This window comes from Oncorhynchus gorbuscha, linkage group LG13, assembly GCF_021184085.1.
Source record: "Oncorhynchus gorbuscha isolate QuinsamMale2020 ecotype Even-year linkage group LG13, OgorEven_v1.0, whole genome shotgun sequence".
Taxonomy (NCBI): domain Eukaryota; kingdom Metazoa; phylum Chordata; class Actinopteri; order Salmoniformes; family Salmonidae; genus Oncorhynchus; species Oncorhynchus gorbuscha.
In genome coordinates this window covers 100,373,695-100,517,873 of record NC_060185.1, presented here as the reverse complement: position 1 = coordinate 100,517,873, position 144,179 = coordinate 100,373,695, and the positions used below count along the sequence as shown (strand labels likewise).

At 43.6% G+C, this 144,179-nt stretch overlaps 1 protein-coding gene across 2 annotated transcripts; it reads left to right on the top strand.

Moving 5' to 3' along the window:
• Positions 1 to 71,318: 71,318 nt before the first annotated feature.
• Positions 71,319 to 127,887, top strand: LOC123994223 (fibroblast growth factor 16-like). Of its 2 annotated transcripts, none has more exons than XM_046296761.1 (3): positions 71,319 to 72,013; positions 82,780 to 82,883; positions 126,346 to 127,887. In XM_046296761.1, the coding sequence occupies exons 1-3, from the start codon at positions 71,740 to 71,742 to the stop codon at positions 126,586 to 126,588; spliced, it is 621 nt and encodes a 206-aa protein (XP_046152717.1). In that variant the 5' UTR covers positions 71,319 to 71,739; the 3' UTR covers positions 126,589 to 127,887. The 2 variants fall into 2 exon arrangements, with proteins under 2 accessions (XP_046152717.1, XP_046152716.1); XM_046296760.1 differs by having other exon boundaries at positions 126,343 to 127,887.
• The last annotated feature ends 16,292 nt before the right edge of the window (positions 127,888 to 144,179 follow it).

Genomic DNA, 144,179 nt, shown 5'->3' with positions numbered 1-144,179 from the left:
CTGCTCTGTTCTACTCTACTCTGTTCTGTTCTACTCTACTCTGTTCTGCTCTACTCTACTCTGTTTTGTTCTCCTCTGTTCTTCTTTGTTCTGTTCTGCTCTAAACTATTCTGCTCTGCCCTGCTCCGTTCTGCTCTGCTCTACTGTACTCTGCTCTGGTCTACTGTACTCTGCTCTGTTCTGCTCTACTCTGCTCTGTTCTACTCTACTCTGTTCTACACTGCTCTGTTCTACTCTGTTCTGCTCTGCTCTACTCTGATCTACTCTGCTCTGTTCTCCTCTGCTCTGTTATATTCTACTCTGCTCTACTCTACTCTTCTCTTCTCTGTTCTACTCTGTTCTACTCTGTTCTGCTCTACTCTGTTCTACTTTGCTCTGCTCTGCTCTAATCTTCTCTGCTCTGCTCTACTCTGCTCTGTTCTCCTCTGCTCTGTTATACTCTACTCTGCTCTGCTCTACTCTGCTCTACTTTGCTCTGATCTACTTTGCTCTGATCTGCTGTACTCTGCTCTGTTCTACTCTGCTCTGCTCTGTTCTACTCTGCTCTACTTTAGTCTACTCTGCTCTGTTCTACTCTGCTCTACTCTGCTCTGCTCTGTTCTACTCTGCTCTGTTCTACTCTAATCTGCTCTACTCTGCTCTGTTCTACTCTGTTCTGCTCTACTCTGCTCTGCTCTACTCTACTCTTTTAAACTCTGCTCTGCTCTACTCTACTCTGTTCTACACTGCTCTGTCCTACTCTGCTCTGTTCTGCTCTGTTCTACTTGGCTCTGTTCTACTCTAATCTACTCTGTTCTGCTCTGATCTGCTCTGTTCTACTATGTTCTATTCTACTCTGCTCTGATCAACTCATCTCTGATCTGTTCTACTCTACTCTACTCTACTCTGCTCTGCTCTGCTCTGCTCTGCTTTACTCTGATCTAATCTACTCTGTTCTACTCTGCTCTGTTCTACTCTACTCTGTTCTACTCTGTTCTGTTCTACTCTGCTCTACTCTAATATGTTCTGCTCTGCTCTGTTTTGTTCTCCTCTGTTCTTCTTTGTTCTGTTCTGCTCTAATCTCTTCTGCTCTGCCCTGCTCCGTTCTGCTCTACTCTGCTCTACTGTACTCTGCTCTGGTCTACTGTACTCTGCTCTGTTCTACTCTACTCTGTTCTACACTGCTCTGTTCTACTCTACTCTGCTCTGCTCTAATCTGCTCTGTTCTGCTCTACTCTACTCTACTCTACTCTGCTCTGTTCTACTCTACTCTGTTCTACACTGCTCTGTTCTACTCTACTCTGCTCTGCTCTAATCTGCTATGTTCTACTCTGCTCTACTCTGCTCTACTCTACTCTGCTCTGTGCTGCTCTGCTCTGTTCTACACTGCTCTGTTCTACTCTGCTCTGTTCTCCTCTGCTCTGTTATACTCTACTCTGCTCTAATCTGCTCTACTTTGCTCTGCTCTATTTTGCTCTGTTCTCCTCTAATCCGCTCTACTCCAATCTGTTCTACTCTGCTCTGCTCTGTTCTACTCTGCTCTGTTCTACTCTGCTCTGTTCTACTCTGCTCTGTTCTACTCTGCTCTGTTCTACTCTGCTCTGTTCTCCTCTAATCCGCTCTACTCTGCTCTGTTCTACTCTGCTCTGCTCTGTTCTACTCTGCTCTGTTCTACTCTGCTCTGTTCTACTCTGCTCTACTCTGCTCTGTTCTACTCTGCTCTACTCTACTCTACTCTACTCTACTCTGTTCTACTCTGCTCTGTTCTACTCGGCTCTGTTCTACTCTAATCTACTCTGTTCTGCTCTGATCTGCTCTGTTCTACTATGTTCTATTCTACTCTGCTCTGTTCTACTCTGATCTACTCTGCTCTGTTCTCCTCTGCTCTGTTATATTCTACTCTGCTCTGTTCTACTCCGCTCTGTTCTACTCTGGTCCGTTCTACTCTGATCTACTCTGCTCTGTTCTACTCTACTCTGTTCTACTCTACTCTGCTCTACTCTACTCTACTCTTTTAAACTCTGCTCTGCTCTACTCTACTCTGTTCTACACTGCTCTGTCCTACTCTGCTCTGTTCTACTCTGCTCTGTTCTACTCGGCTCTGTTCTACTCTAATCTACTCTGTTCTGCTCTGATCTGCTCTGTTCTACTCTGTTCTATTCTACTCTGCTCTGATCAACTCATCTCTGATCTACTCTGCTCTACTCTACTCTACTCTGCTCTGCTCTGCTCTGCTCTACTCTCTACTCTACTCTGCTCTACTCTGCTCTACTCTGCTCTACTCTGATATAATCTACTCTGTTCTACTCTGCTCTGTTCTACTCTGCTCTGTTCTAATCTGCTCTGTTCTTCTCTGCTCTGTTAAACTCTACCCTGCTCTGCTCTGTTCTACTCTACTCTGTTCTACTCTGTTCTGTTCTACTCTGCTCTACTCTAATCTGTTCTGCTCTGCTCTGTTTTGTTCTCCTCTGTTCTTCTTTGTTCTGTTCTGCTCTAATCTCTTCTGCTCTGCCCTGCTCCGTTCTGCTCTACTCTGCTCTACTGTACTCTGCTCTGGTCTACTGTACTCTGCTCTGTTCTACTCTACTCTGTTCTACACTGCTCTGTTCTACTCTGCTCTGTTCTACTCTACTCTGCTCTGCTCTAATCTGCTCTGTTCTGCTCTACTCTACTCTGCTCTGTTCTACTCTACTCTGTTCTACACTGCTCTGTTCTACTCTACTCTGCTCTGCTCTAATCTGCTATGTTCTACTCTGCTCTACTCTGCTCTACTCTACTCTGCTCTGTGCTGCTCTGCTCTGTTCTACACTGCTCTGTTCTACTCTGCTCTGTTATACTCTACTCTGCTCTAATCTGCTCTACTTTGCTCTGCTCTACTTTGCTCTGTTCTCCTCTAATCCGCTCTACTCCAATCTGTTCTACTCTGCTCTGCTCTGTTCTACTCTGCTCTGTTCTACTCTGCTCTGTTCTACTCTGCTCTACTCTGCTCTGTTCTACTCTGCTCTGTTCTCCTCTAATCCGCTCTACTCTGCTCTGCTCTGTTCTACTCTGCTCTGTTCTACTCTGCTCTACTCTGCTCTACTCTACTCTGTTCTACACTGCTCTGTTCTACTCTGCTCTGTTCTACTCTACTCTGCTCTGCTCTAATCTGCTCTGTTCTGCTCTACTCTACTCTACTCTGTTCTACTCTACTCTGTTCTACACTGCTCTGTTCTACTCTACTCTGCTCTGCTCTAATCTGCTATGTTCTACTCTGCTCTACTCTGCTCTACTCTACTCTACTCTGCTCTGCGCTGCTCTGCTCTGTTCTACTCTGCTCTGCTCTGTTCTACTCTACTCTACTCTGCTCTGCTCTGCTCTGCTCTACTCTGCTCTACTCTGTTCTCCTCTGTTCTGCTCTACTCTGATCTACTCTGCTCTGTTCTCCTCTGCTCTATTATATTCTACTCTGCTCTACTCTACTCTGTTCTACTCTGCTCTGTTCTACTCTGCTCTGTTCTACTCTACTCTGCTCTACTCTACTCTACTCTACTCTACTCTATTCTGCTCTACTCTACTCTACTCTGCTCTGTTCTACTCTGCTCTACTCTGCTCTGCTCTGTTCTACTCTGTTCTGCTCTGCTCTGCTCTGTTATATTCTACTCTGCTCTATTCTACTCTGTTCTACTCTACTCTGCTCTGCTCTACTCTACTCTTTTATACTCTGGTCTGCTCTACTCTGCTCTGTTCTACTCTACTCTGTTCTACACTGCTCTGTTCTACTCTGCTCTGCTCTAATCTGCTCTGTTCTACTCTGATCTACTCATCTCTGATCTGTTCTACTCTATTCTACTCTGCTCTACTCTGCTCTACTCTGCTCTGCGCAGCTCTACTCTGTTCTGCTCTACTCTGCGCTGTTCTACTCTACTCTGTTCTACACTGCTCTGTTCTACTCTGCTCTGTTCTACTCTGCTCTGTTATACTCTACTCTGCTCTAATCTGCTCTGTTCTACTCGGCTCTGTTCTACTCTGTTCTGCTCTGATCTGCTCTGTTCTACTCTGTTCTATTCTACTCTGCTCTGTTCTACTCTGATCTACTCTGCTCTGTTCTCCTCTGCTCTGTTATATTCTACTCTGCTCTGTTCTACTCTACACTGTTCTACTCTACTCTGTTCTACTCTACTCTGCTCTACTCTACTCTACTCTTTTAAACTCTGCTCTGCTCTACTCTACTCTGTTCTACACTGCTCTGTCCTACTCTGCTCTGTTCTACTCGGCTCTGTTCTACTCTAATCTACTCTGTTCTGCTCTGTTCTACTCTGTTCTATTCTACTCTGCTCTGATCAACTCATCTCTGATCTGTTCTACTCTACTCTACTCTACTCTACTCTGCTCTGCTCTGCTCTGCTCTGCTCTGCTCTACTCTACTCTGATATAATCTACTCTGTTCTACTCTGCTCTGTTCTAATCTGCTCTGTTCTTCTCTGCTCTGTTAAACTCTACCCTGCTCTGCTCTGTTCTACTCTACTCTGTTCTACTCTGTTCTGTTCTACTCTGCTCTACTCTAATCTGTTCTGCTCTGTTCTGCTCTGTTTTGTTCTCCTCTGTTCTTCTTTGTTCTGTTCTGCTCTAATCTCTTCTGCTCTGCCCTGCTCCGTTCTGCTCTACTCTGCTCTACTGTACTCTGCTCTGGTCTACTGTACTCTGCTCTGTTCTACTCTACTCTGTTCTACACTGCTCTGTTCTACTCTGCTCTGTTCTACTCTACTCTGCTCTGCTCTGTTCTGCTCTACTCTACTCTACTCTTCTCTGTTCTACTCTACTCTGCTCTGCTCTAATCTGCTATGTTCTACTCTGCTCTACTCTACTCTGCTCTGTGCTGCTCTGCTCTGTTCTACACTGCTCTGTTCTACTCTGCTCTGTTCTACTCTGCTCTGTTCTCCTCTGCTCTGTTCTGCTCTAATCTGCTCTACTTTGCTCTGCTCTACTTTGCTCTGTTCTCCTCTAATCCGCTCTACTCCAATCTGTTCTACTCTGCTCTGCTCTGTTCTACTCTGCTCTGTTCTACTCTGCTCTGTTCTACTCTGCTCTACTCTGCTCTGTTCTACTCTGCTCTGTTCTCCTCTAATCCGCTCTACTCTGCTCTGCTCTGTTCTACTCTGCTCTGTTGTACTCTGCTCTGTTCTACTCTGCTCTACTCTGCTCTGTTCTACTCTACTCTGTTCTACACTGCTCTGTTCTACTCTACTCTGTTCTACTCTACTCTGCTCTGCTCTAATCTGCTCTGTTCTGCTCTACTCTACTCTGTTCTACTCTACTCTGTTCTACACTGCTCTGTTCTACTCTACTCTGCTCTGCTCTAATCTGCTATGTTCTACTCTGCTCTACTCTGCTCTACTCTACTCTACTCTGCGCTGCGCTGCTCTGTTCTACTCTGCTCTGCTCTGTTCTACTCTACTCTACTCTGCTCTGCTCTGCTCTGCTCTGCTCTGCTCTACTCTGCTCTACTCTGTTCTCCTCTGTTCTGCTCTACTCTGATCTACTCTGATCTACTCTGCTCTGTTCTCCTCTGCTCTATTATATTCTACTCTGCTCTACTCTACTCTGTTCTACTCTGCTCTGTTCTACTCTGCTCTGTTCTACTCTACTCTGCTCTGCTCTACTCTACTCTATTCTACTCTGCTCTACTCTACTCTACTCTGCTCTGTTCTACTCTGCTCTACTCTGCTCTGCTCTGTTCTACTCTGTTCTGCTCTGCTCTGTTATATTCTACTCTGCTCTATTCTACTCTGCTCTATTCTGTTCTACTCTACTCTGCTCTGCTCTACTCTACTCTTTTATACTCTGGTCTGCTCTACTCTGCTCTGTTCTACTCTACTCTGTTCTACACTGCTCTGTTCTACTCTGCTCTGCTCTAATCTGCTCTGTTCTACTCTGCTCTGATCTACTCATCTCTGATCTGTTCTACTCTATTCTACTCTGCTCTACTCTGCTCTACTCTGCTCTGCGCAGCTCTACTCTGTTCTGCTCTACTCTGCGCTGTTCTACTCTACTCTGTTCTACACTGCTCTGTTCTACTCTGCTCTCTTCTACTCTGCTCTGTTATACTCTACTCTGCTCTAATCTGCTCTACTTTGCTCTGCTCTGTTCTCCTCTAATCCGCTCTACTCCGATCTGTTCTACTCTGCTCTGCTCCGTTCTACTCTGCTCTGTTTTACTCTGCTCTACTTTACTCTACTCTGCTCTGCTCTACTCTGCTCTGCGCAGCTCTACTCTGTTCTGCTCTACTCTGCGCTGTTCTACTCTACTCTGTTCTACACTGCTCTGTTCTACTCTGCTCTGTTCTACTCTGCTCTGTTCTACTCTGCTCTGTTATACTCTGCTCTGTTATACTCTGCTCTGTTATACTCTGCTCTGCGCTGCTCTGCTCTGTTCTACACTGCTCTGTTCTACTCTGCTCTGTTCTACTCTGCTCTGTTATACTCTACTTTGCTCTGCTCTGTTCTCCTCTAATCCGCTCTACTCCGATCTGTTCTACTATGCTCTGCTCCGTTCTACTCTGCTCTGTTCTACTCTGCTCTACTTTACTCTGCTCTGCTCTGTTCTACTCTGCTCTGTTCTACTCTGCTCTACTCTGCTCTGTTCTACTCTGTTCTGCTCTGTTCTACTCTACTCTGCTGTGCTCTGCTCTACTCTGCTCTACTCTGTTCTCCTCTGTTCTGCTCTACTCTGATCTACTCTGCTCTGTTCTCCTCTGCTCTATTATATTCTATTCTACTCTACTCTACTCTACTCTACTCTGCTCTACTCTGATCTACTCTGCGCTGTTCTACTCTGCTCTGTTCTACTCTGCTCTGTTCTACTCTGCTCTGTTCTACTCTGCTCTGTTCTACTCTGCTCTGTTCTACTCTGCTCTACTCTGCTCTGTTCTACTCTGCTCTACTTTACTCTACTCTGCTCTGTTCTACTCTGCTCTGTTCTGCTCTGCTCTACTCTGCTCTGTTCTACTCTGCTCTGCTCTGCTCTACTCTACTCTGCTCTGCTCTGCTCTGTTCTCCTCTGCTCTATTATATTCTATTCTGCTCTACTCTACTCTGTTCTACTCTGCTCTGTTCTACTCTGTTCTACTCTACTCTACTCTACTCTGGTCTGCTCTACTCTCTCTCTGCTCTACTCTACTCTGCTCTGATCTACTCTGCGCTGTTCTCCTCTGCTTTGTTCTACTCTGCTCTGTTCTACTCTGCTCTGTTCTACTCTGCTCTGCTCTGCCCTCCTCTGCTCTGCTCTACTCTGCTCTACTCTGCTCTACTCTGCTCTGCTCTACTCTACTCTGCTCTGTTCTCCTCTGCTCTGTTATACTCTACTCTGCTCTGCTCTACTCTGCTCTGCTCTACCTTGCTCTGCTCTACTTTGCTCTGCTCTGTTCTCCTCTCCTCTGCTCTGCTCTGTTCTACTCTGCTCTGTTCTAATCTGCTCTACTTTGCTCTGCTCTGTTCTACTCTGTTCTACTCTGCTCTGTTCTACTCTAATCTGCTCTACTCTACTCTTTTATACTCTGGTCTGCTCTACTCTGCTCTGTTCTACTCTACTCTGTTCTACACTGCTCTGTTCTACTCTGCTCTGATCTACTCATCTCTGATCTGTTCTACTCTATTCTACTCTGCTCTGCGCTGCTCTACTCTGTTCTGCTCTACTCTGCTCTGTTCTACTCTACTCTGTTCTACACTGCTCTGTTCTACTCTACTATACTCTACTCTGCGCTGCTCTGCTCTGTTCTACACTGCTCTGTTCTGCTCTGCTCTGTTCTACTCTGCTCTGTTATACTCTACTCTGCTCTAATCTGCTCTACTTTGCTCTGCTCTGTTCTCCTCTAATCCGCTCTACTCCGATCTGTTCTACTCTTCTCTGCTCTGTTCTACTCTGCTCTGTTCTACTCTGCTCTACTTTACTCTACTCTGCTCTGTTCTACTCTGCTCTGTTCTACTCTGCTCTACTCTGCTCTGTTCTACTCTGCTCTGCTCTGTTCTACTCTACTCTGCTTTGCTTTGCTCTGCTCTACTCTGCTCTACTCTGTTCTCCTCTGTTCTGCTCTACTCTGATCTACTCTGATCTACTCTCCTCTGCTCTATTATATTCTATTCTGCTCTACTCTGCTCTGTTCTACTCTGTTCTACTCTACTCTACTCTACTCTACTCTGGTCTGCTCTACTCTGCTCTACTCTACTCTACTCTGCTCTGATCTACTCTGCGCTGTTCTCCTCTGCTCTGTTCTCCTCTGCTCTACTCTGCTCTGCTCTACTCTGCTCTGCTCTACTTTGCTCTGCTCTACTTTGCTCTGCTCTGCTCTGTTCTCCTTTCCTCTGCTCTACTCTACTCTGCTCTGCTCTGTTCTACTCTGCTCTACTTTACTCTACTCTGCTCTGTTCTGCTCTGTTCTAATCTGCTCTACTTTGCTCTGCTCTGTGCTACTCTGTTCTACTCTGCTCTGTTCTACTCTAATCTGCTCTGCCCTGTTCTACTCTGTTCTGCCCTGCTCTACTCTGATCTACTCTGCTCTGTTCTCCTCTGCTCTGTTATATTCTACTCTGCTCTGCTCTGTTCTACTCTGCTCCGTTCTACTCTGCTCTGCTCTGTTCTACTCTACTCTGTTCTCCTCTGCTCTATTATATTCTATTCTGCTCTACTCTACTCTGTTCTACTCTGCTCTGCTCTACTCTACTCTACTCTACTCTGGTCTGCTCTGCTCTACTCTACTCTACTCTACTCTGCTCTGATCTACTCTGCGCTGTTCTCCTCTGCTTTGTTCTACTCTGCTCTGTAATACTCTGCTCTGCTCTGCTCTGCCCTCCTCTGCTCTGCTCTGCTCTACTCTCCTCTGTCCTACTCTGCTCTACTCTGCTCTGCTCTGCTCTACTCTGCTCTGCTCTGTTGTCCTCTGCTCTGTTATACTCTATTCTGCTCTACTCTGCTCTACTCTGCTCTACTCTGCTCTGCTCTGCGCTGCTCTACTCTGTTCTACTCTACTCTACTCCAATCTGCTCTGCTCTACTCTACTCTGATCTGCTCTACTCTGATCTGCTCTACTCTGTTCTACTCTGCTCTCTTCTACTCTGCTCTGTTCTACTCTGCTCTGTTAAACTCTACCCTGCTCTGCTCTGTTCTACTCTACTCTGTTCTGTTCTACACTGCTCTACTCTTTTCTGCTCTGCTCTGCTCTGTTTTGTTCTACTCTGTTCTTCTTTGTTCTGTTTTGCTCTAATCTCTTCTGTTCTGCCCTGCTCTGTTCTGCTCTACTCTGCTCTACCGTGCTCTGCTCTGGTCTACTGTATTCTGCTCTGCTCTACTCTACTCTACTCTACTCTACTCTGCTCTGTTCTACTCTACTCTGCTCTACTCTGCTCTACTCTACTCTGCTCTGCACTGCTCTACTCTGTTCTACACTGCTCTGTTCTACTCTGCTCTGTTCTACTCTGCTCTGCTCTGCTCTGTTATACTCTACTCTGTTCTAATCTGCTCTACTTTGCTCTGCTCTCCTTTGCTCTGCTCTGCTCTGTTCTCCTCTAATCTGCTCTACTCTGCTCTGTTCTACTCTGCTCTACTCTGTTCTACTCTACTCTGCTCTGCTCTGCTTTGCTCTACTCTGTTATGCTCTGTTCTGCTCTACTCTGCTCTACTCTGTTCTACTCTACTCTGTTCTACTATGCTCTGTTCTACTATGCTCTGTTCTACTATGCTCTGTTCTACTCTGTTATTCTCTACCCTGCTCTGCTCTGATCTACTCTGTTATACTCTACTCTGTTATACTCTACCCTGTTCTGCTCTGCTCGACTCGACTTGACTCTGTTCTGCTCTGCTCTGTTTTGTTCTACTCTGTTCTTCTTTGTTCTGTTCTGCTCTAATCTGTTCTGTTCTGCTCTGCTCCGTTCTGCTCTCCTCTGCTTTACTGTGCTCTGCTCTACTCTACTCTACTCTACTCTACTCTGCTCTGTTCTACTCTGCTCTGCTCTGTGCTACTCTGTTCTGCTCTACTCTGCTCTACTCTGCTCTGTTCTACTCTACTCTGCTCTGCTCTAATCTGCTCTGTTCTACTCTGTTCTGTTCTACTCTGCTCTGATCTACTTATCTCTGATCTGTTCTACTCTACTCTGTTCTACTCTGTTCTGTTCTGTTCTGTTCTGTTCTAATCTGTTATTCTTTGTTCTGTTCTGCTCCAATCTGTTCTGTTCTATTCTGTTCTGTTCTGTTCTTTCTGTTCTGCTCCAATCTGTTCTGTTCTGCTCTATTCTGTTCTGTTCTGTTCTTCTCTGTTCTGTTCTGCACTGTTCTGTTCTGCTCTGTTCTGCTTTACTGTGTTCTATTCGGTTCTGTTCTGTTCTGATCTACTCTGTTCTGTTCTGATATAGTCTGTTCTGCTCTGTTCTGCTCTGTTCTGTTCTGCTCTGTTCTGTTCTACTCTGTGATTCTTTGTTCTGTTCTGCTCTGTTCTTCTTTGATCTGCTCTGCTCTGTTCTTCTTTGATCTGCTCTGCTCTGTTCTTCTTTGATCTGCTCTGCTCTGTTCTTCTCTATTCTGCTCTGCTCTTCTCTATTCTGTTTTTCTCTATTCTGTTCTGTTCTGCTCTGTTCTCTTCTGCTCTGTTCTCTTCTGTTCTGTTCTCTTCTGTTCTGTTCTCTTCTGTTCTGTTCTCTTCTGTTCTGTTTTTTTCTTCTCTGTTCTGTTGAAGTTACAATAACAGTCTCCTGACAGCACTGTTTTCTCATCACACTGGATCATGCATACAAAGTTACATACTCTCCTCTCTACAGTTACATTCTCCCCCCCCCCCCTTTATACAACATCAGAAACAGAGGGGACCCACTCAACATTGAGAAACTGAACCACAACTGTAATCCACACCTCGATCCTGTGGACGGACGGACGGACGGACGGGCGGGCGGGCAGGTAGGTAGGTAGGTAGGTAGGTAGGTAGGTAGGTAGGTAGGTAGGTAGGTAGGTAGGTAGGTAGGTGAGGGACAGACAGGTGTTGTCATCAGCTAGAGGTGTGAGAGAGGACCATCCTGATGACTGATCAGTAAAGATCACCTGGCTGGCTGACTGACTGGCTGGCTGGCTGACTTGCTGATTGGCTGGCTGACTGACTGGCCGGCTGGATAATTGACTGGATAACTGGCTGACTGGCTAACTGACGGACTGACTGACTGACTGACTGAGTGGCTGGCTGACTGACTGAGTGGCCGGCTGGCTGACTGGCTGACTGTCTTACTGACTGGCTGACTGGCTGACTGGCTGAGTGGCTGGCTGACTGGCTAACTGACTAGCTGACTGACTGAGTGGCTGGCTAACTGACTGGCTGACTGACTAACTAACTGACGGACTGACTGAGTGGCTGGCTGACTGACCTAACTAGGCCTGTGCCAGCTGAATGGAAGGCTTTAACTAGGCCTGTGCCAGCTGAATGGAAGGCCTTAACTAGGCCTGTGCCAGCTGAATGGAAGGCCCTAACTAGGCCTGTGCCAGCTGAATGGAAGGCCCTAACTAGGCCTGTGCCAGCTAAACGAAAGGCCCTAACTAGGCCTGTGCCAGCTGAATGGAAGGCCCTAACTAGGCCTGTGCCAGCTGAATGGAAGGCCCTAACTAGGCCTGTGCAGCTGCATGGAAGGCCCTAACTAGGCCTGTGCCAGCTGAATGGAAGGCCCTAACTAGGCCTGTGCCCGCTGAATGGAAGGCCCTAACTAGGCCTGTGCCCGCTGAATGGAAGGCCCTAACTAGGCCTGTGCCAGCTGAATGGAAGGCCCTAACTAGGCCTGTGCCAGCTGAATGGAAGGCCCTACCCAAATGGCTCCGGAGAAGAAGGCAGACGTTTTACGTGTCCCCAACCGATTGTGTTTTTTGTTGGTTTATAACATATTTTGTACATAATGTTGCTGCTACCGTCTCTTATGACCGAAAATAACTTGTGGACTTAAGGACTGCAATTACTCACCACAGACTGGCAGAATCCTTTTTCCCTTTAACGAGTATGACGAGCCCGACGCGAATGATATAGTGCTCTCCCAGGAACAGGCCCAGATCCCCGTGATTTGCATGAGAATTCTGAGAATTCGTAGGCGATCGAATAAACCCCAACTTCCTTCCATTCTGCTAGCAAACGTGCAATCTTTGGACAATAAAATAGATGACCTATGCGGAAGATTAAACTACCAACAGGACATTCAAAACTGTAATATCTTGTGCTTCATCGTGGCTGAATGACACCATCAACATACAGCTGGCTGGTTATACGCTGTATCGGCAGGATAGAACAGCGGTGTATGGTAAGACAAGGGGCAGCAGACTAATGCTTATATGTCAACAACAGCTGGTGCACGATATCTGAGGAAGTGTCGAGGTTTTGCTCGCCTGAGGTAGAGTATCTCATGATAAGCTGTAGACCACACTATTTACCTAGAGAGTTTTTGTTAAAGGAATTCAATTGCTCTATGTTTTATCACCCAATTAAAATTAAACACTCTGTCAATTCATAAGGATTTGTAAGACCCTTATTCTATAGTAATGGACAGAGCCCAGTCTTAAAGTCAATCAGCAGAGTTTATTCACGAGAGTACTGAATACGATACAGTTTACCACAGGTTATAAACTGAAAATGACGTCATTAGTTTCAACTCCAACCCGTGCCATCTGCGTTCCAGTACAAAGGCTGTATCTCAAGCCTTCCCACATCCGTCTCCCTACCAATTTAATATCATTTACGAGCCAAGGTTTTCTCGTGTCGATAAGCATTCTAGCCAGTCTGAAGATATCGTTCATTCATTTGTACCAAGGAACAGACAGTCATTGTTCTAATCCTTGATTAATTCACACACATTATATTCAGTACTAAAATTCATACATATACAGTAACATAATAGTATTCTGATTAGTACATATACAGTAACATAGTATTATTCTGATTAGTACATATACAGTAACATAGTATTCTGATTAGTACATATACAGTAACATAATAGTATTCTGATTAGTACATATACAGTAACATAGTATTCTGATTAGTACATATACAGTAACATAGTATTCTGATTAGTACATATACAGTAACATAATATTCTGATTAGTACATATACAGTAACATAATATTATTCTGATTAGTACATATACAGTAACATAGTATTCTGATTAGTACATATACAGTAACATAGTATTCTGATTAGTACATATACAGTAACATAGTATTCTGATTAGTACATATACAGTAACATAATAGTATTCTGATTAGTACATATACAGTAACATAATAGTATTCTGATTAGTACATATACAGTAACATAATAGTATTCTGATTAGTACATATACAGTAACATAATAGTATTCTGATTAGTACATATACAGTAACATAATAGTATTCTGATTAGTACATATACACTAACATAATAGTATTCTGATTAGTACATATACAGTAACATAATAGTATTCTGATTAGTACATATACAGTAACATAGTATTCTGATTAGTACATATACAGTAATATAATAGTATTCTGATTAGTACATATACAGTAACATAATTAGTCATCATTGATCAAAATTCCCTTAACAGTTTTCATCTGTATTTTTCGGAGCTGTTTATATACCACCAAGACAGCATTGAATGAGCTGTACTCAGCCATAAGCAACAAGAAAACGCTCAACAAGAGGTAGTGCTCCTAGGAAACGGGAACTTTAATGCAGGGAAACTTAAACCAGTTTTACCAAATTTCTATCAGCATGTTAAATATGTAACCAGAGAGAAAAAAAACTCTGGACCACCTTAACTCCACACACAGAGACGCGTACAAAGCTCTCCCTCAACCTCCATTTGGCAAATCTGACCATAATTCCTCTTGATTCCTGTTTACAATCTAAAATTAAAGCAGGAATCACCAGTGATCAATAATAAAGTGGCCAGATGAAGCAGATGCTAAACTACAGGACTGATTTGCACAGACTGGAACATGTTCTGGGACTCCTCCAATGACATTGAGGAATACACCACATCAGTCACTGGCTTCATCAATAAGTGCATCGATGATGTCACCCCTACAGTAACCGTACGTACATACCCCAACCAGAAGCCATGGATTACAGGCAACATCCGCACTGAGCTAAAGGCTGCCGCTTTCAAGGAACGGGACTCTAACCCGGAAGCTTATGAGAAATCCCGCTATGCCCACCGACGAACCATCAAACAGGCAAAGCTTCAATACAGGACTAAGATCGAATCGCCAAAAGCTGCCCAGTGACACAAGCCTACCAGATGAGCTAAACTATTTCTATGTTCGCTTCGAGGCAAATAACACTGGACCATGCATGATAGCACCAACTGTTCCAGAAGATTGTGTGATCAATCTCTATTTTTTATATAAATATATATGTTTTACATTTATTTTACCTTTATTTAGCTTGGCAAGTCAGTTAAAAGAACAAATTCTTATTTTCAATGACGACCTAGGAACAGTGGGTTAACTGCCTTATTCAGGGGCAGAACGGCTGACTTGTACCTTGTCAGCTCAGGGATTCTATCTTGCAAACTTTCGGTTACTAGTCCAATGCTCTAACCACTAGGTTACCTGCCGCCCCACACTGCCCTTTCCCACCTGGACAAAAGGAACACCTATGTGAGTATGTTATTCATTGACTACAGCTCAGCGTTCAACACCATAGTGCCCTCAAAGCTCATCACTAAGCTAAGAACCCTGGGACTAAACACCTCGCTCTGCAACTGGATCCTGGACTTACTGATGGGCCACCCCCAGGTGGTAAGGGTAGGCAACAACACATCTGCCACGCTGATCCTCAACACTGGGCCCCCCCCGGGGTGCGTGCTCAGTCCCCTCCTGTACTCCCTGTTCACTCATGACTGCACGGCCAGGCACGACTCCAACACCATCATTAAGTTTGCCGATGACACATCAGTGTGAGAACTTCAAGTTCCTTGGTGTCCACATCACCAACAAACTAACATGGTTCAAGCACACCAAGACAGTTGTGAAGAGGGCACGGCAAAACCTATTCTCCCTCAGGAGACTGAAAAGATTTGGCACGGGTCCCCAGATCCTCTAAAGGTTCTACAGCTGCCCCATCGAGAGTACTGGTTGCATCACAGCCTGGTATGGCAACTGCTCGGCCTCTGACGGCAAGGCACTACAGAGGGTAGTGCGAACAGCCCAGTACATCACTGGGGCCAAGCTTCCTGCCATCCAGGACCTCTATACCAGGCGGTGTCAGAGGGAGGCCCTAAATATGTCCAAAGACTCCAGCCACCCTAGTCATAGACTGTTCTCTCTGCTACCGCACAGCAAGCAGTACCGGAGTGCCAAGTCTAGGTCCAAAAGGCTTCTCAACAGCTTCTATCCCCCCAAGCCATAAGACTGCTGAACAGCTAATCATATGGCCACCAGACTATCTACATTGATATAAGACTCCATAAGACTCCTGAACATCTAATCAAACAGCTACCCAAACTATTCGCGTTGCCTCCCCCTCCTCGTTTACACCGCTGCTACTCTCTGTTGTTATCATCTGCAGTCACTTTAATAACTCTACTTACATGAACATATTACCTCAACAGGTGCCCCCGCACATTGACTCTGTACCGGTACCCCTTGTATATAGCCTCCACATTGACTCTGTACTGGTACCCCCTGTATATTGCCTCCACATTGACTCTGTACTGGTACCCCCTGTATATAGCCTCCACATTGACTCTGTACTGGTACCCCCTGTATATAGCCTCCACATTGACTCTGTGACTCCACATTGACTCTGTACTGGTACCCCCTGTATATTGCCTCCACATTGACTCTGTACTGGTACCCCCTGTATATAGCCTCCACATTGACTCTGTACTGGTACCCCCTGTATATAGCCTCCACATTGACTCTGTACAGGTACCCCCTGTATATAGCCTCCACATTGACTCTGTACTGGTACCCCCTGTATATTTCCACATTGACTTTACTGGTATTTATAGCCTCATTGACTCTGTACTGGTACCCCCTGTATATAGCCTCCACATTGACTCTGTACAGGTACCCCCTGTATATAGCCTCCACATTGACTCTGTACTGGTACCCCCTGTATATTTACATTTTACATTTAAGTCATTTAGCAGACGCTCTTATCCAGAGCGACTTACAAATTGCCTCCACATTGACTCTGTACTGGTACCCCCTGTATATAGTCTCCACATTGACTCTGTACTGAAATACCCTGTATATAGCCTCCACATTGACTCTGTACAAGTACCTCCTGTATATAGCCTCCACATTGACTCTGTACAAGTACCCCCTGTATATAGTCTCCACATTGACTCTGTACTGGTACCCCCTGTATATAGTCTCCACATTGACTCTGTACCGTAATACCCTGTATATAGTCTCCACATTGACTCTGTACCGTAATACCCTGTATATAGCCTCCACATTGACTCTGTACCGGTACCCCCTGTATATAGTCTCCACACTGACTCTGTACAAGTACCTCCTGTATATAGCGCCACTATTGTTATTTTTCTGCTGCTCTTTAATTACTTGTTACTTTTATTTCTTCTTCTTATCCATATTTTTTTAAACTGCATGGTTGGATAGGGGCTCGTAAGTCAGCATTTCACTGTAAGGTCTACTACACCTGTTGTATTCAGCATTTCACTGTAAGGTCTACTACACCTGTTGTATTCAGCATTTCACTGTGAGGTCTACTACACCTGTTGTATTCAACATTTCACTGTGAGGTCTACTACACCTGTTGTATTCAGCATTTCACTGTGAGGTCTACTACACCTGTTGTATTCAGCATTTCACTGTGAGGTCTACTACACCTGTTGTATTCAGCATTTCACTGTGAGGTCTACTACACCTGTTGTATTCAGCATTTCACTGTGAGGTCTACTACACCTGTTGTATTCGGCCCATGTGACGAAGTAAATTATATTTTATTTGATCTAGGCCTGTCCCTAAAACCCTATTTCCTTTATAGTTCACTACTTTAGACCAGGGCCCAGAGGGTAGGTCACTGCTTTAGACCAGGGCCCAGAGGGTAGGTCACTACTTTAGACCAGGGCCCAGAGGGTAGGTCACTGCTTTAGACCAGGGCCCAGAGGGTAGGTCACTACTTTAGACCAGGGCCCAGAGGGTAGGTCACTGCTTTAGACCAGGGCCCAGAGGGTAGGTCACTACTTTAGACCAGGGCCCAGAGGGTAGGTCACTACTTTAGACCAGGGCCCAGAGGGTAGGTCACTGCTTTAGACCAGGGCCCAGAGGGTAGGTCACTACTTTAGACCAGGGCCCAGAGGGTAGGTCACTGCTTTAGACCAGGGCCCAGAGGGTAGGTCACTACTTTAGACCAGGGCCCAGAGGGGGCTACTTTAGACCAGGGCCCAGACTGCACTACTTTAGACCAGGGCCCAGAGGGGTAGTGCACTACTTTAGACCAGGGCCCAGAGGGTAGGTCACTACTTTAGACCAGGGCCCAGAGGGTAGTGCGCTACTTTAGACCAGGGCCCAGAGGGGTAGGGCACTACTTTAGACCAGGGCCCAGAGGGGTAGTGCACTACTTTAGACCAGGGCCCAGAGGGGTAGTGCACTACTTTAGACCAGGGCCCAGAGGGTAGGTCACTACTTTAGACCAGGGCCCAGAGGGTAGGTCACTACTTTAGACCAGGGCCCAGAGGGTAGTGCACTACTTTAGACCAGGGCCCAGAGGGTAGGTCACTATACTGTATAAGAATATGATGCCATTTGGGAGGTCCTTTCCTTGCAGAGTGTAGAACTCTGTGGATGATGCTCTTGACCTCCATCTCTCACCCATCTCTCTTTCTCTCTCTCAATTCAATTCAATTCAAGGGGCTTTATTGGCATGGGAAACATGTGTTAACATTGCCAAAGTAAGTGAGGTAGATAATATACAAAAGTGAAATAAACAATAAGAATTAACAGTAAACATGACACATACAGAAGTTTCAAAACAATAAAGACATTACAAATGTCATATTGTATATATACAGTGTTGTAACGATGTATAAATGGTTAAAGTACACAAGGGAAAATAAATAAGCATAAATATGGGTCTCTCTCTCTCCACCTACCTTTCTCTCTCTCTCTCTCTCGCTCTCTCTCTCTCTCTCCTCCTGTCTTTCTCTCTCTCTCCACCTATCTTTCTCTCTCTCTCTCCATCACTCTCTCCCTCTCCTCCTATCTCTCTCTCTCTCTGCCTATCTCTCTTTCTCTCTCTTTCTCTCTCTTCAGAGAATAACACGTGAGTAATTTGTTTAACAAATGTTGGATTTAGACGGTGTTCCTCCGTGCGTACGGCTCCTCTAGAGCTGGAGGGCTTCGTTGGTTAGAGGTTAAAAGAAAAGCAAACAGATTAATTAACACTATCTCTACACACTGAGACCAGCCGGCTGGGCTAACAGACCAAGGAAAGCAGGCGCTGAAATCTAACACCATTACCTAAATTCACATGCATCTGTCCATGTCTTCACCCCCCCACCCCTCCTCTTCCTCCCCTCCCCTCCGCCCCGGGACCCTAGCCCCAATGCAGCGTGGCCTTGAACACGGTCTTCGTTGTGTGTGTGTCAAGGCGGAGGGACCACCTGTGTGTCTGGAATACAATTACACAGAATCCAGTTCTGCAAATAACTCAGTGAGAAGATCATTTTCCTCCACGTGTCTCTCGCTAGACAAAAGGTAAAATAAGAACAGATGATATCATTTCATTCCTCTCATTCCCCTTCTTTCGCCCTCTTCTGGAATCAGGGATCTTTCTTTTTTCTTCACATGAAGAGGGTGAGATGACCTCTGTTGGGGGTCATGAAATTAACATAGCAGGAGACACTCCATACAGGTCTGTAAGTGTTAGAGGAGCAGGGGAACACGACTCAGACATCTGCAGGTTTGGGGTCCTCAGAGATAACTCTGAATGTTCTGTTCATCTCTCAGAAGAGGAGACAGATGCAGTTGGTCTAAAGGGTTAGTTACTCTGACTCCTATCAGATTATTATCAGGGTTAGTTAGGGTTACAGTGACTCCTATCAGACTATTGCCAGGGTTACTCTGACTCCTATCAGACTATTACCAGGGTTAGTTAGGGTTACACTGACTCCTGTCAGACTATTACCAGGGTTAGTTAGGGTTACAGTGACTCCTATCAGACTATTACCAGGGTTAGTTAGGGTTACAGTGACTCCTATCAGACTATTACCAGGGTTAGTTAGGGTTACACTGACTCCTGTCAGACTATTACCAGGGTTAGTTAGGGTTACAGTGACTCCTATCAGACTATTACCAGGGTTAGTTAGGGTTACAGTGACTCCTATCAGACTATTACCAGGGTTAGTTAGGGTTACACTGACTCCTGTCAGACTATTACCAGGGTTAGTTAGGGTTACTCTGACTCCTATCAGACTATTACCAGGGTTAGTTAGGATTACACTGACTCCTATCAGACTATTACCAGGGTTAGTTAGGGTTAAACTGACTCCTATCAGACTATTACCAGGGTTAGTTAGGGTTACACTGACTCCTATCAGACTATTACCAGGGTTAGTTACTCTGACTCCTATCAGACTATTACCAGGGTTAGTTACTCTGACTCCTATCAGATTATTACTAGGGTTAGTTAGGGTTATACTGACTCCTATCAGACTATTACCAGGGTTAGTTAGGGTTACACTGACTCCTATCAGACTATTACCAGGGTAAGTTAGGGTTACTCTGACTCCTATCAGACTATTACCAGGGTTAGTTAGGGTTACTCTGACTCCTATCAGACTATTACCAGGGTTAGTTAGGATTACACTGACTCCTATCAGACTATTACCAGGGTTAGTTAGGGTTACAGTGACTCCTATCAGACTATTACCAGGGTTAGTTAGGGTTACACTGACTCCTATCAGACTTTTACCAGGGTTAGTTACTCTGACTCCTATCAGACTATTACCAGGGTTAGTTAGGGTTACAGTGACTCCTATCAGACTATTACCAGGGTTAGTTAGGGTTATACTGACTCCTATCAGACTATTACCAGGGTTAGTTAGGGTTACACTGACTCCTATCAGACTATTACCAGGGTAAGTTAGGGTTACTCTGACTCCTATCAGACTATTACCAGGGTTAGTTAGGGTTACTCTGACTCCTATCAGACTATTACCAGGGTTAGTTAGGATTACACTGACTCCTATCAGACTATTACCAGGGTTAGTTAGGGTTACAGTGACTCCTATCAGACTATTACCAGGGTTAGTTACTCTGACTCCTATCAGACTATTACCAGGGTTAGTTAGGGTTACAGTGACTCCTATCAGATTATTACCAGGGTTAGTTACTCTGACTCCTATCAGACTATTACCAGGGTTAGTTAGGGTTATACTGACTCCTATCAGACTATTACCAGTGTTAGTTAGGGTTACTCTGACTCCTATCAGACTATTACCAGGGTTAGTTAGGGTTACAGTGACTCCTATCAGATTATTACCAGGGTTAGTTAGGGTTACACTGACTCTATCAGACTATTACCAGGGTTAGTTAGGGTTACAGTGACTCCTATCAGACTATTACCAGGGTTAGTTAGGGTTACAGTGACTCCTATCAGACTATTACCAGGGTTAGTTAGGGTTACAGTGACTCCTATCAGACTATTACCAGGGTTAGTTAGGGTTATACTGACTCCTATCAGACTATTACCAGGGTTAGTTAGGGTTACAGTGACTCCTATCAGACTATTACCAGTGTTAGTTAGGGTTACTCTGACTCCTATCAGACTATTACCAGGGTTAGTTAGGGTTACAGTGACTCCTATCAGATTATTACCAGGGTTAGTTAGGGTTACACTGACTCCTATCAGACTATTACCAGGGTTAGTTAGGGTTACAGTGACTCCTATCAGACTATTACCAGGGTTAGTTAGGGTTACAGTGACTCCTATCAGACTATTACCAGGGTTAGTTAGGGTTACAGTGACTCCTATCAGACTATTACCAGGGTTAGTTAGGGTTATACTGACTCCTATCAGACTATTACCAGGGTTAGTTAGGGTTACACTGACTCCTATCAGACTATTACCAGGGTTAGTTAGGGTTACAGTGACTCCTATCAGACTATTACCAGGGTTAGTTAGGGTTATACTGACTCCTATCAGACTATTACCAGGGTTAGTTAGGGTTATACTGACTCCTATCAGACTATTACCAGGGTTAGTTAGGGTTACACTGACTCCTATCAGACTATAACCAGGGTTACACTGACTCCTATCAGACTATTACCAGGGTTAGTTAGGGTTACACTGACTCCTATCAGACTATTACCAGGGTTAGTTAGGGTTAAACTGACTCCTATCAGACTATTACCAGGGTTAGTTAGGGTTACACTGACTCCTATCAGACTATTACCAGGGTTAGTTACTCTGACTCCTATCAGACTATTACCAGGGTTAGTTACTCTGACTCCTATCAGATTATTACTAGGGTTAGTTAGGGTTATACTGACTCCTATCAGACTATTACCAGGGTTAGTTAGGGTTACACTGACTCCTATCAGACTATTACCAGGGTAAGTTAGGGTTACTCTGACTCCTATCAGACTATTACCAGGGTTAGTTAGGGTTACTCTGACTCCTATCAGACTATTACCAGGGTTAGTTAGGGTTACACTGACTCCTATCAGACTATTACCAGGGTTAGTTAGGGTTACAGTGACTCCTATCAGACTATTACCAGGGTTAGTTAGGGTTACACTGACTCCTATCAGACTTTTACCAGGGTTAGTTACTCTGACTCCTATCAGACTATTACCAGGGTTAGTTAGGGTTACAGTGACTCCTATCAGATTATTACCAGGGTTAGTTACTCTGACTCCTATCAGACTATTACCAGGGTTAGTTAGGGTTATACTGACTCCTATCAGACTATTACCAGTGTTAGTTAGGGTTACTCTGACTCCTATCAGACTATTACCAGGGTTAGTTAGGGTTACAGTGACTCCTATCAGATTATTACCAGGGTTAGTTAGGGTTACACTGACTCCTATCAGACTATTACCAGGGTTAGTTAGGGTTACAGTGACTCCTATCAGACTATTACCAGGGTTAGTTAGGGTTACAGTGACTCCTATCAGACTATTACCAGGGTTAGTTAGGGTTACAGTGACTCCTATCAGACTATTACCAGGGTTAGTTAGGGTTATACTGACTCCTATCAGACTATTACCAGGGTTAGTTAGGGTTACACTGACTCCTATCAGACTATTACCAGGGTTAGTTAGGGTTACAGTGACTCCTATCAGACTATTACCAGGGTTAGTTAGGGTTATACTGACTCCTATCAGACAATTACCAGGGTTAGTTAGGGTTATACTGACTCCTATCAGACTATTACCAGGGTTAGTTAGGGTTACACTGACTCCTATCAGACTATAACCAGGGTTACACTGACTCCTATCAGACTATTACCAGGGTTAGTTAGGGTTACACTGACTCCTATCAGACTATAACCATGGTTAGTTAGGGTTACAGTGACTCCTATCAGATTATTACCAGGGTTAGTTACTCTGACTCCTATCAGACTATTACCAGGGTTAGTTAGGGTTATACTGACTCCTATCAGACTATTACCAGGGTTAGTTAGGGTTACACTGACTCCTATCAGACTATTACCAGGGTTAGTTAGGGTTACAGTGACTCCTATCAGACTATTACCAGGGTTAGTTAGGGTTATACTGACTCCTATCAGACTATTACCAGGGTTAGTTAGGGTTATACTGACTCCTATCAGACTATTACCAGGGTTAGTTAGGGTTACAGTGACTCCTATCAGATTATTACCAGGGTTAGTTACTCTGACTCCTATCAGACTATTACCAGGGTTAGTTAGGGTTACTCTGACTCCTATCAGACTATTACCAGGGTTAGTTAGGGTTACAGTGACTCCTATCAGACTATTACCAGGGTTAGTTAGGGTTACTCTGACTCCTATCAGACTATTACCAGGGTTAGTTAGGGTTACTCTGACTCCTATCAGACTATTACCAGGGTTAGTTAGGGTTACTCTGACTCCTATCAGACTATTACCAGGGTTAGTTAGGGTTACACTGACTCCTATCAGACTATTACCAGGGTTAGTTAGGGTTACACTGACTCCTATCAGACTATTGCCAGGGTTACTCTGACTCCTATCAGACTATTACCAGGGTTAGTTAGGATTACACTGACTCCTATCAGACTATTACCAGGGTTAGTTAGGGTTACAGTGACTCCTATCAGACTATTACCAGGGTTAGTTAGGGTTACTCTGACTCCTATCAGACTATTACCAGGGTTAGTTAGGATTACACTGACTCCTATCAGACTATTACCAGGGTTAGTTAGGGTTACAGTGACTCCTATCAGACTATTACCAGGGTTAGTTAGGGTTATACTGACTCCTATCAGACTATTACCAGGGTTAGTTAGGGTTACAGTGACTCCTATCAGATTATTACCAGGGTTAGTTAGGGTTACTCTGACTCCTATCAGACTATTACCAGGGTTAGTTAGGGTTACTCTGACTCCTATCAGACTATTACCAGGGTTAGTTAGGGTTACTCTGACTCCTATCAGACTATTACCAGGGTTAGTTAGGGTTACACTGACTCCTATCAGACTATTACCAGGGTTAGTTAGGGTTACACTGACTCCTATCAGACTATTGCCAGGGTTACACTGACTCCTATCAGACTATTACCAGGGTTAGTTACTCTGACTCCTATCAGACTATTACCAGGGTTAGTTACTCTGACTCCTATCAGACTATTACCAGGGTTAGTTAGGGTTACACTGACTCCTATCAGACTATTACCAGGGTTAGTTACTCTGACTCCTATCAGACTATTACCAGGGTTAGTTACTCTGACTCCTATCAGATTATTACTAGGGTTAGTTAGGGTTATACTGACTCCTATCAGACTATTACCAGGGTTAGTTAGGGTTACACTGACTCCTATCAGACTATTACCAGGGTAAGTTAGGGTTACTCTGACTCCTATCAGACTATTACCAGGGTTAGTTAGGGTTACTCTGACTCCTATCAGACTATTACCAGGGTTAGTTAGGATTACACTGACTCCTATCAGACTATTACCAGGGTTAGTTAGGATTACACTGACTCCTATCAGACTATTACCAGGGTTAGTTAGGGTTACAGTGACTCCTATCAGACTATTACCAGGGTTAGTTAGGGTTACACTGACTCCTATCAGACTTTTACCAGGGTTAGTTACTCTGACTCCTATCAGACTATTACCAGGGTTAGTTAGGGTTACAGTGACTCCTATCAGATTATTACCAGGGTTAGTTACTCTGACTCCTATCAGACTATTACCAGGGTTAGTTAGGGTTATACTGACTCCTATCAGACTATTACCAGTGTTAGTTAGGGTTACTCTGACTCCTATCAGACTATTACCAGGGTTAGTTAGGGTTACAGTGACTCCTATCAGACTATTACCAGGGTTAGTTAGGGTTACAGTGACTCCTATCAGACTATTACCAGGGTTAGTTAGGGTTACAGTGACTCCTATCAGACTATTACCAGGGTTAGTTAGGGTTATACTGACTCCTATCAGACTATTACCAGGGTTAGTTAGGGTTACACTGACTCGTATCAGACTATTACCAGGGTTAGTTAGGGTTACAGTGACTCCTATCAGACTATTACCAGTGTTAGTTAGGGTTATACTGACTCCTATCAGACTATTACCAGGGTTAGTTAGGGTTACACTGACTCCTATCAGACTATAACCAGTGTTACACTGACTCCTATCAGACTATTACCAGGGTTAGTTAGGGTTACACTGACTCCTATCAGACTATAACCATGGTTAGTTAGGGTTACAGTGACTCCTATCAGATTATTACCAGGGTTAGTTACTCTGACTCCTATCAGACTATTACCAGGGTTAGTTAGGGTTATACTGACTCCTATCAGACTATTACCAGGGTTAGTTAGGGTTACACTGACTCCTATCAGACTATAACCATGGTTAGTTAGGGTTACAGTGACTCCTATCAGATTATTACCAGGGTTAGTTACTCTGACTCCTATCAGACTATTACCAGGGTTAGTTAGGGTTACTCTGACTCCTATCAGACTATTACCAGGGTTAGTTAGGGTTACAGTGACTCCTATCAGACTATTACCAGGGTTAGTTAGGGTTACTCTGACTCCTATCAGACTATTACCAGGGTTAGTTAGGGTTACTCTGACTCCTATCAGACTATTACCAGGGTTAGTTAGGGTTACTCTGACTCCTATCAGACTATTACCAGGGTTAGTTAGGGTTACACTGACTCCTATCAGACTATTACCAGGGTTAGTTAGGGTTACACTGACTCCTATCAGACTATTGCCAGGGTTACACTGACTCCTATCAGACTATTACCAGGGTTAGTTACTCTGACTCCTATCAGACTATTACCAGGGTTAGTTACTCTGACTCCTATCAGACTATTACCAGGGTTAGTTAGGGTTACACTGACTCCTATCAGACTATTACCAGGGTTAGTTACTCTGACTCCTATCAGACTATTACCAGGGTTAGTTACTCTGACTCCTATCAGATTATTACTAGGGTTAGTTAGGGTTATACTGACTCCTATCAGACTATTACCAGGGTTAGTTAGGGTTACACTGACTCCTATCAGACTATTACCAGGGTAAGTTAGGGTTACTCTGACTCTATCAGACTATTACCAGGGTTAGTTAGGGTTACTCTGACTCCTATCAGACTATTACCAGGGTTAGTTAGGATTACACTGACTCCTATCAGACTATTACCAGGGTTAGTTAGGGTTACAGTGACTCCTATCAGACTATTACCAGGGTTAGTTAGGGTTACACTGATTCCTATCAGACTTTTACCAGGGTTAGTTACTCTGACTCCTATCAGACTATTACCAGGGTTAGTTAGGGTTACAGTGACTCCTATCAGATTATTACCAGGGTTAGTTACTCTGACTCCTATCAGACTATTACCAGGGTTAGTTAGGGTTACAGTGACTCCTATCAGATTATTACCAGGGTTAGTTAGGGTTACACTGACTCCTATCAGACTATTACCAGGGTTAGTTAGGGTTACAGTGACTCCTATCAGACTATTACCAGGGTTAGTTAGGGTTACAGTGACTCCTATCAGACTATTACCAGGGTTAGTTAGGGTTACAGTGACTCCTATCAGACTATTACCAGGGTTAGTTAGGGTTACACTGACTCCTATCAGACTATTACCAGGGTTAGTTAGGGTTATACTGACTCCTATCAGACTATTACCAGGGTTAGTTAGGGTTATACTGACTCCTATCAGACTATTACCAGGGTTAGTTAGGGTTACACTGACTCTATCAGACTATAACCAGGGACTGACTCCTATCAGACTATTACCAGGGTTAGTTAGGGTTACACTGACTCCTATCAGACTATTACCAGGGTTAGTTAGGGTTATACTGACTCCTATCAGACTATTACCAGGGTTAGTTAGGGTTACACTGACTCCTATCAGACTATTACCAGGGTTAGTTAGGGTTACAGTGACTCCTATCAGACTATTACCAGGGTTAGTTAGGGTTATACTGACTCCTATCAGACTATTACCAGGGTTAGTTAGGGTTATACTGACTCCTATCAGACTATTACCAGGGTTAGTTAGGGTTACAGTGACTCTATCAGACTATAACCATGGTTAGTTAGGGTTACAGTGACTCCTATCAGATTATTACCAGGGTTAGTTACTCTGACTCCTATCAGACTATTACCAGGGTTAGTTAGGGTTACTCTGACTCCTATCAGACTATTACCAGGGTTAGTTAGGGTTACAGTGACTCCTATCAGACTATTACCAGGGTTAGTTAGGGTTACTCTGACTCTATCAGACTATTACCAGGGTTAGTTAGGGTTACTCTGACTCCTATCAGACTATTACCAGGGTTAGTTAGGGTTACTCTGACTCCTATCAGACTATTACCAGGGTTAGTTAGGGTTACACTGACTCCTATCAGACTATTACCAGGGTTAGTTAGGGTTACACTGACTCCTATCAGACTATTGCCAGGGTTACACTGACTCCTATCAGACTATTACCAGGGTTAGTTACTCTGACTCCTATCAGACTATTACCAGGGTTAGTTACTCTGACTCCTATCAGACTATTACCAGGGTTAGTTAGGGTTACACTGACTCCTATCAGACTATTACCAGGGTTAGTTACTCTGACTCCTATCAGACTATTACCAGGGTTAGTTACTCTGACTCCTATCAGATTATTACTAGGGTTAGTTAGGGTTATACTGACTCCTATCAGACTATTACCAGGGTTAGTTAGGGTTACACTGACTCCTATCAGACTATTACCAGGGTAAGTTAGGGTTACTCTGACTCCTATCAGACTATTACCAGGGTTAGTTAGGGTTACTCTGACTCCTATCAGACTATTACCAGGGTTAGTTAGGGTTATACTGACTCCTATCAGACTATTACCAGGGTTAGTTAGGGTTACACTGACTCCTATCAGACTATTACCAGGGTTAGTTAGGGTTACAGTGACTCCTATCAGACTATTACCAGGGTTAGTTAGGGTTATACTGACTCCTATCAGACTATTACCAGGGTTAGTTAGGGTTATACTGACTCCTATCAGACTATTACCAGGGTTAGTTAGGGTTACAGTGACTCCTTCAGATTATTACCAGGGTTAGTTACTCTGACTCCTATCAGACTATTACCAGGGTTAGTTAGGGTTACTCTGACTCCTATCAGACTATTACCAGGGTTAGTTAGGGTTACAGTGACTCCTATCAGACTATTACCAGGGTTAGTTAGGGTTACTCTGACTCCTATCAGACTATTACCAGGGTTAGTTAGGGTTACTCTGACTCCTATCAGACTATTACCAGGGTTAGTTAGGGTTACTCTGACTCCTATCAGACTATTACCAGGGTTAGTTAGGGTTACACTGACTCCTATCAGACTATTACCAGGGTTAGTTAGGGTTACACTGACTCCTATCAGACTATTGCCAGGGTTACACTGACTCCTATCAGACTATTACCAGGGTTAGTTACTCTGACTCCTATCAGACTATTACCAGGGTTAGTTAGGGTTACACTGACTCCTATCAGACTATTACCAGGGTTAGTTACTCTGACTCCTATCAGACTATTACCAGGGTTAGTTACTCTGACTCCTATCAGATTATTACTAGGGTTAGTTAGGGTTATACTGACTCCTATCAGACTATTACCAGGGTTAGTTAGGGTTACACTGACTCCTATCAGACTATTACCAGGGTAAGTTAGGGTTACTCTGACTCCTATCAGACTATTACCAGGGTTAGTTAGGGTTACTCTGACTCCTATCAGACTATTACCAGGGTTAGTTAGGATTACACTGACTCCTATCAGACTATTACCAGGGTTAGTTAGGGTTACAGTGACTCCTATCAGACTATTACCAGGGTTAGTTAGGGTTACTCTGACTCCTATCAGACTATTACCAGGGTTAGTTAGGATTACACTGACTCCTATCAGACTATTACCAGGGTTAGTTAGGGTTACACTGACTCCTATCAGACTATTACCAGGGTTAGTTAGGGTTATACTGACTCCTATCAGACTATTACCAGGGTTAGTTAGGGTTACAGTGACTCCTATCAGATTATTACCAGGGTTAGTTAGGGTTACTCTGACTCCTATCAGACTATTACCAGGGTTAGTTAGGGTTACTCTGACTCCTATCAGACTATTACCAGGGTTAGTTAGGGTTACTCTGACTCCTATCAGACTATTACCAGGGTTAGTTAGGGTTACACTGACTCCTATCAGACTATTACCAGGGTTAGTTAGGGTTACACTGACTCCTATCAGACTATTGCCAGGGTTACACTGACTCCTATCAGACTATTACCAGGGTTAGTTACTCTGACTCCTATCAGACTATTACCAGGGTTAGTTACTCTGACTCCTATCAGACTATTACCAGGGTTAGTTAGGGTTACACTGACTCCTATCAGACTATTACCAGGGTTAGTTACTGACTCCTATCAGACTATTACCACTGACTCCTATCAGATTATTACCAGGGTTAGTTAGGGTTATACTGACTCCTATCAGACTATTACCAGGGTTAGTTAGGGACTCCTATCAGACTATTACCAGGGTAAGTTAGGGTTACTCTGACTCTATCAGACTATTACCAGGGTTAGTTAGGGTTACTCTGACTCTATCAGACTATTACCAGGGTTAGTTAGGGTTACACTGACTATCAGACTATCAGACTATTACCAGGGTTAGTTAGGGTTACAGTGACTCCTATCAGACTATTACCAGGGTTAGTTAGGGTTACACTGACTCCTATCAGACTTTTACCAGGGTTAGACTGACTCTATCAGACTATTACCAGGGTTAGTTAGGGTTACAGTGACTCCTATCAGATTATTACCAGGGTTAGGGTTAGGGTTAGTTAGGGTTATACTGACTCCTATCAGACTATTACCAGGGTTAGTTAGGGTTACTCTGACTCCTATCAGACTATTACCAGGGTTAGTTAGGGTTACAGTGACTCCTATCAGATTATTACCAGGGTTAGTTAGGGTTACACTGACTCCTATCAGACTATTACCAGGGTTAGTTAGGGTTACACTGACTCTATCAGACTATTACCAGGGTTAGTTAGGGTTACAGTGACTCCTATCAGACTATTACCAGGGTTAGTTAGGGTTACAGTGACTCCTATCAGACTATTACCAGGGTTAGTTAGGGTTACCAGGGTTACTGACTCCTATCAGACTATTACCAGGGTTAGTTAGGGTTACACTGACTCTATCAGACTATTACCAGGGTTAGTTAGGGTTACAGTGACTCCTATCAGACTATTACCAGGTTAGTTAGGGTTATACTGACTCTATCAGACTATTACCAGGGTTAGTTAGGGTTACAGTGACTCTATCAGACTATTACCAGTGTTAGTTAGGGTTATACTGACTCCTATCAGACTATTACCAGGGTTAGTTAGGGTTATCTGACTCCTATCAGACTATTACCAGGGTTAGTTAGGGTTACTCTGACTCCTATCAGACTATTACCAGGGTTAGTTAGGGTTACTCTACTCCTATCAGACTATTACCAGGGTTAGTTAGGGTTACACTGACTATCAGACTATTGCCAGACTATTACCAGGGTTAGTTACTCTGACTCCTATCAGACTATTACCAGGGTTAGTTACTCTGACTCCTATCAGACTATTACCAGGGTTAGTTAGGGTTACACTGACTCCTATCAGACTATTACCAGGGTTAGTTACTCTGACTCCTATCAGACTATTACCAGGGTTAGTTACTCTGACTCCTATCAGATTATTACTAGGGTTAGTTAGGGTTATACTGACTCCTATCAGACTATTACCAGGGTTAGTTAGGGTTACACTGACTCCTATCAGACTATTACCAGGGTAAGTTAGGGTTACTCTGACTCCTATCAGACTATTACCAGGGTTAGTTAGGGTTACTCTGACTCCTATCAGACTATTACCAGGGTTAGTTAGGATTACACTGACTCCTATCAGACTATTACCAGGGTTAGTCAGACTACTTATCCAGGGTTAGTTAGGGTTACAGTGACTCCTATCAGACTATTACCAGGGTTAGTTAGGGTTACACTGACTCCTATCAGACTTTTACCAGGGTTAGTTACTCTGACTCCTATCAGACTATTACCAGGGTTAGTTAGGGTTACAGTGACTCCTATCAGATTATTACCAGGGTTAGTTACTCTGACTCCTATCAGACTATTACCAGGGTTAGTTAGGTTATACTGACTCTATCAGACTATTACCAGTGTTAGTTAGGGTTACTCTGACTCCTATCAGACTATTACCAGGGTTAGTTAGGGTTACAGTGACTCCTATCAGATTATTACCAGGGTTAGTTAGGGTTACACTGACTCCTATCAGACTATTACCAGGGTTAGTTAGGGTTACAGTGACTCCTATCAGACTATTACCAGGGTTAGTTAGGGTTACAGTGACTCCTATCAGACTATTACCAGGGTTAGTTAGGGTTACAGTGACTCCTATCAGACTATTACCAGGGTTAGTTAGGGTTATACTGACTCCTATCAGACTATTACCAGGGTTAGTTAGGGTTACACTGACTCGTATCAGACTATTACCAGGGTTAGTTAGGGTTACAGTGACTCCTATCAGACTATTACCAGTGTTAGTTAGGGTTATACTGACTCCTATCAGACTATTACCAGGGTTAGTTAGGGTTACACTGACTATCAGACTATAACCAGTGACTATTACTATTACCAGGGTTAGTTAGGGTTACACTGACTCCTATCAGACTATAACCATGGTTAGTTAGGGTTACAGTGACTCCTATCAGATTATTACCAGGGTTAGTTACTCTGACTCCTATCAGACTATTACCAGGGTTAGTTAGGGTTATACTGACTCCTATCAGACTATTACCAGGGTTAGTTAGGGTTACACTGACTCCTATCAGACTATAACCATGGTTAGTTAGGGTTACAGTGACTCCTATCAGATTATTACCAGGGTTAGTTACTCTGACTCTATCAGACTATTACCAGGGTTAGTTAGGGTTACTCTGACTCCTATCAGACTATTACCAGGGTTAGTTAGGGTTACAGTGACTCCTATCAGACTATTACCAGGGTTAGTTAGGGTTACTCTGACTCCTATCAGACTATTACCAGGGTTAGTTAGGGTTACTCTGACTCCTATCAGACTATTACCAGGGTTAGTTAGGGTTACTCTGACTCCTATCAGACTATTACCAGGGTTAGTTAGGGTTACACTGACTCCTATCAGACTATTACCAGGGTTAGTTAGGGTTACACTGACTCCTATCAGACTATTGCCAGGGTTACACTGACTCCTATCAGACTATTACCAGGGTTAGTTACTCTGACTCCTATCAGACTATTACCAGGGTTAGTTACTCTGACTCCTATCAGACTATTACCAGGGTTAGTTAGGGTTACACTGACTCCTATCAGACTATTACCAGGGTTAGTTACTCTGACTCTATCAGACTATTACCAGGGTTAGTTACTCTGACTCCTATCAGATTATTACTAGGGTTAGTTAGGGTTATACTGACTCCTATCAGACTATTACCAGGGTTAGTTAGGGTTACACTGACTCCTATCAGACTATTACCAGGGTAAGTTAGGGTTACTCTGACTCCTATCAGACTATTACCAGGGTTAGTTAGGGTTACTCTGACTCCTATCAGACTATTACCAGGGTTAGTTAGGATTACACTGACTCCTATCAGACTATTACCAGGGTTAGTTAGGGTTACAGTGACTCCTATCAGACTATTACCAGGGTTAGTTAGGGTTACACTGATTCCTATCAGACTTTTACCAGGGTTAGTTACTCTGACTCCTATCAGACTATTACCAGGGTTAGTTAGGGTTACAGTGACTCCTATCAGATTATTACCAGGGTTAGTTACTCTGACTCCTATCAGACTATTACCAGGGTTAGTTAGGGTTACAGTGACTCCTATCAGATTATTACCAGGGTTAGTTAGGGTTACACTGACTCCTATCAGACTATTACCAGGGTTAGTTAGGGTTACAGTGACTCCTATCAGACTATTACCAGGGTTAGTTAGGGTTACAGTGACTCCTATCAGACTATTACCAGGGTTAGTTAGGGTTACAGTGACTCCTATCAGACTATTACCAGGGTTAGTTAGGGTTACACTGACTCCTATCAGACTATTACCAGGGTTAGTTAGGGTTATACTGACTCCTATCAGACTATTACCAGGGTTAGTTAGGGTTATACTGACTCCTATCAGACTATTACCAGGGTTAGTTAGGGTTACACTGACTCCTATCAGACTATAACCAGGGTTACACTGACTCCTATCAGACTATTACCAGGGTTAGTTAGGGTTACACTGACTCCTATCAGACTATTACCAGGGTTAGTTAGGGTTATACTGACTCCTATCAGACTATTACCAGGGTTAGTTAGGGTTACACTGACTCCTATCAGACTATTACCAGGGTTAGTTAGGGTTACAGTGACTCCTATCAGACTATTACCAGGGTTAGTTAGGGTTATACTGACTCCTATCAGACTATTACCAGGGTTAGTTAGGGTTATACTGACTCCTATCAGACTATTACCAGGGTTAGTTAGGGTTACAGTGACTCCTATCAGACTATAACCATGGTTAGTTAGGGTTACAGTGACTCCTATCAGATTATTACCAGGGTTAGTTACTCTGACTCCTATCAGACTATTACCAGGGTTAGTTAGGGTTACTCTGACTCCTATCAGACTATTACCAGGGTTAGTTAGGGTTACAGTGACTCCTATCAGACTATTACCAGGGTTAGTTAGGGTTACTCTGACTCCTATCAGACTATTACCAGGGTTAGTTAGGGTTACTCTGACTCCTATCAGACTATTACCAGGGTTAGTTAGGGTTACTCTGACTCCTATCAGACTATTACCAGGGTTAGTTAGGGTTACACTGACTCCTATCAGACTATTACCAGGGTTAGTTAGGGTTACACTGACTCCTATCAGACTATTGCCAGGGTTACACTGACTCCTATCAGACTATTACCAGGGTTAGTTACTCTGACTCCTATCAGACTATTACCAGGGTTAGTTACTCTGACTCCTATCAGACTATTACCAGGGTTAGTTAGGGTTACACTGACTCCTATCAGACTATTACCAGGGTAAGTTAGGGTTACTCTGACTCCTATCAGACTATTACCAGGGTTAGTTAGGGTTACTCTGACTCCTATCAGACTATTACCAGGGTTAGTTAGGATTACACTGACTCCTATCAGACTATTACCAGGGTTAGTTAGGGTTACACTGACTCCTATCAGACTATTGCCAGGGTTACACTGACTCCTATCAGACTATTACCAGGGTTAGTTACTCTGACTCCTATCAGACTATTACCAGGGTTAGTTACTCTGACTCCTATCAGACTATTACCAGGGTTAGTTACTCTGACTCATATCAGACTATTACCAGGGTTAGTTAGGGTTACACTGACTCCTATCAGACTATTACCAGGGTTAGTTACTCTGACTCCTATCAGACTATTACCAGCGTTAGTTACTCTGACTCCTATCAGATTATTACTAGGGTTAGTTAGGGTTACAGTGACTCCTATCAGATTATTACCAGGGTTAGTTACTCTGACTCCTATCAGACTATTACCAGGGTTAGTTAGGGTTACTCTGACTCCTATCAGACTATTACCAGGGTTAGTTAGGGTTACAGTGACTCCTATCAGACTATTACCAGGGTTAGTTAGGGTTACTCTGACTCCTATCAGACTATTACCAGGGTTAGTTAGGGTTACTCTGACTCCTATCAGACTATTACCAGGGTTAGTTAGGGTTACTCTGACTCCTATCAGACTATTACCAGGGTTAGTTAGGGTTACACTGACTCCTATCAGACTATTACCAGGGTTAGTTAGGGTTACACTGACTCCTATCAGACTATTGCCAGGGTTACACTGACTCCTATCAGACTATTACCAGGGTTAGTTACTCTGACTCCTATCAGACTATTACCAGGGTTAGTTACTCTGACTCCTATCAGACTATTACCAGGGTTAGTTAGGGTTACACTGACTCCTATCAGACTATTACCAGGGTTAGTTACTCTGACTCCTATCAGACTATTACCAGGGTTAGTTAGGCTTACAGTGACTCCTATCAGATTATTACCAGGGTTAGTTAGGGTTACACTGACTCCTATCAGACTATTACCAGGGTTAGTTAAGGTTACAGTGACTCCTATCAGACTATTACCAGTGTTAGTTAGGGTTACACTGACTCCTATCAGACTATTACCAGGGTTAGTTAGGATTACACTGACTCCTATCAGATTATTACCAGGGTTAGTTAGGGTTACAGTGACTCCTATCAGACTATTACCAGGGTTAGTTAGGATTACACTGACTCCTATCAGATTATTACCAGGGTTAGTTAGGGTTACAGTGACTCCTATCAGACTATTACCAGGGTTAGTTAGGATTACACTGACTCCTATTAGATTATTACCAGGGTTAGTTAGGGTTACACTGACTCCTATCAGACTATAACCAGGGTTAGTTAGGGTTACTCTGACTCCTATCAGACTATAACCAGGGTTAGTTAGGGTTACGGTGACTCCTATCAGACTATTACCAGGGTTAGTTAGGGTTACAGTGACTCCTATCAGACTATTACCAGGGTTAGTTAGGGTTACACTGACTCCTATCAGACTATTACCAGGGTTAGTTAGGGTTACACTGACTCCTATCAGACTATAACCAGGGTTAGTTAGGGTTACTCTGACTCCTATCAGACTATTACCAGGGTTAGTTAGGGTTATACTGACTCCTATCAGACTATAACCAGGGTTAGTTAGGGTTACAGTGACTCCTATCAGATTATTACCAGGGTTAGTTACTCTGACTCCTATCAGACTATTACCAGGGTTAGTTAGGGTTACAGTGACTCCTATCAGACTATTACCAGGGTTAGTTAGGGTTACTCTGACTCCTATCAGACTATTACCAGGGTTAGTTAGGGTTATACTGACTCCTATCAGACTTACCAGGGTTAGTTAGGGTTACACTGACTTCTATCAGACTATTGCCAGGGTTACTCTGACTCCTATCAGACTATTACCAGGGTTAGTTAGGGTTACAGTGACTCCTATCAGACTATTACCAGTGTTAGTTAGGGTTACACTGACTCCTATCAGACTATTACCAGGGTTAGTTAGGGTTACTCTGACTCCTATCAGACTATTACCAGGGTTAGTTAGGGTTACTCCGACTCCTATCAGACTATTACCAGGGTTAGTTAGGGTTACAGTGACTCCTATCAGACTATTACCAGGGTTAGTTAGGGTTACACTGACTCCTATCAGACTTATCAGGGTTAGTTAGGGTTACACTGACTCCTATCAGACTATTACCAGGGTTAGTTAGGGTTACACTGACTCCTATCAGACTATTACCAGGGTTAGTTAGGGTTACACTGACTCCTATCAGACTATTACCAGGGTTAGTTACTCTGACTCCTATCAGACTATTACCAGGGTTAGTTAGGGTTACTCTGACTCCTATCAGACTATTACCAGGGTTAGTTAGGGTTACAGTGACTCCTATCAGACTTTTACCAGGGTTAGTTAGGGTTACTCTGACTCCTATCAGACTATTACCAGTGTTAGTTAGGGTTACACTGACTCCTATCAGACTATTACCAGGGTTAGTTAGGGTTACACTGACTCCTATCAGACTATTACCAGGGTTAGTTAGGGTTACAGTGACTCCTATCAGACTATTACCAGGGTTAGTTAGGGTTACACTGACTCCTATCCGACTATTACCAGGGTTAGTTACTCTGACTCCTATCAGACTATTACCAGGGTTAGTTAGGGTTACACTGACTCCTATCTGACTATTACCAGGGTTAGTTACTCTGACTCCTATCAGACTATTACCAGGGTTAGTTAGGGTTACACTGACTCCTATCAGACTATTACCAGGGTTAGTTACACCTTCTCCGATCAGTCTCTACACACTGAGACCAGCCGGCTGGGCTAACAGACCAAGGAAAGCAGGCGCTGAAATCTAACACCATTACCATTAGACACTATGGAACACAAAGCTTGTCATCCTACAAGAAACATGGTATAGAGGAGATGGACCCACTGGTTGTCCTCTAGGTTACAGAGAGCTGGTAGTCCCATCCACCACACTACCAGGTGGGTGGTATAGAGGAGATGGACCCACTGGTTGTCCTCTAGGTTACAGAGAGCTGGTAGTCCCATCCACCACACTACCAGGTGGGTGGTATAGAGGAGATGGACCCACTGGTTGCCCTCTAGGTTACAGAGAGCTGGTAGTCCCATCCACCACACTACCAGGTGGGTGGTATAGAGGAGATGGACCCACTGGTTGTCCTCTAGGTTACAGAGAGCTGGTAGTCCCATCCACCACACTACCAGGTGTGAAACAGGGACGAGACTCAGGGGGTATGCTAATTTGGTATAGATCAGACCTAACTCACTCTATTAAATTAGCCAAAACAGGAACATTTTATATCAGTCTAGAAATGAATAAGGAAAATATCTTAACAGAGAGAAATGTCCTCCTGTGTGCTACCTATATCACCCCACTGCACCCCTCTACTAGCTAGAACCAAAACATGGCTGCTCCTTGGTGGACTCCAGGTGAGGGTAAATGGCTGCTCATTGTTGGACTCCAGGTGAGTGTAAATAGCTGCTCCTTGTTGGACTCCAGGTGAGTGTAAATGGCTGCTCCTTGTTGGACTCCAGGTGAGTGTAAATGGCTGCTCCTTAATGCACTCCAGGTGAGTGTAAATGGCTGCTCCTTAATGGACTCCAGGTGAGTGTAAATGGCTGCTCCTTAATGGACTCCAGGTGAGTGTAAATGGCTGCTCCTTAATGGACTCCAGGTGAGTGTAAATGGCTGCTCCTTAATGCACTCCAGGTGAGTGTAAATGGCTGCTCCTTAATGGACTCCAGGTGAGTGTAAATGGCTGCTCCTTAATGGACTCCAGGTGAGTGTAAATGGCTGCTCCTTAATGCACTCCAGGTGAGTGTAAATGGCTGCTCCTTAATGGACTCCAGGTGAGTGTAAATGGCTGCTCATTGTTGGACTCCAGGTGAGTGTAAATGGCTGCTCCTTAATGGACTCCAGGTGAGTGTAAATGGCTGCTCCTTAATGCACTCCAGGTGAGTGTAAATGGCTGCTCATTGTTGGACTCCAGGTGAGTGTAAATGGCTGCTCCTTAATGGACTCCAGGTGAGTGTAAATGGCTGCTCCTTAATGGACTCCAGGTGAGTGTAAATGGCTGCTCCTTAATGCACTCCAGGTGAGTGTAAATGGCTGCTCCTTAATGGACTCCAGGTGAGTGTAAATGGCTGCTCCTTAATGGACTCCAGGTGAGTGTAAATGGCTGCTCATTGTTGGACTCCAGGTGAGTGTAAATGGCTGCTCCTTAATGCACTCCAGGTGAGTGTAAATGGCTGCTCCTTAATGGACTCCAGGTGAGTGTAAATGGCTGCTCCTTAATGGACTCCAGGTGAGTGTAAATGGCTGCTCCTTAATGGACTCCAGGTGAGTGTAAATGGCTGCTCCTTAATGGACTCCAGGTGAGTGTAAATGGCTGCTCCTTAATGGACTCCAGGTGAGTGTAAATGGCTGCTCCTTAATGGACTCCAGGTGAGTGTAAATGGCTGCTCCTTAATGGACTCCAGGTGAATGTAAATGGCTGCTCCTTAATGCACTCCAGGTGAGTGTAAATGGCTGCTCCTTAATGGACTCCAGGTGAGTGTAAATGGCTGCTCCTTAATGGACTCCAGGTGAGTGTAAATGGCTGCTCCTTAATGGACTCCAGGTGAGTGTAAATGGCTGCTCCTTAATGGACTCCAGGTGAGTGTAAATGGCTGCTCCTTAATGGACTCCAGGTGAGTGTAAATGGCTGCTCCTTAATGGACTCCAGGTGAGTGTAAATGGCTGCTCCTTAATCTCCAGGTGAGTGTAAATGGCTGCTCATTGTTGGACTCCAGGTGAGTGTAAATGGCTGCTCCTTAATGGACTCCAGGTGAGTGTAAATGGCTGCTCCTTAATGGACTCCAGGTGAGTGTAAATGGCTGCTCCTTAATGGACTCCAGGTGAGTGTAAATGGCTGCTCCTTAATGGACTCCAGGTGAGTGTAAATGGCTGCTCCTTAATGGACTCCAGGTGAGTGTAAATGGCTGCTCATTGTTGGACTCCAGGTGAGTGTAAATGGCTGCTCCTTAATGCACTCCAGGTGAGTGTAAATGGCTGCTCCTTAATGGACTCCAGGTGAGTGTAAATGGCTGCTCCTTAATGGACTCCAGGTGAGTGTAAATGGCTGCTCCTTAATGGACTCCAGGTGAGTGTTAATGGCTGCTCCTTAATGGACTCCAGGTGAGTGTAAATGGCTGCTCCTTAATGGACTCCAGGTGAGTGTAAATGGCTGCTCCTTAATGGACTCCAGGTGAGTGTAAATGGCTGCTCCTTAATGGACTCCAGGTGAGTGTAAATGGCTGCTCCTTGTTGGACACTTGACTCAACACTATACATGTCAGCTACTACAGCGACTGAAATGACTGCAACACTTAACAAAGAGTTAGATTCGTAACGGGTGACAATGAATAAGTTAGTCATAAATATTTCTAAACCTAAAAGCATTATATTTGGGACAAAACATTCACTAAACCCAAAACCACAACTAAATCTTGTAATGAATAATGGGGAAATCTAGCAAATTGAGGAGACTAAACTGCTTGGAGTAACCCTGGATTGTAAAACTGTCATGGTCAAAAAATATTGATACAACAGTAGCTACAATGAGGGGAGAAGTCTGTCCATAATAAAGCGCTGCTCTGCATTCTTAACAGCACTATCAACAAGACAGGTCCAACAGGCCCTAGTTTTGTCACTACTGTTCAGTCGTATAGTTAGGAGCCACAAAGAGAGTCTTAGGAAAATTGCAATTGTCTCAGAGACAAGAGCCAGGATTCTTCTTTAAATTGATTTTACTAGGCAAGTCAGTTAAGAACAAATTCTTATTTTCAATGACGGCCTAGGAACAGTGGGTTAACTGCCTGTTCAGGGGCAGAACGACAGATTTGTACCTTGTCTGCTCGGGGATTTTAACTTGCAACCTTTCGGTTACTAGTCCAACACTCTAACCACTAGGCTATTACCTCCTCATCACTATCTGAAGAGACAGGATTACCTCCTCATCACTATCTGAAGAGACAGGATTACCTCCTCATCACTATCTGAAGAGAGAGGATTACCTCCTCATCACTATCTGAAGAGAGAGGATTACCTCCTCATCACTATCTGAAGAGACAGGATTACCTCCTCATCACTATCTGAAGAGACAGGATTACCTCCTCATCACTATCTGAAGAGACAGGATTACCTCCTCATCACTATCTGAAGAGACAGGATTACCTCCTCATCACTATCTGAAGAGAGAGGATTACCTCCTCATCACTATCTGAAGAGAGAGGATTACCTCCTCATCACTATCTGAAGAGAGAGGATTACCTCCTCATCACTATCTGAAGAGAGAGGATTACCTCCTCATCACTATCTGAAGAGACAGGATTACCTCCTCATCACTATCTGAAGAGAGAGAATTACCTCCTCATCACTATCTGAAGAGACAGGATTACCTCCTCATCACTATCTGGAGAGAGAATTACCTCCTCATCACTATCTGAAGAGAGAGAATTACCTCCTCATCACTATCTGAAGAGAGAGGATTACCTCCTCACTATCTGAAGAGAGAGGATTACCTCCTCACTATCTGAAGAGAGAGGATTACCTCCTCATCACTATCTGAAGAGAGAGGATTACCTCCTCATCACTATCTGAAGAGAGAGGATTACCTCCTCATCACTATCTGAAGAGAGAAGATTACCTCCTCATCACTATCTGAAGAGAGAAGATTACCTCCTCATCACTATATGAAGAGAGAGGATTACCTCCTCATCACTATCTGAAGAGAGACGATTACCTCCTCATCACTATCTGAAGAGACAGGATTACCTCCTCATCACTATCTGAAGAGAGAAGATTACCTCCTCATCACTATCTGAAGAGAGAGAATTACCTCCTCATCACTAACTGAAGAGAGTGGATTACCTCCTCATCACTATCTGAAGAGAGAGAATTACCTCCTCATCACTATCTGAAGAGAGTGGATTACCTCCTCATCACTATCTGAAGAGAGAAAATTACCTCATCACTAACTGAAGAGAGTGGATTACCTCCTCATCACTATCTGAAGAGAGTGGATTACCTCCTCATCACTATCTGAAGAGACAGGATTACCTCCTCATCACTATCTGAAGAGACAGGATTACCTCCTCATCACTATCTGGAGAGAGAGGATTACCTCCTCATCACTATCTGGAGAGAGAGGATTACTTCCTCATCACTATCTGAAGAGAGAGGATTACCTCCTCATCACTATCTGAAGAGAGAGGATTACCTCCTCATCACTATCTGAAGAGAAAGGATTACCTCCTCATCACGATCTGAAGAGAAAGGATTACCTCCTCATCACTATCTGAAGAGAGAGGATTACCTCCTCATCACTATCTGAAGAGACAGGATTACCTCCTCATCACTATCTGAAGAGACAGGATTACCTCCTCATCACTATCTGAAGAGAGAGGATTACCTCCTCATCACTATCTGAAGAGAGAGGATTACCTCCTCATCACTATCTGAAGAGACAGGATTACCTCCTCATCACTATCTGAAGAGAGAGAATTACCTCCTCATCACTATCTGAAGAGACAGGATTACCTCCTCATCACTATCTGAAGAGAGAGAATTACCTCCTCATCACTATCTGAAGAGAGAGAATTACCTCCTCATCACTATCTGAAGAGAGAGAATTACCTCCTCATCACTATCTGAAGAGAGAGGATTACCTCCTCACTATCTGAAGAGAGAGGATTACCTCCTCACTATCTGAAGAGAGAGGATTACCTCCTCATCACTATCTGAAGAGTGAGGATTACCTCCTCATCACTATCTGAAGAGAGAGGATTACCTCCTCATCACTATCTGAAGAGAGAAGATTACCTCCTCATCACTATCTGAAGAGAGAGGATTACCTCCTCATCACTATCTGAAGAGAGAAGATTACCTCCTCATCACTATCTGAAGAGACAGGATTACCTCCTCATCACTATCTGAAGAGAGAAGATTACCTCCTCATCACTATCTGAAGAGAGAGAATTACCTCCTCATCACTAACTGAAGAGAGTGGATTACCTCCTCATCACTATCTGAAGAGAGAGAATTACCTCCTCATCACTATCTGAAGAGAGTGGATTACCTCCTCATCACTATCTGAAGAGAGAAAATTACCTCCTCATCACTAACTGAAGAGAGTGGATTACCTCCTCATTACTATCTGAAGAGAGTGGATTACCTCCTCAACACTATCTGAAGAAAGAGGAATACCTCCCCATCACCATCACTATCTGAAGAGAGAGGATTACCTACTAATCATTATCTGAAGAAAGAGGATTACCTCCTCATCACCATCACTATCTGAAGAGAGAGGATTACCTCCTCATCACTATCTGAAGAGACAGGACTACTTCCTCATCACCATCTGAAGAGAGAAGATTACCTCCTCATCACTATCTGAAGAGAGAAGATTACCTCCTCATCACTATCTGAAGAGAGAGAATTACCTCCTCATCACTAACTGAAGAGAGTGGATTACCTCCTCATCACTATCTGAAGAGACAGGATTACCTCCTCAACACTATCTGAAGAAAGAGGATTACCTCCTCAACACTATCTGAAGAAAGAGGATTACCTCCCCATCACCATCACTATCTGAAGAGAGAGGATTACCTCCTCATCACTATCCGAAGAGAGAGGATTACCTCCCCATCACTATCTGAAGAGAGAGGATTACCTCCTCATCAGTATCTGAAGAGAGAGGATTACCTCCTCATCAGTATCTGAAGAGACAGGATTACCTCCTCATCACTATCTGAAGAGAGAGGATTACCTCCTCATCACTATCTGAAGAGAGAGGATTACCTCCCCATCACCATTACTATCTGAAGAGAGTATGACCTCCTCATCACTATCTAAAGAGACAGGATTTTCACCTCATCACTGTCACTATCTGAAGAGAGAGGATTACCTCCTCATCACTATCTGAAGAGAGGGGATAACCTCCCCATCACCATCTGGAGAGAGGAATACCTCCCCATGACTATCTTAAGAGACAGAATACCCTCCTCATCACTGTCACTATCTGAAGAGAGAGGACTACCTCCTCATCACCATCTGAAGAGAGAGGATTACCTCCTCATCACTATCTGAAGAGAGAATTACCTCCTCATCACTATCTGAAGAGAGAGAATTACCTCCTCATCACTATCTGAAGAGAGAGGATTACCTCCCCATCACTATCTGAAGAGAGAGGATTACTTCCTCATCACTATTACTTCCTCATCAGTATCTGAAGAGACAGGATTACCTCCTCATCACTATCTGAAGAGAGAGGATTACCTCCTCATCACTATCTGAAGAGAGAAGATTACCTCCTCATCACTATCTGAAGAGAGAGAATTACCTCCTGATCACTAACTGAAGAGAGTGGATTACCTCATCACTATCTGAAGAGACAGGATTACCTCCTCAACACTATCTGAAGAAAGAGGATTACCTCCCCATCACCATCTGAAGAGAGAGGATTACCTCCTCATCACTATCTGAAGAGAGAGGATTACCTCCTCATCACTATCCGAAGAGAGAGGATTACCTCCCCATCACTATCTGAAGAGAGAGGATTACCTCATCAGTATCTGATTACCTCCTCATCAGTATCTGAAGAGACAGGATTACCTCCTCATCACCATCTGGATCACTATCTGAAGAGAAGGATTACCTCCCCATCACCATTACTATCTGAAAGAGTATGACCTCCTATCACTTAAAGAGACAGGATTTTCACCTCATCACTGTCACTATCTGAAGAGAGAGGATTACCTCCTCATCACTATCTGAAGAGAGGGGATAACCTCCCCATCACCATCTGGAGAGAGGAATACCTCCCCATGACTATCTTAAGAGACAGAATACCCTCCTCATCACTGTCACTATCTGAAGAGAGAGGACTACCTCCTCATCACCATCTGAAGAGAGAGGATTACCTCCTCATCACTATCTGAAGAGAGAGAATTACCTCCTCATCACTATCTGAAGAGAGAGGATTACCTCCCCATCACTATCTGAAGAGAGAGGATTACTTCCTCATCAGTATCTGAAGAGACAGGATTACCTCCTCATCACTATCTGAAGAGAGAGGATTACCTCCTCATCACTATCTGAAGAGAGATAATTACCTCCTCATCACTATCTGAATAGAGAGGATTACCTCCTCAACACTATCTGAAGAGAGAGGATTACCTCCCCATCACCATCACTATCTGAAGAGAGAGGATTACCTCCTAATCACTATCTGAAGGAAGAGGATTACCTCCTCATCACAATCACTATCTGAAGAGAGAGGATTACCTCCTCATCACAATCACTATCTGAAGAGAGAGGATTACCTCCTCATCACCATCACTATCTGAAGAGACAGGATTACCTCCTCATCACTATCTGAAGAGACAGGATTACCTCCTCATCACTATCTGAAGAGAGAGAATTACCTCCCCATCACCATCACTATCTGAAGAGACAGGATTACCTCCCCATCACCATCACTATCTGAAGAGAGGATTACCTCCTCATCACCATCACTATCTGAAGAGAGAGGATTACCTCATCACTATCTGAAGAGACAGGATTACCTCCTCATCACTATCTGAAGAGAGAAGATTACCTCCCCATCAGTATCTGAAGAGAGAGGATTACCTCCTCATCACTATCTGAAGAGAGAAGATTACCTCCCCATCAGTATCTGAAGAGAGAGGATTACCTCCCCATCACTATCTGAAGAGACATGATTACTTCCTCATCACTGTCACTATCTGAAGAGAGAGGATTACCTCCTCATCACTATCTGAAGAGACAGGATTACCTCATCACTATCTGAGGAGAGAGGATTACCTCCTCATCAATATCTTAAGAGAGAGGATTACCTCCCCATCACCATCACAAGAGAGGGGATTACCTCCTCATCAGTATCTGAAGAGACAGGATTACCTCCTCATCACCATCACTGAAGAGAGAGGATTACCTCCTCATCAGTATCTGAAGAGAGAGGATTACCTCCTCATCACCATCACTATCTGAAGAGAGAGGATTCCCTCCTCATCAGTATCTGAAGAGAGAGGATTACCTCCTCATCAGTATCTGAAGAGAGAGGATTACCTCCTCATCAGTATCTGAAGAGAGAGGATTACCTCCTCATCACCATCACTATCTGAAGAGAGAGGATTACCTCCTCATCACCATCACTATCTGAAGAGAGAGGATTTCCTCCTCATCAGTATCTGAAGAGAGAAGATTACCTCCCCATCAGTATCTGAAGAGAGAGGATTACCTCCTCAACACTATCTGAAGAGACAGGATTACCTCCTCATCACTGTCACTATCTGAAGAGAGAGGATTACCTCCTCATCACTATCTGAAGAGACATGATTACCTCCTCATCACTGTCACTATCTGAAGAGAGAGGATTACCTCCCCATCACTATCTGAAGAGACATGATTACCTCATCACTGTCACTATCTGAAGAGAGAGGATTACCTCCTCATCACTATCTGAAGAGACAGGATTACCACCTCATCACTATCTGAAGAGAGAGGATTACCTCCTCATCAATATCTTAAGAGAGAGGATTACCTCCCCATCACCATCACAAGAGAGAGGATTACCTCCTCATCAGTATCTGAAGAGACAGGATTACCTCCTCATCACCATCACTATCTGAAGAGAGAGGATTACCTCCTCATCAGTATCTGAAGAGAGAGGATTACCTCCTCATCACCATCAATATCTGAAGAGAGAGGATTACCTCCTCATCAGTATCTGAAGAGAGAGGATTACCTCCTCATCAGTATCTGAAGAGAGAGGATTACCTCCTCATCACCATCACTATCTGAAGAGAGAGGATTACCTCCTCATAAGTATCTGAAGAGACAGGATTATCTCCTCATCACCATCACTATCTGAAGAGAGAGGATTACCTCCTCATCACTATCTGTAGAGAGAGGTTTACCTCCTCATCACTATCTGAAGAGAGAGGATTACCTCCTCATCACTATCTGAAGAGAGCAGATTACCTCCTCATCACTATCTGAAGAGAGAAGATTACCTCCTCATCACTATCTGAAGAGAGAGAATTACCTCCTCATCACTAACTGAAGAGAGTGGATTACCTCCTCATCACTATATGAAGAGACAGGATAACCTCCTCAACACTATCTGAAGAAAGAGGATTACCTCCCCATCACCATCACTATCTGAAGAGAGAGAGGATTACCTCCTCATCACTATCTGAAGAGAGTGGATTACCTCCTCATCACTATCACTATCTGAAGAGACAGGATTACCTCCTCATCACTATCTGAAGAGACAGGATTACCTCCTCATCACTATCACTATCTGAAGAGACAGGATTACCTCCTCATCACTATCTGAAGAGAGAGGATTACCTCCTCATCACTATCTGAAGGAGATAATTACCTCCTCATCACTATCTGAAGAGACAGGATTACCTCCTCATCACTATCTGAAGAGACAGGATTACCTCCCCATCACTATCTGAAGAGACAGGATTACCTCCTCATCACTATCTGAAGAGAAACGATTACCTCCTCAACACTATTTGAAGAGAGAGGATTACCTCCTCATCACTATCTGAAGAGACAGGTTTACCTCCTCATCACTATCTGAAAAGAGAGAAATACCTCCCCATCACCATCACTATCTGAAGAGACAGGATTACCTCCCCATCACCATCACTATCTGAAGAGACAGGATTACCTCCTCATCACTATCTGAAGAGAGAAGATTACCTCCCATCACTATCTGAAGAGAGAAGATTACCTCCCCATCACTATCTGAAGAGTGAGGATTACCTCCCCATCACTATCTGAAGAGACATGATTACCTCCTCATCACTGTCACTATCTGAAGAGAGAGGATTACCTCCTCATCACTATCTGAAGAGACAGGATTACCTCCTCATCACTATCTGAAGAGAGAGGATTACCTCCTCATCAATATCTTAAGAGAGAGGATTACCTCCCCATCACCATCACAAGAGAGAGGATTACCTCCTCATCAGTATCTGAAGAGACAGGATTACCTCCTCATCACCATCACTATCTGAAGAGAGAGGATTACCTCCTCATCAGTATCTGAAGAGAGAGGATTACCTCATCACTATCACTATCTGAAGAGAGAGGATTACCTCCTCATCAGTATCTGAAGAGACAGGATTACCTCCTCATCACCATCACTATCTGAAGAGAGAGGATTACCTCCTCATCAGTATCTGAAGGGAGTGGATTACCTCCTCATCACTATCACTATCTGAAGAGACAGGATTACCTCCTCATCACTATCTGAAGAGACAGGATTACCTCCTCATCACTATCACTATCTGAAGAGACAGGATTACCTCCTCATCACTATCTGAAGAGAGAGGATTACCTCCTCATCACTATCTGAAGGGAGATAATTACCTCCTCATCACTATCTGAAGAGAGAGGATTACCTCCTCATCACTATCTGAAGAGAGTGGATTACCTCCTCATCACTATCACTATCTGAAGAGACAGGATTACCTCCTCATCACTATCTGAAGAGACAGGATTACCTCCTCATCACTATCACTATCTGAAGAGACAGGATTACCTCCTCATCACTATCTGAAGAGAGAGGATTACCTCCTCATCACTATCTGAAGGAGATAATTACCTCCTCATCACTATCTGAAGAGACAGGATTACCTCCTCATCACTATCTGAAGAGACAGGATTACCTCCCCATCACTATCTGAAGAGACAGGATTACCTCCTCATCACTATCTGAAGAGAAACGATTACCTCCTCAACACTATTTGAAGAGAGAGGATTACCTCCTCATCACTATCTGAAGAGACAGGTTTACCTCCTCATCACTATCTGAAAAGAGAGAAATACCTCCCATCACCATCACTATCTGAAGAGACAGGATTACCTCCCCATCACCATCACTATCTGAAGAGACAGGATTACCTCCTCATCACTATCTGAAGAGAGAAGATTACCTCCCATCACTATCTGAAGAGAGAAGATTACCTCCCCATCACTATCTGAAGAGTGAGGATTACCTCCCCATCACTATCTGAAGAGACATGATTACCTCCTCATCACTGTCACTATCTGAAGAGAGAGGATTACCTCCTCATCACTATCTGAAGAGACAGGATTACCTCCTCATCACTATCTGAAGAGAGAGGATTACCTCCTCATCAATATCTTAAGAGAGAGGATTACCTCCCCATCACCATCACAAGAGAGAGGATTACCTCCTCATCAGTATCTGAAGAGACAGGATTACCTCCTCATCACCATCACTATCTGAAGAGAGAGGATTACCTCCTCATCAGTATCTGAAGAGAGAGGATTACCTCATCACTATCACTATCTGAAGAGAGAGGATTACCTCCTCATCAGTATCTGAAGAGACAGGATTACCTCCTCATCACCATCACTATCTGAAGAGAGAGGATTACCTCCTCATCAGTATCTGAAGAGAGTGGATTACCTCCTCATCACTATCACTATCTGAAGAGACAGGATTACCTCCTCATCACTATCTGAAGAGACAGGATTACCTCCTCATCACTATCACTATCTGAAGAGACAGGATTACCTCCTCATCACTATCTGAAGAGAGAGGATTACCTCCTCATCACTATCTGAAGGGAGATAATTACCTCCTCATCACTATCTGAAGAGACAGGATTACCTCCTCATCACTATCTGAAGAGACAGGATTACCTCCCCATCACTATCTGAAGAGACAGGATTACCTCCTCATCACTATCTGAAGAGAAACGATTACCTCCTCAACACTATTTGAAGAGAGAGGATTACCTCCTCATCACTATCTGAAGAGACAGGTTTACCTCCTCATCACTATCTGAAAAGAGAGAAATACCTCCCCATCACCATCACTATCTGAAGAGACAGGATTACCTCCCCATCACCATCACTATCTGAAGAGACAGGATTACCTCCTCATCACTATCTGAAGAGAGAAGATTACCTCCCCATCACTATCTGAAGAGAGAAGATTACCTCCCCATCACTATCTGAAGAGTGAGGATTACCTCCCCATCACTATCTGAAGAGACATGATTACCTCCTCATCACTGTCACTATCTGAAGAGAGAGGATTACCTCCTCATCACTATCTGAAGAGACAGGATTACCTCCTCATCACTATCTGAAGAGAGAGGATTACCTCCTCATCAATATCTTAAGAGAGAGGATTACCTCCCCATCACCATCACAAGAGAGAGGATTACCTCCTCATCAGTATCTGAAGAGACAGGATTACCTCCTCATCACCATCACTATCTGAAGAGAGAGGATTACCTCCTCATCAGTATCTGAAGAGAGAGGATTACCTCATCACTATCACTATCTGAAGAGAGAGGATTACCTCCTCATCAGTATCTGAAGAGACAGGATTACCTCCTCATCACCATCACTATCTGAAGAGAGAGGATTACCTCCTCATCAGTATCTGAAGAGAGAGGATTACCTCCTCATCACCATCACTATCTGAAGAGAGAGGATTACCTCCTCATCAGTATCTGAAGAGACAGGATTACCTCCTCATCACCATCACTATCTGAAGAGAGATGATTACCTCCTCATCACTATTTGTAGAGAGAGGATTACCTCCTCATCACTATCTGAAGAGATAGGATTACCTCCTCATCAGTATCTGAAGAGATAGGATTACCTCCTCATCAGTATCTGAAGAGAGAGGATTACCTCCTCATCAGTATCTGAAGAGAGAGGATTACCTCCTCATCACTATCTGAAGAGAGGATTACCTCCTCATCACTATCACTATCTGAAGAGAGAGGATTTCCTCCTCATCAGTATCTGAAGAGAGAAGATTACCTCCCCATCAGTATCTGAAGAGAGAGGATTACCTCCTCAACACTATCTGAAGAGACAGGATTACCTCCTCATCACTGTCACTATCTGAAGAGAGAGGATTACCTCCCCATCACTATCTGAAGAGACATGATTACCTCCTCATCACTGTCACTATCTGAAGAGAGAGGATTACCTCCTCATCACTATCTGAAGAGACAGGATTACCACCTCATCACTATCTGAAGAGAGAGGATTACCTCCTCATCAATATCTTAAGAGAGAGGATTACCTCCCCATCACCATCATAAGAGAGAGGATTACCTCCTCATCAGTATCTGAAGAGACAGGATTACCTCCTCATCACCATCACTATCTGAAGAGAGAGGATTACCTCCTCATCAGTATCTGAAGAGAGAGGATTACCTCCTCATCACCATCAATATCTGAAGAGAGAGGATTACCTCCTCATCAGTATCTGAAGAGAGAGGATTACCTCCTCATCAGTATCTGAAGAGAGAGGATTACCTCCTCATCACCATCACTATCTGAAGAGAGAGGATTACCTCCTCATAAGTATCTGAAGAGACAGGATTATCTCCTCATCACCATCACTATCTGAAGAGAGAGGATTACCTCCTCATCACTATCTGTAGAGAGAGGATTACCTCCTCATCACTATCTGAAGAGAGAGGATTACCTCCTCATCAGTATCTGAAGAGAGAGAATTACCTCCTCATCACTATCTGAAGAGAGAAGATTACCTCCTCATCACTATCTGAAGAGAGAGAATTACCTCCTCATCACTAACTGAAGAGAGTGGATTACCTCCTCATCACTATATGAAGAGACAGGATAACCTCCTCAACACTATCTGAAGAAAGAGGATTACCTCCCCATCACCATCACTATCTGAAGAGAGAGGATTACCTCCTCATCACTATCTGAAGAGAGTGGATTACCTCCTCATCACTATCACTATCTGAAGAGACAGGATTACCTCCTCATCACTATCTGAAGAGAGAGGATTAAATCAAAATCAAATCAAATCAAATTTATTTATATAGCCCTTCGTACATCAGCTGATATCTCAAAGTGCTGTACAGAAACCCAGCCTAAAACCCCAAACAGCAAACAATGCAGGTGTAAAAGCACGGTGGCTAGGAAAAACTCCCTAGAAAGGCCAAAACCTAGGAAGAAACCTAGAGAGGAACCGGGCTATGTGGGGTGGCCAGTCCTCTTCTGGCTGTGCCGGGTAGAGATTATAACAGAACATGACCAAGATGTTCAAATGTTCATAAATGACCAGCATGGTCAAATAATAATAAGGCAGAACAGTTGAAACTGGAGCAGCAGCACAGTCAGATGGACTGGGGACAGCAAGGAGCCATCATGTCAGGTAGTCCTGGGGCACGGTCCTAGGGCTCAGGTCCTCCGAGAGAGAGAAAGAAAGAGAGAATTAGAGAGAGCATATGTGGGGTGGCCAGTCCTCTTCTGGCTGTGCCAGGTGGAGATTATAACAGAACGTGGCCAAGATGTTCAAATGTTCATAAATGACCAGCATGGTTGAATAATAGTAAGGCAGAACAGTTGATTACCTCCTCATCACTATCTGAAGAGACAGGATTACCTCCTCAACACTATCTGTAGAGAGAGGATTACCTCCTCATCACTATCTGAAGGGAGATAATTACCTCCTCATCACTATCTGAAGAGACAGGATTACCTCCTCATCACTATCTGAAGAGACAGGATTACCTCCCCATCACTATCTGAAGAGACAGGATTACCTCATCACTATCTGAAGAGAAACGATTACCTCCTCAACACTATTTGAAGAGAGAGGATTACCTCCTCATCACTATCTGAAGAGACAGGATTACCTCCTCATCACTATCTGAAAAGAGAGAAATACCTCCCCATCACCATCACTATCTGAAGAGACAGGATTACCTCCCCATCACCATCACTATCTGAAGAGAGAGGATTACCTCCTCATCAGTATCTGAAGAGAGAGGATTACCTCATCACTATCACTATCTGAAGAGAGAGGATTACCTCCTCATCAGTATCTGAAGAGACAGGATTACCTCCTCATCACCATCACTATCTGAAGAGAGGATTACCTCCTCATCAGTATCTGAAGAGAGAGGATTACCTCCTCATCACCATCACTATCTGAAAGAGAGGATTACCTCCTCATCAGTATCTGAAGAGACAGGATTACCTCCTCATCACCATCACTATCTGAAGAGAGATGATTACCTCCTCATCACTATCTGTAGAGAGAGGATTACCTCCTCATCACTGTCACTATCTGAAGAGAGAGGACTACCTCCTCATCACCATCTGAAGAGAGAGGATTACCTCCTCATCACTATCTGAAGAGAGAGAATTACCTCCTCATCACTATCTGAAGAGAGAGACTTACCTCCTCATCACTATCTGAAGAGAGAGGATTACCTCCCCATCACTATCTGAAGAGAGAGGATTACTTCCTCATCAGTATCTGAAGAGACAGGATTACCTCCTCATCACTATCTGAAGAGAGAGGATTACCTCCTCATCACTATCTGAAGAGAGATAATTACCTCCTCATCACTATCTGAAGAGAGAGGATTACCTCCTCATCACTATCTGAAGAGAGAAGATTACCTCCCCATCACTATCTGAAGAGAGAAGATTACCTCCCCATCACTATCTGAAGAGTGAGGATTACCTCCCCATCACTATCTGAAGAGACATGATTACCTCCTCATCACTGTCACTATCTGAAGAGAGAGGATTACCTCCTCATCACTATCTGAAGAGACAGGATTACCTCCTCATCACTATCTGAAGAGAGAGGATTACCTCCTCATCAATATCTTAAGAGAGAGGATTACCTCCCCATCACCATCACAAAGAGAGGATTACCTCCTCATCAGTATCTGAAGAGACAGGATTACCTCCTCATCACCATCACTATCTGAAGAGAGAGGATTACCTCCTCATCAGTATCTGAAGAGAGAGGATTACCTCATCACTATCACTATCTGAAGAGAGAGGATTACCTCCTCATCAGTATCTGAAGAGACAGGATTACCTCCTCATCACCATCACTATCTGAAGAGAGGATTACCTCCTCATCAGTATCTGAAGAGAGAGGATTACCTCCTCATCACCATCACTATCTGAAGAGAGAGGATTACCTCCTCATCAGTATCTGAAGAGACAGGATTACCTCCTCATCACCATCACTATCTGAAGAGAGATGATTACCTCCTCATCACTATTTGTAGAGAGAGGATTACCTCCTCATCACTATCTGAAGAGATAGGATTACCTCCTCATCAGTATCTGAAGAGATAGGATTACCTCCTCATCAGTATCTGAAGAGAGAGGATTACCTCCTCATCAGTATCTGAAGAGAGAGGATTACCTCCTCATCACTATCTGAAGAGAGGATTACCTCCTCATCACTATCACTATCTGAAGAGAGAGGATTTCCTCCTCATCAGTATCTGAAGAGAGAAGATTACCTCCCCATCAGTATCTGAAAGAGAGGATTACCTCCTCAACACTATCTGAAGAGACAGGATTACCTCCTCATCACTGTCACTATCTGAAGAGAGGATTACCTCCCCATCACTATCTGAAGAGACATGATTACCTCCTCATCACTGTCACTATCTGAAGAGAGAGGATTACCTCCTCATCACTATCTGAAGAGACAGGATTACCACCTCATCACTATCTGAAGAGAGAGGATTACCTCCTCATCAATATCTTAAGAGAGAGGATTACCTCCCCATCACCATCATAAGAGAGAGGATTACCTCCTCATCAGTATCTGAAGAGACAGGATTACCTCCTCATCACCATCACTATCTGAAGAGAGAGGATTACCTCCTCATCAGTATCTGAAGAGAGAGGATTACCTCCTCATCACCATCAATATCTGAAAGAGAGGATTACCTCCTCATCAGTATCTGAAAGAGAGGATTACCTCCTCATCAGTATCTGAAAGAGAGGATTACCTCCTCATCACCATCACTATCTGAAGAGAGAGGATTACCTCCTCATAAGTATCTGAAGAGACAGGATTATCTCCTCATCACCATCACTATCTGAAGAGAGAGGATTACCTCCTCATCACTATCTGTAGAGAGAGGATTACCTCCTCATCACTATCTGAAGAGAGAGGATTACCTCCTCATCAGTATCTGAAGAGAGAATTACCTCCTCATCACTATCTGAAGAGAGAAGATTACCTCCTCATCACTATCTGAAGAGAGAGAATTACCTCCTCATCACTAACTGAAGAGAGTGGATTACCTCCTCATCACTATATGAAGAGACAGGATAACCTCCTCAACACTATCTGAAGAAAGAGGATTACCTCCCCATCACCATCACTATCTGAAGAGAGGATTACCTCCTCATCACTATCTGAAGAGAGTGGATTACCTCCTCATCACTATCACTATCTGAAGAGACAGGATTACCTCCTCATCACTATCTGAAGAGAGGATTAAATCAAAATCAAATCAAATCAAATTTATTTATATAGCCCTTCGTACATCAGCTGATATCTCAAAGTGCTGTACAGAAACCCAGCCTAAAACCCCAAACAGCAAACAATGCAGGTGTAAAAGCACGGTGGCTAGGAAAAACTCCCTAGAAAGGCCAAAACCTAGGAAGAAACCTAGAGAGGAACCGGGCTATGTGGGGTGGCCAGTCCTCTTCTGGCTGTGCCGGGTAGAGATTATAACAGAACATGACCAAGATGTTCAAATGTTCATAAATGACCAGCATGGTCAAATAATAATAAGGCAGAACAGTTGAAACTGGAGCAGCAGCACAGTCAGATGGACTGGGGACAGCAAGGAGCCATCATGTCAGGTAGTCCTGGGGCACGGTCCTAGGGCTCAGGTCCTCCGAGAGAGAGAAAGAAAGAGAGAATTAGAGAGAGCATATGTGGGGTGGCCAGTCCTCTTCTGGCTGTGCCAGGTGGAGATTATAACAGAACGTGGCCAAGATGTTCAAATGTTCATAAATGACCAGCATGGTTGAATAATAGTAAGGCAGAACAGTTGATTACCTCCTCATCACTATCTGAAGAGACAGGATTACCTCCTCAACACTATCTGTAGAGAGAGGATTACCTCCTCATCACTATCTGAAGGGAGATAATTACCTCCTCATCACTATCTGAAGAGACAGGATTACCTCCTCATCACTATCTGAAGAGACAGGATTACCTCCCCATCACTATCTGAAGAGACAGGATTACCTCATCACTATCTGAAGAGAAACGATTACCTCCTCAACACTATTTGAAGAGAGGATTACCTCCTCATCACTATCTGAAGAGACAGGATTACCTCCTCATCACTATCTGAAAAAGAGAGAAATACCTCCCCATCACCATCACTATCTGAAGAGACAGGATTACCTCCCCATCACCATCACTATCTGAAGAGAGAGGATTACCTCCTCATCAGTATCTGAAAGAGAGGATTACCTCATCACTATCACTATCTGAAGAGAGGATTACCTCCTCATCAGTATCTGAAGAGACAGGATTACCTCCTCATCACCATCACTATCTGAAGAGAGAGGATTACCTCCTCATCAGTATCTGAAGAGAGAGGATTACCTCCTCATCACCATCACTATCTGAAGAGAGAGGATTACCTCCTCATCAGTATCTGAAGAGACAGGATTACCTCCTCATCACCATCACTATCTGAAGAGAGATGATTACCTCCTCATCACTATCTGTAGAGAGAGGATTACCTCCTCATCACTGTCACTATCTGAAGAGAGAGGACTACCTCCTCATCACCATCTGAAGAGAGAGGATTACCTCCTCATCACTATCTGAAGAGAGAGAATTACCTCCTCATCACTATCTGAAGAGAGAGACTTACCTCCTCATCACTATCTGAAGAGAGAGGATTACCTCCCCATCACTATCTGAAGAGAGAGGATTACTTCCTCATCAGTATCTGAAGAGACAGGATTACCTCCTCATCACTATCTGAAGAGAGAGGATTACCTCCTCATCACTATCTGAAGAGAGATAATTACCTCCTCATCACTATCTGAATAGAGAGGATTACCTCCTCAACACTATCTGAAGAGAGAGGATTACCTCCCCATCACCATCACTATCTGAAGAGAGAGGATTACCTCCTAATCACTATCTGAAGGAAGAGGATTACCTCCTCATCACAATCACTATCTGAAGAGAGAGGATTACCTCCTCATCACAATCACTATCTGAAGAGAGAGGATTACCTCCTCATCACCATCACTATCTGAAGAGACAGGATTACCTCCTCATCACTATCTGAAGAGACAGGATTACCTCCTCATCACTATCTGAAGAGAGAGAATTACCTCCCCATCACCATCACTATCTGAAGAGACAGGATTACCTCCCCATCACCATCACTATCTGAAGAGAGGATTACCTCCTCATCACCATCACTATCTGAAGAGAGGATTACCTCCTCATCACCATCACTATCTGAAGAGAGAGGATTACCTCATCACTATCTGAAGAGACAGGATTACCTCCTCATCACTATCTGAAGAGAGAAGATTACCTCCCCATCAGTATCTGAAGAGAGAGGATTACCTCCTCATCACTATCTGAAGAGAGAGGATTACCTCCTCATCACTATCTGAAGAGAGAAGATTACCTCCCCATCAGTATCTGAAGAGAGAGGATTACCTCCCCATCACTATCTGAAGAGACATGATTACTTCCTCATCACTGTCACTATCTGAAGAGAGAGGATTACCTCCTCATCACTATCTGAAGAGACAGGATTACCTCATCACTATCTGAGGAGAGAGGATTACCTCCTCATCAATATCTTAAGAGAGAGGATTACCTCCCCATCACCATCACAAGAGAGGGGATTACCTCCTCATCAGTATCTGAAGAGACAGGATTACCTCCTCATCACCATCACTGAAGAGAGAGGATTACCTCCTCATCAGTATCTGAAGAGAGAGGATTACCTCCTCATCACCATCACTATCTGAAGAGAGAGGATTCCCTCCTCATCAGTATCTGAAGAGAGAGGATTACCTCCTCATCAGTATCTGAAGAGAGAGGATTACCTCCTCATCAGTATCTGAAGAGAGAGGATTACCTCCTCATCACCATCACTATCTGAAGAGAGGATTTCCTCCTCATCAGTATCTGAAGAGAAGATTACCTCCCCATCAGTATCTGAAGAGAGAGGATTACCTCCTCAACACTATCTGAAGAGACAGGATTACCTCCTCATCACTGTCACTATCTGAAGAGAGAGGATTACCTCCTCATCACTATCTGAAGAGACATGATTACCTCCTCATCACTGTCACTATCTGAAGAGAGAGGATTACCTCCCCATCACTATCTGAAGAGACATGATTACCTCATCACTGTCACTATCTGAAGAGAGAGGATTACCTCCTCATCACTATCTGAAGAGACAGGATTACCACCTCATCACTATCTGAAGAGAGAGGATTACCTCCTCATCAATATCTTAAGAGAGAGGATTACCTCCCCATCACCATCACAAAGAGAGGATTACCTCCTCATCAGTATCTGAAGAGACAGGATTACCTCCTCATCACCATCACTATCTGAAGAGAGAGGATTACCTCCTCATCAGTATCTGAAAGAGAGGATTACCTCCTCATCACCATCAATATCTGAAAGAGAGGATTACCTCCTCATCAGTATCTGAAGAGAGAGGATTACCTCCTCATCAGTATCTGAAGAGAGAGGATTACCTCCTCATCAGTATCTGAAGAGAGAGGATTACCTCCTCATCACCATCACTATCTGAAGAGAGAGGATTACCTCCTCATAAGTATCTGAAGAGACAGGATTATCTCCTCATCACCATCACTATCTGAAGAGAGGATTACCTCCTCATCACTATCTGTAGAGAGAGGATTACCTCCTCATCACTATCTGAAGAGAGAGGATTACCTCCTCATCACTATCTGAAGAGAGCAGATTACCTCCTCATCACTATCTGAAGAGAGAAGATTACCTCCTCATCACTATCTGAAGAGAGAGAATTACCTCCTCATCACTAACTGAAGAGAGTGGATTACCTCCTCATCACTATATGAAGAGACAGGATAACCTCCTCAACACTATCTGAAGAAAGAGGATTACCTCCCCATCACCATCACTATCTGAAGAGAGAGGATTACCTCCTCATCACTATCTGAAGAGAGTGGATTACCTCCTCATCACTATCACTATCTGAAGAGACAGGATTACCTCCTCATCACTATCTGAAGAGACAGGATTACCTCCTCATCACTATCTGAAGGGAGATAATTACCTCCTCATCACTATCTGAAGAGACAGGATTACCTCCTCATCACTATCTGAAGAGACAGGATTACCTCCCCATCACTATCTGAAGAGACAGGATTACCTCCTCATCACTATCTGAAGAGAAACGATTACCTCCTCAACACTATTTGAAGAGAGAGGATTACCTCATCACTATCTGAAGAGACAGGTTTACCTCCTCATCACTATCTGAAAAGAGAGAAATACCTCCCCATCACCATCACTATCTGAAGAGACAGGATTGCCTCCCCATCACCATCACTATCTGAAGAGACAGGATTACCTCCTCATCACTATCTGAAGAGAGAAGATTACCTCCCCATCACTATCTGAAGAGAGAAGATTACCTCCCCATCACTATCTGAAGAGTGAGGATTACCTCCCCATCACTATCTGAAGAGACATGATTACCTCCTCATCACTGTCACTATCTGAAGAGAGAGGATTACCTCCCCATCACTATCTGAAGAGACATGATTACCTCATCACTGTCACTATCTGAAGAGAGAGGATTACCTCCTCATCACTATCTGAAGAGACAGGATTACCACCTCATCACTATCTGAAGAGAGAGGATTACCTCCTCATCAATATCTTAAGAGAGAGGATTACCTCCCCATCACCATCACAAGAGAGAGGATTACCTCCTCATCAGTATCTGAAGAGACAGGATTACCTCCTCATCACCATCACTATCTGAAGAGAGAGGATTACCTCCTCATCAGTATCTGAAGAGAGAGGATTACCTCCTCATCACTATCTGAAGAGAGAGGATTACCTCCTCATCACTATCTGAAGAGAGCAGATTACCTCCTCATCACTATCTGAAGAGAGAGGATTACCTCCTCATCAGTATCTGAAGAGAGAGGATTACCTCCTCATCACCATCACTATCTGAAGAGAGAGGATTACCTCCTCATAAGTATCTGAAGAGACAGGATTATCTCCTCATCACCATCACTATCTGAAGAGAGAGGATTACCTCCTCATCACTATCTGTAGAGAGAGGATTACCTCCTCATCACTATCTGAAGAGAGAGGATTACCTCCTCATCACTATCTGAAGAGAGCAGATTACCTCCTCATCACTATCTGAAGAGAGAAGATTACCTCCTCATCACTATCTGAAGAGAGAGAATTACCTCCTCATCACTAACTGAAGAGAGTGGATTACCTCCTCATCACTATATGAAGAGACAGGATAACCTCCTCAACACTATCTGAAGAAAGAGGATTACCTCCCCATCACCATCACTATCTGAAGAGAGAGGATTACCTCCTCATCACTATCTGAAGAGAGTGGATTACCTCCTCATCACTATCACTATCTGAAGAGACAGGATTACCTCCTCATCACTATCTGAAGAGACAGGATTACCTCCTCATCACTATCACTATCTGAAGAGACAGGATTACCTCCTCATCACTATCTGAAGAGAGAGGATTACCTCCTCATCACTATCTGAAGGGAGATAATTACCTCCTCATCACTATCTGAAGAGACAGGATTACCTCCTCATCACTATCTGAAGAGACAGGATTACCTCCCCATCACTATCTGAAGAGACAGGATTACCTCCTCATCACTATCTGAAGAGAAACGATTACCTCCTCAACACTATTTGAAGAGAGAGGATTACCTCATCACTATCTGAAGAGACAGGTTTACCTCCTCATCACTATCTGAAAAGAGAGAAATACCTCCCCATCACCATCACTATCTGAAGAGACAGGATTACCTCCCCATCACCATCACTATCTGAAGAGACAGGATTACCTCCTCATCACTATCTGAAGAGAGAAGATTACCTCCCCATCACTATCTGAAGAGAGAAGATTACCTCCCCATCACTATCTGAAGAGTGAGGATTACCTCCCCATCACTATCTGAAGAGACATGATTACCTCCTCATCACTGTCACTATCTGAAGAGAGAGGATTACCTCCTCATCACTATCTGAAGAGACAGGATTACCTCCTCATCACTATCTGAAGAGAGAGGATTACCTCCCCATCACCATCACAAGAGAGAGGATTACCTCCTCATCAGTATCTGAAGAGACAGGATTACCTCCTCATCACCATCACTATCTGAAGAGAGAGGATTACCTCCTCATCAGTATCTGAAGAGAGAGGATTACCTCATCACTATCACTATCTGAAGAGAGAGGATTACCTCCTCATCAGTATCTGAAGAGACAGGATTACCTCCTCATCACCATCACTATCTGAAGAGAGAGGATTACCTCCTCATCAGTATCTGAAGAGAGAGGATTATCTCCTCATCACCATCACTATCTGAAGAGAGAGGATTACCTCCTCATCAGTATCTGAAGAGACAGGATTACCTCCTCATCACCATCACTATCTGAAGAGAGAGGATTACCTCCTCATCACTATTTGTAGAGAGAGGATTACCTCCTCATCACTATTTGTAGAGAGAGGATTACCTCCTCATCACTATCTGAAGAGATAGGATTACCTCCTCATCAGTATCTGAAGAGAGAGGATTACCTCCTCATCAGTATCTGAAGAGAGAGGATTACCTCCTCATCACTATCTGAAGAGAGGATTACCTCCTCATCACTATCACTATCTGAAGAGAGAGGATTTCCTCCTCATCAGTATCTGAAGAGAGAAGATTACCTCCCCATCAGTATCTGAAGAGAGAGGATTACCTCCTCAACACTATCTGAAGAGACAGGATTACCTCCTCATCACTGTCACTATCTGAAGAGAGAGGATTACCTCCTCATCACTATCTGAAGAGACATGATTACCTCCTCATCACTGTCACTATCTGAAGAGAGAGGATTACCTCCCCATCACTATCTGAAGAGACATGATTACCTCCTCATCACTGTCACTATCTGAAGAGAGAGGATTACCTCCTCATCACTATCTGAAGAGACAGGATTACCACCTCATCACTATCTGAAGAGAGAGGATTACCTCCTCATCAATATCTTAAGAGAGAGGATTACCTCCCCATCACCATCATAAGAGAGAGGATTACCTCCTCATCAGTATCTGAAGAGAGAGGATTACCTCCTCATCAGTATCTGAAGAGACAGGATTACCTCCTCATCACCATCACTATCTGAAGAGAGAGGATTACCTCCTCATCAGTATCTGAAGAGAGAGGATTACCTCCTCATCACCATCAATATCTGAAGAGAGAGGATTACCTCCTCATCAGTATCTGAAGAGAGAGGATTACCTCCTCATCAGTATCTGAAGAGAGAGGATTACCTCCTCATCACCATCACTATCTGAAGAGAGAGGATTACCTCCTCATAAGTATCTGAAGAGACAGGATTATCTCCTCATCACCATCACTATCTGAAGAGAGAGGATTACCTCCTCATCACTATCTGTAGAGAGAGGATTACCTCCTCATCACTATCTGAAGAGAGAGGATTACCTCCTCATCAGTATCTGAAGAGAGAGAATTACCTCCTCATCACTATCTGAAGAGAGAAGATTACCTCCTCATCACTATCTGAAGAGAGAATTACCTCCTCATCACTAACTGAAGAGAGTGGATTACCTCCTCATCACTATATGAAGAGACAGGATAACCTCCTCAACACTATCTGAAGAAAGAGGATTACCTCCCCATCACCATCACTATCTGAAGAGAGAGGATTACCTCCTCATCACTATCTGAAGAGAGTGGATTACCTCCTCATCACTATCACTATCTGAAGAGACAGGATTACCTCCTCATCACTATCTGAAGAGAGAGGATTACCTCCTCATCACTATCTGAAGAGACAGGATTACCTCCTCAACACTATCTGTAGAGAGAGGATTACCTCCTCATCACTATCTGAAGGGAGATAATTACCTCCTCATCACTATCTGAAGAGACAGGATTACCTCCTCATCACTATCTGAAGAGACAGGATTACCTCCTCATCAGTATCTGAAGAGAGAGGATTACCTCCTCATCACCATCACTATCTGAAGAGAGAGGATTACCTCCTCATCAGTATCTGAAGAGACAGGATTACCTCCTCATCACCATCACTATCTGAAGAGAGATGATTACCTCCTCATCACTATCTGTAGAGAGAGGATTACCTCCTCATCACTATCTGAAGAGAGAGGATTACCTCCTCATCAGTATCTGAAGAGAGAGAATTACCTCCTCATCACTATCTGAAGAGAGAAGATTACCTCCTCATCACTATCTGAAGAGAGAGAATTACCTCCTCATCACTAACTGAAGAGAGTGGATTACCTCCTCATCACTATATGAAGAGACAGGATAACCTCCTCAACACTATCTGAAGAAAGAGGATTACCTCCCCATCACCATCACTATCTGAAGAGAGAGGATTACCTCCTCATCACTATCTGAAGAGAGTGGATTACCTCCTCATCACTATCACTATCTGAAGAGACAGGATTACCTCCTCATCACTATCTGAAGAGAGAGGATTACCTCCTCATCACTATCTGAAGAGACAGGATTACCTCCTCAACACTATCTGTAGAGAGAGGATTACCTCCTCATCACTATCTGAAGGGAGATAATTACCTCCTCATCACTATCTGAAGAGACAGGATTACCTCCTCATCACTATCTGAAGAGACAGGATTACCTCCCCATCACTATCTGAAGAGACAGGATTACCTCATCACTATCTGAAGAGAAACGATTACCTCCTCAACACTATTTGAAGAGAGAGGATTACCTCCTCATCACTATCTGAAGAGACAGGATTACCTCCTCATCACTATCTGAAAAGAGAGAAATACCTCCCCATCACCATCACTATCTGAAGAGACAGGATTACCTCCCCATCACCATCACTATCTGAAAGAGAGGATTACCTCCTCATCAGTATCTGAAGAGAGAGGATTACCTCATCACTATCACTATCTGAAGAGAGAGGATTACCTCCTCATCAGTATCTGAAGAGACAGGATTACCTCCTCATCACCATCACTATCTGAAGAGAGGATTACCTCCTCATCAGTATCTGAAGAGAGAGGATTACCTCCTCATCACCATCACTATCTGAAGAGAGGATTACCTCCTCATCAGTATCTGAAGAGACAGGATTACCTCCTCATCACCATCACTATCTGAAGAGAGATGATTACCTCCTCATCACTATCTGTAGAGAGAGGATTACCTCCTCATCACTATCTGAAGAGATAGGATTACCTCCTCATCAGTATCTGAAGAGAGAGGATTACCTCCTCATCAGTATCTGAAGAGAGAGGATTACCTCCTCATCACTATCTGAAAGAGGATTACCTCCTCATCACTATCACTATCTGAAGAGAGAGGATTTCCTCCTCATCAGTATCTGAAGAGAAGATTACCTCCCCATCAGTATCTGAAGAGAGAGGATTACCTCCTCAACACTATCTGAAGAGACAGGATTACCTCCTCATCACTGTCACTATCTGAAGAGAGAGGATTACCTCCTCATCACTATCTGAAGAGACATGATTACCTCCTCATCACTGTCACTATCTGAAGAGAGAGGATTACCTCCCCATCACTATCTGAAGAGACATGATTACCTCCTCATCACTGTCACTATCTGAAGAGAGAGGATTACCTCCTCATCACTATCTGAAGAGACAGTATTACCACCTCATCACTATCTGAAGAGAGAGGATTACCTCCTCATCAATATCTTAAGAGAGAGGATTACCTCCCCATCACCATCATAAGAGAGAGGATTACCTCCTCATCAGTATCTGAAGAGACAGGATTACCTCCTCATCACCATCACTATCTGAAGAGAGAGGATTACCTCCTCATCAGTATCTGAAGAGAGAGGATTACCTCCTCATCACCATCAATATCTGAAGAGAGAGGATTACCTCCTCATCAGTATCTGAAGAGAGAGGATTACCTCCTCATCAGTATCTGAAGAGAGGATTACCTCCTCATCACCATCACTATCTGAGAGAGAGGATTACCTCCTCATAAGTATCTGAAGAGACAGGATTATCTCCTCATCACCATCACTATCTGAAGAGAGAGGATTACCTCCTCATCACTATCTGTAGAGAGAGGATTACCTCCTCATCACTATCTGAAGAGAGAGGATTACCTCCTCATCAGTATCTGAAGAGAGAGAATTACCTCCTCATCACTATCTGAAGAGAGAAGATTACCTCCTCATCACTATCTGAAGAGAGAGAATTACCTCCTCATCACTAACTGAAGAGAGTGGATTACCTCCTCATCACTATATGAAGAGACAGGATAACCTCCTCAACACTATCTGAAGAAAGAGGATTACCTCCCCATCACCATCACTATCTGAAGAGAGAGGATTACCTCCTCATCACTATCTGAAGAGAGTGGATTACCTCCTCATCACTATCACTATCTGAAGAGACAGGATTACCTCCTCATCACTATCTGAAGAGAGAGGATTACCTCCTCATCACTATCTGAAGAGACAGGATTACCTCCTCAACACTATCTGTAGAGAGAGGATTACCTCCTCATCACTATCTGAAGGGGAGATAATTACCTCCTCATCACTATCTGAAGAGACAGGATTACCTCCTCATCACTATCTGAAGAGACAGGATTACCTCCCCATCACTATCTGAAGAGACAGGATTACCTCATCACTATCTGAAGAGAAACGATTACCTCCTCAACACTATTTGAAGAGAGAGGATTACCTCCTCATCACTATCTGAAGAGACAGGATTACCTCCTCATCACTATCTGAAAAGAGAGAAATACCTCCCCATCACCATCACTATCTGAAGAGACAGGATTACCTCCCCATCACCATCACTATCTGAAGAGAGAGGATTACCTCCTCATCAGTATCTGAAGAGAGAGGATTACCTCATCACTATCACTATCTGAAGAGAGAGGATTACCTCCTCATCAGTATCTGAAGAGACAGGATTACCTCCTCATCACCATCACTATCTGAAGAGAGAGGATTACCTCCTCATCAGTATCTGAAGAGAGAGGATTACCTCCTCATCACCATCACTATCTGAAGAGAGAGGATTACCTCCTCATCAGTATCTGAAGAGACAGGATTACCTCCTCATCACCATCACTATCTGAAGAGAGATGATTACCTCCTCATCACTATCTGTAGAGAGAGGATTACCTCCTCATCACTATCTGAAGAGATAGGATTACCTCCTCATCAGTATCTGAAGAGAGAGGATTACCTCCTCATCAGTATCTGAAGAGAGAGGATTACCTCCTCATCACTATCTGAAGAGAGGATTACCTCCTCATCACTATCACTATCTGAAGAGAGAGGATTTCCTCCTCATCAGTATCTGAAGAGAGAAGATTACCTCCCCATCAGTATCTGAAGAGAGAGGATTACCTCCTCAACACTATCTGAAGAGACAGGATTACCTCCTCATCACTGTCACTATCTGAAGAGAGAGGATTACCTCCTCATCACTATCTGAAGAGACATGATTACCTCCTCATCACCATCAATATCTGAAGAGAGAGGATTACCTCCTCATCAGTATCTGAAGAGAGAGGATTACCTCCTCATCAGTATCTGAAGAGAGAGGATTACCTCCTCATCACCATCACTATCTGAAGAGAGAGGATTACCTCCTCATAAGTATCTGAAGAGACAGGATTATCTCCTCATCACCATCACTATCTGAAGAGAGAGGATTACCTCCTCATCACTATCTGTAGAGAGAGGATTACCTCCTCATCACTATCTGAAGAGAGAGGATTACCTCCTCATCAGTATCTGAAGAGAGAGAATTACCTCCTCATCACTATCTGAAGAGAGAAGATTACCTCCTCATCACTATCTGAAGAGAGAGAATTACCTCCTCATCACTAACTGAAGAGAGTGGATTACCTCCTCATCACTATATGAAGAGACAGGATAACCTCCTCAACACTATCTGAAGAAAGAGGATTACCTCCCCATCACCATCACTATCTGAAGAGAGAGGATTACCTCCTCATCACTATCTGAAGAGAGTGGATTACCTCCTCATCACTATCACTATCTGAAGAGACAGGATTACCTCCTCATCACTATCTGAAGAGAGAGGATTACCTCCTCATCACTATCTGAAGAGACAGGATTACCTCCTCAACACTATCTGTAGAGAGAGGATTACCTCCTCATCACTATCTGAAGGGAGATAATTACCTCCTCATCACTATCTGAAGAGACAGGATTACCTCCTCATCACTATCTGAAGAGACAGGATTACCTCCCCATCACTATCTGAAGAGACAGGATTACCTCATCACTATCTGAAGAGAAACGATTACCTCCTCAACACTATTTGAAGAGAGAGGATTACCTCCTCATCACTATCTGAAGAGACAGGATTACCTCCTCATCACTATCTGAAAAGAGAGAAATACCTCCCCATCACCATCACTATCTGAAGAGACAGGATTACCTCCCCATCACCATCACTATCTGAAGAGAGAGGATTACCTCCTCATCAGTATCTGAAGAGAGAGGATTACCTCATCACTATCACTATCTGAAGAGAGAGGATTACCTCCTCATCAGTATCTGAAGAGACAGGATTACCTCCTCATCACCATCACTATCTGAAGAGAGAGGATTACCTCCTCATCAGTATCTGAAGAGAGAGGATTACCTCCTCATCACCATCACTATCTGAAGAGAGAGGATTACCTCCTCATCAGTATCTGAAGAGACAGGATTACCTCCTCATCACCATCACTATCTGAAGAGAGATGATTACCTCCTCATCACTATCTGTAGAGAGAGGATTACCTCCTCATCACTATCTGAAGAGATAGGATTACCTCCTCATCAGTATCTGAAGAGAGAGGATTACCTCCTCATCAGTATCTGAAGAGAGAGGATTACCTCCTCATCACTATCTGAAGAGAGGATTACCTCCTCATCACTATCACTATCTGAAGAGAGAGGATTTCCTCCTCATCAGTATCTGAAGAGAGAAGATTACCTCCCCATCAGTATCTGAAGAGAGAGGATTACCTCCTCAACACTATCTGAAGAGACAGGATTACCTCCTCATCACTGTCACTATCTGAAGAGAGAGGATTACCTCCTCATCACTATCTGAAGAGACATGATTACCTCCTCATCACTGTCACTATCTGAAGAGAGAGGATTACCTCCCCATCACTATCTGAAGAGACATGATTACCTCCTCATCACTGTCACTATCTGAAGAGACAGGATTACCTCCTCATCACTATCTGAAGAGACAGGATTACCACCTCATCACTATCTGAAGAGAGGATTACCTCCTCATCAATATCTTAAGAGAGAGGATTACCTCCCCATCACCATCATAAGAGAGAGGATTACCTCCTCATCAGTATCTGAAGAGACAGGATTACCTCCTCATCACCATCACTATCTGAAGAGAGAGGATTACCTCCTCATCAGTATCTGAAGAGAGAGGATTACCTCCTCATCACCATCAATATCTGAAGAGAGAGGATTACCTCCTCATCAGTATCTGAAGAGAGAGGATTACCTCCTCATCAGTATCTGAAGAGAGAGGATTACCTCCTCATCACCATCACTATCTGAAGAGAGAGGATTACCTCCTCATCACTATCTGTAGAGAGAGGATTACCTCCTCATCACTATCTGAAGAGAGAGGATTACCTCCTCATCAGTATCTGAAGAGAGAGGATTACCTCCTCATCACTATCTGAAGAGAGAAGATTACCTCCTCATCACTATCTGAAGAGAGAAGATTACCTCCTCATCACTATCTGAAGAGAGAGAATTACCTCCTCATCACTAACTGAAGAGAGTGGATTACCTCCTCATCACTATATGAAGAGACAGGATAACCTCCTCAACACTATCTGAAGAAAGAGGATTACCTCCCCATCACCATCACTATCTGAAGAGAGAGGATTACCTCCTCATCACTATCTGAAGAGTGGATTACCTCCTCATCACTATCACTATCTGAAGAGACAGGATTACCTCCTCATCACTATCTGAAGAGAGAGGATTACCTCCTCATCACTATCTGAAGAGACAGGATTACCTCCTCAACACTATCTGTAGAGAGAGGATTACCTCCTCATCACTATCTGAAGGGAGATAATTACCTCCTCATCACTATCTGAAGAGACAGGATTACCTCCTCATCACTATCTGAAGAGACAGGATTACCTCCCCATCACTATCTGAAGAGACAGGATTACCTCATCACTATCTGAAGAGAAACGATTACCTCCTCAACACTATTTGAAGAGAGAGGATTACCTCCTCATCACTATCTGAAGAGACAGGATTACCTCCTCATCACTATCTGAAAAGAGAGAAATACCTCCCCATCACCATCACTATCTGAAGAGACAGGATTACCTCCCCATCACCATCACTATCTGAAGAGACAGGATTACCTCCTCATCACTATCTGAAGAGAGAAGATTACCTCCCCATCACTATCTGAAGAGTGAGGATTACCTCCCCATCACTATCTGAAGAGACATGATTACCTCCTCATCACTGTCACTATCTGAAGAGAGAGGATTACCTCCTCATCACTATCTGAAGAGACAGGATTACCTCCTCATCACTATCTGAAGAGAGAGGATTACCTCCTCATCAATATCTTAAGAGAGAGGATTACCTCCCCATCACCATCACAAGAGAGAGGATTACCTCCTCATCAGTATCTGAAGAGACAGGATTACCTCCTCATCAGTATCTGAAGAGACAGGATTACCTCCTCATCACCATCACTATCTGAAGAGAGAGGATTACCTCCTCATCAGTATCTGAAGAGAGAGGATTACCTCCTCATCACTATCACTATCTGAAGAGAGAGGATTACCTCCTCATCAGTATCTGAAGAGACAGGATTACCTCCTCATCACCATCACTATCTGAAGAGAGAGGATTACCTCCTCATCAGTATCTGAAGAGAGAGGATTACCTCCTCATCAGTATCTGAAGAGAGAGGATTACCTCCTCATCACCATCACTATCTGAAGAGAGAGGATTACCTCCTCATCACTATCTGAAGAGAGGATTACCTCCTCATCACTATCACTTTCTGAAGAGACAGGATTACCTCCTCATCACTTTCTGAAGAGACAGGATTACCTCCTCATCACTATCTGAAGAGACAGGATTACCTCCTCATCACTATCTGAAGAGAAACGATTTCCTCCTCAACGCTATCTGTAGAGAGAGGATTACCTCCTCATCACTATCTGAAGAGAGATAATTACCTCCTCATCACTATCTGAAGAGAGAGGATTACCTCCTCATCACTATCTGAAGAGAAACCATTACCTCCTCATCACTATCTGAAGAGAGAGAATTACCTCCTCATCACTATCTGAAGAGAGAAGATTACCTCCTCATCACTATCTGAAGAGAGAGAATTACCTCCTCATCACTAACTGAAGAGAGTAGATTACCTCCTCATCACTATATGAAGAGACAGGATTACCTCCTCATCACTATCTGAAGAGAGAGGATTACCTCCTCATCACTATCACTATCTGAAGAGAGAGGATTACCTCCCCATCACCATCACTATCTGAAGAGAGAGGATTACCTCCTCATCACTATCTGAAGAGAGAGGATTACCTCCTCATCACTATCACTATCTGAAGAGACAGGATTACCTCCTCATCACTATCTGAAGAGAGAGGATTACCTCCTCATCACTATCTGAAGAGAAACGATTACCTCCTCATCACTATTTGAAGAGAGATGATTACCTCCCCATCACCATCACTATCTGAAGAGACAGGATTACCTCCCCATCACCATCACTATCTGAAGAGACAGGATTACCTCCTCATCACTATCTGGAGAGAGAAGATTACCTCCCCATCACCATCACTATCTGAAGAGACAGGATTACCTCCTCATCACTGTCTGAAGAGAGAGGATTACCTCCTCATCACCATCACTATCTGAAGAGAGAGGATTACCTCCTCATCACCATCACTATCTGAAGAGAGGATTACCTCCTCATCACTATCTGAAGAGAGAGGATTACCTCCTCATCACTATCACTATCTGAAGAGACAGGATTACCTCCTCATCACTATCTGAAGAGAGAGGATTACCTCCTCATCACTATCTGTAGAGACAGGATTACCTCCTCATCACTATCTGAAGAGAGAGAATTACCTCCTCATCACTAACTGAAGAGAGTAGATTACCTCCTCATCACTATCTGAAGAGAGAAGATTACCTCCTCATCACTATCTGAAGAGAGAGGATTACCTCCTCATCAATATCTTAAGACATTTACATTTAAGTCATTTAGCAGACGCTCTTGTCCAGAGTGACTTACAAATTGGTGCATTCACCTTATGACATCCAGTGGAACAGTCACTTTACAATAGTGCATCTAAATCTTAAAGGGGGGGGGGGGTGAGAGGGATTACTTATCCTATCCTAGGTATTCCTTAAAGAGGTGGGGTTTCAGGTGTCTCCGGAAGGTGGTGATTGACTCCGCTGTCCTGGTGTCGTGAGGGAGTTTGTTCCACCATTGGGGGGCCAGAGCAGCGAACAGTTTTGACTGGGCTGAGCGGGAACTGTACTTCCTCAGTGGTAGGGAGGCGAGCAGGCCAGAGGTGGATGAACGCAGTGCCCTTGTTTGGGTGTAGGGCCTGATCAGAGCCTGGAGGTACTGAGGTGCCGTTCCCCTCACAGCTCCGTAGGCAAGCACCATGGTCTGACTGACTGACTGACTGACTGACTGACTGACTGACTGACTGACTGACTGACTGACTGACTGACTGACTAACGGTGAGTGTGACTGACTGACTGACTGACTGACTGACTGACTGACTGACTGACTGACTGACTGACTGACTGACTGACTGACTGACTGACACCGCTATAAAATGGGACCAAGTTGAACGGAGCTTTTCTGTTTGAAATCCGCACAAGACATGAGGAAACCTCTCTTTGACTTTTTCTTCAGAGGGAAAATAACAGAGTCACCGGTGCCGTTTGAGATAGAAGTGATATAGTGATACGACGTAAAGCGGTTTAGAGGTCTTTTACGAGTTCTATGTGGATGGATTCTGAATGTGGTAGTATGATGCACTGAAACATGTAGTTTATCAGCTCTGTGTCAACTTCCATCCGTTTTTTAATGATGATTGCGGCTTTCATTCCGGAATCTGTTCCTTATTTCAATGCACCACAAACTATCACCAGTTTCCTGCTCTTGGTTCCGTGGTGGTTTTATCAGCAGAAAGACACAGAGAGCCGAGCAGGGAGGTTGTCCTGCTACAGATCAGAAGACCAGTGATCCTACAGCGGCATCAGGACGAGGCCAGAGCGAAAAGCACAAAGGCTACAGCAGCATCATACAATAATCAAAGTTGGAATGAAACGATATATTTTTTCAGTAAACTCATGATGCGGCACGCAAAGCGGGGATGCCAGCCAGGCGTGGCTTGCATTTGAAAAGCCATTATGTATATAACCAGCCTGTCCGTTTGATAAACACACTAATCTAAGTGATGAGTAGTAAAGGACACGTCATTAAATAAAGGAACCGATTTACCGAAGTTGAGGAGGAGGTGAAATACGCATTACGCCGGGTTGCATACCTTCGTGGCTTTTTTGCGCACGGGATTTGACTTCCTATGTTGAACGATAAACTTCCTTGATTCAACGGACATTTTAATTGCATTAACAGATCCCTTCAGTTGTGCGCCATGTCGGAGGTTGGGGGCTTTCTAGGGACACTCGACTTGGATTTACAGAGTTTCCCCGCACTAGGAAGTATGCCCTTGGCAGAGGCGCCAGCGGGGTTACTGGATGAGAGGCTGGGACAGATCGAGGGGAGGTTACAGCGAGGCTCGTTGACGGAATTCGAGCACCTTAAAGGGATTCTGCGGCGGAGGCAGCTGTACTGTCGAACCGGATTCCAGCTGGAGATATTCCCCAACGGGACCGTGTACGGGACAAGACAGGACCACAGCAGATTCGGTAAGCTTCCACCAGTTGCATGTGAACTTGGTTTTGTGCACAAAGACCAAGAGCAACATCTTTTGCAACAACTTTTAAATTTGACACCTGGTTATTTATTTGCCGGGTTTCCTTTCACAAGCAGTTGACATGCCTTTGATGATAGAGCAGCAGCTTTTTCTGTCTTTCCGGTAACAGAAGATGTGTCCTATTTAACCGGTAACAGAAGATGTGTTATATATTTAACCGGTAACAGAAGATGTGTTATATATTGAACCGGTAACAGAATATGTGTTATATTTAACCGGTAACAGAAGATGTGTTATATATTTAACCGGTAACAGAAGATGTGTTATATATTTAACCGGTAACAGAAGATGTGTTATATATTGAACCGGTAACAGAAGATGTGATATATATTGAACCGGTAACAGAATATGTGTTATATTTAACCGGTAACAGAAGATGTGTTATATATTGAACCGGTAACAGAATATGTGTTATATTTAACCGGTAACATAATATGTGTTATATATTGAACCGGTAACAGAATATGTGTTATATTTAACCGGTAACAGAAGATGTGTTATATATTTAACCGGTAACAGAATATGTGTTATATTTAACCGGTAACAGAAGATGTGTTATATATTTAACCGGTAACAGAATATGTGTTATATTTAACCGGTAACAGAATATGTGTTATATTGAACCGGTAACAGAATATGTGTTATATTTAACCTGTTACAGAAGATGTGTTATATATTGAACCGGTAACAGAATATGTGTTATATTGAACCGGTAACAGAATATGTGTTATATTTAACCGGTAACAGAAGATGTGTTATATTTAACCGGTAACAGAAGATGTGTTATATATTGAACCGGTAACAGAAGATGTGTTATATTTAACCGGTAACAGAAGATGTGTTATATTTAACCGGTAACAGAAGATGTGTTATATATTGAACCGGTAACAGAAGATGTGTTATATTTAACCGGTAACAGAATATGTGTTATATTAAACCGGTAACAGAATATGTGTTATATATTGAACCGGTAACAGAATATGTGTTATATTTAACCGGTAACAGAATATGTGTTATATTTAACCGGTAACAGAAGATGTGTTATATATTGAACCGGTAACAGAAGATGTGTTATATATTGAACCGGTAACAGAAGGATTTTACTGCAGGCCATTTGATTCCTATTATGGCCCACTTCTCAGAATGTGATTAGTCATATTGCTGAAGGATTTCTGGTGTGTGTGTGTGTGTGTGTGTGTGTGTGTGTGTGTGTGTGTGTGTGTGTGTGTGTGTGTGTGTGTGTGTGTGTGTGTGTGTGTGTGTGTGTGTGTGTGTGTGTGTGTGTGTGTGTGTGTGTGTGTGTGTGTGTGTGTGTGTGTGTGTGTGTGTGTGTGTGTGTGTTATCCAGTCAGCAGGACAGCCACATGCCTTCCTCCCCCGTCCAACCCACCCTCAGCGGGGCGCGGGAACACTGGACAGGCAATGGTCTGGTTCTCTGTTTAACTGGTTCAAAGGGACCATACCGGCTCTCTCTCTCCTAATTCTACTATTAATACGAATCATTGGAGGTGTGGTTCCAATCACTATCACAGACACATGAGGTCACAGAGAAAACATGCACATTCTCTGCATCTCTTGTCCATGCAGTCATTCTGCAGGTGCAGCTTCTCTGTTAGGCTCACTGCCTGCCTGCCACGGAGAGAAAGAGAGAGTTGGGGAAAGATTGATGGAGAGAGAGTGAGATGGAGAGAGAGTGAGATGGGGAGAGAGTGATGGGGAGAGAGTGATGAGATGGAAAGAGTGATGGGGAGAGAGTGATGAGAGAGACAGAGATATGAGGAGAGAGGGAGAGAGACATGGCGAGAGAGAAAGAGAGTTGAATTGAATTTGAATTTAATTTAATTGAGAGAGAGATGGGGACAGAGAGAGACAGAGAGAGATGAGGAGAGAGAGAGAGAGAGATGGGGAAAGAGACAGACAGAGAGAGCCGGTGGTGTACAGGTCTGAACAGGGCTGGGGAGGGCTGAACAGGGCTGAGGAGGGCTGAACAGGGATAAACAGGGCTGAGGAGGGCTGAACAGGGATAAACAGGGCTGAGGAGGGCTGAACAGGGTTGAGGAGGGCTGAACAGGGCTGGGGAGGGCTGAACAGGGCTGGGGAGGGATAAACAGGGCTGAGGAGGGCTGAACAGGGCTGGGGAGGGATAAACAGGGCTGAACAGGGCTGAGGAGGGCTGAACAGGGCTGGGGAGGGCTGAACAGGGCTGGGGAGGGCTGAACAGGGCTGGGGAGGGCTGAACAGGGCTGGGGAGGGCTGAACAGGGCTGGGGAGGGCTGAACAGGGCTGGGGAGGGCTGAACAGGACTGGGGAGGGCTGAACAGGGCTGGGGAGGGCTGAACAGGGCTGAACAGGGCTGAGGAGGGCTGAACAGGGCTGAGGAGGGCTGAACAGGGCTGGGGAGGGCTGAACAGGGCTGGGGAGGGCTGAACAGGACTGGGGAGGGCTGAACAGGGCTGGGGAGGGCTGAACAGGGCTGGGGAGGGCTGAACAGGGCTGGGAGGGCTGAACAGGACTGGGGAGGGCTGAACAGGGCTGAGGAGGGCTGAACAGGGCTGAACAGGGCTGGGGAGGGCTGAACAGGGCTGAACAGTGCTGGGGGGGGCTGAACAGGGATAAACAGGGCTGAGGAGGGCTGAACAGGGCTGAGGAGGGCTGAACAGGGCTGAACAGGGCTGAACAGGGCTGAACAGGGCTGGGGAGGGCTGAACAGGGCTGGGGAGGGCTGAACAGGGCTGAACAGGGATAAACAGGGCTGAGGAGGGCTGAACAGGGCTGGGGAGAGCTGAACAGGGCTGGGGAGGGCTGAACAGGGATAAACAGGGCTGAGGAGGGCTGAACAGGGATAAACAGGGCTGAGGAGGGCTGAACAGGGCTGGGGAGGGCTGAACAGGGATAAACAGGGCTGAGGAGGGCTGAGGAGGTCTGAACAGGGCTGAGGAGGGCTGAACAGGGCTGGGGAGGGCTGAACAGGGCTGAACAGGGCTGAGGAGGGCTGAAGAGGGCTGAACAGGGCTGAGGAGGGCTGAACAGGGCTGAGGAGGGCTGAACAGGGCTGGGGAGGGCTGAACAGGGATAAACAGGGCTGAGGAGTGCTGAACAGGGCTGAGGAGGGCTGAACAGGGCTGAGGAGGGCTGAACAGGTCTGGGGAGAGCTGAGGAGGGCTGAACAGGGCTGGGGAGGGCTGAACAGGGCTGGGGAGGGCTGAACAGGGCTGGGGAGGGCTGAACAGGGCTGAGGAGGGCTGAACAGGGCTAGGGAGGGCTGAACAGGGATAAACAGGGCTGAAGAGGGCTGAACAGGGATATGTGGACATCTATAAGTACCTCGGTGTCTGGCTAGACTGTAACTCTCCTTCCAGACTCATATCAAACATCTCCAATCGAAAATCAAATCAAGAGTCGGCTTTCTATTCCGCAACAAAGCCTCCTTCACTCATGCCGCCAAACTTACCCTAGTAAAACTGACTATCCTACCGATCCTCGACTTTGGCGATGTCATCTACAAAATTGCTTCCAACACTCTACTCAGCAAACTGGATGCAGTTTATCACAGTGCCATCCGTTTTGTCACTAAAGCACCTTATTACCACCCACCACTGCGACTTGTATGCTCTAGTCGGCTGGCCCTCGCTACATATTCGTCGCCAGAACCACTGGCTCCAGGTCATCTACAAGTCCATGCTAGGTAAAGCTCCGCCTTATCTCAGTTCACTGGTCACGATGGCAACACCCAGCACGCGTTCCAGCAGGTGTATCTCACTGATCATCCCTAAAGCCAACACCTCACTTGGCCGCCTTTCGTTCCAGTACTCCGCTGCCTGTGACTGGAACGAATTGCAAAAATCACTGAAGTTGGAGACTTATCTCCCTCACCAACTTCAAACATCTGCTATCTGAGCAGCTAACCGATCGCTGCAGCTGTTCATAGTCCATCTGTAAATAGCCCACCCATTTTCACCTACCTCATCCCCATACTGTTTTTATTTATTTATTTTTCTGCTCTTTTGCACACCAATATCTCTACCTGTACATGACCATCTGATCATTTATCACTCCAGTCGTAATCTACTAAATTGTAATTATTCGCCTACCTCCTCATGCCTTTTGCACACAATGTATATAGACTCCCCTTTTTTTCCTACTGTGTTATTGACTTGTTTATTGTTTACTCCATGTGTAACTCTGTGTTGTCTGTTCACACTGCTATGCTTTATCTTGGCCAGGTCGCAGTTGCAAATGAGAACTTGTTCTCAACTAGCCTACCTGGTTAAATAAAGGTGAAATTAAACATTTAAAAAATGTCATTCCCTGGCAGCATCATCGTAGAGGATCAGAGAGAGAGCTGGTCTTTCATTCCCTGGCAGCATCATCGTAGAGAATTAGGGAGCAGGATGAGGCTGTTTGCATCCTATTGCCCTGGTCAAAAGTAGTGCACTACATTACATGACATAGTGCACTACACTACATGCCCAGGTGTTGTCGTGTCCTGGCCAGGGGAGGGCCGGACGTTAAACACTAATAACATCTGTATTGTGTTATAGTTCTGCATCAGCTGTGGTAGTGTTTATCCACAGTTTATATAAACTATTAGAAAACATCCCTGTTCAGGCTTCAGGTAGAGACCAAATACTGTGGGAAAACATTCAATGTGTTCTGTCTATGGGCTCTGGTCAAAAGTATCACACTATAAATGGAATTATAGGGTGCCATTTGGGACGAAGACCATAAAGAGAAACATCTAGAACTAGTGGGGAGCTTCTGTTTCTCTCTGCACCACATAACGACTGAGATCAGCTGTCCACAACTCAGTCCCTATCATTGGCTACATCTGTTTCTCTCAGTCCCTATCATTGGCTACATCTCAAATGGCACCATATTCCCTACTTTAGACCAGGGCCCTATGGAACCCTATTCCCTATATAGCGCACTACTTTAGACCAGAGCCCTATGGAACCCTATTCCCTATATAGTGCACTACTTTAGACCAGAGCCCTATGGAACCCTATTCCCTATATAGTGCACTACTTTAGACCAGAGCCCTATGGAACCCTATTCCCGATATAGCGCACTACTTTAGACCAGGGCCCTATGGAACCCTATTCCCTATATAGTGCACTACTTTAGACCAGGGCCCTATGGAACCCTATTCCCTATATAGCGCACTACTTTAGACCAGGGCCCTATGGAACCCTATTCCCTATATAGCGCACTACTTTAGACCAGAGCCCTATGGAACCCTATTCCCTATATAGTGCACTACGTTAGACCAGAGCCCTATGGAACCCTATTCCCTATATAGTGCACTACTTTAGACCAGAGCCCTATGGAACCCTATTCCCTATATAGTGCACTACTTTAGACCAGGGCCCTATGGAACCCTATTCCCTATATAGCGCACTTCTTTAGACCAGAGCCCTATGGAACCCTATTCCCTATATAGTGCACTACGTTAGACCAGAGCCCTATGGAACCCTATTCCCTATATAGCGCACTACTTTATACCAGAGTCACCCAGGCTAGTCACACAGGCTAGTCACACAGGCTAGTCACCCAGGCCAGTCACCCAGGCCAGTCACCCAGGCCAGTCACCCAGGCCAGTCACCCAGGCTAGTCACCCAGGCCAGTCACCCAGGCCTGTCACCCAGGCCAGTCACCCAGGCTGCTCACCCAGGCCAGTCACCCAGGCCAGTCACCCAGGCCAGTCACCCAGGCCAGTCACCCAGGCCAGTCACCCAGGCTAGTCACCCAGGCCAGTCACCCAGGCTAGTCACCCAGGCTAGTCACCCAGGCCAGTCACCCAGGCCAGTCACCCAGGCCAGTCACCCAGGCCAGTCACCCAGGCTAGTCACCCAGGCCAGTCACCCAGGCTAGTCACCCAGGCTAAGACAGACTTATCGAGCTTTAAACACTGTTGCTCTCCAGAAGTTGGACGGCTGATCTCAGAGTTGCACCTTATAACGTCCCCGTTTCGCAAAAGCTCTGCAATGTTTTGACGTCTGTTCAGTGTTTTCTTACAGGTTTCCACCTGAAAGCGAGCCGTGGCTCAGAGAGCACTGAGTGTTCAGGAGCTCCCCTCTAGGGTTCTGAAAGCTCTGCAATGTTTTGTCGTCTGTTCAGTGTTTTCTTACAGGTTTCCACCTGAAAGCGAGCCGTGGCTCAGAGAGCACTGAGTGTTCAGGAGCTCCCCTCTAGGGTTCTGAAAGCTCTGGATGGTCAGTGCGCATTCCTCAGTGCCTCAACTTCTCCAATGAACTGTATCAAACTTTCCAAGGTGGCGTAGCAGTGCAGACGTGTTTTTGTCGTCCTCTCGTGTCCTTTTGTATTTTTCGTCTTTTTTTCTCCAAATATTTCAATTTATTTTCAATCTCTTTTCCATTTTTTAAAATTAAATATACCTTCAGGTAACCCGCCTCACCCAATGCGATAACGGATCCGCTTTAAAAAAATATATATTTTTTCTTATTCCTTATAACCAGAACCTCCATCAGAAGCTAACCACCTAATTAGCGACTAGCTATTTAGTCATTGTCAGCCACTGCTAGCGGCCTTTACCCTCTGCACAGACACCAGCTGTTTGTTTTAGCCTGGATAATACTTGCCAGTATCAGACAGTATCAGACAGTTTCTCCACTACAACGCCGGATTCCTGCCTAAGCCCTGGACCTTTACTCCTGATCATCACAGCGAGCCAGCTGAGTGACCCAGCCACGAAGCTAGCCCTGAGCCAGCTGCCACCGAGTGACCCGGCCATGAAGCTAGCCCTGAGCCAGCTGCCACCGAGTGACCCGGCCACGAAGCTAGCCCTGAGCCAGCTGTCACCGAGTGACCCGGCCACGAAGCTAGCCCTGAGCCAGCTGTCACCGAGTGACCCGGCCACGAAGCTAGCCCTGAGCCAGCTGCCACCGAGTGACCCAGCCACGAAGCTAGCCCTGAGCCAGCTGTCACCGAGTGACCCGGCCACGAAGCTAGCCCTGAGCCAGCTGTCACCGAGTGACCCTGCCACGAAGCTAGCCCTGAGCCAGCTGTCACCGAGTGACCCTGCCACAAAGCTAGCGCGGGGCCAGCTGTCACCGAGTGACCCAGCCACGAAGTTAGCCCTGAGCCAGCTGCCACCGAGTGACCCAGCCACGAAGCTAGCCCTGAGCCAGCTGCCACCGAGTGACTCAGCCACGAAGCTAGCCCTGAGCCAGCTGCCACCGAGTGACCCAGCCACAAAGATAGCCCTGAGCCAGCTGCCACCGAGTGACCCAGCCACGAAGCTAGCCCTGAGCCAGCTGCCACCGAGTGACCCAGCCACGAAGCTAGCCCTGAGCCAGCTGCCACCGAGTGACTCAGCCACGAAGCTAGCCCTGAGCCAGCTGCCACCGAGTGACCCAGCCACAAAGCTAGCCCTGAGCCAGCTGCCACCGAGTGACTCAGCCACGAAGCTAGCCCTGAGCCAGCTGCCACCGAGTGACCCAGCCACGAAGCTAGCCCTGAGCCAGCTGTCACCGAGTGACCCAGCCACGAAGCTAGCCCTGAGCCAGCTGCCACAGAGTGACCCAGCCACGAAGCTAGCCCTGAGCCAGCTGTCACCGAGTGACCCAGCCACGAAGCTAGCCCTGAGCCAGCTGCCACCGAGTGACCCAGCCACGAAGCTAGCCCTGAGCCAGCTGCCACCGAGTGACCCAGCCACGAAGCTAGCCCTGAGCCAGCTGCCACCGAGTGACCCAGCCACGAAGCTAGCCCTGAGCCAGCTGCCACCGAGTGACCCAGCCACGAAGCTAGCCCTGAGCCAGCTGCCACAGAGTGTCCCAGCCACGAAGCTAGCCCTGAGCCAGCTGCCACCGAGTGACCCAGCCACGAAGCTAGCCCTGAGCCAGCTGCCACCGAGTGACCCAGCCACGAAGCTAGCCCTGAGCCAGCTGCCACCGAGTGACCCAGCCACGAAGCTAGCCCTGAGCCAGCTGCCACCGAGTGACCCAGCCACGAAGCTAGCCCTGAGCCAGCTGCCACAGTGTCCCAGCCACGAAGCTAGCCCTGAGCCAGCTGCCACCGAGTGACCCAGCCACGAAGCTAGCCCTGAGCCAGCTGCCACCGAGTGACCCAGCCACGAAGCTAGCCCTGAGCCAGCTGCCACCGAGTGACCCAGCCACGAAGCTAGCCCTGAGCCAGCTGCCACCGAGTGACCCAGCCACGAAGCTAGCCCTGAGCCAGCTGCCACCGAGTGACCCAGCCACGAAGCTAGCCCTGAGCCAGCTGCCACCGAGTGACCCAGCCACGAAGCTAGCCCTGAGCCAGCTGCCACCGAGTGACCCAGCCACGAAGCTAGCCCTGAGCCAGCTGCCACCGAGTGACCCAGCCACGAAGCTAGCCCTGAGCCAGCTGCCACCGAGTGACCCAGCCACGAAGCTAGCCCTGAGCCAGCTTCCACCGAGTGACCCAGCCACGAAGCTAGCCCTGAGCCAGCTGCCACCGAGTGACCCAGCCACGAAGCTAGCCCTGAGCCAGCTGCCACCGAGTGACCCAGCCACGAAGCTAGCCCTGAGCCAGCTGCCACCGAGTGACCCAGCCACGAAGCTAGCCCTGAGCCAGCTGCCTCCGAGTGACCCAGCCACGAAGCTAGCCCTGAGCCAGCTGCCACCGAGTGACCCAGCCACGAAGCTAGCCCTGAGCCAGCTGCCACCGAGTGACCCAGCCACGAAGCTAGCCCTGAGCCAGCTGCCACCGAGTGACCCAGCCACATAGCTAGCCCTGAGCCAGCTGCCACCGAGTGACCCAGCCACGAAGCTAGCCCTGAGCCAGCTGCCACCGAGTGACCCAGCCACGAAGCTAGCCCTGAGCCAGCTGTCACCGAGTGACCCAGCCACATAGCTAGCCCTGAGCCAGCTGCCACCGAGTGACCCAGCCACATAGCTAGCCCTGAGCCAGCTCCCACCGAGTGACCCAGCCATGAAGCTAGCCCTGAGCCAGCTGCCAGCCGAGTGACCCAGCCACGAAGCTAGCCCTGAGCCAGCTGCCAGCCGAGTGACCCAGCCACGAAGCTAGCCCTGAGCCAGCTGCCAGCCGAGTGACCCAGCCACGAAGCTAGCCCTGAGAGCCAGCTGCCACCGAGTGACCCAGCCACGAAGCTAGCCCTGAGCCAGCTGCCACCGAGTGACCCAGCCACGAAGCTAGCCCTGAGCCAGGTACACCTCCCGGCCTACTCCGTGATCACCTCCCGGCCTACTCCGTGATCACCTCCCGGCCTACTCCGTGATCACCTCCCGGCCTACTCAGTGATCACCTCTCGGCCTACTCAGTGATCACCTCCCGGCCTACTCAGTGATCACCTCCCGAACCCCAACACGGATTAAATCCGTATAACTTCTAGTTCTAAGCATTGCTCTTCTTTATTTTATTTTACGATATTGAAAATGATACAGTCGGTATTTTGAAATTCCCCGGTATACGGTATATGGTATAAACGGTATAAGGTATAAATGGTATATTGGCCAAATCTAGTATGTATGGTGTAACGTGTTGTCTCTGTCCTCTCTATCGTGGAGTTCATCAGTCTGGCTGTAGGGCTGGTCTATATCTCTGACAGGTGTTGTCTCTGTCCTCTCCAGGTATGCTAGAGTTCATCAGTCTGGCTGTAGAGCTGGTCTATATCTCTGACAGGTGTTGTCTCTGTCCTCTCCAGGTATCCTAGAGTTCATCAGTCTGGCTGTAGAGCTGGTCTATATCTCTGACAGGTGTTGTCTCTGTCCTCTCCAGGTATGCTAGAGTTCATCAGTCTGGCTGTAGGGCTGGTCTATATCTCTGACAGGTGTTGTCTCTGTCCTCTCCAGGTATCCTAGAGTTCATCAGTCTGGCTGTAGAGCTGGTCTATATCTCTGACAGGTGTTGTCTCTGTCCTCTCCAGGTATGCTAGAGTTCATCAGTCTGGCTGTAGAGCTGGTCTATATCTCTGACAGGTGTTGTCTCTGTCCTCTCCAGGTATGCTAGAGTTCATCAGTCTGGCTGTAGGGCTGGTCTATATCTCTGACAGGTGTTGTCTCTGTCCTCTCCAGGTATGCTAGAGTTCATCAGTCTGGCTGTAGGGCTGGTCTATATCTCTGACAGGTGTTGTCTCTGTCCTCTCCAGGTATGCTAGAGTTCATCAGTCTGGCTGTAGGGCTGGTCTATATCTCTGACAGGTGTTGTCTCTGTCCTCTCCAGGTATCCTAGAGTTCATCAGTCTGGCTGTAGGGCTGGTCTATATCTCTGACAGGTGTTGTCTCTGTCCTCTCCAGGTATGCTAGAGTTCATCAGTCTGGCTGTAGAGCTGGTCTATATCTCTGACAGGTGTTGTCTCTGTCCTCTCCAGGTATCCTAGAGTTCATCAGTCTGGCTGTAGAGCTGGTCTATATCTCTGACAGGTGTTGTCTCTGTCCTCTCCAGGTATGCTAGAGTTCATCAGTCTGGCTGTAGAGCTGGTCTATATCTCTGACAGGTGTTGTCTCTGTCCTCTCCAGGTATGCTAGAGTTCATCAGTCTGGCTGGGGCTGGTCTATATCTCTGACAGGTGTTGTCTCTGTCCTCTCCAGGTATGCTAGAGTTCATCAGTCTGGCTGTAGGGCTGGTCTATATCTCTGACAGGTGTTGTCTCTGTCCTCTCCAGGTATGCTAGAGTTCATCAGTCTGGCTGTAGGGCTGGTCTATATCTCTGACAGGTGTTGTCTCTGTCCTCTCCAGGTATCCTAGAGTTCATCAGTCTGGCTGTAGGGCTGGTCAGTATTAGAGGAGTGGACGCAGGACTCTACCTGGGCATGAACGAGAGAGGAGAGCTCTATGGGTCGGTAAGTTAAACACTCCTCTCTCCTCTACCCCCCTCTACACACTCCTCCTCTCCTCTCCTCTCCTCTCCTCTCCTCTCCTCTCCTCTCCTCTCCTCTCCTCTCCTCTCCCCGCCTCTACATATTATCTCCTCCTCTCCCCTCCCCTCCTCTCCTCTCCTCTCCTCTCCTCTCCTCTCCTCTCCTCTCCTCTCCCCTCCCCTCCCTCCTCTCCCCTCCTCTCCTCTCCTCTCCTCTTCCCGCCTCTACATATTATCTCCCTCCTCTCCTCTCCTCTCCCTCCCCTCCCCTCCCCTCCCCTCCCCTCCTCTCCTCTCCCTCTCCTCTCCCTCCTCTCCTCGCCTCTACATATTATCTCCTCCTCTCCTCTCCTCTTCCCGCCTCTACATATTATCTCCTCTCCTCTCCTCTCCTCTCCCCGCCTCTACATATTATCTCCTCCTCTCCTCTCCTCTCCTCTCCTCTCCTCTCCTCTTCCCGCCTCTACATATTATCTCCTCTCCTCTCCTCTTCCCGCCTCTACATATTATCTTCTCCTCTCCTCTCCTCTCCTCTTCCCGCCTCTACATATTATCTCCTCTCCTCTCCTCTCCTCTTCCCGCCTCTACATATTATCTCCTCTCCTCTCCTCTCCTCTTCCCGCCTCTACATATTATCTCCTCTCCTCTCCTCTTCCCGCCTCTACATATTATCTCCTCTCCTCTCCTCTCTCCTCTTCCCGCCTCTACATATTATCTCCTCTCTCCTCTCCTCTCCTCTCCTCTCCCTCTCCTCTCCTCTCCTCTTCCCGCCTCTACATATTATCTCCTCTCCTCTCCTCTTCCCGCCTCTACATATTATCTCCTCCTCTCCTCTCCTCTCCTCTCCACTCCTCTCCTCTCCTCTCCTCTTCCCGCCTCTACATATTATCTCCTCTCCTCTCCTCTCCATCCCCCTGCTCCCCCTCCTCTCCTCTCCCCTCCCCTCCTCTCCTCTCCTCTTCCCGCCTCTACATATTATCTCCTCCTCTCCTCTCCCCTCCCTCCCCTCCCCTCCTTCCTCTTCCTCCCTCCCTCCCTCCTCTCCTCTTCCCTCCTCTCCTCTACCCTCCTCTCCTCTACCCTCCTCTCCTCTACCTCTACCCTCCTCTCCTCTTCCCGCCTCTACATATTATCTCCTCTCCTCTCCTCGCCTCTACATATTATCTCCTCCTCTCCTCTCCTCTTCCCGCCTCTACATATTATCTCCTCCTCTCCTCTCCTCTTCCCGCCTCTACATATTATCTCCTCCTCTCCTCTCCTCTTCCCGCCTCTACATATTATCTCCTCCTCTCCTCTCCTCTACCCTCCTCTCCTCTACCCTCCTCTCCTCTACCCTCCTCTCCTCTTCCCGCCTCTACATATTATCTCCTCTCCTCTCCTCGCCTCTACATATTATCTCCTCCTCTCCTCTCCTCTTCCCGCCTCTACATATTATCTCCTCCTCTCCTCTCCTCTCCTCTCCTCTTCCCGCCTCTACATATTATCTCCTCTCCTCTCCTCTTCCCGCCTCTACATATTATCTCCTCCTCTCCTCTCCTCTTCCCGCCTCTACATATTATCTCCTCTCCTCTACCCTCCTCTCCTCTACCCTCCTCTCCTCTACCCTCCTCTCCTCTTCCCGCCTCTACATATTATCTCCTCCTCTCCTCTCCTCTTCCCGCCTCTACATATTATCTCCTCTCCTCTCCTCTTCCCGCCTCTACATATTATCTCCTCTCCTCTCCTCTTCCCGCCTCTACATATTATCTCCTCTCCTCTCCTCTTCCCGCCTCTACATATTATCTCCTCTCCTCTCCTCTTCCCGCCTCTACATATTATCTCCTCCTCTCCTCTCCTCTTCCCGCCTCTACATATTATCTCCTCCTCTCCTCTCCTCTTCCCGCCTCTACATATTATCTCCTCTCCTCTCCTCTTCCCGCCTCTACATATTATCTCCTCCCCTCCTCTCCTCTCCTCTTCCCGCCTCTACATATTATCTCCTCTCCTCTCCTCTTCCCGCCTCTACATATTATCTCCACTCCTCTCCTCTCCTCTCCTCTTCCCGCCTCTACATATTATCTCCTCCTCTCCTCTCCTCTTCCCGCCTCTACATATTATCTCCACTCCTCTCCTCTCCTCTCCTCTTCCCGCCTCTACATATTATCTCCTCCTCTCCTCTCCTCTCCCCGCCTCTACATATTATCTCCTCTCCTCTCCCCTCCCTCTCCTCTCTCTCCTCTCCTCTCCCCGCCTCTACATATGATCTCCTCCTCTCCTCTCCTCTCCTCTTCCCGCCTCTACATATTATCTCCTCCTCTCCTCTTCCCGCCTCTACATATTATCTATCTCCTCTCCTCTCCTCTTCCCGCCTCTACATATTATCTCCTCCTCTCCTCTCCTCTCCTCTTCCCGCCTCTACATATTATCTCCTCCTCGCCTCGCCTCGCCTCGCCTCGCCTCGCCTCGCCTCGCCTCTCCTCTCCTCTCCTCTCCTCTCCTCCGCAGTAGAGTACAGCAGTAGAGTACAGCACTGTAGAGTACAGCAGTAGAGTACAGTACAGTAGAGTACAGCAGTAGAGTATAGTACTGTAGAGTTCAGTACTGTAGAGTATAGTACTGTAGAGTACAGCAGTAGAGTACAGCAGTAGAGTATAGTACTGTAGAGTACAGTACTGTAGAGTATAGTACTGTAGAGTATAGTACTGTAGAGTACAGCAGTAGAGTATAGTACTGTAGAGTACAGCAGTAGAGTATAGTACTGTAGAGTACAGCAGTAGAGTATAGTACTGTACAGTACATCAGTAGAGTATAGTACTGTAGAGTACAGCAGTAGAGTACAGCAGTAGAGTACAGCAGTAGAGTATAGTACTGTAGAGTACAGCAGTAGAGTACAGCAGTAGAGTATAGTACTGTAGAGTATAGTACGGTAGAGTATAGTACTGTAGAGTACAGCGGTATTGTATAGTACTGTAGAGTACAGCAGTAGAGTATAGTACTGTAGAGTACAGCAGTAGAGTACAGTACTGTAGAGTACAGCAGTAGAGTACAGTACTGTAGAGTACAGCAGTAGAGTATAGTACTGTAGAGTACAGCAGTAGAGTATAGTACTGTAGAGTACAGCAGTAGAGTATAGTACTGTAGAGTACAGCAGTAGAGTATAGTACTGTAGAGTACAGCAGTAGAGAGTATAGTACACAGTAGAGTATAGTACTAGAGTACAGCAGTAGAGTATAGTACTGTAGAGTACAGCAGTAGAGTACAGTACTGTAGAGTACAGCAGTAGAGTACTGTACTGTAGAGTACAGCAGTAGAGTATAGTACTGTAGAGTACAGCAGTAGAGTATAGTACTGTAGAGTACAGCAGTAGAGTATAGTACTGTAAGGTCGTAAAAGTATAACCCAGTTATTGTAAACAGCCCCACTCCAGTTATTGTAAACAGCACCACTACAGTTATTGTAAACAGCCCCACTCCAGTTATTGTAAACAGCACCACTACAGTTATTGTAAACAGCACCACTACAGTTATTGTAAACAGCACCACTCCAGTAATAACTCTATAAGACCTGAGTTATTTTAGTAATAACTCTATAACTAATAATCTGAAGGTAGGATACTTCGAGAATCAATTGGAGGTCTTTCCCAGAGTACTTTTTTGTTATTGTTTTGTTATTTGACCTTTATTGAACTAGGCAATTCTCTTAAGAATAAATTCTTATTTACAATGACGGCCTCCCAAAAGGCAAAAGGCCTCCTGTGGGGACGGGGGCCTGGGATTAAAAATACAATATAAAAATAGGACAAAACACATCACAACAGAGAGACACCACAACACTACATAAAGAGAGACAACACTACATAAAGAGAGACAACACAACACTACATAAAGAGAGACAACACAACACTACATAAAGAGAGACACCACAACACTACATAAAGAGAGACAACACAACACTACATAAAGAGAGACAACACAACACTACATAAAGAGAGACCTAAGACAACACTACACTACATAAAGAGAGACAACACAACACTACATAAAGAGAGACCTAAGACAACACAACACTACATAAAGAGAGACAACACAACACTACATAAAGAGAGACACCACAACACTACATAAAGAGAGACAACACAACACTACATAAAGAGAGACAACACAACACTACATAAAGAGAGACAACACAACACTACATAAAGAGAGACAACACAACACTACATAAAGAGAGACAACACACACATAAAGAGAGACAACACAACACTAAAGAGAGACAACACAACACTACATAAAGAGAGACACCACAACACTACATAAAGAGAGACACCACAACACTACATAAAGAGAGACAACACAACACTACATAAAGAGAGACACCACAACACTACATAAAGAGAGACAACACAACACTACATAAAGAGAGACACCACAACACTACATAAAGAGACACCACAACACTACATAAAGAGAGACAACACAACACTACATAAAGAGAGACACCACAACACTACATAAAGAGAGACAACACAACACAACATAAAGAGAGACTTAAGACAACACAACACTACATAAAGAGAGACAACACTACATAAAGAGAGACCACAACACTACATAAAGAGAGACAACACTACATAAAGAGAGACAACACAACACTACATAAAGAGAGACTTAAGACAACACAACACTACATAAAGAGGGACAACACTACATAAAGAGAGACCACAACACTACATAAAGAGAGACAACACTACATAAAGAGAGACAACACTACATAAAGAGAGACCACAACACTACATAAAAGAGAGACCACAACACTACATAAAGAGAGACACCACAACACTACATAAAGAGAGACACCACAACACTACATAAAGAGAGACAACACAACACTACATAAAGAGAGACCACAACACTACATAAAGAGAGACTTAAGACAACACAACACTACATAAAGAGAGACAACACAACACTACATAAAGAGAGACAACACAACACTACATAAAGAGAGACACCACAACACTACATAAAGAGAGACAGACAACAACACTACATAAAGAGAGACACCACAACACTAAAGAGAGACACCACAACACATAAAGAGAGACACCACAACACTACATAAAGAGAGACACACAACACTACATAAAGAGAGACAACACAACACTACATAAAGAGAGACAACACAACACTACATAAAGAGAGACAACACAACACTACATAAAGAGAGACACCACAACACTACATAAAGAGAGACAACACAACACTACATAAAGAGAGACACCACAACACTACATAAAGAGACACCACAACACTACATAAAGAGAGACAACACAACACTACATAAAGAGAGACACCACAACACTACATAAAGAGAGACACCACAACACTACATAAAGAGAGACACCACAACACTACATAAAAGAGACCACAACACTACATAAAAGAGACACAACACAACACACCACAACACTACATAAAGAGAGACACCACAACACTACATAAAGAGAGACAACACTACATAAAGAGAGACAACACAACACTACATAAAGAGAGACTTAAGACAACACAACACTACATAAAGAGGGACAACACTACATAAAGAGAGACCACAACACTACATAAAGAGAGACAACACTACATAAAGAGAGACCACAACACTACATAAAGAGAGACACCACAACACTACATAAAGAGAGACAACACAACACTACATAAAGAGAGACCACAACACTACATAAAGAGAGACTTAAGACAACACAACACTACATAAAGAGAGACAACACAACACTACATAAAGAGACACCACAACACTACATAAAGAGAGACAACACAACACTACATAAAGAGAGACAACACAACACTACATAAAGAGAGACAACACAACACTACATAAAGAGAGACACCACAACACTACATAAAGAGAGACACCACAACACTACATAAAGAGAGACCCACAACACTACATAAAGAGAGACACCACAACACTACATAAAGAGAGACACCACAACACTACATAAAGAGAGACACCACAACACTACATAAAGAGAGACAACACTACATAAAGAGAGACCACAACACTACATAAAAGAGAGACAACACAACACTACATAAAAGACAACACAACACTACATAAAGAGAGACAACACAACACTACATAAAGAGACACCACAACACTACATAAAGAGAGACAACACAACACTACATAAAGAGAGACAACACAACACTACATAAAGAGAGACAACACAACACTACATAAAGAGAGACACCACAACACTACATAAAGAGAGACACCACAACACTACATAGAGAAACCACAACACTACATAAAGAGACACCACAACACTACATAAAGAGAGACAACACAACACTACATAAAGAGAGACAACACAACACTACATAAAGAGAGACAACACAACACTACATAAAGAGAGACACCACAACACTACATAAAGAGAGACACCACAACACTACATAGAGAAACCACAACACTACATAGAGACACCACAACACTACATAAAGAGAGACAACACAACACTACATAAAGAGAGACAACACAACACTACATAAAGAGAGACACACAACACTACATAAAGAGAGACACCACAACACTACATAAAGAGAGACACCACAACACTACATAAAGAGAGACAACACTACATAGAGACAACACTACATAAAGAGAGACAACACAACACTACATAAAGAGAGACACCACAACACTACATAAAGAGAGACAACACAACACTACATAAAGAGAGACAACACAACACTACATAAAGAGAGACACCACAACACTACATAAAGAGAGACAACACTACATAAAGAGAGACCACAACACTACATAAAGAGAGACACCACAACACTACATAAAGAGAGACACCACAACACTACATAAAGAGAGACAACACAACACTACATAAAGAGAGACTTAAGACAACACAACACTACATAAAGAGAGACAACACAACACTACATAAAGAGAGACAACACAACACTACATAAAGAGAGACAACACAACACTACATAAAGAGAGACAACACAACACTACATAAAGAGAGACAACACAACACTACATAAAGAGAGACAACACAACACTACATAAAGAGAGACACCACAACACTACATAAAGAGAGACACCACAACACTACATAAAGAGAGACACCACAACACTACATAAAGAGAGACACCACAACACTACATAAAGAGAGACAACACAACACTACATAAAGAGAGACAACACTACATAAAGAGAGACAACACTACATAAAGAGAGACAACACTACATAAAGAGAGACAACACAACACTACATAAAGAGAGACACCACAACACTACATAAAGAGAGACAACACACAACACTACATAAAGAGAGACCACAACACTACATAAAAGAGACAACACAACACTACATAAAGAGAGACAACACTACACTACAAAGAGAGACAACACAACACTACATAAAGAGAGACACCACAACACTACATAAAGAGACACCACAACACTACATAAAAGAGAGACAACACACAACACTACATAAAGAGAGACAACACTACATAAAGAGAGACACCACAACACTACATAAAAGAGAGACAACACAACACTACATAAAAGAGACACCACAACACTACATAAAGAGAGACAACACAACACTAAAGAGAGACACCACAACACTACATAAAGAGAGACTTAAGACAACACAACACTACATAAAGAGAGGACAACACAACACTAAAGAGAGACAACACAACACTACATAAAGAGAGACAACACTACATAAAAGAGACCACAACACTACATAAAGAGAGACTACACAACACTACATAAAGAGAGACCACAACACTACATAAAGAGAGACACCACAACACTACATAAAGAGAGACACCACAACACTACATAAAGAGAGACAACACAACACTACATAAAGAGAGACCACAACACTACATAAAGAGAGACTTAAGACAACACAACACTACATAAAGAGAGACAACACAACACTACATAAAGAGAGACCACAACACTACATAAAGAGAGACTTAAGACAACACAACACTACATAAAGAGAGACAACACAACACTACATAAAGAGAGACAACACAACACTACATAAAGAGAGACAACACAACACTACATAAAGAGAGACAACACAACACTACATAAAGAGAGACACCACAACACTACATAAAGAGAGACAACACAACACTACATAAAGAGACACCACAACACTACATAAAGAGAGACACCACAACACTACATAAAGAGAGACAACACTACATAAAGAGAGACAACACTACATAGAGACAACACTACATAAAGAGAGACAACACAACACTACATAAAGAGAGACACCACAACACTACATAAAGAGAGACAACACAACACTACATAAAGAGAGACCACAACACTACATAAAGAGAGACTTAAGACAACAACACTACATAAAGAGAGACAACACAACACTACATAAAGAGAGACAACACAACACTACATAAAGAGAGACCTAAAACAACAACATGGCAAGGCAGCATGGTAGCAACACAACATGACAACATGGCAGAAACACAACTTGGTAGCAGCACAAAATAGGGTACAAACATTATTGGACAGACAACAGCACAAAGGACAAGAAGGTAGAGACAACAATACATCACAGACAACAGCACAAAGGACAAGAAGACAACAATACATCACAGACAACAGCACAAAGGACAAGAAGGTAGAGACAACAATACATCACAGACAACAGCACAAAGGACAAGAAGACAACAATACATCACACAAAGCAGCCACAACTGTCAGTAAGAGTGTCCATGATTGAGTCTTTGAATGAAGAGATAAAACTGTCCAGTTTGAGTGTTGGTTGCAGATGGTTCCAGTCGCTAGCTGCAGCGAACTGAAAAGAGGAGCGACCCAGGGATGTGTGTGTTTTAGGGACCTTTAACAGAATGTGACTGGCAGAACTGGGGTGGTATGTGGAGGATGAGGGCTGCAGTAGATATCTCAGATATGGGGGAGTGAACAGGTGTTGTATGTGGAGGATGAGGGCTGCAGTAGATATCTCAGATAGGGGGGAGTGAACAGGTGTTGTATGTGGAGGATGAGGGCTGAACAGGTGTTGTATGTGGAGGATAGGTATCTCAGATAGGGGGAGTGAACAGGTGTTGTATGTGGAGGATGAGGGCTGCAGTAGATATCTCAGATAGGGGGGAGTGAACAGGTGTTGTATGTGGAGGATGAGGGCTGCAGTAGATATCTCAGATAGGGGGGAGTGAACAGGTGTTGTATGTGGAGGATGAGGGCTGCAGTAGGGGGGAGATAGGGGGGAGTGAGGCCTATGAGGGCTGCAGTAGATATCTCAGATAGGGGGGAGTGAGGCCTAAGAGGGTTTTATAAATAAGCATCAACCAGTGGGTCTTGTGACGGGTATACAGAGATGACCAGTTTACAGAGGAGTACAGAGTGCAGTGATGAGTCCTATAAGGAGCATTGGTTAATCTGATGGCCGAATGGTAAAGAACATCTAGCCGATATATAATATACACTGAATGCACAAAACATTATGAACTCTTTCTATAACAGAGACTGACTAGGTGAATCCGGGTGAAAGCTATGATCCCTTATTGATGTCACTTGTTAAATGCACTACAGACAGTCAGTGTAGATGAAGAGGAGGAGACAGATTAAAGGAGGATTTATAAATCTTGAGACACTTGAAACATGGATTGTGTACATGTGCCATTCAGAGGGTGAATGGGCAAGACAATAGATTGAAGTGCCTTTGAAAGGGGTTTGGTAGTTCTTAATGTTTTGTCCACTCGGTGTATATATTTAACCCACCACCTGGATTCGGTCCAATGTAGACACATTTGATAAATTTGTAAAATGGCTCTTGAATATTTTGGTACCTACTGGAGAGCTCTTCTTTGTCTACACCCATTCAGCGTCGTTCACAGCCTCTTAATCTTTAGCCCCGCACATCTCATTAAGGATTCAAATGTGAGGCCACGTGCTAAACAGAGTGAGTAAGGTAGTGTAGTAAACAACCAAATATTTCAGGACTAAAAGTGGTGATAATAGTTTGCAGAAAGTAGTAGTTAAAACACACTAATCTAATCCTAATCTGACTTTAGTTAAAACACACCTTATCCTAATCTGACTTTAGTTAAAACACACTTTATCCTAATCTAACTTTAGTTCAAACACACTTTATCCTAATCTGACTTTAGTTAAAACACACTTTATCCTAATCTGACTTTAGTTAAAACACACTTTATCCTAATCTGACTTTAGTTAAAACACACTTTATCCTAATCTGACTTTAGTTAAAACACACTTTATCCTAATCTGACTTTAGTTAAAACACACTTTATCCTAATCTGACTTTAGTTAAAACACACTTTATCCTAATCTGACTCTGGTGCAGGTCATGATGTTCTTCACATTACCGTCTCTGTTAAACACACGCTATATCAAATCAAATCTATGTTTATTTGTCACACAGGATACTGAGGTGTAAACGGTTACTTTGCATAGTGGAGTCTTTTGTTTAGACACTTAGCTAGCTAGCTAAACAATGGAATATAATCCCAACTCTAATGCCGCATTCAAAACAACCGGGAACTAAATATATATTGATTTTTTTTTATTAATTCTGACTGGGAAACATCGATTTGAACGGTCATCCACAGAGGGTTCTACGTGGAACCCAAAGGGGTTCTACCTGGAACCAAAAAGGGTTCTACGTGGAACCCAAAAGGGTTCTACCTGGAACCAAAAAGGGTTCTACCTGGAACCCAAAAGGGTTCTCCTATGGGGACAGCCAAATAACTCCTTTGGAACCCTTTTCTCTAAGAGTGTACTTTGAAAAACAGTGCTGTTCGCTCAGAATCGCTCAAAAGTTGTTTCGTTTCCACAGACAGATTAGCATTTACTTTTCAGCTGTGCTTTCCAAATAGTAGGCCTACATTTTTATCGCAATTGTGTTTTGAAATTTGTGAAAGGCAAACTGACAGTCTCATCCAACCATAGAAATCCAATCCAAAAAATGCCAGTTCCCATTGACTGACAGTCACTGCTAGTGTTCCCATGAGTCTAACTGTCAGGGTAAAAGGCTTCAAATCATTCTATGGATTATACTGTATCCATGGCGACAGCCTTCTATAAATGCTTCTGATAAAACTTCATCCACAGCTATTTTTAGAAGCTATTGATTCTCTTTAGCTAAGCGACGCTCTCTGGTATATTTATAATGATTGTATTTATGTCAGCTCAGACAGGAGTAATGTCATTTTTGGGACAATTATTTATTATAGACAAATTTTGGCTAAATTATTTCAATACCTCCAGCGCCTATGCTCTTTATAATCTCCTCTATGCTCTTTATAATCTCCTCTATGATCTCTTCTGTAATCTCATCTATAATCACCTCTAATCTCTCTATAATCTCCTCTGTCTCTTCTATAATCTCCTCTGTCTCTTCTATAATCTCCTCTGTCTCTTCTATAATCTCCTCTGTAATCTCCTCAAAACTCTCCTCTATGCTCTCCTCTGTAATCTCATCTGTAATCTACTCTGTCTCTTCTATAATCTCCTCTATGCTCTCTTCTGTAATCTCATCTATAATCATCTCTGTAATCTCCTCTATGCTCTCTTCTGTAATCTCATCTATAATCACCTCTGTAATCTCCTCTATGCTCTCTTCTGTAATCTCCTCTGTAATCTCATCTATAATCACCTCAATCTCTCTATAATCTCCTCTGTAATCTCATCTATAATCTCCTCTATCATCTCCTCAATAATCTCCTCTATAATCTCCTCATCTCTCTATGATCTCCTCTATGAATCTCTCTATAATCTCCTCTATGTTCTCCTCTATAATCTCCTCATAATTTCTCTATATTCTCCTCTATGCTCTCCTCTTATCTCTCCTCTACCCCTCCACCTCTACTCACCTCACCCATCTCCTCTTCCCCTCTTCCCCCTCTCTTCACCTCACCCCGCCCCTCTCCTCAACCCCTCCACCTCTACTCACCTCACCCCGCCCCTCTCTGCCCCTCCACCTCACCTCACCCCACCCCTCTCTGCCCCTCCACCTCACCCCTCTCTGCCCCTCCATCTCACCTCACCTCACCCCTTTCTTCCCCTCCACCTCACCTCACCTCACCCCACCCCTCTCTGCCCCTCCACCTCACCTCACCCCACCCCTCTCTGCCCCTCCACCTCACCCTCACCACCTCACCCCTCTCTGCCCCTCCACCTCACCTCACCCCACCCCACCCCTCTCTGCCCCTCCACCTCACCCCACCCCTCTCTGCCCCTCCACCTCACCCCTCTCTGCCCCTCCACCTCACCCCACCCCTCTCTGCCCCTCCACCTCTCCTCACCCCTCTCTGCCCCTCCATCTCACCTCACCCCACCCCTCTCTGCCCCTCCCCCTCACCTCACCTCACCCCTTTCTGCCCCTCCACCTCCCCTCACCCCACCCCTCTCTGCCCCTCCACCTCACCTCACCCCACCCCTTTCTGCCCCTCCCCCCTACCTCACCTCACCCTGCACCTCATCAGAAAACATTATTGTCGTAGGGAACAGTCATCTCCAAACAGCCTGTGTTGTTACACCTACATATCTACATCAGGTTGGTCATATCATTGATCCTTAGTGGACCTGTAGCAGGAACCCAGAAGAGAGATGAGTAAAGATACCGTGTGCAGCTATAGAGGACGTCTGTGTTGTACGGGTTGTCATAGAAACAACTAGACCAGCGCAGAAGAGACAGGCGTGGTGTTTACCTCTCGTGACTCTGGGCTTCTAAGAAATAGTCAAAAGTCTTCCCAGGTCCCATAACTCAGCCGTTCCCTGAGTTAGGACGAGATAGGAACCTTCTCCGTTAAAATATTTACATATTTGACCAAGTTCACTAAGTATACACAGTCAGGACTATTTGCAGGTTAGCTCACAGGGTGTCTGTGAGGCTGAGGTGGCCCTGATGGACACTTTTTAAATACAGCCGAATTTCAGATTAAACCTTTAAAGTGGCAATATGCACATTTCTGGGTGACCCAATCCAATACACACAGAAATGTCAGTTATAGATCGGTCATTCTCATTGAAAGCCAGTTTAAGGAACAATAGGTCTGTTCTATGTGCTCTATTTCTATGCTTCCCGTTCTTTTTCTTTTGTACACCAGACTCAAACAACTGAAAATACAATGATTGAGGTTATGGAAAATATATTTCAGTGGTTTAAATGGTTCAATGATTGAGGTTATGGAAAATATATTTCACTGGTTTAAATGGTTCAATGATTCTCTGGTTTAGATGGTTCAATGATTCTCTGGTTTAGATGGTTCAATGATTCTCTGGTTTAGATGGTTCAATGATTCTCTGGTTTAGATGGTTCAATGATTCTCTGGTTTAGATGGTTCAATGATTCTCTGGTTTAGATGGTTCAATGATTCTCTGGTTTAGATGGTTCAATGATTCTCTGGTTTAGATGGTTCAATGATTCTCTGGTTTAGATGGTTCAATGATTCTCAGTGGTTTAGATGGTTCAATGATTCTCTGGTTTAGATGGTTCAATGATTCTCAGTGGTTTAGATGGTTCATTGGTTTAGATGGTTCAATGATTCTCAGTGGTTTAGATGGTTCATTGGTTTAGATGGTTCAATGATTCTCAGTGGTTTAGATGGTACAATGATTCTCATTGGTTTAGATGGTTCAATGATTCTCATTGGTTTAGATGGTTCAATGATTCTCAGTGGTTTAGATGATTCATTGGTTTAGATGGTTCAATGATTCTCAGTGGTTTAGATGGTTCAATGATTCTCATTGGTTTAGATGGTTCAATGATTCTCAGTGGTTTAGATGATTCATTGGTTTAGATGGTTCAATGATTCTCAGTGGTTTAGATGGTTCAATGATTCTCAGTGGTTTAGATGGTACAATGATTCTCTGTGGTTTAGATGGTACAATGATTCAGATGGTTCAATGATTCAGATGGTTCAATGATTCTCAGTCTCTATAGCAGGTCCTTCATGTTGGGGATAACAACAGACAGACTGTCTCTATAGCAGGTCCTTCATGTTGGGGATAACAACAGACAGACTGTCTCTATAGCAGGTCCTTCATGTTGGGGATAACAACAGACAGACTGTCTCTATAGCAGGTCCTTCATGTTGGGGATAACAACAGACAGACTGTCTCTATAGCAGGTCCTTCATGTTGGGGATAACAACAGACAGACGACATGAGAGAGAAGGGTGACTTCCCTAGCGGGTCTGGAACCAAGGCCACCAGCACCAATGACATGAGAGAGAAGGGTCACTTCCCTAGCGAGTCTGGAACCAAGGCCACCAGCACCAATGGCATGAGAGAGAAGGGTGATTTCCCTAGCGGGTCTGGAACCAAGGTCACCAGCACCAATGGCATGAGAGAGAAGGGTGATTTCCCTAGCGGGTCTGGAACCAAGGTCACCAGCACCAATGGCATGAGAGAGAAGGGTGATTTCCCTAGCGGGTCTGGAACCAAGATCACCAGCACCAATGGCATGAGAGAGAAGGGTGATTTCCCTAGCGGGACTGGAACCAAGGTCACCAGCACCAATGTTAGGCCCAGTCCTGAAGAAAGCCTAACCCCTCCTCCCTAGGCACTTGGTATGGTTAGTTATCTCTGGACAACAGATGAATGGTATGGTTAGTTATCTCTGGACAACAGATGAAGAGTGATGAATGGTATGGTTAGTTATCTCTAGACAACAGATGAATAGTATGGTTAGTTATCTCTAGACAACAGATGAATGGTATGGTTAGTTATCTCTAGACAACAGATGAATGGTATGGTTAGTTATCTCTAGACAACAGATTAATAGTATGGTTAGTTATCTCTAGACAACAGATGAATGGTATGGTTAGTTATCTCTAGACAACAGATGAATGGTATGGTTAGTTATCTCTAGACAACAGATGAAGAGTGATGAATGGTATGGTTAGTTATCTCTAGACAACAGATGAATGGTATGGTTAGTTATCTCTAGACAACAGATGAATGGTATGGTTAGTTATCTCTAGACAACAGATGAATGGTATGGTTAGTTATCTCTAGACAACAGATGAATGGTATGGTTAGTTATCTCTAGACAACAGATGAATGGTATGGTTAGTTATCTCTGGACAACAGATGAATGGTAAGGTTAGTTATCTCTGGACAACAGATGAATGGTATGGTTAGTTATCTCTAGACAACAGATGAATGGTATGGTTAGTTATCTCTGGACAACAGATGAATGGTATGGTTAGTTATCTCTAGACAACAGATGAATGGTATGGTTAGTTATCTCTAGACAACAGATGAAGAGTGATGAATGGTATGGTTAGTTATCTCTAGACAACAGATGAATGGTATGGTTAGTTATCTCTAGACAACAGATGAAGAGTGATGAATGGTATGGTTAGTTATCTCTAGACAACAGATGAAGAGTGATGAATGGTATGGTTAGTTATCTCTAGACAACAGATGAAGAGTGATGAATGGTATGGTTAGTTATCTCTGGACAACAGATGAATGGTATGGTTAGTTATCTCTAGACAACAGATGAAGAGTGATGTATGGTATGGTTAGTTATCTCTAGACAACAGATGAAGAGTGATGAATGGTATGGTTAGTTATCTCTAGACAACAGATGAATGGTATGGTTAGTTATCTCTGGACAACAGATGAATGGTATGGTTAGTTATCTCTAGACAACAGATGAATGGTATGGTTAGTTATCTCTAGACAACAGATGAATGGTATGGTTAGTTATCTCTAGACAACAGATGAAGAGTGATGAATGGTATGGTTAGTTATCTCTAGACAACAGATGAATGGTATGGTTAGTTATCTCTAGACAACAGATGAATGGTATGGTTAGTTATCTCTAGACAACAGATGAATGGTATGGTTAGTTATCTCTAGACAACAGATGAATGGTATGGTTAGTTATCTCTAGACAACAGATGAATGGTATGGTTAGTTATCTCTAGACAACAGATGAATGGTATGGTTAGTTATCTCTGGACAACAGATGAATGGTAAGGTTAGTTATCTCTGGACAACAGATGAATGGTATGGTTAGTTATCTCTAGACAACAGATGAATGGTATGGTTAGTTATCTCTAGACAACAGATGAAGAGTGATGAATGGTATGGTTAGTTATCTCTAGACAACAGATGAATGGTATGGTTAGTTATCTCTAGACAACAGATGAAGAGTGATGAATGGTATGGTTAGTTATCTCTAGACAACAGATGAAGAGTGATGAATGGTATGGTTAGTTATCTCTAGACAACAGATGAAGAGTGATGAATGGTATGGTTAGTTATCTCTAGACAACAGATGACAGTTATCTCTAGACAACAGATGAATGGTATGGTTAGTTATCTCTGGACAACAGATGAATGGTATGGTTAGTTATCTCTGGACAACAGATGAATGGTATGGTTAGTTATATCTCTAGACAACAGATGACAACAGATGAATGGTATGGTTAGTTATCTCTAGACAACAGATGAATGGTATGGTTAGTTATCTCTAGACAACAGATGAATGGTATGGTTAGTTATCTCTAGACAACAGATGAATGGTATGGTTAGTTATCTCTGGACAACAGATGAATGGTATGGTTAGTTATCTCTGGACAACAGATTAATGGTATGGTTAGTTATCTCTGGACAACAGATTAATGGTATGGTTAGTTATCTCTAGACAACAGATGAATGGTATGGTTAGTTATCTCTAGACAACAGATGAAGAGTGATGAATGGTATGGTTAGTTATCTCTAGACAACAGATGAATGGTATGGTTAGTTATCTCTGGACAACAGATGAATGGTATGGTTAGTTATCTCTAGACAACAGATGAATGGTATGGTTAGTTATCTCTAGACAACAGATGAATGGTATGGTTAGTTATCTCTAGACAACAGATGAATGGTATGGTTAGTTATCTCTGGACAACAGATGAATGGTATGGTTAGTTATCTCTAGACAACAGATGAATGGTATGGTTAGTTATCTCTAGACAACAGATGAATGGTATGGTTAGTTATCTCTAGACAACAGATGAATGGTATGGTTAGTTATCTCTGGACAACAGATGAATGGTATGGTTAGTTATCTCTAGACAACAGATGAATGGTATGGTTAGTTATCTCTAGACAACAGATGAATGGTATGGTTAGTTATCTCTAGACAACAGATGAATGGTATGGTTAGTTATCTCTAGACAACAGATGAATGGTATGGTTAGTTATCTCTAGACAACAGATGAATGGTATGGTTAGTTATCTCTGGACAACAGATGAATGGTATGGTTAGTTATCTCTAGACAACAGATGAAGAGTGATGAATGGTATGGTTAGTTATCTCTGGACAACAGACGACGAGTGATGAATGGTATGGTTAGTTATCTCTGGACAACAGATGAAGAGTGATGAATGGTATGGTTAGTTATCTCTAGACAACAGATGAATGGTATGGTTAGTTATCTCTAGACAACAGATGAATGGTATGGTTAGTTATCTCTAGACAACAGATGAATGGTATGGTTAGTTATCTCTAGACAACAGATGAATGGTATGGTTAGTTATCTCTAGACAACAGATGAATGGTATGGTTAGTTATCTCTAGACAACAGATGAATGGTATGGTTAGTTATCTCTAGACAACAGATGAATGGTATGGTTAGTTATCTCTAGACAACAGATGATGAAGTTAGTGATGAATGGTATGGTTAGTTATCTCTAGACAACAGATGAAGAGTGATGAATGGTATGGTTAGTTATCTCTAGACAACAGATGAAGAGTGATGAATGGTATGGTTAGTTATCTCTGGACAACAGATGAAGAGTGATGAATGGTATGGTTAGTTATCTCTAGACAACAGATGAATGGTATGGTTAGTTATCTCTAGACAACAGATGAAGAGTGATGAATGGTATGGTTAGTTATCTCTAGACAACAGATGAATGGTATGGTTAGTTATCTCTGGACAACAGATGAATGGTATGGTTAGTTATCTCTGGACAACAGATGAATGGTATGGTTAGTTATCTCTAGACAACAGATGAATGGTATGGTTAGTTATCTCTAGACAACAGATGATGAATGGTATGGTTAGTTATCTCTAGACAACAGATGAATGGTATGGTTAGTTATCTCTAGACAACAGATGAATGGTATGGTTAGTTATCTCTAGACAACAGATAAAGAGTGATGAATGGTATGGTTAGTTATCTCTAGACAACAGATGAATGGTATGGTTAGTTATCTCTAGACAACAGATGAATGGTATGGTTAGTTATCTCTAGACAACAGATGAATGGTATGGTTAGTTATCTCTAGACAACAGATGAATGGTATGGTTAGTTATCTCTGGACAACAGATGAAGAGTGATGAATGGTATGGTTAGTTATCTCTAGACAACAGATGAATGGTATGGTTAGTTATCTCTAGACAACAGATGAATGGTATGGTTAGTTATCTCTAGACAACAGATGAATGGTATGGTTAGTTATCTCTAGACAACAGATGAATGGTATGGTTAGTTATCTCTAGACAACAGATGAATGGTATGGTTAGTTATCTCTGGACAACAGATGAATGGTATGGTTAGTTATCTCTAGACAACAGATGAATGGTATGGTTAGTTATCTCTGGACAACAGATGAAGAGTGATGAATGGTATGGTTAGTTATCTCTAGACAACAGATGAAGAGTGATGAATGGTATGGTTAGTTATCTCTAGACAACAGATGAAGAGTGATGAATGGTATGGTTAGTTATCTCTAGACAACAGATGAAGAGTGATGAATGGTAAGGTTAGTTATCTCTAGACAACAGTTGAATTGTATGGTTAGTTATCTCTGGACAACAGATGAATGGTATGGTTAGTTATCTCTAGACAACAGATGAATGGTATGGTTAGTTATCTCTAGACAACAGATGAATGGTATGGTTAGTTATCTCTAGACAACAGATGAATGGTATGGTTAGTTATCTCTAGACAACAGATGAAGAGTGATGAATGGTATGGTTAGTTATCTCTAGACAACAGATGAATGGTATGGTTAGTTATCTCTAGACAACAGATGAATGGTATGGTTAGTTATCTCTAGACAACAGATGAATGGTATGGTTAGTTATCTCTGGACAACAGATGAATGGTATGGTTAGTTATCTCTAGACAACAGATGAATGGTATGGTTAGTTATCTCTAGACAACAGATGAATGGTATGGTTAGTTATCTCTAGACAACAGATGAATGGTATGGTTAGTTATCTCTAGACAACAGATGAATGGTATGGTTAGTTATCTCTAGACAACAGATGAATGGTATGGTTAGTTATCTCTGGACAACAGATGAATGGTATGGTTAGTTATCTCTGGACAACAGATGAATGGTATGGTTAGTTATCTCTAGACAACAGATGAATGGTATGTTAGTTATCTCTAGACAACAGATGAATGGTATGGTTAGTTATCTCTAGACAACAGATGAATGGTATGGTTAGTTATCTCTAGACAACAGATGAAGATGAATGGTATGGTTAGTTATCTCTAGACAACAGATGAATGGTATGGTTAGTTATCTCTAGACAACAGATGAATGGTATGGTTAGTTATCTCTAGACAACAGATGAAAGTGATGAATGGTATGGTTAGTTATCTCTAGACAACAGATGAATGGTATGGTTAGTTATCTCTAGACAACAGATGAAGAGTGATGAATGGTATGGTTAGTTATCTCTAGACAACAGATGAAGAGTGATGAATGGTATGGTTAGTTATCTCTAGACAACAGATGAAGAGTGATGAATGGTATGGTTAGTTATCTCTAGACAACAGATGAAGAGTTATCTCTGATGAATGGTATGGTTAGTTATCTCTGGACAACAGATGAAGAGTGATGAATGGTATGGTTAGTTATCTCTAGACAACAGATGAATGGTATGGTTAGTTATCTCTAGACAACAGATGAAGAGTGATGAATGGTATGGTTAGTTATCTCTGGACAACAGATGAATGGTATGGTTAGTTATCTCTAGACAACAGATGAATGGTATGGTTAGTTATCTCTAGACAACAGATGAAGAGTGATGAATGGTATGGTTAGTTATCTCTAGACAACAGATGAATGGTATGGTTAGTTATCTCTAGACAACAGATGAAGAGTGATGAATGGTATGGTTAGTTATCTCTAGACAACAGATGAAGAGTGATGAATGGTATGGTTAGTTATCTCTAGACAACAGATGAATGGTATGGTTAGTTATCTCTAGACAACAGATGAAGAGTGATGAATGGTATGGTTAGTTATCTCTGGACAACAGATGAATGGTATGGTTAGTTATCTCTAGACAACAGATGAATGGTATGGTTAGTTATCTCTAGACAACAGATGAAGAGTGATGAATGGTATGGTTAGTTATCTCTAGACAACAGATGAATGGTATGGTTAGTTATCTCTGGACAACAGATGAATGGTATGGTTAGTTATCTCTAGACAACAGATGAATGGTATGGTTAGTTATCTCTAGACAACAGATGAATGGTATGGTTAGTTATCTCTAGACAACAGATGAATGGTATGGTTAGTTATCTCTAGACAACAGATGAATGGTATAGACAACAGATGAATGGTATGGTTAGTTATCTCTGGACAACAGATGAATGGTATGGTTAGTTATCTCTGGACAACAGATGAATGGTATGGTTAGTTATCTCTAGACAACAGATGAAGAGTGATGAATGGTATGGTTAGTTATCTCTAGACAACAGATTAATGGTATGGTTAGTTATCTCTAGACAACAGATGAAGAGTGATGAATGGTATGGTTAGTTATCTCTAGACAACAGATGAATGGTATGGTTAGTTATCTCTAGACAACAGATGAATGGTATGGTTAGTTATCTCTGGACAACAGATGAATGGTATGGTTAGTTATCTCTAGACAACAGATGAATGGTATGGTTAGTTATCTCTGGACAACAGATGAAGAGTGATGAATGGTATGGTTAGTTATCTCTAGACAACAGATGAAGAGTGATGAATGGTATGGTTAGTTATCTCTAGACAACAGATGAAGAGTGATAATAGTTATCTCTAGACAACAGATAATGGTTAATTATCTCTAGACAACAGATGAATGGTATGGTTAGTTATCTCTAGACAACAGATGAAGAGTGATGAATGGTAAGGTTAGTTATCTCTAGACAACAGATGAATTGTATGGTTAGTTATCTCTAGACAACAGATGAATGGTATGGTTAGTTATCTCTAGACAACAGATGAATGGTATGGTTAGTTATCTCTAGACAACAGATGAATGGTATGGTTAGTTATCTCTAGACAACAGATGAATGGTATGGTTAGTTATCTCTAGACAACAGATGAAGAGTGATGAATGGTATGGTTAGTTATCTCTAGACAACAGATGAATGGTATGGTTAGTTATCTCTAGACAACAGATGAATGGTATGGTTAGTTATCTCTAGACAACAGATGAATGGTATGGTTAGTTATCTCTAGACAACAGATGAATGGTATGGTTAGTTATCTCTGGACAACAGATGAATGGTATGGTTAGTTATCTCTAGACAACAGATGAATGGTATGGTTAGTTATCTCTAGACAACAGATGAATGGTATGGTTAGTTATCTCTAGACAACAGATGAATGGTATGGTTAGTTATCTCTAGACAACAGATGAATGGTATGGTTAGTTATCTCTAGACAACAGATGAATGGTATGGTTAGTTATCTCTAGACAACAGATGAATGGTATGGTTAGTTATCTCTAGACAACAGATGAATGGTATGGTTAGTTATCTCTAGACAACAGATGAATGGTATGGTTAGTTATCAGATGAATGGTATGGTTAGGACAACAGATGAATGGTATGGTTAGTTATCTCTGGACAACAGATGAATGGTATGGTTAGTTATCTCTAGACAACAGATGAATGGTATGCTTAGTTATCTCTAGACAACAGATGAATGGTATGGTTAGTTATCTCTAGACAACAGATGAATGGTATGGTTAGTTATCTCTAGACAACAGATGAAGCGTGATGAATGGTATGGTTAGTTATCTCTGGACAACAGATGAATGGTATGGTTAGTTATCTCTAGACAACAGATGAATGGTATGGTTAGTTATCTCTGGACAACAGTGATGAATGGTATGGTTAGTTATCTCTAGACAACAGATGAATGGTATGGTTAGTTATCTCTAGACAACAGATGAATGAATGGTTAGTTATCTCTAGACAACAGATGAAGATGAAGTTAGTTATCTCTAGACAACAGATGAAGATGAATGGTATGGTTAGTTATCTCTAGACAACAGATGAAGAGTGATGAATGGTATGGTTAGTTATCTCTAGACAACAGATGAAGAGTGATGAATGGTATGGTTAGTTATCTCTGGACAACAGATGAAGAGTGATGAATGGTATGGTTAGTTATCTCTAGACAACAGATGAATGGTATGGTTAGTTATCTCTAGACAACAGATGAAGAGTGATGAATGGTAAGTTATCTCTAGTTAGTTATCTCTAGACAACAGATGAATGGTATGGTTAGTTATCTCTAGACAACAGATGAATGGTATGGTTAGTTATCTCTAGACAACAGATGAATGGTATGGTTAGTTATCTCTAGACAACAGATGAATGGTATGGTTAGTTATCTCTAGACAACAGATGAATGGTATGGTTAGTTATCTCTAGACAACAGATGAATGGTATGGTTAGTTATCTCTAGACAACAGATGAATGGTATGGTTAGTTAGTTATCTCTGGACAACAGATGAATGGTATGGTTAGTTATCTCTGGACAACAGATGAATGGTATGGTTAGTTATCTCTAGACAACAGATGAAGAGTGATGAATGGTATGGTTAGTTATCTCTAGACAACAGATTAATGGTATGGTTAGTTATCTCTAGACAACAGATGAAGAGTGATGAATGGTATGGTTAGTTATCTCTAGACAACAGATGAATGGTATGGTTAGTTATCTCTAGACAACAGATGAATGGTATGGTTAGTTATCTCTGGACAACAGATGAATGGTATGGTTAGTTATCTCTAGACAACAGATGAATGGTATGGTTAGTTATCTCTGGACAACAGATGAAGAGTGATGAATGGTATGGTTAGTTATCTCTAGACAACAGATGAAGAGTGATGAATGGTATGGTTAGTTATCTCTAGACAACAGATGAAGAGTGATAATAATAAATAATAATAATAATAATGGTGGTTAGTTATCTCTAGACAACATTGAATGGTATGGTTAGTTATCTCTAGACAACAGATGAAGAGTGATGAATGGTAAGGTTAGTTATCTCTAGACAACAGTTGAATTGTATGGTTAGTTATCTCTGGACAACAGATGAATGGTATGGTTAGTTATCTCTAGACAACAGATGAATGGTATGGTTAGTTATCTCTAGACAACAGATGAATGGTATGGTTAGTTATCTCTAGACAACAGATGAATGGTATGGTTAGTTATCTCTAGACAACAGATGAAGAGTGATGAATGGTATGGTTAGTTATCTCTAGACAACAGATGAATGGTATGGTTAGTTATCTCTAGACAACAGATGAATGGTATGGTTAGTTATCTCTAGACAACAGATGAATGGTATGGTTAGTTATCTCTAGACAACAGATGAATGGTATGGTTAGTTATCTCTGGACAACAGATGAATGGTATGGTTAGTTATCTCTAGACAACAGATGAATGGTATGGTTAGTTATCTCTAGACAACAGATGAATGGTATGGTTAGTTATCTCTAGACAACAGATGAATGGTATGGTTAGTTATCTCTAGACAACAGATGAATGGTATGGTTAGTTATCTCTAGACAACAGATGAATGGTATGGTTAGTTATCTCTAGACAACAGATGAATGGTAGATAGACAACAGATGAATGGTATGGTTAGTTATCTCTAGACAACAGATGAATGGTATGGTTAGTTATCTCTGGACAACAGATGAATGGTATGGTTAGTTATCTCTAGACAACAGATGAATGGTATGGTTAGTTATCTCTAGACAACAGATGAATGGTATGGTTAGTTATCTCTAGACAACAGATGAATGGTATGGTTAGTTATCTCTAGACAACAGATGAATGGTATGGTTAGTTATCTCTAGACAACAGATGAATGGTATGGTTAGTTATCTCTGGACAACAGATGAATGGTATGGTTAGTTATCTCTGGACAACAGATGAATGGTATGGTTAGTTATCTCTAGACAACAGATGAATGGTATGCTTAGTTATCTCTAGACAACAGATGAATGGTATGGTTAGTTATCTCTAGACAACAGATGAATGGTATGGTTAGTTATCTCTAGACAACAGATGAAGCGTGATGAATGGTATGGTTAGTTATCTCTGGACAACAGATGAATGGTATGGTTAGTTATCTCTAGACAACAGATGAATGGTATGGTTAGTTATCTCTGGACAACAGATGAAGAGTGATGAATGGTATGGTTAGTTATCTCTAGACAACAGATGAATGGTATGGTTAGTTATCTCTAGACAACAGATGAAGAGTGATGAATGGTATGGTTAGTTATCTCTAGACAACAGATGAAGAGTGATGAATGGTATGGTTAGTTATCTCTAGACAACAGATGAAGAGTGATGAATGGTATGGTTAGTTATCTCTAGACAACAGATGAAGAGTGATGAATGGTATGGTTAGTTATCTCTGGACAACAGATGAAGAGTGATGAATGGTATGGTTAGTTATCTCTAGACAACAGATGAATGGTATGGTTAGTTATCTCTAGACAACAGATGAAGAGTGATGAATGGTATGGTTAGTTATCTCTAGACAACAGATGAATGGTATGGTTAGTTATCTCTGGACAACAGATGAATGGTATGGTTAGTTATCTCTAGACAACAGATGAAGAGTGATGAATGGTATGGTTAGTTATCTCTGGACAACAGATGAAGAGTGATGAATGGTATGGTTAGTTATCTCTAGACAACAGATGAATGGTATGGTTAGTTATCTCTAGACAACAGATGAATGGTATGGTTAGTTATCTCTGGACAACAGATGAATGGTATGGTTAGTTATCTCTGGACAACAGATGAATGGTATGGTTAGTTATCTCTAGACAACAGATGAATGGTATGGTTAGTTATCTCTAGACAACAGATGAATGGTATGGTTAGTTATCTCTAGACAACAGATGAATGGTATGGTTAGTTATCTCTAGACAACAGATGAATGGTATGGTTAGTTATCTCTAGACAACAGATGAATGGTATGGTTAGTTATCTCTAGACAACAGTGATGAATGGTATGGTTAGTTATCTCTAGACAACAGATGAATGGTATGGTTAGTTATCTCTAGACAACAGATGAATGGTATGGTTAGTTATCTCTAGACAACAGATGAATGGTATGGTTAGTTATCTCTAGACAACAGATGAATGGTATGGTTAGTTATCTCTAGACAACAGATGAAGATGGTTAGATGAATGGTATGGTTAGTTATCTCTAGACAACAGATGAAGAGTGATGAATGGTATGGTTAGTTATCTCTAGACAACAGATGAAGAGTAGTTATCTCTGAATGAATGGTATGGTTAGTTATCTCTGGACAACAGATGAAGAGTGATGAATGGTATGGTTAGTTATCTCTAGACAACAGATGAATGGTATGGTTAGTTATCTCTAGACAACAGATGAAGAGTGATGAATGGTATGGTTAGTTATCTCTAGACAACAGATGAATGGTATGGTTAGTTATCTCTAGACAACAGATGAATGGTATGGTTAGTTATCTCTAGACAACAGATGAATGGTATGATGAATTAGTTATCTCTAGACAACAGATGAAGAGTGATCTAGACAACAGATGAATGGTATGGTTAGTTATCTCTGGACAACAGATGAAGAGTGATGAATGGTATGGTTAGTTATCTCTAGACAACAGATGAATGGTATGCTTAGTTATCTCTAGACAACAGATGAATGGTATGGTTAGTTATCTCTGGACAACAGATGAATGGTATGGTTAGTTATCTCTGGACAACAGATGAATGGTATGGTTAGTTATCTCTAGACAACAGATGAATGGTATGGTTAGTTATCTCTAGACAACAGATGAATGGTATGGTTAGTTATCTCTAGACAACAGATGAATGGTATGGTTAGTTATCTCTAGACAACAGATGAATGGTATGGTTAGTTATCTCTGGACAACAGATGAATGGTATGGTTAGTTATCTCTAGACAACAGATGAATGGTATGGTTAGTTATCTCTAGACAACAGATGAAGAGTGATGAATGGTATGGTTAGTTATCTCTAGACAACAGATGAATGGTATGGTTAGTTATCTCTAGACAACAGATGAATGGTATGGTTAGTTATCTCTGGACAACAGATGAATGGTATGGTTAGTTATCTCTAGACAACAGATGAATGGTATGGTTAGTTATCTCTAGACAACAGATGAAGAGTGATGAATGGTATGGTTAGTTATCTCTAGACAACAGATGAAGAGTGATGAATGGTAAGGTTAGTTATCTCTAGACAACAGATGAATTGTATGGTTAGTTATCTCTAGACAACAGATGAATGGTATGGTTAGTTATCTCTAGACAACAGATGAATGGTATGGTTAGTTATCTCTAGACAACAGATGAATGGTATGGTTAGTTATCTCTAGACAACAGATGAATGGTATGGTTAGTTATCTCTAGACAACAGATGAATGGTATGGTTAGTTATCTCTAGACAACAGATGAATGGTATGGTTAGTTATCTCTAGACAACAGATGAATGGTATGGTTAGTTATCTCTAGACAACAGATGAATGGTATGGTTAGTTATCTCTAGACAACAGATGAATGGTATGGTTAGTTATCTCTAGACAACAGATGAATGGTATGGTTAGTTATCTCTAGACAACAGATGAATGGTATGGTTAGTTATCTCTAGACAACAGATGAATGGTATGGTTAGTTATCTCTAGACAACAGATGAATGGTATGGTTAGTTATCTCTAGACAACAGATGAAGAGTGATGAATGGTATGGTTAGTTATCTCTAGACAACAGATGAATGGTATGGTTAGTTATCTCTAGACAACAGATGAATGGTATGGTTAGTTATCTCTAGACAACAGATGAATGGTATGGTTAGTTATCTCTAGACAACAGATGAATGGTATGGTTAGTTATCTCTGGACAACAGATGAATGGTATGGTTAGTTATCTCTGGACAACAGATGAATGGTATGGTTAGTTATCTCTAGACAACAGATGAATGGTATGATGAATTAGTTATCTCTAGACAACAGATGAATGGTATGGTTAGTTATCTCTAGACAACAGATGAATGGTATGGTTAGTTATCTCTAGACAACAGATGAAGCGTGATGAATGGTATGGTTAGTTATCTCTGGACAACAGATGAATGGTATGGTTAGTTATCTCTAGACAACAGATGAATGGTATGGTTAGTTATCTCTGGACAACAGATGAAGAGTGATGAATGGTATGGTTAGTTATCTCTAGACAACAGATGAATGGTATGGTTAGTTATCTCTAGACAACAGATGAAGAGTGATGAATGGTATGGTTAGTTATCTCTAGACAACAGATGAAGAGTGATGAATGGTATGGTTAGTTATCTCTAGACAACAGATGAAGAGTGATGAATGGTATGGTTAGTTATCTCTAGACAACAGATGAAGAGTGATGAATGGTATGGTTAGTTATCTCTGGACAACAGATGAAGAGTGATGAATGGTATGGTTAGTTATCTCTAGACAACAGATGAATGGTATGGTTAGTTATCTCTAGACAACAGATGAAGAGTGATGAATGGTATGGTTAGTTATCTCTAGACAACAGATGAATGGTATGGTTAGTTATCTCTGGACAACAGATGAATGGTATGGTTAGTTATCTCTAGACAACAGATGAAGAGTGATGAATGGTATGGTTAGTTATCTCTGGACAACAGATGAAGAGTGATGAATGGTATGGTTAGTTATCTCTAGACAACAGATGAATGGTATGCTTAGTTATCTCTAGACAACAGATGAATGGTATGGTTAGTTATCTCTGGACAACAGACGAATGGTATGGTTAGTTATCTCTGGACAACAGACGAATGGTATGGTTAGTTATCTCTAGACAACAGATGAATGGTATGGTTAGTTATCTCTAGACAACAGATGAATGGTATGGTTAGTTATCTCTAGACAACAGATGAATGGTATGGTTAGTTATCTCTGGACAACATATGAATGGTATGGTTAGTTATCTCTAGACAACAGATGAATGGTATGGTTAGTTATCTCTAGACAACAGATGAAGAGTGATGAATGGTATGGTTAGTTATCTCTAGACAACAGATGAATGGTATGGTTAGTTATCTCTAGACAACAGATGAATGGTATGGTTAGTTATCTCTGGACAACAGATGAATGGTATGGTTAGTTATCTCTAGACAACAGATGAATGGTATGGTTAGTTATCTCTGGACAACAGATGAAGAGTGATGAATGGTATGGTTAGTTATCTCTAGACAACAGATGAAGAGTGATGAATGGTATGGTTAGTTATCTCTAGACAACAGATGAAGAGTGATGAATGTTATGGTTAGTTATCTCTGGACAACAGATGAAGAGTGATGAATGGTATGGTTAGTTATCTCTAGACAACAGATGAATGGTATGGTTAGTTATCTCTAGACAACAGATGAAGAGTGATGAATGGTATGGTTAGTTATCTCTAGACAACAGATGAATGGTATGGTTAGTTATCTCTAGACAACAGATGAATGGTATGGTTAGTTATCTCTGGACAACAGATGAATGGTATGGTTAGTTATCTCTAGACAACAGATGAAGAGTGATGAGTGGTATGGTTAGTTATCTCTGGACAACAGATGAAGAGTGATGAATGGTATGGTTAGTTATCTCTAGACAACAGATGAATGGTATGCTTAGTTATCTCTAGACAACAGATGAATGGTATGGTTAGTTATCTCTGGACAACAGATGAATGGTATGGTTAGTTATCTCTGGACAACAGATGAATGGATGAATGGTATGGTTAGTTATCTCTAGACAACAGATGAATGGTATGGTTAGTTATCTCTAGACAACAGATGAATGGTATGGTTAGTTATCTCTAGACAACAGATGAATGGTATGGTTAGTTATCTCTAGACAACAGATGAATGGTATGGTTAGTTATCTCTGGACAACAGATGAATGGTATGGTTAGTTATCTCTAGACAACAGATGAATGGTATGGTTAGTTATCTCTAGACAACAGATGAAGAGTGATGAATGGTATGGTTAGTTATCTCTAGACAACAGATGAATGGTATGGTTAGTTATCTCTAGACAACAGATGAATGGTGAATGGTTAGTTATCTCTAGACAACAGATGAATGGTATGGTTAGTTATCTCTAGACAACAGATGAATGGTATGGTTAGTTATCTCTAGACAACAGATGAAGAGTGATGAATGGTATGGTTAGTTATCTCTAGACAACAGATGAAGAGTGATGAATGGTATGGTTAGTTAGTTATCTCTAGACAACAGAGATGAAGAGTGATGAATGGTATGGTTAGTTATCTCTAGACAACAGATGAATGGTATGGTTAGTTATCTCTAGACAACAGATGAATGGTATGGTTAGTTATCTCTAGACAACAGATGAATGGTATGGTTAGTTATCTCTAGACAACAGATGAATGGTATGGTTAGTTATCTCTGGACAACAGATGAATGGTATGGTTAGTTATCTCTGGACAACAGATGAATGGTAGGGTTAGTTATCTCTAGACAACAGATGAATGGTATGGTTAGTTATCTCTGGACAACAGATGAATGGTATGGTTAGTTATCTCTAGACAACAGATGAATGGTATGGTTAGTTATCTCTAGACAACAGATGAATGGTATGCTTAGTTATCTCTAGACAACAGATGAATGGTATGGTTAGTTATCTCTAGACAACAGATGAATGGTATGGTTAGTTATCTCTAGACAACAGATGAAGAGTGATGAATGGTATGGTTAGTTATCTCTGGACAACAGATGAATGGTATGGTTAGTTATCTCTAGACAACAGATGAATGGTATGGTTAGTTATCTCTGGACAACAGATGAAGAGTGATGAATGGTATGGTTAGTTATCTCTAGACAACAGATGAATGGTATGGTTAGTTATCTCTAGACAACAGATGAAGAGTGATGAATGGTATGGTTAGTTATCTCTAGACAACAGATGAAGAGTGATGAATGGTATGGTTAGTTATCTCTAGACAACGGATGAAGAGTGATGAATGGTATGGTTAGTTATCTCTAGACAACAGATGAAGAGTGATGAATGGTATGGTTAGTTATCTCTGGACAACAGATGAATGGTATGGTTAGTTATCTCTAGACAACAGATGAATGGTATGGTTAGTTATCTCTGGACAACAGATGAAGAGTGATGAATGGTATGGTTAGTTATCTCTAGACAACAGATGAATGGTATGGTTAGTTATCTCTAGACAACAGATGAATGGTATGGTTAGTTATCTCTAGACAACAGATGAATGGTATGGTTAGTTATCTCTAGACAACAGATGAATGGTATGGTTAGTTTTCTCTGGACAACAGATGAATGGTATGGTTAGTTATCTCTGGACAACAGATGAAGAGTGATGAATGGTATGGTTAGTTATCTCTGGACAACAGATGAATGGTATGGTTAGTTATCTCTGGACAACAGATGAATGGTATGGTTAGTTATCTCTAGACAACAGATGAATGGTATGGTTAGTTATCTCTGGACAACAGATGAATGGTATGGTTAGTTATCTCTAGACAACAGATGAATGGTATGGTTAGTTATCTCTAGACAACAGATGAATGGTATGGTTAGTTATCTCTAGACAACAGATGAATGGTATGGTTAGTTATCTCTAGACAACAGATGAATGGTATGGTTAGTTATCTCTGGACAACAGATGAATGGTATGGTTAGTTATCTCTAGACAACAGATGAAGAGTGATGAATGGTATGGTTAGTTATCTCTAGACAACAGATGAAGAGTGATGAATGGTATGGTTAGTTATCTCTAGACAACAGATGAATGGTATGGTTAGTTATCTCTAGACAACAGATGAAGAGTGATGAATGGATCAGCCCTAAACCCTAGCCCCTAACCCCTTCACACAGCCTTAACCCCGAACCCCTTCACACAGCCCTAACCTATAGCCCCTAACCTCTAACCCCTAGCCCCTAGCCTCTAACCCCTAACCTCTAGCCCCTAACCTCTATCCCCTAACCTCTATCCCCTAACCTCTATCCCCTAACCTCTATCCCCTAACCTCTATCCCCTAACCTCTATCCCCTAACCTCTATCCCCTAACCTCTATCCCCTAACCCCTAGCCCCTAACCTCTAGCCGCTAACCTCTAGCCTCTAGCCCCTAACCTCTAGCCCCTAACCTCTAGCCCCTAACCTCTAGCCCCTAACCCCTAGCCCATAACCCCTAGCCCCTTCAGTCAACCATAACCTGCCGGCTAATTCACAGAACTGTTTCAGAACGCCACCTCTATTTTTCTAAACACACTGCTGTACTGCTGGTCAAACACATTAATCTGCTGGTCAAACACATTCATCTGCTGGTCAAACACATTCATCTGCTGGTCAAACACATTCATCTGCTGGTCAAACACATTCATCTGCTGGTCAAACACATTCATCTGCTGGTCAAACACATTCATCTGCTGGTCAAACACATTCATCTGCTGGTCAAACACATTCATCTGCTGGTCAAACACATTCATCTGCTGGTCAAACACATTCATCTGCTGGTCAAACACATTATGCTGCTGGTCAAACACATTCATCTGCTGGTCAAACACATTCATCTGCTGATCAAACACATTCATCTGCTGGTCAAACACATTCATCTGCTGGTCAAAAACATTCATCTGCTGGTCAAAAACATTCATCTGCTGGTCAAACACATTCATCTGCTGGTCAAACACATTCATCTGCTGGTCAAAAACATTCATCTGCTGGTCAAACACATTATGCTGCTGGTCAAACACATTCATCTGCTGGTCAAACACATTCATCTGCTGGTCAAACACATTATGCTGCTGATCAAACACATTCATCTGCTGGTCAAACACATTATGCTGCTGGTCAAAAACATTATGCTGCTGGTCAAACACATTCATCTGCTGGTCAAACACATTATGCTGCTGGTCAAACACATTCATCTGCTGCCTGCAGTCCAAGTATCCCAAATGGCACCCTACCATCTTCTATCTTATGATGTCAGGTTATACCCCGCCCAGCCAAACAGCAGAGAGCTGGGCCAAGAGGGCAGACTATTCAGATACCCCAGAGGTTGGGCGAACTCACACACACACACACACACACACACACACACACACACACACACACACACACACACACACACACACACACACACACACACACACACACACACACACACACACACACACACACACACACTGAAACACACCCACCCTGACAGAGTGGTGTTGTCAGACTATTGGGTTCTATTGCTCTGTCCTGTTGTGTTCTATTATTCTGTTCTATTGTTCTGTCCTGTTGTGTTCTATTATTCTGTTCTATTACTCTGTCCTGTTGTGTTCTATTATTCTGTTCTATTGTTCTGTCCTGTTGTGTTCTATTATTCTGTTCTATTATTCTGTCCTGTTGTGTTCTATTATTCTGTTCTATTGTTCTGTCCTGTTGTGTTCTATTATTCTGTTATATTGTTCTGTCCTGTTGTGTTCTATTATTCTGTTCTATTGCTCTGTCCTGTTGTGTTCTATTATTCTGTTCTATTGTTCTGTCCTGTTGTGTTCTATTATTCTGTTCTATTGTTCTGTCCTGTTGTGTTCTATTATTATGTTCTATTGCTCTGTCCTGTTGTGTTCTATTATTCTGTTCTATTGTTCTGTCCTGTTGTGTTCTATTATTCTGTTATATTGTTCTGTCCTGTTGTGTTCTATTATTCTGTTCTATTGCTCTGTCCTGTTGTGTTCTATTATTCTGTTCTATTGTTCTGTCCTGTTGTGTTCTATTATTCTGTTCTATTGTTCTGTCCTGTTGTGTTCTATTATTATGTTCTATTGCTCTGTCCTGTTGTGTTCTATTATTCTGTTCTATTGTTCTGTCCTGTTGTGTTCTATTATTCTGTTCTATTGCTCTGTCCTGTTGTGTTCTATTATTCTGTTCTATTGCTCTGTCCTGTTGTGTTCTATTATTCTGTTCTATTGCTCTGTCCTGTTGTGTTCTATTATTCTGTCCTGTTGTGTTCTATTATTCTGTTCTATTGCTCTGTCCTGTTGTGTTCTATTATTCTGTTCTATTGCTCTGTCCTGTTGTGTTCTATTATTCTGTTCTATTGCTCTGTCCTGTTGTGTTCTATTATTCTGTCCTGTTGTGTTCTATTATTCTGTTCTATTGCTCTGTCCTGTTGTGTTCTATTATTCTGTTCTATTGTTCTGTCCTGTTGTGTTCTATTATTCTGTTCTATTGCTCTGTCCTGTTGTGTTCTATTATTCTGTTCTATTGTTCTGTCCTGTTGTGTTCTATTATTCTGTTCTATTGCTCTGTCCTGTTGTGTTCTATTATTCTGTTCTATTGTTCTGTCCTGTTGTGTTCTATTATTCTGTTCTATTGTTCTGTCCTGTTGTGTTCTATTATTCTGTTCTATTGTTCTGTCCTGTTGTGTTCTATTATTCTGTTCTATTGTTCTGTCCTGTTGTGTTCTATTATTCTGTTCTATTGCTCTGTCCTGTTGTGTTCTATTATTCTGTTCTATTGTTCTGTCCTGTTGTGTTCTATTATTCTGTTCTATTGCTCTGTCCTGTTGTGTTCTATTATTCTGTTCTATTGCTCTGTCCTGTTGTGTTCTATTATTCTGTTCTATTGCTCTGTCCTGTTGTGTTCTATTATTCTGTCCTGTTGTGTTCTATTATTCTGTTCTATTGCTCTGTCCTGTTGTGTTCTATTATTCTGTTCTATTGCTCTGTCCTGTTGTGTTCTATTATTCTGTTCTATTGTTCTGTCCTGTTGTGTTCTATTATTATGTTCTATTGCTCTGTCCTGTTGTGTTCTATTATTCTGTTCTATTGCTCTGTCCTGTTGTGTTCTATTATTCTGTTCTATTGCTCTGTCCTGTTGTGTTCTATTATTCTGTTCTATTGCTCTGTCCTGTTGTGTTCTATTATTCTGTTCTATTGCTCTGTCCTGTTGTGTTCTATTATTCTGTCCTGTTGTGTTCTATTATTCTGTTCTATTGCTCTGTCCTGTTGTGTTCTATTATTCTGTTCTATTGCTCTGTCCTGTTGTGTTCTATTATTCTGTTCTATTGTTCTGTCCTGTTGTGTTCTATTATTCTGTTCTATTGTTCTGTCCTGTTGTGTTCTATTATTCTGTTCTATTGCTCTGTCCTGTTGTGTTCTATTATTCTGTTCTATTGTTCTGTCCTGTTGTGTTCTATTATTCTGTTCTATTGCTCTGTCCTGTTGTGTTCTATTATTCTGTTCCTGTTCTGTCCTGTTGTGTTCTATTATTCTGTTCTATTGCTCTGTCCTGTTGTGTTCTATTATTCTGTTCTATTGCTCTGTCCTGTTGTGTTCTATTATTCTGTTCTATTGCTCTGTCCTGTTGTGTTCTATTATTCTGTCCTGTTGTGTTCTATTATTCTGTTCTATTGCTCTGTCCTGTTGTGTTCTATTATTCTGTTCTATTGCTCTGTCCTGTTGTGTTCTATTATTCTGTTCTATTGCTCTGTCCTGTTGTGTTCTATTATTCTGTCCTGTTGTGTTCTATTATTCTGTTCTATTGCTCTGTCCTGTTGTGTTCTATTATTCTGTTCTATTGTTCTGTCCTGTTGTGTTCTATTATTCTGTTCTATTGCTCTGTCCTGTTGTGTTCTATTATTCTGTTCTATTGTTCTGTCCTGTTGTGTTCTATTATTCTGTTCTATTGCTCTGTCCTGTTGTGTTCTATTATTCTGTTCTATTGTTCTGTCCTGTTGTGTTCTATTATTCTGTTCTATTGTTCTGTCCTGTTGTGTTCTATTATTCTGTTCTATTGCTCTGTCCTGTTGTGTTCTATTATTCTGTTCTATTGTTCTGTCCTGTTGTGTTCTATTATTCTGTTCTATTGCTCTGTCCTGTTGTGTTCTATTATTCTGTTCTATTGTTCTGTCCTGTTGTGTTCTATTATTCTGTTCTATTGCTCTGTCCTGTTGTGTTCTATTATTCTGTTCTATTGCTCTGTCCTGTTGTGTTCTATTATTCTGTTCTATTGCTCTGTCCTGTTGTGTTCTATTATTCTGTCCTGTTGTGTTCTATTATTCTGTTCTATTGCTCTGTCCTGTTGTGTTCTATTATTCTGTTCTATTGCTCTGTCCTGTTGTGTTCTATTATTCTGTTCTATTGTTCTGTCCTGTTGTGTTCTATTATTCTGTTCTATTTCTCTGTCCTGTTGTGTTCTATTATTCTGTTCTATTGCTCTGTCCTGTTGTGTTCTATTATTCTGTTCTATTGTTCTGTCCTGTTGTGTTCTATTATTCTGTTCTATTGCTCTGTCCTGTTGTGTTCTATTATTCTGTTATATTGTTCTGTCCTGTTGTGTTCTATTATTCTGTTCTATTGTTCTGTCCTGTTGTGTTCTATTATTCTGTTCTATTGCTCTGTCCTGTTGTGTTCTATTATTCTGTTCTATTGCTCTGTCCTGTTGTGTTCTATTATTCTGTTATATTGTTCTGTCCTGTTGTGTTCTATTATTCTGTTCTATTGCTCTGTCCTGTTGTGTTCTATTATTCTGTTCTATTGCTCTGTCCTGTTGTGTTCTATTATTCTGTTCTATTGCTCTGTCCTGTTGTGTTCTATTATTCTGTCCTGTTGTGTTCTATTATTCTGTTCTATTGTTGTGTTCTATTATTCTGTTCTATTGTTCTGTCCTGTTGGGTTCTATTATTCTGTCCTGTTGGGTTCTATTATTCTGTTCTATTGTTCTGTCCTGTTGGGTTCTATTGTTCTGTCCTGTTGGGTTCTATTGTTCTGTCCAGGTAGGATCATTATATTGTATTTTTGTAGACTAGTCTAGAGAGGATCATTATATTGTAGACTAGTCTAGGGAGGATCATTTTATTGTAGACTAGTCTAGGGAGGATCATTATATTGTAGACTAGTCTAGGGAGGATCATTATATTGTAGACTAGTCTAGGGAGGATCATTTTATCATAGACTCGTCTAGGGAGGATCATTATATTGTAGACTAGTCTAGGGAGGATCATTATATTGTTGTTTAGTCTAGGGAGGATCATTATATTGTAGATTAGTCTAGGGAGGATCATTATATTGTATTGTTGTAGACTAGTCTAGGGAGGATCATTATATTGTAGACTAGTCTAGGGAGGATCATTATATTGTAGACTAGTCTAGGGAGGATCATTATATTGTTGTTTAGTCTAGGGAGGATCATTATATTGTAGTTTAGTCTAGGGAGGATCATTATATTGTATTGTTGTAGACTAGTCTAGGGAGGATCATTATATTGTAGACTAGTCTAGGGAGGATCATTATATTGTAGACTAGTCTAGGGAGGATCATTATATTGTAGACTAGTCTAGGGAGGATCATTATATTGTCGTTTAGTCTAGGGAGGATCATTATATTGTAGATTAGTCTAGGGAGGATCATTATATTGTATTGTTGTAGACTAGTCTAGGGAGGATCATTATATTGTAGACTAGTCTAGGGAGGATCATTATATTGTAGACTAGTCTAGAGAGGATCATTATATTGTAGACTAGTCTAGGGAGGATCATTATATATTGTCTAGAGAGGATCATTATATTAGTCTAGGGAGGATCATTATATTGTAGACTAGTCTAGGGAGGATCATTATATTAGACTAGTAGGGAGGATCATTATATTGTATTGTTGTAGACTAGTCTAGAGAGGATCATTATATTGTAGACTAGTCTAGGGAGGATCATTATATTGTAGACTAGTCTAGGGAGGATCATTATATTGTAGACTAGTCTAGGGAGGATCATTATATTGTAGAGTATTCAAGGGATGATCATTATATTGTAGAGTTGTAGACTAGTCTAGGGAGGATCATTATATTGTAGACTAGTCTAGAGAGGATCATTATATTGTAGAGTTGTAGACTAGTCTAGGGAGGATCATTATATTGTATTGTTGTAGACTAGTCTAGAGAGGATCATTATATTGTAGACTAGTCTAGAGAGGATCATTATATTGTAGAGTTGTAGACTAGTCTAGGGAGGATCATTATATTATAGACTAGTCTAGGGAGGATCATTATATTGTAGACTAGTCTAGAGAGGATCATTATATTGTATTGTTGTAGACTAGTCTAGGGAGGATCATTATATTGTAGACTAGTCTAGAGAGGATCATTATATTGTAGAGTTGTAGACTAGTCTAGGGAGGATCATTATATTGTAGACTAGTCTAGAGAGGATCATTATATTGTACTGTTGTAGACTAGTCTAGGGAGGATCATTATATTGTAGACTAGTCTAGAGAGGATCATTATATTGTATTGTTGTAGACTAGTCTAGGGAGGATCATTATATTGTAGACTAGTCTAGAGAGGATCATTATATTGTAGAGTTGTAGACTAGTCTAGGGAGGATCATTATATTATAGACTAGTCTAGGGAGGATCATTATATTGTAGACTAGTCTAGAGAGGATCATTATATTGTAGAGTTGTAGACTAGTCTAGGGAGGATCATTATATTATAGACTAGTCTAGGGAGGATCATTATATTGTAGACTAGTCTAGGGAGGATCATTATATTGTAGACTAGTCTAGGGAGGATCATTATATTGTAGACTAGTCTAGAGAGGATCATTATATTGTAGAGTTGTAGACTAGTCTAGGGAGGATCATTATATTATAGACTAGTCTAGGGAGGATCATTATATTGTAGACTAGTCTAGGGAGGATCATTATATTGTAGAGTTGTAGACTAGACTAGGAAGGATCATTATATTGTAGAGTTGGAAACCAGTCTAGGAAGGATCATTATATTGTAGAGTTGTAGACTAGTCTAGGAAGGATCATTATATTGTAGAGTTGTAGACCAGTCTAGGAAGGATCATTATATTGTAGAGTTGTAGACTAGTCTAGCGAGGATCATTGTATTGTAGAGTTGGAGACTAGTCTAGGAAGGATCATTATATTGTAGAGTTGTAGGCTCGTCAAGGGAGGATCATTGTATTGTAGAGTTGTAGACTAGACTAGGGAGGATGATTATATTGTAGAGCTGTAGACAAGTCAAGGGAGGATCATTGTATTGTATTGCTGTAGACTATTGTATTGCTGTAGACTGACCTCCCCACTTCCTATCACCTGACCTCTCCCCTGCCTATCACCTGACCTCTCCCCTGCCTATCACCTGACCTCTCCCCTGCCTATCACCTGACCTCTCCCCTGCCTATCACCTGACCTCGCCCCTGCCTATCACCTGACCTCTCCCCTGACCTCTCCCCTGCCTATCACCTGACCTCTCCCCTGCCTATCACCTGACCTCTCCCCTGCCTATCACCTGACCTCTCCCCTGCCTATCACCTGACCTCTCCCCTGCCTATCACCTGACCTCTCCCCTGCCTATCACCTGACCTCTCCCCTGCCTATCACCTGACCTCTCCACTTCCTATCACCTGACTTCTCCACTTCCTATCACCTGACCTCTCCCCTGCCTATCACCTGACCTCTCCCCTGCCTATCACCTGACCTCTCCACTTCCTATCACCTGACCTCTCCACTTCCTATCACCTGACCTCTCCACTTCCTATCACCTGACCTCTCCCCTGCCTATCACCTGACCTCTCCCCTGCCTATCACCTGACCTCTCCCCTGCCTATCACCTGACCTCTCCCCTGCCTATCACCTGACCTCTCCACTTCCTATCACCTGACCTCTCCCCTGCCTATCACCTGACCTCTCCCCTGCCTATCACCTGACCTCTCCCCTGCCTATCATCTCACCTCTCCACTTCCTATCACCTTTCCTCTCAACTGCCTATCACCTGACCTCTCCCCTGCCTTTCACCTGACCTCTCCCCTATTACCTAGACAACCAGGTGAGGGGAGTTCCTTACTGAGACCTAGACAACCAGGTGAGGGGAGTTCCTTACTGAGACCTAGACAACCAGGTGAGGGGAGTTCCTTACTGAGACCTAGACAACCAGGTGAGGGGAGTTCCTTACTGAGACCTAGACAACCAGGTGAGGGGAGTTCCTTACTAATTAGTGACCTAAATCCATCAATCAAATACAAGGGAGGAGCGAAACACGCAGACACTCGGCCCTCCAGACAAACAACAACACAGAGTTACACATGTTACACATGGAATAAACAAACATACAGTCAATAACACAATAGAAAAGTATATGTACAGTGTGTGCAAATGAGGTAAGATTAGGTAGGTAAGGCAGTAAATAGGCCGTAGTGGCGAAGTAATTACAATTTAGCAATTAAACACTGGAGTGATAGATGTGTAGAAGATGAATGTGCAAGTAGAGATACTGGTGTGCAAAGGAGCAAAAAAATAAATAACAATATGGGGATGAGGTAGTTGGATGGGCTATTTACAGGAGCTACTCTGACAGCTGATGCTTAAAGTTAGTGAGGGAGATATGAGTCTCCAGTTTCAGTGATTTTTGCAATTTTTTCCAGTCATTGTCAGCAGAGAACTGGAAGGAAAGGCGGCCAAAGGAGGAATAGGCTTTGGGGGTGACTAGTGAAATATACTTGCTGGAGCGTGTGCTACAGGTGGGTGCTGCTATGGTGACCAGTGAGCTGAGATAAGGCGGGGCTTTACCTAGAAAATACTTATAGATGACCTGGAGCCAGTGGGTTTGGCAGATAATTTTAGAAAGAGAGGGTCCAGATTGTCTAGCCCAGCTGATTTGTAGTGGTCCAGATTTTGCAACTTTTTCAGAACATCAGCTGTCTGGATTTGGGTGAAGGAGAAATGGGGGAGGTTTGGGCAAGTTGCTGTGGGGGGTGCAGTGCTGTTGACCGGGGTAGGCGTAGCCAGGTGGAAAGCATGGCCAGCAATAGAAAAATGCTTATTGAAATTCTCAATTATAGTGGATTTATCGGTGGTGACAGTGTTTCCCAGCCTCAGTGCAGTGGGCAGCTGGGAGGAGGTGCTCTTATTCTCCATGGACTTTACAATGTACCAGAATGTTTTTGAGTTAGTATTACGGGATGCAAATTTCTGTTTGAAAAAGCTAGCCTTAGCTTTCCTAACTGATGGTTTGTGACTTCCCTGAAAAGTTGTATATCACGGGGGCTATTCGATGCAGAAAGCCACAGGATGTTTTTGTGCTGGTCAAGGGCAGTCAGGTCTGGAGTGAACCAAGGACTACATCCGTTCCTGTTTCTAAATTGTTTGAATGGGCCATGCTTATTTATGATGGTGAGGAAAGCACTTTTAAATAATAAGCAGGCATCCTCTACTGACGAGATGAGGTCAATATCCTTCCAGGATACCCGGGCCAGGTCGATTAGAAAGGCCTGCTCGCTGAAGTGTTTTAGGGAGCGTTTGACAGTGATGAGGGGTGGTCGTTTGACCGCAGACCCATTACGGATGCAGGCAATGAGGCAGTGGTCGCTGAGATCTTGGTTGAAAACAGCAGAGGTGTATTTGGAGGGCAGGTTGGTCAGGATGATATCTATGAGGGTGCTCGTGTTTACGGATTTGGGGTTGTACCTGGTAGGTTCATTGATAATTTGTGTGAGATTGAGGGCATCTAGCTTAGAAAGTAGGACGGGTGTTAAGCATGTCCCAGTTTAGGTCACCTTGCTCTGAAGATAGATGAGGGGCAATTCACATATGGTGTCCTGGGCACAGCTGGGGGTAGAAGGTGGTCTATAACAAGTGGCAACCGTGAGAGACTTGTTTCTGGAAAGGTGGATTTTTAGAAGTAGAAGCTTGAATTGTTTGGGTACAGACCTGGATAGTAAGACAGAACTCTGCAGGCTATCTTTGCAGTAGATTGCAACTCCGCCCCCTTTGGCAGTTCTATCCTGTCAGAAAATGTTATAGTTTGGGATGGAAGTTTCTGGATTTTTGGTGGCTTTCCAATCCAGGATTCAAACACGGCTAGGACATTGTCAGAGTGTGCTAGAGCACTGAATAAAACACACTTAGGGAGGAGGCTTCTAATGTTAACATGCATGAAACCAAGACTTTTACGGTTACAGAAGTCAACAAATGAGAGTGCCTGGAGAATGGGAGTGATGCTGGGGGCTGCAGGGGTTAACCTCTACATCACCAGAGGAACAGAGGAGGAGTAGGATGAGGGTACGGCTAAAGGATAAAACAACTGGTTGTCCAGTGCGTTCGGAACAGAGAGAAAAGGGAGCAGGATTTTGGGCGTGGAAGAATAGATTAAAGGCATAATGTACAGACAAAGGTATGGTAGGATGTGAATACAGTGGCGGTAAACCTAGGTATTGAGTGACGATGAGAGACGTTTTGTCTCTAGAGACATCATTTAAACCAGGTGAGGTCACCGCATGTGTGGGAGGTGGAACTAAAGGGTTAGCTAAGGCATATTGAGCAGGGATGGAGGCTCTACAGTGAAATAAGACAGTAATCACTAACCAAAACAGCAATGGACAAGGCATATTAACATTAGGGAGAGTCATGCGTAGCCGAGGGATCGTAGGGGCCAGTGGGTAGCCAGGCGAGCTGGAGACACGGCGATTCATACAGCTAGCGGGCCGGGGATAGCATGCTAGCGGAAGGGCCTTAGAGGGACGTCGAGACGGAGGAAGTCTGTTGTAGCCCCCTCATGCAGTTACGTCGACAGACCAGTCGTGTTGGATTGGCAGGGCTCCTTGTAGGCAGGTAAAGGGTCCAGGCCAATTGGCACAATAGGTATTGCAGACCAGGAATTTGGCTGATGGTCCTCTTCAGCTAACAGTCCGATATGCTCTAGACAGCCAGCGGGCCGCGGCTAGCAGGCTAGCGGATGGGCCTTCAGGGGACGTCACAACGGAGGAGCCTGTTGAAACCCCTCGGGCGGATTACATCGGTAGACCAGTCGTGATGGATTGGCGGGGCTCTGTGTCAGCAGTAAAAAGGGGTCCAGGTAAATTGGCAAAATATGTATAGCACGAGGCTAGTTCCAGGCTCACTGGTGCTTGCTTCGGGACAGAGACGTTCGCCAGGAGTAGCCACTCTGATAGCAGCTAGCTAGCTGTGATGATCCAGTTAAAAAGGTTCAGAGCTTGCGATAGGAATCCGGAGATGTGGAGAAAAAGCAGTCCGGTATGATCTGGGTTGACTCGCGCTGTGCAGACTGGCAGGAGTTGACCATGCTAAGGTTAGCTGATGACCGCTAGCAGTGGCTAGCTGACTACTAGCTAGCAGCTAGTTAGCTGGCTAGTTTCTGTTGGGGGTTCCGGGTCTAAAGTATAGAAAATAGCAGATCCATACCACATTGGGTGAGGCGGGTTGCAGGAGAGTATGTTGAAACGGAGGTAAAAAAATATATACGAAATATATACAGAGGGAAAAAAAGATATATACTCGGGACATGACAAGACAAAGACGTCTGAACTGCTACGTCATCTTGGATTCATGTATGGGCCGTAGCACCCTATTCTCTATGAGGTGCACTACTTTTGACTAGAGACCAATAGTAATCCCTATGGGTCGTAGTGCAGTATAAAGACAATAAGGGATCATTAGGGACTCAGACTCCCTGGTCTATCATAACCAGCACCTGCCTCACAGAGCCTGGAACACTTTCCTTTGGTTCAGTTCAGCTGATTGGGGACCTAGGAACCCTACCACAATACAACAGGGTTTCTCTCCCTTAGTTCCACCTTCTTACCTTCTTTCACCCCCTCAGCAGGCTTTCTCTCCCTTAGTTCCACCTTCTTACCTTCTCTCCCTTAGTTCCACCTTCTTACCTTCTCTCACCCCCTCAGCAGGCTTTCTCTCCCTTAGTTCCACCTTCTTACCTTCTCTCACCCCCTCAGCAGGCTTTCTCTCCCTTAATTCCACCTTCTTACCTTCTCTCACCCCCTCAGCAGGCTTTCTCTCCCTTAGTTCCACCTTCTTACCTTCTCTCACCCCCTCAGCAGGCTCTCTCCCTTAGTTCCACCTTCTTACCTTCTCTCACCCCCTCAGCAGCTCTTTGTTGTTGATTATTGTGTTATGAACTGTTGCTGTGAAATTTCCTCCTCAAACTGTTGGCAAAATATGAATAACATATAAATGAACTGATCCATAAATTCTATCCTAATGAAGCTACTGTATGGACACCACACTCAACCATCTCTCCCTCTCTTCCGCAGAAGAAGTTAACAGCGGAGTGCGTGTTCAGAGAGCAGTTTGAGGAGAATTGGTACAACACATACGCCTCTACGCTCTACAAACACACCGACACCGGACGCTTCTACTACGTAGCGCTCAACAAGGACGGCTCGCCACGGGAGGGGGGGAGGACGAAGAAACACCAGAAACTAACGCACTTCCTGCCTCGGCCTGTGGAGATAGAGAAGATCCCCCAGGCTTACAGAGATCTGTTCCAATACAGGTGACCAGGGCTGAGCCTGGGAGAGAGGGATGAGGAGGAGGAAAGGGAGGAGAGTTTGGGACTAAGGACAGGACTCAATACTCCCTCTGACCTCGTTCCCACGCCTCCAGCCCCACTCCCCCTGTAAAGGTGCTTATGTATTGCCCCTCCAGCCAAAAGGTCCCCCTCCCATTCCTCCGAATGGACCACCAACAAGAGAGATAAACATAGCTTGTGTTCCTGGACGTTAAACACTGTGAGAGGACTGTTTGACCTCAGAGGGGTCAGAGCAGAGTGTAGGAGACGCTCTTCTCTCCAGCCCCTGAGGAGTGAGAGGGGGAGTCCTACTAGAGGGGGGTGTTATTAGGACCATAAGACCTCACTCTGGAGGAGAGCACAGGGGTGAGAGAAGAAAATCCCTGGAGATGGAGGGAGAGAGACTGGACTGGCGTCAGGCCTGTATGACTGCCTAACCCACCCTGGGATAACCGCAGGTTAAAACCACCTGAACCACTAACCACCTGAAGAAGACAAAGACTTTTCTTGATGAGAACCACTTTTATACATAATAAGATAATTAACCAGCAATAATTCACTGCAAATAAGAAAGGGTTTGGGGTTAGTCCTCAGCAGTTTGAGTAGGGGGTCTGAGGACTAGTAATGAACAAGTAATGGAAAGTTGATCAGACTAACTGAGATGACCAGTGGACACTACTCTAGCCAAGCCATTCACCACAGCAACCAGAGAACTCCAGGGAGCGAGGGAGGGATTGACCAATGGAAGTTGAGAATGTCGGTGTGTTCTAAATCAACGTGTAGAGAGAACTGATCTTCTGACTAGTCATTGTGATGTCAGAGTGTTCTAAATCAACGTGTAGAGAGAACTGATCTTCTGACTAGTCATTGTGATGTCTGAGTGTTCTAAATCAACGTGTAGAGAGAACTGATCTTCTGACTAGTCATTTGTGATGTCAGAGTGTTCTAAATCAACGTGTAGAGAGAACTGATCTTCTGACTAGTCATCGTGATGTCAGGGCTGAGCTGGGAGAGAGAGAGAGTACACTACTACCTAGTATGTATATGTGATGGAGACAGATTGGCCATGAGGGAGTATCCAGGTGAAACAGGGTTGGCAGAACTTGGCACATAAGTTAAATGATCAATGTAAAGAGATGTGATGAGCTGGGATACATGTAATACTTTTTGACTATGTGATAAATGTAAAACATGAATTCAGTTGGTACAGTCAAGGACATGGATGGTGCAGCTAGATAGCATTTCAATTAAATGCAGATGACAACGAATGTGAAATCCTTGATACACTATATACACAGCAGTATGTGGACACACCTTCAAATTAGTTCAAAATAGTTCTCTCACGTCACCCCGCTCCTCCGCTCTCTCCACTGGCTTCCAGTTGAAGCTCGCATCCGCTACAAGACCATGGTGCTTGCCTACGGAGCTGTGAGGGGAACGGCACCTCAGTACCTCCAGGCTCTGATCAGGCCCTACACCCAAATAAGGGCACTGCGTTCATCCACCCCTGGCCTGCTCGCTTCCCTACCACTGAGGAAGTACAGTTCCCGCTCAGCCCAGTCAAAACTGTTCGCTGCTCTGGCCCCCCAATGGTGGAACAAACTCCCTCACGACGCCAGGACAGCGGAGTCAATCACCACCTTCCGGAGACACCTGAAACCCCACCTCTTTAAGGAATACCTAGGATAGGATAAAGTAATCCTTCTCACCCCCCCCCCCTTAAAATATTTAGATGCACTATTGTAAAGTGACTGTTCCACTGGATGTCATAAGGTGAATGCACCAATTTGTAAGTCGCTCTGGATAAGAGTGTCTGCTAAATGACTTAAATGTAATGTAAATGTAAATTAGAGGATTCTATTTCAGCCACACACATTGCTGGAACATTGCTGACAGGTGTATAAAATCAAGCACACAGCCATGCAATCTCCATAGACAAACATTGGCAGTAGATTGGCCGGTACTGAGGAGCTCAGTAACTTTTTTATTTTAATTTTTTTATTTTACCCCCTTTTCTCCCCAATTTCGTGGTGTCCAATTGTTGTAGTAGCTACTATCTTGTCTCATCGCTAAAACTCCCGTACGGGCTCGGGAGAGATGAAGGTTGAAAGTAATGCGTCCTCTGATACACAACCCAACCAAGCCGCACTGCTTCTTAACACAGCGGGTATCCAACCCGGAAGCCAGCCGCACCAATGTGCCGGAGGAAACACCGTGTACCTGGCAACCTTGGTTAGCGCGCACTGTGCCCGTCCCGCCACAGGAGTCGCTGGTGCGCGATGAGACAAGGACATCCCTACCGCCCAAGCCCTCCCTAACCAGGACGACGCTAGGCCAATTGTGCGTCGCCCCACGGACCTCCCGGTCGCAGCCGGTTACGACAGAGCCTGGGCGCAAACCCAGAGTCTCTGATGGCACAGCTGGCGCTGCAGTACAGCGACCTTCACCACTGCGCCACCCGGAAGGTGAGCTCAGTAACTTTCAACGTGGCACCGTCATAGGATGCCACCTTTTCAACAAGTCAGTTCATAAAATTTCTGCCCTGCTAGAGCTGCCCCGGTCAACTGTAAGTGCTGTTATTGTGAAATGGAAACATCTAGGAGCAACAACGGCTCAGCCGTGAAGTGGTAGAGCATACAAGCTCACAGAACTGGACCGCAGAATGCTAAAGCGCAAAGCGCATAAAAATCGTCTGTCCTCGGTTGCAACACTCACTACCGAGTTCCGAACTGCCTCTGGATGCAACGTCAGCACAAGAACCGTTCGTCGGGAGCTTCATGAAATGGGTTTCCACGGCCGAGCAGCAGCACACAAGCCTAAGATCACCATGCGCAATGCCAGGCATCGGCTGGAGTGGTGTAAAGCTCAACGCCATTGGACTGTAGAGCAGTGGAAATGTGTTCTCTGGAGTGATGAATCACGCTTCACCATCTGGCAGTCCGACTGGTCAATCTGGGTTTGGCGGATGCCAGGAGAACGCTAACTGCCTGAATGCATAGTGTCAACTCTAAAGTTTGGTGGAGGAGGAATAATGGTCTGGGGCTGTTTTTCATGGTTCAGGCCCTTTAGTTCCAACTAAAGGGGAATTTTAATGCTACAGAATACAATGACATTCTAGAGGATTCTGTGCTTCCAACTTTGTGGCAACAGTTTGGGGAAGGCCCTTTCCTGTTTCAGCATGACAATGCCCCCGTGCACAAAGCGAGGTCCATACAGAAAAGGTTTATCGAGATCAGTGTGGAAGAACTTGACTGGCCTGCACAGAGCCCTGACCTCAACACCATCAAACACCTTTGAGATGAATTGGAACGCCGACTGCGAGTCAGACCTAATCACCCCCAACATCAGTGACTGATCTCACTAATGCTCGTGGCTGAATGGAAGCAAGTCCCTACAGCAATGTTCCAACATCTAGTGGAAAACCTTCTCAGAAGAGTGGAGGCTGTTATAGCAGCAATGTTCCAACATCTAGTGGAAAGCCTTCCCAGAAGAGTGGAGGCTGTTATAGCAACAAAGGGGGGGACCAACCCCAAATGAATGCCCATGATTTTAGAATGAGATGTTGGAAGAGCAGGTGTCCATATGCTGTTGGTCATGTAGTGTACAGACCTACTTGTATTTCTATAAACCCTGAAGAACTCTTCAATACCTCTACTGGTCCAGTCTGGTGCGTGGTAGTAGCAGCCTCATGCAGGATTCTCATACTGTGGTCCAGTCTGGTGCGTGGTACATCCTGTTGGTCTTGTAGTGTAGTTCCTAACTTCTGGCAACAGAGAAGGGAAAACCATCTGACAATCTCCAATGTAAGACATATGAAGATGAAAGAGGATTTACTAATTGCCTCTACAGAGTCAACATGACTTCCCCCCCTGAGCAGGCCAACCAAACAGCCTTCTCCTCTCTGAAACAGTTTATCCTCAAACTCATAATAGTAGCAGATGTTGTGGCATCTAGAAAGACTAGGAGATGCTGTATGTAGACTGCAGTGAGGTTATACTACTAGGCTACAGTGAGGTTACACCACTAGACTATAGTGAGGTTACACTACTAGACTACAGTGAGATTACACTACTAGACTACAGTGAGGTTACACTACCAGACTACAGTGAGGTTACACTACCAGACTACAGTGAGATTACACTACCAGACTATAGTGATGCTACACTACCAGACTACAGTGAGGTTACACTACTAGACTACAGTGAGGTTACACTACTAGACTACAGTGAGGTTACACTACCAGACTACAGTGAGGTTACACTACCAGACTACAGTGAGGTTACACTACTAGACTACATTGAGGTTACACTACTAGACTACAGTGAGGTTACACCACTAGACTACAGTGAGGTTACACTACACTGAGGTTACACTACTAGACTACAGTGAGGTTAAACTACCAGACTAGTGAGTTTACACTGTCAGACTATAGCGAGGTTACAATACAGCAAGGTTACAGCAGTAGACTACAGGGAGGTTACATTACTGTGCTATGGTGAGGTTACACTACTAGACTACAGTGAAGTTACACTACCAGACTACAGTGAGGTTACATGACTACGCTATGGTGAGGTTACACTACTAGACTACAGTGAGGTTACACTACCAGACTACAGTGAGGTTACATGACTACGCTATGGTGAGGTTACACTGCTAGACTACAGTGAGGTTACACTACTAGACTACAGTGAGGTTACACTACTAGACTACAGTGAGGTTACACTACACTGAGGTTACACTACTAGACTACAGTGAGGTTAAACTACCAGACTAGTGAGGTTACACTGTCAGACTATAGCGAGGTTACAATACAGCAAGGTTACAGCAGTAGACTACAGGGAGGTTACACTGCTAGACTACAGTGAGGTTACGCCACCAGACTACTGTGCGGTTACACTACCAGACTACAGTGAGGTTACACTACAGTGCGGTTACACTACCAGACTACAGTGAGGTTACATTACTAGGCTACGGTGAGGTTACACTAACAGACTACAGTGAGGTTACAATACCAGACTAGAGTGAGGTTACACCACTAGACTACAGTGAGATTACACCACTAGAATACAGTGAGGTTACACTACTAGAATACAGTGAGTTTACACCACTAGACTACAGTGAGGTTACATTACTAGACAACAGCGAGGTTACACTACGGTGAGGTTACACCACTAGACTACAGTGAGGTTACATTACTAGACAACAGTGAGGTTACACTACAGTGAGGTTACACCACTAGACTACAGTGAGGTTACATTACTGGACAACAGTGAGGTTACACTACAGCGAGGTTACACCAATAGACTACAGTGAGGTTACATTACTAGACTACAGTGAGGTTACACTACCAGACTACAGTGAGGTTACACTACTAGACTACAGTGAGGTTACACTACCAGACTACAGTGAGGTTACACTACCAGACTACAGTGAGGTTACACCACTAGACTACAGTGAGGTTACACTACAGTGAGGTTACACGACTAGACTACAGTGAGGTTACACCACTAGACTGGAGTGAGTTACACCACTAGACTACAGTGAGGTTACACTACGGTGAGGTTACACCACTAGACTACAGTGAGATTACACCACTAGACTGGAGTGAGGTTACACCACTAGACTAGAGTGAGTTTACACCACTAGACTACAGTGAGGTTACACTACGGTGAGGTTACACCACTAGACTACAGTGAGGTTACATTACTAGACAACAGTGAGGTTACACTACAGTGAGATTACACCACTAGACTACAGTGAGGTTACATTACTAGTCTACAGTGAGGTTACACCACTAGAATACAGTGCGGTTACACTACTAGACTACAGTGAGGTTACACTACCAGACTACAGTGAGGTTACACTACACTGAGGTTACACTACACTGAGGTTACACTAATAGACTACGGTGAGGTTAAACTACCAGACTATTGAGGTTACACTGTCAGACTATAGCGAGGTTACAATACAGCAAGGTTACAGCAGTAGACTACAGGGAGATTACATTACTACGATATGGTGAGGTTACACCACTAGACTGGAGTGAGTTTACACCACTAGACTACAGTGAGGTTACACTACGGTGAGGTTACACCACTAGACTACAGTGAGGTTACATTACTAGACAACAGTGAGGTTACATTACTAGACAACAGTGAGGTTACACTACAGTGAGATTACACCACTAGACTACAGTGAGGTTACACCACCAGACTACAGTGAGGTTACACCACCAGACTACAGTGAGGTTACACCACCAGACTACAGTGAGGTTACACCACCAGACTACAGTGAGGTTACACCACCAGACTACAGTGCGGTTACACTACCAGACTACAGTGCGGTTACACTACTAGGCTACGGTGAGGTTACACTACTAGACTACAGTGAGGTTACACTACTAGACTACAGTGAAGTTACATTACTAGGCTACGGTGAGGTTACACTACTAGACTACAGCAAGGTTACACTACTAGACTACAGTGATGTTACACCACCAGACTACAGTGCGGTTACACTACGGTGAGGTTACAATACCAGACTACAGTGAGTTTACACCACTAGACTACAGTGAGATTACACCACTAGACTACAGTGAGATTACACTACTATACTACGGTGAGATTACACTATTAGACTACATTGAGGTTACACTACTAGACTACAATGAGGTTACACTACTAGACTACAGTGAGGTTAAACCACTAGACTAGAGTGAGGTTTCACCACTAGACTAGAGAGAGGTTACACCACTAGACTACAGCGAGGTTACACCACTAGACTACAGTGAGATTACACCACCAGACTACAGTGAGGTTACACTACTAGACTACCGTAGAGGTTACATGACTACGCTATGGTGAGGTTACACTGCTAGACTACAGTGAGGTTACACTACTAGACTACAGTGAGGTTAAACTACCAGACTAGTGAGGTTACACTGTCAGACTATAGCGAGGTTACAATACAGCAAGGTTACAGCAGTAGACTACAGGGAGGTTACACTACTAGACTACAGTGAGGTTACACCACCAGACTACAGTGCGGTTACACTACCAGACTACAGTGAGGTTACGCTACAGTGCGGTTACACTACCAGACTACAGTGAGGTTACATTACTAGGCTACGGTGAGGTTACACTAACAGACTACAGTGAGGTTACAATACCAGACTAGAGTGAGGTTACACCACTAGACTACAGTGAGATTACACCACTAGAATACAGTGAGGTTACACTACTAGAATACAGTGAGTTTACACCACTAGACTACAGTGAGGTTACATTACTAGACAACAGCGAGGTTACACTACGGTGAGGTTACACCACTAGACTACAGTGAGGTTACATTACTGGACAACAGTGAGGTTACACTACAGCGAGGTTACACCAATAGACTACAGTGAGGTTACATTACTAGACTACAGTGAGGTTACACTACCATACTACAGTGAGGTTACACTACTAGACTACAGTGAGGTTACACTACCAGACTACAGTGAGGTTACACCACTAGACTACAGTGAGGTTACACTACCAGACTACAGTGAGGTTACACCACTAGACTAGAGTGAGGTTTCACCACTAGACTAGAGAGAGGTTACACCACTAGACTACAGTGAGGTTAAACCACTAGACTAGAGTGAGGTTACACCACTAGACTGGAGTGAGGTTACACCACTAGACTAGAGTGAGTTTACACCACTAGACTACAGTGAGGTTACACTACAGTGAGGTTACACGACTAGACTACAGTGAGGTTACACCACTAGACTGGAGTGAGGTTACACCACTAGACTAGAGTGAGTTTACACCACTAGACTACAGTGAGGTTACACTACGGTGAGGTTACACCACTAGACTACAGTGAGGTTACACCACTAGACTGGAGTGAGTTTACACCACTAGACTACAGTTAGGTTACACTACGGTGAGGTTACACCACTAGACTACAGTGAGGTTACATTACTAGACAACAGTGAGGTTACATTACTAGACAACAGTGAGGTTACACTACAGTGAGATTACACCACTAGACTACAGTGAGGTTACATTACTAGACTACAGTGAGGTTACACCACTAGACTACAGTGAGGTTACACCACTAGACTACAGTGAGGTTACACCACTAGAATACAGTGCGGTTACACTACTAGACTACAGTGAGGTTACACTACCAGACTACAGTGAGGTTACACTACACTGAGGTTACACTACACTGAGGTTACACTAATAGACTACGGTGAGGTTAAACTACCAGACTAGTGAGGTTACACTGTCAGACTATAGCGAGGTTACAATACAGCAAGGTTACAGCAGTAGACTACAGGGAGATTACATTACTACGCTATGGTGAGGTTACACTACTAGACTACAGTGAGGTTACACTACCAGACTACAGTGAGGTTACATTACTACGCTACGGTGAGGTTACACTACTAGACTACAGTGAGGTTACACTACCAGAATACAGTGAGGTTACATTACTACGCTATGGTGAGGTTACACTACTAGACTACAGTGAGGTTACACTACTAGACTACAGTGAGGTTACACCACCAGACTACAGTGAGGTTACACCACCAGACTACAGTGCGGTTACACTACCAGACTACAGTGCGGTTACACTACTAGGCTACGGTGAGGTTACACTACTAGACTACAGTGAGAATACACTACTAGACTACAGTGAGGTTACATTACTAGGCTACGGTGAGGTTACACTACTAGACTACAGCAAGGTTACACTACTAGACTACAGTGATGTTACACCACCAGACTACAGTGCGGTTACACCACGGTGAGGTTACAATACCAGACTACAGTGAGATTACACCACTAGACTACAGTGAGATTACACCACTAGACTACAGTGAGATTACACTACTATACTACGGTGAGATTACACTATTAGACTACATTGAGGTTACACTACTAGACTACAATGAGGTTACACTACTAGACTACAGTGAGGTTAAACCACTAGACTAGAGTGAGGTTTCACCACTAGACTAGAGAGAGGTTACACCACTAGACTACAGCGAGGTTACACCACTAGACTACAGTGAGATTACACCACCAGACTACAGTGAGGTTACACTACTAGACTACCGTAGAGGTTACACCACTAGACTACAGTGAGATTACACCACTAGACTACAGTGAGGTTACACTACTAGACTACAGTGAGGTTACACCACTAGACTGCAGTGAGGTTACACTACCAGACTACAGTGAGGTTACACTACCAGACTACAGTGAGGTTACACTACCAGACTACAGTGAGATTACACCACTAGACTACAGTGAGGTTACACTACCAGACTACAGTGAGGTTACACTACCAGGCTACACTGAGGTTACACTACCAGGCTACAGTGAGGTTACACTACTAGACTACAGTGAGGTTACACGACCAGACTACAGTGAGGTTACACTACCAAACTACAGTGAGGTTACACTACTAGACTACAGTGAGTTTACACCACCAGACTACAGTGAGGTTACACTACTACACTACCGTGAGGTTACACTACTAGACTACAGTGAGGTTACACTACAGTGAGGTTACACTACTAGACTACCGTGAGGTTACACTACAGTGAGATTACACCACTAGACTACAGTGAGATTACACTACTAGACTACAGTGAGGTTACACCACTAGACTACAGTGAGATTACACCACTAGACTACAGTGAGGTTACACCACTAGACTACAGTGAGATTACACTACCAGACTACAGTGAGGTTACACTACCAGACTACAGTGAGGTTACACCACTAGACTACAGTGAGGTTACACTACCAAACTACAGTGAGGTTACACTACCAGACTACAGTGAGGTTACAATACAGTGGGGTTACACCACTAGACTACAGTGAGGTTACACCACTAGACTACAGTGAGATTACACCACTAGACTACAGTGAGGTTACACCACTAGACTACAGTGAGGTTACACTACCAGACTACAGTGAGGTTACACTACCAGACTACAGTGAGGTTACACCACTAGACTGCAGTGAGGTTACACTACCAAACTACAGTGAGGTTACACTACCAGACTATAGTGAGGTTACACTACTAGACTACAGTGAGATTACACTACCAGACTACAGTGAGATTACAATACAGTGAGGTTACACCACTAGACTACAGTGAGGTTACACTACTAGACTACCGTGAGGTTACACCACTAGACTACTGTGAGATTACACCACTAGACTACAGTGAGGTTACACCACTAGACTACAGTGAGATTACACTACCAGACTACAGTGAGGTTACACTACCAGACTACCGTGAGGTTACACTACTAGACTACCGTGAGGTTACACTACTAGACTACCGCGAGGTTACACTACTAGACTACCGTGAGGTTACACTACTAGACTACCGCGAGGTTACACTACTAGACTACCGTGAGGTTACACTACTAGACTACCGTGAGGTTACACTACTAGACTACCGTGAGGTTACACTACTAGACTACAGTGAGGTTACACCACTAGACCACAGTGAGGTTACACCACTATACTACAGTGAGGGTAACACTACTAGACTACAGTGAGGTTACACTACCAGACTATAGTGAGGTTACACTACCAGACTACAGTGAGGTTACACCACTAGACTACAGTGAGATTACACCACTAGACTACAGTGAGGTTACACCACTAGACTACAGTGAGATTACACTACCAGACTACAGTGAGGTTACACCACTAGACTACAGTGAGGTTACACTACCAAACTACAGTGAGGTTACACTACCAGACTATAGTGAGGTTACACTACTAGACTACAGTGAGATTACACTACCAGACTACAGTGAGATTACACTACCAGACTACAGTGAGGTTACAATACAGTGAGGTTACACCACTAGACTACAGTGAGGTTACACTACTAGACTACCGTGAGGTTACACCACTAGACTACCGTGAGGTTACACCACTAAACCACAGTGAGATTACACTACCAGACTACAGTGAGGTTACACCACTAGACTACAGTGAGGTTACACTACCAAACTACAGTGAGGTTACACTACCAGACTATAGTGAGGTTACACTACTAGACTACAGTGAGATTACACTACCAGACTACAGTGAGATTACACTACCAGACTACAGTGAGGTTACAATACAGTGAGGTTACACCACTAGACTACAGTGAGGTTACACTACTAGACTACCGTGAGGTTACACCACTAGACTACCGTGAGGTTACTCCACTAAACCACAGTGAGGTTACACCACTATACTACAGTGAGATTACACTACCAGACTACAGTGAGGTTACACTACCAGACTACCGTGAGGTTACACTACCAGACTACAGTGAGATTACAATACAGTGAGGTTACACCACTAGACTACAGTGACGTTACACTACCAGACTACCGTGAGGTTACACCACTAGACTACCGTGAGGTTACACCACTAGACTACCGTGAGGTTACACCACTAGACCACAGTGAGGTTACACCACTATACTACAGTGAGGGTAACACTACTAGACTACAGTGAGGTTACACTACCAGACTACAGTGAGGTTACACTACCAGACTACAGTGAGGTTACACTACTAGACTACAGTGAGGTTACACTACTAGACTATAGTGAGGTTACACTACCAGACTACAGTGAGATTACACTACCAAACTACAGTGAGGTTACACTACCAGACTATAGTGAGTTTACACTACTAGACTACAGTGAGATTACACTACCAGACTACAGTGAGGTTACAATACAGTGAGGTTAAACTACTAGACTACAGTGAGTTTACACTACCAGACTACAGTGAGGTTACACTACTAGACTACCGTGAGGTTACACTACTAGACTACCGTGAGGTTACACTACTAGACTACCGTGAGGTTACACTACAGTGAGGTTACACCACTAGACTACAGTGAGATTACACTACCAGACTACAGTGAGGTTACACTACCAGACTACAGTGAGGTTACACTACCAGACTACAGTGAGGTTACACCACTAGACTACAGTGAGGTTACAATACCAGACTACAGTGAGGTTACACTACCAAACTACACTGAGGTTACACTACCAGCCTACAGTGAGGTTACACTACCAAACTACACTGAGGTTACACTACCAGACTACAGTGAGATTACACTACCAGACTACAGTGAGGTTACACTACCAGACTACAGTGAGGTTACACTACCAGACTACAGTGAGGTTACACCACTAGACTACAGTGAGGTTACAATACCAGACTACAGTGAGGTTACACTACCAAACTACACTGAGGTTACACTACCAGCCTACAGTGAGGTTACACTACTAGACTACAGTGAGGTTACACGACCAAACTACAGTGAGGTTACACTACCAGACTATAGTGAGGTTACACTACTAGACTACAGTGAGTTTACACTACCAGACTACAGTGAGTTTACACTACCAGACTACAGTGAGGTTACACTACTAGACTACCGTGAGGTTACACTACTAGACTACAGTGAGATTACACTACAGTGAGATTACACTACTAGACTACCGTGAGGTTACACTACTAGACTACCGTGAGGTTACACTACTAGACTACCGTGAGGTTACACTACAGTGAGGTTACACCACTAGACTACAGTGAGATTACACTACTAGACTACCGTGAGGTTACACCACTAGACTACAGTGAGGTTACACTACCAAACTACACTGAGGTTACACTACCAGGCTACAGTGAGATTACACTACTAGACTACAGTGAGGTTACACTACCAAACTACAGTGAGGTTACACTACAGTGAGGTTACACTACTAGACTACAGTGAGGTTACACTACAGTGAGTTTACACTACCAGACTACAGTGAGGTTACACTACTAGACTACCGTGAGGTTACACTACTAGACTACCGTGAGGTTACACTACTAGACTACCGTGAGGTTACACTACTAGACTACCGTGAGGTTACACTACAGTGAGGTTACACCACTAGACTACAGTGAGATTACACTACCGTGAGGTTACACCACTAGACTACCGTGAGGTTACACTACTAGACTACCGTGAGGTTACACTACTAGACTACCGTGAGGTTACACTACTAGACTACCGTGAGGTTACACTACAGTGAGGTTACACCACTAGACTACAGTGAGATTACACTACAGTGAGTTTACACTACCAGACTACAGTGAGGTTACACTACTAGACTACAGTGAGGTTACACTACTAGACTACAGTGAGTTTACACTACCAGACTACAGTGAGGTTACACTACTAGACTACCGTGAGGTTACACTACTAGACTACCGTGAGGTTACACTACAGTGAGGTTACACCACTAGACTACAGTGCGGTTACACTACTAGACTACCGTGAGTTTACACCACTAGACTACAGTGAGATTACACCACTAGACTACAGTGAGGTTACACCACCAGACTACAGTGAGTTTACACTACCAGACTACAGTGAGATTACACTACCAGACTACAGTGAGGTTACAATACAGTGAGGTTACACCACTAGACTACAGTGAGGTTACACTACTAGACTACCGTGAGGTTACACCACTAGACTACCGTGAGGTTACACCACTAGACTACCGTGAGGTTACTCCACTAAACCACAGTGAGGTTACACCACTATACTACAGTGAGATTACACTACCAGACTACAGTGAGGTTACACTACCAGACTACCGTGAGGTTACACTACAGTGAGATTACAATACAGTGAGGTTACACCACTAGACTACAGTGACGTTACACTACCAGACTACCGTGAGGTTACACCACTAGACTACCGTGAGGTTACACCACTAGACTACCGTGAGGTTACACCACTAGACCACAGTGAGGTTACACCACTATACTACAGTGAGGGTAACACTACTAGACTACAGTGAGGTTACACTACCAGACTACAGTGAGGTTACACTACCAGACTACAGTGAGGTTACACTACCAGACTACAGTGAGGTTACACTACTAGACTACAGTGAGGTTACACTACTAGACTATAGTGAGGTTACACTACCAGACTACAGTGAGATTACACTACCAAACTACAGTGAGGTTACACTACCAGACTATAGTGAGTTTACACTACTAGACTACAGTGAGATTACACTACCAGACTACAGTGAGGTTACAATACAGTGAGGTTAAACTACTAGACTACAGTGAGTTTACACTACCAGACTACAGTGAGGTTACACTACTAGACTACCGTGAGGTTACACTACTAGACTAAATCAAATCAAATCAAATCAAATTTATTTATATAGCCCTTAGTACATCAGCTGATATCTCAAAGTGCTGTACAGAAACCCAGCCTAAAACCCCAAACAGCAAACAATGCAGGTGTAAAAGCACGGTGGCTAGGAAAAACTCCCTAGAAAGGCCAAAACCTAGGAAGAAACCTAGAGAGGAACCGGGCTATGTGGGGTGGCCAGTCCTCTTCTGGCTGTGCCGGGTAGAGATTATAACAGAAAATGACCAAGATGTTCAAATGTTCATAAATGACCAGCATGGTCAAATAATAATAAGGCAGAACAGTTGAAACTGGAGCAGCAGCACAGTCAGGTGGACTGGGGACAGCAAGGAGCCATCATGTCAGGTAGTCCTGGGGCACGGTCCTAGGGCTCAGGTCCTCCGAGAGAGAGAAAGAAAGAGAGAATTAGAGAGAGCATATGTGGGGTGGCCAGTCCTCTTCTGGCTGTGCCGGGTGGAGATTATAACAGAACGTGGCCAAGATGTTCAAATGTTCATAAATGACCAGCATGGTTGAATAATAGTAAGGCAGAACAGTTGAAACTGGAGCAGGAGCATGGCCAGGTGGACTGGGGACAGCAAGAGTCCTCATGTCAGGTAGTCCTGGGACATGGTCCTAGGGCCCAGGCCAGTTGAAACTGGAGCAGCAGCATGGCCAGGTGGACTGGGGACAGCAAGGAGTCATCATGTCAGGTAGTCCTGGGGCATGGTTCTAGGGCTCAGGTCCTCCGAGAGAGAGAAAGAAGGAGAGAAGGAGAGAATTAGAGAACGCACACTTAGATTTACACAGGACACCGAATAGGACAGGAGAAGTACTCCAGATAAACAAACTGACCCTAGCCCCCCGACACATAAACTACTGCAGCATAAATACTGGAGGCTGAGACAGGAGGGGTCAGGAGACACTGTGGCCCCATGAGGACACTACGGACAGGGCCAAACAGGAAGGATATAACCCCACCCACTTTGCCAAAGCACAGCCCCCACACCACTAGAGGGAAATCTACAACCACCAACTACCGTGAGGTTACACTACAGTGAGGTTACACCACTAGACTACAGTGAGATTACACTACCAGACTACAGTGAGGTTACACTACCAGACTACAGTGAGGTTACACTACCAGACTACAGTGAGGTTACACCACTAGACTACAGTGAGGTTACACTACCAGACTACAGTGAGGTTACACTACCAAACTACACTGAGGTTACACTACCAGCCTACAGTGAGGTTACACTACTAGACTACAGTGAGGTTACACGACCAAACTACAGTGAGGTTACACTACCAGACTATAGTGAGGTTACACTACTAGACTACAGTGAGTTTACACTACCAGACTACAGTGAGGTTACACTACTAGACTACCGTGAGGTTACACTACTAGACTACAGTGAGATTACACTACAGTGAGATTACACTACTAGACTACCGTGAGGTTACACTACTAGACTACCGTGAGGTTACACTACAGTGAGGTTACACCACTAGACTACAGTGAGATTACACTACTAGACTACCGTGAGGTTACACCACTAGACTACAGTGAGGTTACACTACGAGACTACAGTGAGGTTACACTACCAAACTACACTGAGGTTACACTACCAGGCTACAGTGAGATTACACTACTAGACTACAGTGAGGTTACACTACCAAACTACAGTGAGGTTACACTACAGTGAGGTTACACTACTAGACTACAGTGAGGTTACACTACAGTGAGTTTACACTACCAGACTACAGTGAGGTTACACTACTAGACTACCGTGAGGTTACACTACTAGACTACCGTGAGGTTACACTACTAGACTACCGTGAGGTTACACTACTAGACTACCGTGAGGTTACACTACAGTGAGGTTACACCACTAGACTACAGTGAGATTACACTACCGTGAGGTTACACCACTAGACTACAGTGAGATTACACCACTAGACTACAGTGAGGTTACACTACCAAACTACAGTGAGGTTACACTACAGTGAGGTTACACTACTAGACTACAGTGAGGTTACACTACAGTGAGTTTACACTACCAGACTACAGTGAGGTTACACTACTAGACTACAGTGAGTTTACACTACCAGACTACAGTGAGGTTACACTACCAGACTACAGTGAGGTTACACTACCAGACTACAGTGAGGTTACACTACCAGACTACAGTGAGGTTACACTACCAGACTACAGTGAGGTTACACTACCAGACTACAGTGAGGTTACACTACCAGACTACAGTGAGGTTACACCACTAGACTACAGTGAGGTTACACTACCAGACTACACTGAGGTTACACTACCAAACTACACTGAGGTTACACTACCAGCCTACAGTGAGGTTACACGACCAAACTACAGTGAGGTTACACGACCAAACTACAGTGAGGTTACACTACCAGACTATAGTGAGGTTACACTACTAGACTACAGTGAGTTTACACTACCAGACTACAGTGAGGTTACACTACTAGACTACCGTGAGGTTACACTACTAGACTACAGTGAGATTACACTACAGTGAGGTTACACTACTAGACTACCGTGAGGTTACACTACTAGACTACCGTGAGGTTACACTACTAGACTACCGTGAGGTTACACTACAGTGAGGTTACACCACTAGACTACAGTGAGATTACACTACTAGACTACCGTGAGGTTACACCACTAGACTACAGTGAGGTTACACTACGAGACTACAGTGAGGTTACACTACCAAACTACACTGAGGTTACACTACCAGGCTACAGTGAGATTACACTACTAGACTACAGTGAGGTTACACGACCAGACTACAGTGAGGTTACACTACCAAACTACACTGAGGTTACACTACCAGGCTACAGTGAGGTTACACTACTAGACTACCGTGAGGTTACACTACTAGACTACCGTGAGGTTACACTACTAGACTACCGTGAGGTTACACTACAGTGAGGTTACACCACTAGACTACAGTGAGATTACACTACCGTGAGGTTACACCACTAGACTACAGTGAGATTACACCACTAGACTACAGTGAGGTTACACCACTAGACTACAGTGAGGTTACACCACTAGACTACAGTGAGGTTACACTACCAGACTACAGTGAGGTTACACTACTAGACTACAGTGAGGTTACACTACCAGACTATAGTGAGGTTACACTACTAGACTACAGTGAGATTACACTACCAGACTACAGTGAGGTTACAATACAGTGAGGTTACACCACTAGACTACAGTGAGGTTACACTACTAGACTACAGTGAGTTTACACTACCAGACTACAGTGAGGTTACAATACAGTGAGGTTACACCACTA

What these genes read in the sequence shown, in the direction of transcription:
- LOC123994223 (XM_046296760.1), top strand. Translation starts at nt 71,740, where the DNA reads ATGTCGGAGGTTGGGGGCTTTCTAGGGACACTCGACTTGGATTTACAG. An exon ending in ACAGGACCACAGCAGATTCG is followed by an intron (nt 72,014 to 82,779) that starts GTAAGCTTCCAC and finishes TGTCCTCTCCAG; the next exon opens with GTATCCTAGAGTTCATCAGT. An exon ending in GAGGAGAGCTCTATGGGTCG is followed by an intron (nt 82,884 to 126,342) that starts GTAAGTTAAACA and finishes TCTCTTCCGCAG; the next exon opens with AAGAAGTTAACAGCGGAGTG.